The following is a 144,179-nucleotide window of genomic DNA, read 5'->3' as shown; positions in this document are numbered from 1 at the left end:
GCGATGTAGGACGTTTCAAGTGTTGAATATTTTTCGTTATTATGGATGCTCATTCAAGAAAGTTAAATGTAATTCGATTTCTTTAATCAAATTCAGGCACAGCTGCAGAAAAGCTGCAGTATCTTTTGAAATACACATACTTGCAGAAATATATGTCACAGATGACATGTCATCCTTTACCAGCAGGGGATTTGAGCTTCTCTTTACGTTCAATGGTTGTCGTCAAATAATAATAGCTGCACACTATCCATCATCCAATGATCTAGCAGAAACTGCAGCCCTAGTTTGGCCACGGGCTGAATGAAATAGCCTACAGCTTCAAGAGAAAACAAGCTGTCCCAATTCCTGTTTGATTATGGGGTCAGCACACATACAGTAATAATTCTCGCAGTTTGGCTAATGCGAAAAAGACAACGTGTCAGGTAAAACCTGTTTTTGCTGGACAAGGGGGTGGTCCGGTTGGTGTCAAGAATATCAGTTTCAGACAAAGGATTTCTCAAAACAAGATATAGTCTACTTCATGGGACAATGTTTGTTGTCACAACCACAGATAAGAGGCACTGTCGATGCAAATTAAGGCCCATGGCGTAAGCCATTTGGTTATATGCGATGGTCCTGAATAAGCTGTGATCGTATGAAAGCTGTAAACACGCAGATGGTTGCCTGAGCAAAAGGTGCCCGTTTCCTTGAGTGATTTTCTGACTATTTCAGAACACATGAGAGTTCCCTGTCTGCCAAGCATTGAAAATCACATCATAACACTTTTTCGTTATGTCACAGAGAAGCAGGAAAATCTCAACAGGCACAGACAAGAATGGGAGGCTCGTGTCCCTCTTGTGAAACACCTACTTTCTTATTCATTCAGCAACAAGACACATGAAGGGGACTCAGCGCTGCTGTTTTCCATGACTAAAACTAACACCACTCATATACAGGAAGCAACTCATCGACGACCTTGACATTACTGACTGCCTTTGACTTTCCGTCAAAACACTTCAACAGCCTTTTGTGCAACTCTAAATAAGGACTACGGAATTCATTAAAGTATAGTCAGCCACTTTCTTTCTTTTTCCTCACGGATTTCCAACTCAGCTGGCAGCTCGGTGACATTTTCTTTTCTCTACGTGTGGAAAGTTCTGGAGGAAAGGACATGTAACGAGAAAGACAAACAAGTAGAAGGAATTGAAATAAGGCAACTTACACCTCCACTGGGATGAGTATAGCCTCGCAATGGGATCTGTCGCTTTCATATTCTAATGGTAATCATATTTTAGATGAGAACCACCTGTGAGAAACTCATTCTGCAAAATATTCATCGTAACTCTAATTCTACAGCACGATTTCATCGTTTACAAGGCCTGGTCAGCTTTGTACAATTTCTCGGTCGTCTGATAATTCCCGTGTTGCATTTAAATGCTAAAGTTGTGCTGTTTTGACTAATAGTGGAAATAATCTCCCAAAATCAACGATTTCACTTCAAAATTGCCTTGCAATTAATATTTACTTTATTAAAGTATAATGGAATATACTTTCTGACAGACATGTTACATTTGTTGGTCCCCGAATCTCAAAAGATGTTTTCAACCTTGCATTGATTTTTGCTTTGATTCAAAGGCTATTGGTTTCTCTTTGGAAAGTAATACTGTAGCCAATCATAACTAAACAACGGAGGAAATGGACGAGGAGGATTAGAAGCCTTTCCCCCGCCTTTGGTTTTGTTATGTTGCAATGACAAAATCAGAAAACATTATAGTTGAGGTCACAGCTCCTGTGGTAGGATGGTCAAGAGGTTTCAGGTGGTGGGCTTAAGTTCTTATCTCTAATGTATCGTGGGGTCCACTAAGACATGCGCTACGCATAGGAAAGGATGCCCAAATTTGAGCTCTATTCAACAGCACATCGACTGCTTCTTGCAATGCAATTGGTGATGAGGTACAGTATCAAATCTCACGCAGTCCGTTTCCATGCTGATATCGTGACTATCGCCCTCGTGTCACGGCAAAAGGTTTCTAGTTTGTTATTGGACGATACTACTGCTTCATGTTCGAGAAAGTTTTCATTTTCCAAACGTTATGTTCAAGGTGAACGGAGATTGTAATTTCATGCTGTTGTAACACAAAATTCTACATTGTATATAGTCGCACTTATTTGTGGGTTTATAGAAAATGATTGTAATTCCAATTAATTGCGATGTGACATTTTTTTAAGAATCTCTGATTTATTTTGTTTCTGTTCTGGTGGGGGGGGGGGGGGGGTGGAGTGGTGGTGCAAGTGAGCCTACTTCTAGATCTACAGTAATCATTGCGGTGCAGGCACACCTGCATTGTTCAGTGGAATTGAAACCAAGTCTAGCCGTGATTGTGATTGCTGATGTTCATTTCGTGTGGGTCATTACATTCTCCCTTACTTGAGAACTTGCCAGAAAGTGTTGGTGGACTGAAGCTCCAGTGTGTGTGGAAGCTGGAAACGCTCCTACTTGTATGAGTACTTCAAGACTCTGACTCCTTGGAGTGTCTCAAAGACCGCATTCATATGAATCAGTTGGCCTGGAAACGCATTTTGATTGTTAGTTTTCTGTGCGCGTGCTTGTGTGTTTATATGTGTGTGTGTGTTAGGGGGTGTTGTTGCGTGTGGTTCTATGTGTCTGTGTGTCTGTGCCTGTCTGTTTGTGTACGAGTCAAGATCGGTTTGTTTGGAGATTTGCTCGATATCTGCAGAGCTGGTCTGGTTTAAGTAGTACGTCCCTGCAGCTGAAGCCCTCAGTGACTGTGACATAGTGTGTCATGGTGATTGGTTATTGGGGAAAAGCACTGAAGCTTTTCATACCTGCATAGTTTAGAACTATCACAAGCCCCTGAAAACCAGCTGAGCGAGATAACCTATTGTGGTACGAATACATGCTTTAGCTGATGGTAAAATTTGATCGTTTAAATGCAGGTGTCATCAATTATACAGCCATAGAGATGCATATCTCTGAAACAGATCCTCCTGCCCAACTTGTCCATGCTGACAGGATATCTGAAATTAACATAGAAATATTTGCCAGCATTTGGACCATATCGCACTAAAGTTTTCCGATTCAAACAGATGCCGCTTAAAAGTTATAATTATAACAGATTCAACTACTTCCCCGGCAGTTCATCTATACAAAATCTTCTGCGTTTAAAAAAATGTCCCGCATGCCCCCTTTGAATATTTCCACTTCTCACCTTAAATAGATTCACTTCATTTTTGAACTCGCCCACCTTCGGAGAAAGGCGTCATTTATTCAATTCTGCATAATCCTCAGTATTTTACAAACTTGCATGAGGTCATCCTTAAGTTACTGGAGAATTGCCCGAGCCTATTCCGAGTCCACCGACAGCCCAGACCCTGCAACCCTAGCAACATCCTTGTAAATCTTCTCTGAGCAATTTTACCTGCATTTCCTAACTTTTCAATAACGCCAATAATTCTGGATATTGTTTATCCATTAGAAACAGAAAGTGAAGCATTACCTGTACATTTCAAAGCTGCATGAAAGCTAATGAGCACAGATATCGTGAAGTTCTATTTCTCTCATGTACTGGTTATCACGTTCATTTGACTTGCAAAAGGTCCCAATTAAAAAGCCGGGTAGTAATGGTGGAGCACTTGTATTACCAGTCATGGGTTTGCGTATTGAAATGCATGGAACATTCTTATTTGCTGTTCTTGTCAACCAGCATTGCTTTGGATTTACTCGCCGATAATTCATGTTGTGTCGAAAAGAAAGAAAATTCAAATTTATTATGGGAAGAATGTTCGTTGAATTACCCGCCTCCCTTTACCCTGAATATGCACAGATTGGCATAGCACGGACGGTCACCCTTTTTAAGAGTGCAGTTGGTGTGTGCTGATCAGTTTTGTCGCATTTGCTTTATGTCTAAAGATGTTATGTTTCAAATCCAAGTAGAAGCTTGATTTGTTGGTGTCGCAATGCACCACAGATTCCTGATTGGCCATTTTTGTCAAAAGCATTGTATTTCTTTGTATCACAGAGGAGTTGGAAAAAGTATGAAAGGAGATAAAGAATATACAGGTACAAATAGCTCTGATAAAACAAAATGCCCCATCGCGACATCAGTCAGTAAACAGAGACAAGAATTTGATGCAGGCACCAGAGATATTCACAGCGAGAAGAAAGACAATCACGTACTGTGAGTAACCCATTGGCATCTCTGTTCGCATTTTAGTTTATAGACACATAGAAGCAGAAAATTCTACAGCACGAAGATAGGCCCTTTGGCCCAAACTGGAGCATGCCAGCCAAAATGTCCATCTCTGCTTACCTCATATCTGCACTTGACCTACAACCTCCTAAATGCCTTGTACATTATCATCGGAATCATTGATCTGTACAACAAACAGTAATGGATCCAGCACACCACTACTCCCACGCCCCCACCCCGCCACGATTGACGCCACTCGTCACAGGACTCCAGTTCGGTAAACATTCTTTGGCACTCGTCCCCGCGATTCCAAACAGCAAGCCTCCTTACATCCAATTTTTCAGCTCGCCCTGGATTCCTGCCATCCAACCATCCTGAGCAACAAACCATATGAAACGTTATTAAAGATCTTACTGAAATTCATTTCAACTATGACAACTCGCCTCCCCTTGTGAATCTTCCTGATCATGTTGTCAGAGAAATCGATCAAATTTGTGGGCACTGACCTCCCACGCACAAACCCATGCTGACTGCTCCAGAAAGCTCCCTGCGGTCCCAAATGCATGTACCTGCTGTCCCTCAGAAACTTCTCAACTTACATACCACAGATGTTAAGCTTACTGGCTATGGTTGCCAGCTTTTCTTTGAAGCCTTTCATACATTTCATGGAACAGCTACTTGCCATTTTAGTAACACTTGCAAGTGTGCCATCGGTTTAATTTATCTGCCTTAATTAAATTTTTGTTACATTTTGTTGGCTTTGGAAACTTTACGAATCCTCTTTCTAATCTAAAAAAAACGCATGTTTACTCTTCAGTGCAATACGATCCATTACTTCGTTGAACTACAGTGGGTGCTTTGTTACCTTTATTACAGACAATTCTTCGCATTTACTCTGAAACAAAACTACAATGTACAAAAGAAATACGTTCGAGGTTTTGCTGCAGAAAAGGTTATAATGCAATACAATTTAAATGTAAATAATCTGAGGAGCAGTGTTGATAATAACAACCAATAAGTCGCAGAATTTTCAACTTGAAATAAATAAAACCAATAAAAATAAAAACAAACAACTTTTTCTCATATAATCACGATTGAACTAATCAAACGAGTGCCCAGGAAGCAGTACCGCCAAGTACCACGCACATTCATAGAATTTTGCCAAATTCCTTTCAGGAAGCACCCAAAGGCCAACAATTGTGAATTCCTCATATAAGCTTGTATATGTCTGACTGTAAACAGGAAGAGGCTGAACAGGCTGGAGTTGTTTTCCCTGGAACGTTGGAAACTGAGGAGTGACCTTGGTTTACAAAATCAAGAGGGCCATGGGTAGGATAAACCGATGGTGTTTTCCCTGGGGTGGGCGAGGGCAGAACGACAGGGCATAGGTTTAGGGTTAGAGGGGAAAATATAAAAGAGACCTAAGGGGCAATCTTTTCACGCAGAGGGTGATACCTGTATGGAATTAGCTGCCAGAGGAAGTCGTGGAGGCTAGTTTAATTGCAACATTTAAAGGGCACTTTGATGAGTATATGAACAGGAAGGGTTTGGAGGGATATGGGCGGTGTGTGACAAGTGGGGCTAGATCCGGTTTGCATATCTGTTCGGCATGGACAGATTGGGTCTTTTTCCGTGTTATACATCTCTATGACTCTATAACTGGTACCAACGTAAATACATTCTCAAATAGCCGTTCCTGCTCAAGCAGAAAAATTGCATTAATTAAGATACGTGTGAAAATGACTGCCTTCATTTGTATATTCAATGACTGTATCTAATACCAATGGTGAGTCACAAAAATCGTCTCAAGTGAATAACATCAGTCATAAATATAAATGCGGCACAGCTGATTGTCGAGAGGCGATTTCAAGTTTATTACTCTCAAAGAAAATGCATGCGCCAGGAAAAGGACCCGTGTTTATCATTTATTACTCTGTTCTTGCAGCTTTCGGTGCACCAGGTAAAATTCTAAGGTGAACGCTCATTATTCAGATGAGCTTACAATGTGTCATTAGAAAGGCCTTGATAATTTACCATATTGATTTTCCTTCCGTTTTGTTTGTCTTGACAATGTTATGTCCATTTATTGCAGCACAATAACTCATTGCTAGATCAGTTTGGTACTTTGCTTTGAAAATTTGTCCCTTTAAAAAGAAAATTCTAAGTTCAAATTGTTGTTAAAAGCATCTTTTTTAACAATTTCTCTTGCATCAATTCGAGGACATCTACCTTATTAACTATTCAATGAACCTTGCTTTGATTTTCATGATCAGATTGACATAATCCTCAATAGTTCGTCGAAATGATAATACGAAATAATAAATATATTAAAATAGGCTTGAAGACCGAGACATCTCCAAATGTATCACATCCTTCTCTTGGTACTTTTCATGATGTTTCACATTCTATTTTTGCAGACATTGCTGATGACAGGATGAGAATTTTCAAAGTCATCATTTGAATTGCATGTGTTTAATGATAGTATTTAGCCATTGAATGAACATTTTGATCTCTTTTATGCGGCGTAGTTAAAACGCATTATACAAACTATTATCGTTGGCAAATACAGACAGCTCTGAAATTAAGCACCTCGTATTTTGCAAGCTGTTTGAGAGCCTAATTAATCGAAGTTCTTTGTACTCATCCTCAATCGCTGTATTTTGATAAAGTGTAAACTCGTATTATTCATTGAGTAAGCCATGTAGTCAGGCGCGTCTCCTTGATCTGAATCGGAAATTCACGGGATACTTAGCAATATGTGTTCATGAAGCAAAGCAGATCTGGCGACTACTGAGGCATCGGACAAATCCCTCTGCTTCTTCAATTCAAGGATCCAGCAACAGTTTTGGAAAAACGATTTGGATTTGGCCCACACGGTGGACACACGTTCTCAGAAAGCAATGCTGGAAATAAACGCAAAAAGCAACTCTCTTCGACATCAATGAACAGAACCGTTTCCAAGTAATTTTGTCTTTGGAATACAGAAAATAAAACTGTGACGATCCTTGAATTCTCCCTGGAGCATCTTAACCCCAATATAATTGTATGATCACTTTTTCCCTTCTTGGTCGCAACTTGATTTTTTTTTATATACATATTCAGTCGTTTCCTTGCCTTCTGCGTGTGGGCTATTACTTAGCGCCATATTTCCAGGCATTTTATTTACTCTCACTTTTAGGCCTTCACTATCCATCATTAACTTCAACGGAGGACAGTTAAGAGCTAAACATATTGCGGTGGGTTTGGCGTCACATTTAGTCCAGACAAGGTAAGGTTAGTTGTATATTTAGTCAAAGGACATTAGTCACTCAGAGGGGCTTTCTTAATAATTATTTCGCAATTATCGATAGACTGCTATTCCAGATTTATGTTGAAACTAAGTTATACTATCTGCTCTGATGCAAATCGAACCCTGGTCTGCAGAACATTACCTGGGCTTCTAGATGAATAATCCAATAATAACCTCACCGGACCATCACCTCTGTTACGGCGGAGTGTGATTTAGGCTGGAAAACTTGCAAATATTCCAGCTCCATTTTATATATGCAAATGAAACGACTTTCATACTTCCACTCGCAGATATGACTTAGATAGATCAGTCTGTCCCCCTTGCTTTCACTGATAATCTATCTTTCACACTGTTTTCCCCTTTTCTCTTGCAGCTAACGTTGTTACGATCGTAATTCTTTCCCGAGGAAGATGTGGTCTTTCCAGATCTATCACTTGGTATCTGTTAGCCATGGCGGTGACAGATCTGCTTGTTATTATCATTGCAGTGTTATTAGCCCGTCTCTTCGTAATTTATTTTCCAGTTACTTACCTGTCTACTACCCCAGGTTGTCGTCTGATTATTGTTCTAAGTTTCGCTTCTAGAGACTGCTCTGTCTGGTTAACTGTCGCCTTCACCTTCGATCGTTTCCTAACTATTTGTTACCAGGACCTGAAAATGAAATGCTGTACAGAGAAAAAAGGAGTTGTGGCAAAAGTAATCATCTGCCTGTTATGCTGTTGCATAAGCATTCCATTTTACTTCATATATGAGTCCATGTACATTGTTAATGATGTGCCCTGGTACTGTGATATAAAAACTATTTTTTATACTTCAGTTGCATGGAGAGTATTTGACTGGTTTGACCGTATCATGACTCCAAGTATCCCCTTTCTCCTGATTTTGTTTCTCAATCTTGTGACTGTCAGACACATTCTAATGGCGAGCAGGGCACGGAAGAGACTACGGTCCAACAACAAACGAAAGATCCAGTGTGATGCAGAGATGGAGAATCGTAGGAAGTCTATTATTCTACTCTTCACCATCTCTGGCAGTTTTCTTCTCCTGTGGTTGACATATATTGTACATTTTCTATTTGTACAAGTGACCGGAAATAACTATTCTGTCGCTTCCAATTAGAATGATCCAAAATTTATTCTACAGGAAAGTGGTTACATGTTGCAACTCTTAAGTTCATGCAGCAATACGTGTATTTATGCAGGGACCCAGAAGAAATTCAGGGAAGAGCTGAAAAATGCATTTAAATACCCTTTTAAACTAATTATAAAATGGAATAAATACAAAATAGCCGCATAAATTGTTGCAACAAAATTTCTCGACAGAATGGACCTAAATGTTTGAAACACCCAGTAAATCTACACTTTGGTCAATAAATTCAGATTGACACTACCTGCAGTCTAACTCTACTTCTGTGTCTGTTCCCCAAATCTCTTTTGTACCATATAGGTTAAAAGAAAAATAAAATGCGTATATAATTACAACTTGCATATATTAATTGCCTTGTCAAGAAGACATAAAGGTCAACAGGCGACTTGAACCGTGGAGTTTCTGCAATTTAATAAAATAAAGCACCGACACAAATGTCCAAATGCATTTTTTCACTGTGAGCCAACCATATGCTTGACTTTGCCATCACAAGTGCACATGGGTAAACTTTTAAAATTTTAGACAGCATTTTGAGTCTACTACAGTTGTAGACAATGAATTCCAGATTCTCGCCTTGCTGTCGATGAGAAAGGTTTTTAATAACATTTCCTCTTTATTTTCTGCCCCTGAGTGTACAGCTATGCTCCAGCCATCCACCTGTCCTCCACAATGGGAGGTTTCTTCCTATGTGCATTGACTAATTTCTTCAAAATTTCTGAACTCAATAATCCTCTCCAATATTCTCCTCTGTTCCAAAGAAACAAATTCCAATCTATAGGGAGATCGGGTTCTCTCTTGATGGAGAGAGACCAGATACTTCCCACCCTGACCTTTTGGAGAGGGCGATCTTCTATTATCGCCGTACGAAAGCGTTACCTGTGCTCCAAACCAGTGTTGAGACTGAGCAAGTTCCTACGCCCACTAGAACATGAACACAGCAACTTGCAGTGAGAAATGAGGAAGTGACTGGGGACGTGGCATAATTTTATATACACAGCGACGTGAAATCCATCGACATTACCAGAATTGAGAAAGAGAGAGAGCCTTCAGAAAGACTTACTGAGGAAATACCAACAACAAATCCATGAAGAAAGGCATTGCAATTATTTAAGAGAAAGCCTGGTCACCAAGACATAGCAGCCAACTCTTCCATTTTTATTCTACCCCCATATGGAAATGCCCTGTACTGTGGACCCTAACTAGACCTTCTGAGTCCATGTTTGCTGTGAAAGTCATTCTTCTTAGCTCCAATGTGTTTTCGCTTAAACTGTCAATCAGCCTAGCCCGCACTCGGAAATATCGTCTCGGCAAGTTACAAGCAACAATTCCATGCTACGCTTTCTGGTTTCCACGCAAATGCAAGGCCACATTCACATTTCCTTTCCAATCGCTTGTTCCACTAATGTAGTAGTGTATAATTTTATTGTCAGAGGCACCCATATTCCAGTGTACAGCAGATACCTGCACCTGCTCACCATTTATGTCATTGGTTGTTTTCAGTCGAACCCAAGGTATAGCTGACAAGCTCAGATGCCTTGAAATCGTTCTCCAGCTGACAATATTTTTCCAAGTAAACTTCTCCTTTTCTAAATTATTTGCTGACGTCTCATGTACTCTCTTCATACCAAATCTATCTCCTTCATATCAGCAAATGTGAGTACCATACACTCAGAGTCCGTGTGTGGTGCTAGAAAAAGACAGCCAGTTTGGCGACATCCGAGGAGCAAAAGAATCGCTGCTTCGAGCATGTCTTTCATGAGAAATGAGGTTTGTGGGCTAAAACGGCTGAGAGAAAAACGGGAGAGGGTGTGATTGCAATGAAATTAACTGGGAATGGGATAAGTACATTAATGAGTTGCTGAAACTGATAGGTTGGAGAGGTGATTCGAGCAGATTGACAAGTAGGACAGTTGAACAGGATGGTGCCGAATTGGAAGCTTGAATCTGGCGTTAGGTGAGGATGGGAATGTGAAAACTATTGAAATTCACGTTCAATCCCGGTGGATCGAGGGTCCAAAGGCAGAAGATAAGGCATTCTTCCTCCAGGCATTTGTGAAGTTGATGAATGGTTCAAAATCCTGGTGGGAAGACGAGGTTCTGCTGATGCACTCATCAATGCAGGGAAGGAAAACGTGGGAATGATGCCAGTGTAGCTGAGGAGCTGGACTGTTCCACTTACTCGACGACGAGGCAGGCATAGTTGGGGCGCATGCGTGTGCCCATGGCTAACTGTTTGGTCTGGAGAAGTGGGAGGTTTTGATGGAGCAATTGTTGATAGAGGGGACCAGTTCAACGAATCGAATGAGAGTGTCAGTGGAAGGATTCTGCTTGATTTGGCATTAAAGGAAGAAACGGAGGTCCTGGAGGCCTTCATCATCGTGGATGGATGTGTACAGGGACGGGATGTCCATGGTGAAGAGGAGGTGTTTGGGGCCGGGGAAACAAAATTCATCGAGGAGATGGAGGGTGTGGGTGTTGTGCCAAACGTTGATTGTGAGATTCTAGATGAAAATGGACAGGATGATTTCAATATATGTAACGATGACGTCAGTGGGGCAGGAGTAGGCTGTGATGATAAGACAAACTGGGCAGTCAGGTTTGTTAAGTTTGCGTAGAAGGTATGAAGTAGGTGGCACAGGGTTCGTGATCTACAGAGTTGGAGGCTGTGGGTGGCAGTGGTGGACGACGTCGGAGATGATGGTTTGTTGATGAGAGGTGAGGCTGTGGTCGACGGGCCAGTCGGAGAGGGAGTCTGCGATGTGGCATCTGGATTCAGTGGTGTTGATGTCAGTGCACCAAACTGCTACTGCGCACCCCTCTTGACTGTTGGTTTGATGGTGAGATTCTGTTGGAGTGGAGTGAATGGCGAACTGCTCATTATGAGTGCTACAGGGTGGACTGGGTAAGTAGAGTGGACAGGTTGAGGCAATGTCTGTCACAGGGCTGTTAGAAATAAAGAGATCATGGGTCGGGAATAGACCAGCACGTGGTGTCCAGGGATGGCGTGCTTCAGAGGCAGGAAAAAGGGTCTTTGGAGGATGGCGGGAGCCCTGATGGAAAATAAAATAAGCACAGACGTGAAGGCAAAGAAAGAATAGTTTGATGTTGCAATGTATGTTAAAATCGTTGGTCCAGAAGTGTAAGTGGATGAAGGTGAGGCCATTACAACGGGCTTGTTTTCCATCCTCAGTGAGGGGCATGTCTGGGGGCTTGGTAAAAATAAAACAGGGCTGGCTGCTAGGGCCTGGTTTTAGGGCTGGAGCTGATAGTTGCGGTGGAGACTGTAACTGGATTGGGAGTGGTTATAGGATCGTGGGTAACGTCATCAACGGAAGTGACACTTCCACTGGAGACCCGGGGCTGAAGTGGTGCCCTCAGTGGCATCTGCAGAGGCAGATTAGACATATGTGTGATATGGGTGATGTCGTCCACGTTGTTCCTGTCAGTTTAGTTTATGTGCTGAAAAATGTGTTGCTGGAAAATTGCAGCAGGTCAGGCAGCATCAAAGGAACAGGAGAATTGACGTTTCAGGCCGAGCCCTTCTTCAGAACATCCTGAAGAAGGGCTTATGCCCGAAACGTCGATTCTCCTGCTCCTTTGATGCTGCCTGACCTGCTGCGCTTTTCCAGCAAAACCTTTTTCAGCTCTGATCTCCAGCATTTGCAGTCCTCACTTTCTCTTAGTTTAGTTTATGTGGGCGATAACTACGATGGCGGGAGTGACATGCAGCGTATGCTTCGGTATGGTTTAGGCGTTGGTGGTTCTTGCCCTGGCCCACATTTGGAATACTGCATGCACTTCTGATCGGTACATTCCCAAAAGGATAAAAAGTCTTTTGATATGTTGAATACGAGGTTCAGCAGGAAGTTGTCTGGTATCACGGAACTTGTCTAGAGGAGAGGTTGAGTAGATTTGGCATGATTTCATTAAAAAGCAGAGGCTGATGGGAAAAATGTTGGATGTCTTCAAAATAATGAGTGGCATAGAAAGGGTGGAAAGCAAGAAGATTTTTTTTTTATCCCCCAGCGTTGTGGACTCAATTACGAGTCTACTCTACTGGGAGTTGCTAATTAAAAATGTGAGAGGAAAAGTTAAGTGGAATCGTTTCACACAGAGGGTGGTGGGTGCTTGGAACGCGTTACAACCGTAGGTGGTTGAGGTCGGCTCAATCGCATCATTTAAGATGTATTTAGACAGATAAATAAATGTGCAAGGAGCAGAGCAACACCAACCATTAGAAAATGGACGACAGGTTTAGATAGAGGATCTGGATCGGCGCAGGCTTGGAGCGCCAAAGTGCATCATTGTCAGCTGTAATTTTCTTTGTTATTGTTCGTTGACATCTCCAATTCGGATCTTTGATGTCGGAAGGTCATTGGTGAAGCAACTGAAGATAGTTAGGCCCAGAACGCTATCCAGTGGAAGTGCTGCTGAGATGTCATTGAGCTGAGAGGAGTAACCTTCAACATACCCAACCATCTTCTTTTATGTGACTCGAGGCAGCACAGTGTTTGTCCCCTGTACCATTGATTCCAGTTTTACGAAGGTTATTTTATGCCACTTTATGTCTAAGACTACCTTGATGTGAAGGCATATGACTGCAGTATCAACCCTGCGATTCAACTTTTTTGTCATTCTATGAGCCAAAGCTGTAATGAGCCAGGGGCTGAGCGGTCGCCTTTCAACATAAGCTGGACAGGTTATTCCTACTCAGATATGGCTTGGCTGCGCTATTGATGATACCTTCATGATTCTGCAGTGTAGCTCGATAGGTGTTGGGGTGATTGGCTGAATTGGATTTGCCCTGCTTTTTGTGTGCAGAACATACTTTGCAAAGATTCTGAAAAGTGGTGGAAATGCCAGTGTTGTAGCAAAACAACTTGGCTCGTGATGCAGCAAGTTCTGGGGTACAGATCTTCTGTACTATTGAAAGAATTTGTCAATTTCCACCGCCTTTGCCATAATCAGTGCACAGCCATTTCTTAGTATCTTGCGCAGTGTATCGAATTGGCTGATGACTAGCATCTGAGCAAGTTGGAATTATCCACATGCCTGGTGTTGCCCTTGGTGTGGTCTCTGCACTCTTCATTATACAAGCTTGATGGTAATGGTTCGCTATGGGATATGTCAGTTCATGAAGGTGGGGTTTACATTGCAATAAGGTCTGGCACTGTTGATGAAATGAAATTGTCAAATCTTGTCCTGTAGACCCTAAATGGGAAGATATAAATGCAGTGGAAAGAGGATTAAAAGGGCATGTCAGGAAGTAGAATGTGCCGTACTATGAATAAAAAGGGGAGTTTCAGAGACAACTCGATTTTTCTGTAGTAAAGCATGCCGCAGAGGGCACTGATTATCTTGTATCATCACAGTAACAAAGAAACTTCATGAGTTCCTCACGCTTGTTGAAGATGAGGATTGGGGAATGGGGAAATGGAGAATCCTCGGAAATAAATGGATCTGTTGCAAAGATGCGATAAAAATTTGATGCAATTTGTGCTGAACAGAAAAGCGATTTTTAAAATGTTTTTCTCAAGTGGATAACTGTACGTATGTTGTTTCCAGACATCATCATCATCAGACCTCAGTATACATGTTTTGGAGATGGAAGTATATATTACTACAATGGGGAGAAAGTGAGGTCTGCAGATGCTGGAGATCAGAGCTGGAAATGTGTTGCTGTAAAAGCGAAGCAGGTCAGGCAGCATCGAGGGAACAGGAGAATCGACGTTTCGGGCATAATCCTGAAGAAGGGCTTATGTTACTATATTACTACAATCCCAATAGTTACTTAGTAAGTAATTGTTGTTTAACCTGGCCTGATAAACCTTTAACCAATGCACACAGTTTGCAGGTGATATTGGCTGATATTGAACAACGTTATGATTATTAACAAAAACTACTGGCACACAATTGCATTAATCGGCAATAATCAAAACATTTATTCAAGCTGGTTTTACTGACAAAATTGCAAACGGCCCAAAGAACATCGTATGATAAAAACTAAAAACCGTAAACTCTGTTTCTTTGTGATTTTGCTCGTGTTTTACACTGTATATCTCTTTCCCGTGTAAACTCACAGATGCATTGGCAGGTGAGATATCTGCATGAACCTCTTTCACTCACATGGTATGCAATTGAGTTCTTCCCGGTATGAACACGCTAATGGCTCATTAGCTTGGAAGACTGTGATTAGCTGCGCCTCTAACAAAGTAACGTTGTCTTTGTCTTTTTCCTCTGTCAGTGATCGTAAAGGACACAGACTCCAAGCAGTCGAGGATGAAGTGTTTCAGGGCTAATTTGATTTTAACTAATAGATGCTGTCACTAGCAAAAAACTTTTGAACTTAAATAAAGAACTTGTACAATGAAATGTGTGACTCGTTCTGCGAGCTCATCTAATCTCTGCTGCGTGGAAACATACCCTCCGAAAAAATCTCACCCATTTCCCGACAGTTAATTCTGACTATCCTACACCGCCGTGAACACTGGAGGCAATTTACCATGGTCAATTCACGTAAACTGCATGTCTTTGGATTGTGGCTGAAAACCATTTCACCCGGAATAGGCACGTAGAAACTTCATAATTTCCACACAGACAATCACCAGAGGCTGGAATCGAACTGAGAGCACGGCTACTGAAAGGCAGCAGAGATAGCCACTGTGCTACTGAGGCACTATACGGCCGCTAAAATGTCAGGTTTTCTCTGGTTTGGTTTGGTTTTTGTAAGCAATAGTGTACTGAAGCTTGTGGACTCAAAGGAGCAGTTTCATGCTGGTACTCGTTCCATAAAAACCTGTTTGATTTTTCTTTATCTACTTATGGGGATCGTTGCAAGTATTGGAATGTCATCATCAAGTTATGATAAATTCTTGGGTTATTCGCTATTCGTGGGCGGCACGGTGGCTCAGTGGTTAGCACTGCTGCCTCGCAGCGCCAGAGACCCGGGTTCAATTCCCGACTCAGGCGACTGACTGTGTGGAGTTTGCACGTTCTCCCCGTGTCTGCGTGGGTTTCCTCCGGGGGCTCCGGTTTCCTCCCACAGTCTAAAGATGTGCAAGTCAGGTGAATTGGCCATGCTAAATTGCCCGTAGTGTTAGGTAAAGGGGTAAATGTAGGGGTATGGGTGGGTTACGCTTCGGCGGGTCGGTGTGGACTTGTTGGGCCGAAGGGCCTGTTTCCACACTGTAAGTAATCTAATCTAATCTAATCTTCTTTGTTGTTTGTGTTTCATTCAATAAACGTGCAAATAAATAGTGTTTTGTTGAAAATAAATGGTTTGATAAACTGCATCCATCCTTGAATGTCGTGTCCCAGCTGCAGAAAGCTACGAGCAAAATAAAGATCTGCACTTCTTTCTTAAAACGTTCTGATTGGGTCTGACTGATCCATAACAGACTGAATCAATCCCTTCCTCCATTCATGGCAGATGAATGCTCTCACACCCCGCCCCCCCCCATCCCCCACCCCTAATGTGATTGCCCTGGTGAAGTTTCAGCGGGATGGTTGTATAAATGCCTCCCGACAATGCCAGCATTTCCTCAGTCTCTCATAAGTGTAATTGCGCTGGTGTTTTGCCATTTCTGGCTACTATTCGAAGATTCTTCTATGCATAGAGCATGTGCAAAGGTTCCGAGCGGTGCTTGTCCTTCCAGACAGATTGACTGTCAGAAGGAAATTACAGTAGAAGCTGGAATATGCACTGATAACATCAAGAGTCGTGATCACACGAGGTCAGGCAGTATGCAGAGAGAGAAAACAAGTGAATGGTTCCAGTCGAGCGGACAATTCATCAGCAACGTGGGATTCACTGTCAAATATGAATGCGGTTTTGCTGAAATTCTGTCAATGTAAGTTCACTTTTCAGACAGAGGGTGAGAAAATTTGAGAGAAACTGGAAGAAGACACACAGACAGGAAACTGAGTGAAATATATTTGTCTTTTTTAGTGCCGATATTTTCGGGCAAAATAAATTGCATTAAAGATGCAGTATTACCATGAAAATACAATTCTAAACGCAGTCAGTGTTTGCTGAAAACTACAGAAAGACAAGTGAGGCAGCGGTGAACGGATTTTCTCGAATTGTAACTTAACCTTGTTCCTGTTTTCTCCATGAGCTCCTTTAGTATTTTAGTCTGAACACAGAAGAACAGCTGCAGATGAAAAATTCTGCAAACCCGAGCTAAAATACAAAATGCTGAAAATGCACAGCTGGTCTGACAGCATCTAAAAGTTTTCTTCCTGATATATTAACGATTTAGACTTCAGGCCATAAAATCTGCAATTGCCTACCTCAGCGTCTCTTAATTTCTTTATTTCCTAAGATTCTCCGTCAAGCCAACTTCCTTGGCCTACCTTATGATAATCGATTTTACGTTCATCACTGAAAAATTTTGTGATTCATCATGGTTACGAAATTTCAGTCAACTATTTAAAATGTTTAACACGCTTAATAAATGCTGTTTGCTGTCTGTAAAAAATATCGCAGTTCATTCATTAATGCAGCATAACAGTCAGAATTTATTTTCGAAAAGAAATCATCGTGTAAGCACCTTCATCTCAGGGGCGGGAGTGGCTCATATGGTTCAATCTCATCTGCTCAACCGATATCCAGCAACTCACACTATCTGCCACTTTTGCTCTGTCCACCCATTTCCACATCCAAGAAAAAAGCTTCACTATACAAAACAAAATCCGTTGATTCAAAATGGATTGAAGTACTGTGTAGAATTAACTGTTCAAAAAACAGCATAATTATATGCTGATTATTCACAGAACACAGAACAGGAAACATAGAACGCTCCACCACAGTACAGATGCTTCGGCCCTCGACGTTGCAAAGACCTGTGAGACCGATTGAAGCCCGTCTCACCTGCACTATTCCATTATCATCCATACGTTCTTCGAACGACCATTTACATGCCATTACGTTGGCGTGTCGAATACTGTCGGAGGTATGGCATTCAACTTCCTTACTATTCTCCAATTAAAGAAAATACCTCTGACGTCTGTCCTATGCCGATCACCCCTCCATTCAAAGCTATGTCCCCTCATACCATTACCATCCGAGGGAAAAGACTCTCACTGCCCATCCTACTGAACTTATGATTGTCTTATATGTCACAACTCTGTCACCTTCCAACCTTCTTCCTTCAAACGAAAATAGCCTTCAGTCCCCCAGCCTTTCCACATAATTCCTTCCCGCCATACCAGGCAACTTTCCGGTAAATTACCAGTGCACCCTTTCCAATGCTTCCAAGTCCTTTCAATAGTACAGCGATCATAACTGCATGCAATATTGTAAGTCCTGTGACCCAGAGATTTTTTTTTCCAGCTGCAACATAACCTCATGGCTCCCAAATCATTCTTCTCTCAATAAAAGCGAACACACCATACACCTTCTTAACAACCCTTTCAATCTGAGTGGCAACTTTCCGGGATCTATGCACACAGACATCAAGATCTGTCTGCTCATCTGTACTACCAAGTATCTAACAATTAGTTCATAACTCTTTATTCCTGTTGCTCTCTCAAAAGTGAATCCGCTGACACTTTCCACATTAAACTCCACTTAATACGTCTCAGCCCAAGTCAGCAGCTTATCTATGTCACTCTGTAATCAGCAAAATCATTCTGCACTGTCCATAACTACGCCAGCTTCAGTATCATTCGTAAATTTAGTAACATGTCCTTCGACACCATCATTCAGATCTTTTTTTGAAAAATGACAAACAGCAGTGGCTCCCAAAACAGAGCCTTGTGGTACAACAATAGTAACTGAGCTCCAGGATAAATATTTCTAATCAACCACCACCCTCTGTATTCTAACAATTTACTGGACCATAATTTCCAGTGTTCTCTTAACTATCCTTCATGAACAAGGGGACAACAATTGTTATTCTCCAGTATTCCAGCTCTATTCCAATAGGTAATGACGACACAAATATCAAAGCCAAAGGGTTTGTGATCTCCTCCCTAATTTCTGAGGAATTCCTGGGATAATCCCATCCGAACCAGGAGATTTATATATTTTAAAACTTTCCGGAATGGTTGAGAACTCCTTATGAAACTCAATCGCATCTAGTCGGATAGCCTCTTTTGAAATATTCTACATGACCTCATTGTCTTTTTACTTTGTTAGTACTGACGAAAGATATTCATTTAACACGTCTCCTTATCTCCTCGGTTACCACGCAAAATTCCCTGTTACTGTCCTCAACTGACCCAAATCTTCCACTCATCATTCTTTTATTCATGACATACCTATAGAAAGCTTTTGCGTTTTCCTTGATCCTGACTCCCAAAGATTTCTCATGTTCTCTCCTGACTCTTCTGTATTCGCTCTTTCATTTTCATTCCTAGCCAACCTTTAACTCTGAAGCGCCCTAACTGAGGCTTCATGTCTCAACTTTACATGAACCTCCTTATTCCTCTTGACAACCGATTCAACGTCTTTGGTAAATCATAGTTCCCTCGCTCGACCACTTCGTGCCTGCCTGACATGCATATACATTTCAAGGACACGCAGCAGCTGTTCCTTAAATAAAGTGCGCATTTCAATTATACAGATCCCCAGTAGTTACCTTACAAATCCTATGCATTCTAAACCTTGCCTAATTGCAGCTTAATTGTCTTTTCACCTGCTATAAATTTTGCCCTGTGGTATGTACTTCTATCTTTCCATCGTGATAGTAAAAGGAAGCGAATTGTACATGCTATTACCAAAGTGCTCCACCTTACTCAAAATTTAACGCCTGGCCTAGTTCATTACCCAGTACCAAATCAGTGTGGCCTCGCCTGTTGGCCTATATAAAAACTGTGTCTCGAAACCTGCCTGAGCACATTGGACAAAAACTGACCCATCTGAAGTAATAGAACTAAAGCATTTCCAGTCAGTACTTGGAAAGTAAAAAAAATCATAACAACTACACTGTTACTTTCAATTCTTTCCAGAATGAAATTTGCAACCCTTTCCACCGCATCGCTGGAACTTGTCGGAGATCTACAGAAAACTCCCAAAATGTTGACCTCTTCCTTCCCGCTTCTAACCACAGCCCATACTAAGTCAGTGTTCGAGTCCCCAACAAATGCTCTTTGTACCACCGTAATTCTGTCCTTGACCAATAATTCCACTCCTCCACCGCTTTTGTTACCTTGCCTGTTCTTACTGAAGTATCCAAACACCGGAGCATGCAACAACCATACCAGTCGTTGCTCCATCCATGCCTCAGAAATGACCACAACGTCAAAGTCCCAGGTACTAACCCATGCAGTATGTTCACCCACCTTAATTCAGATACTCCTGCCGTTGAATAGACGCACTTCAAACCACCTTCCTGCCTGTCGTGACTCTATTGCGACCTTCAAACCTTAGTTATGACCTCGCTACTCTCCACTTCCTGGTCACTGGAGCGACAATTCATTTTCCGATCTCACTGCCGAATCATTTTTAAAACTTCCTGAAAAGCATTAGCAAATTTCGCTTCCCACTGCTCCCCTGGACATTAGTACTCCTTTGACACAGATGCTGGCCAGCCCATTTGTCGCTGTCCATCCTACATAGAATGAGGGACTATTATTCATGAATCCCTCACTCAGGCACCATTTCTGCAGCCACGTGTTCGAGTGCACTCTCCTCCCATTCCTCCCAGCGTGGAACTCCAACAGGACATGGACCGTATTCCGATATATGGAAGATCAAGATAAATGCTGATAAGTGTGATGTAATTTGGTAGGAAGCACATTGGAAGACAATATGAAATGGGCTCTGCACTCTTAAAATAGGATGGAGGAGAAGAAGGTCTTGATTTTATGCGAGTGCAGGTTATTGATAGGTGCGAGAGTAGTGAAACGAGTAGAGTATTTTCTTTGTCAGCCTTTTGATGGAGGAGGAGGGAAGCTCCATGCCCTTGGCTTGGGAGGTTTTCGAGACAATGTCAGATGTCGGAGGTCAGATGTCAGAGGTAGATTGTCGGGGTGTGAAGTGCACTGAGAGTTGTAGGGGCGTGAAATGCACTGCCTGCCATCTTAGTAGACTCGCCAATTTTAAGGACATTTAAATGGTCGTTGGATAGGCTTTTGGGCGAGAATGGCATAGCATTAGTCAGATGCGTTTCAGGTTGGCTACACAAGTCAGCGAAGCATTTAAGGTCAAAGCTCCTGTATTCTGCGATCATATTCTATGTTCTATGTGTTGTAAGTCCACTGTTCTCTCCACTGAGTCTGTGGAAATGCCATTTTTACCAGCTTGACACAAAAAGGAGATGACAACAGGGCCATGGCTTCTACGTTTAACCAGACGAAAACAGAACTGATAGGAAGTTTAAAGTGAGACTTGTCCTCCGCTGAATATTGCTCCTTACTTGGTTGGAGTGATGCATTCTTTTCTAAATCTCCACTGGACTCCTTCTGGTCCTCTCCAGTTTGTGCCAGTATTCTCCACATACTAATGGAGCAGGAGTGGATAGGGAACAGATGTCGGAAACTCCACCACCGGCTTGGCCCTGTCTGCCCTATTACTGGCTGTTTCCCTCGGAGCAACAGAACGGAAGGTATTGAGAGAGTGAAAGTGGGTGGACTTGCTCGTGCATTTGGGGTGGGGCAATGGTTAGTTGGCTGGACTGAGTAAGTTAATAATGTTTCATCTAAGACGTGGAATTGAGAACTCCAGATGCTGGAGATCAGTGCCGAATCAAACTAAGCAAATCAGGCAACATCTGAGGAGCAGAAGTGACATTGAGGTAAATTTTGCTTGTAACATCCATTCTACTGCTCCTCGGATGCTACTTGATCTGTTGTGATTTTCCAGCACCAGACTCTCAACAGTGTTCCATCTATGCAGTATTATTAGGGTGAAGCCATTGCGTTAACGAGAGAGAAAGGGGAGGTGCTGAAAGCTTTAGCCAGATTGGTGGAGCATGAGCCTTGTTCTGAGGCAGGTGAAATAACAGAAACACAATGAATGCGAGGGAGCAGGAAAAGTTGGCCCTTATACCCCAGAGCGGGGAACGTTAGTGATGCTTGTTCTGCATTGCTGAACATTTCTGCAGATGCATATAATACACTGATGAGTTTGGTGAGTTAAGACCATGCTTGGTGGTTCTGGTGGTGTGGTCACCTCTGGAAATAGAATGGTCCTTCTCGGTACAAGGTCATCCACCAGGACCGCGAGGCCCCTGTCGACAAATCGTGGTGCTACTGCCATGGTCAGGGGGCAGCTAACGAGTGGAACTCCGAACTGATTAAAGTCAGTCGTTTGCTTACCTGCTTAAGCCATGATGAGTGGGAAAATCGGCCTGGCATTTAATGAGAGTGGTACCATTGGTGGGGTAGGTACTTCCTGAAGTGTGTTCGATAAGATTGCACCAATAAACTAACTCACCTTTGTGCAAACGATCACTCTGTCACACACAATGAAACTGATGCTGAGACTTATTTTTGCTGCGGACCCATGAATTGAAGACTCTGCAGACATCTCACCCCGTTACAAAACTGCAAATCGAATCGTCATCCAAAACTCTCCATTTTCTGAACTCACTCAAAATCCTGTCTGCCTATTATTCCTCGTAATACTATCCTGTGTTATAACATGCCATTGTAATATCTTCATTTCGACACAGTGAAACATGTGAATACATCCTTCCATGACATTGCTTCTGAATGACCCTTCTGTGTCTATATCCCAAACACATCCCATGTCTTGGCATTTAAACTGACTCCCCCAACACCTCTCACTGTCAGTGATTTTCACATCCACAACCCCTCAAATCATGGGACAAATGAAATATAGAAAGGTAAATGTATGGGAGCCACACGTCCTGTCACTTCTAGCATGCAATACAATTTTGCCTCCTCTCGTATGAGATGTAATGCAGTCTTAATGAGCAATGCAGTAGTGTGGAGTACACAGGTGTACATGATGGGAGTATAATTGCTGCACATATCGAGATCAGTTCACTGGTGTTGATTTTGGATAGATATATGCACCACGTTAATCGGTCAATGTGTTGGGCTTGTCAGCATATAGCTTATCTTTGGACAAATCCCCATGTTGTGCTCAACAGTGCACTTGCCGTGTGTGTGCAGTTTTCCAGCCGATTAGGTATGTGATCTGGAGTTATGGTGTGTGGAATGGTTCAGTGAGGTGGACTAAGAATGCGAGTTCACTAACAATTTCCACGGATGTGAAAATGTTTTTTTTGTCATGTTTTCATTTTTTTTTATTTGTCACACAAAAATTTGAGCATCCAGCGAGTGCCCTTCTTCCATGTACAGTATATTCCTGCAAATTGTCCATTAAGTAACTGACCGCCGTGAGGGAATCTGATTACCTGAGTTGGCTGGCTTGTGGTTTACAAAGTAATATGATACGAAGAGCATGGGTTGAATTCCCATCACTGGCTTAAGTTTGGCATGAGGGACTCTCGTTCTCACCCTTTTCCCTCACGTGACGTCTGGCAAACCTGAGGTTATGTAACCACCAGTCTCTTCTCCGTAAAGAAAATAAAAACAGCCCCAATGGTCTGGTAAAAATAGAGCGACAAAACGCAACAAATTGCCCAGTTTTCAGGTGAAAACCTGTCCTGTATTGTTACCTGCTCTTCGGTGCTGTTCACCCTGTGACAACGGGCTCCACGGTTAAGAATTTCAGAGTTCCAATTGACCTGTGTGGCGCTGCATGTTGGACACGGGGTTTGCAGCAGCTTTGATCCATCGCTGTACCTTATTTTGCGACTGTCCAAGGCATGCCTCATGTTATTCACCGTCTGTTGTCCATGTCTTCAGTAACACGAGGAGTGCCAGCGACTGTTATTGATTCAGACCAGGATTCTAACTTGGGGTTGAATGCCATTTGAATTAAGTCTGGGATTGGAGAGTTGGAGAAGTGCTGGGTATATTTCATTGGAGATTTTGTTTTAAGCTGCTGTGGAAATTGGGGAAGACCAGATGCTTTGGTGACCAACCCTGGATGAGGGATGGTGACTGTTCTTACAACGTTTGAGTCTGCAACAATGAACAAGGAACCAACCAGAGGCTGCAGAGAGGGAAATCCCGGTAAAATGGCACGAGTGCTCAAAGTCAGATCAGCCACAATCTTACTGAATGTTGGAGCAGAATTAAAATACTCACTCATACAACTTATTCATATATATCTGTTTGTAAACCAATTCCCCTTCTCTCGCAGTGTAGCATACTGGTGAGGAGTCAGGTGCGACTCCTATTGTTAGGTAACAGGATCCTGTGGCCTCACTGCCCTCAAGACTTTCCTGTGTACCAGTCTCGAACAGGTGATTGACTTCGTCCTGTTCCTGTCCACCAAATTTGTGAAAAAGCGATGTCCTCTTTTTGCTCCTGAATATCAGGCATTAACGCTGTGTGGTCAGCTGCTGCTCCTGTCAAATGATATTGAGGAACTGATGGCGTCTTCACATTTACTACAGATTATATTAACTGAATGTCTTTCGCCTGTTTCTGTAAAACATCCTCAAAATTGGAATGATGTAATTTGAGGATGCTTCCCTTCAAGGAGGAGCCAGAATTCGGAAGGAAATTAGTCAACAGAACATGACCACTCTCACGAGTATCATGACATACAGACGATAAATGACACGAATCTGGCTGGGACAACTCATCCATCCGATCACAAGCCAAACGGAGACACACGATAATACCTCGAAGCATCGCAGTCCAAACGGAACTCTACCAACAAACAAATAGGTTTGGATCCCAATAACAAAGGAAATTATATCACCAACAAAGGAAATTACAACAGCGGCGGAGGGAATGGCATCACCAGCTCCCCTTCCTACCACCATCGCTCTTTCTCCCACTCTCTTTGTAACCCTTCTTTTCTCGACACCCCTCCGTCTCTGTATCTTATTTTTGCCAAAATCCAACTCTCTCTCTGTCCTCTGCCTCTCTGTCTCTCTCGACACCCCATAACTCTCCCTCATTCTCTCTCATCTCCTCCAACAATCTGTCTGTGCATCCCTCCGACTCTCTCTATGCATCTTCCTCACAGTCTTTTTCTATTCCCGTCCCATTCTCTCTCTCTCTCTCTACTCTACCCTTACTCCTTCTCAGGCTACCCTCTTCCCTCTCTCTCTGTAACCATCGCACTCATCCAATATAGAACATTCAACGCTACTGCGTAGCACAGGCACTTCAGCCCTCGATATTGCGCAGACCTATCAAAATTATCTGATGCTCATCTAACCTACACAATCCTGTAACTTTCCATATGCATGCCCAATGTCCATTTAAAATTCACTTAATGTCGGTGAGTCTGTAATTTCTGCAGGAAGGCCGTTCCATGCCCCTTCTACACACTGAGTAAAGTATCTACCCCTAATATCTGTCCTAAATCTATCAGCCCTCAAGTTAAAGCTGTGTCTCCTCGTGTTGGTCTTCACCATTAGATGAAAATGGCTGTCATTGTCCAGCCAGTCTAACGCCCTGATTACCTTATGTGTCTCGATTAAATCCTCTTTCAACATTATTTTCTCCAACGAAAAAAGCCTCAGACGTTCCTCAGAAAACCTTCTGCCATACCAGACAGCCTTTGCACCATTTCCAAAGCCTCTGCATCCTTCCTCTAATGCGGTGACCAGAACTGCATTCAATACTGCAAGCGCAGCCTTACCAGTGTCTTGTACAGCTGAAGCATAACCTCCTGGCTGAAAGTCAATCGCCCTAGCAATAAACGTCAACACACCTATGCCTTCTTAACAACCCTATCAACACGTGTAGAAACGTTTAGGTATTTATATGCCTGGACACCGTGATTTCTCCGTTCTACAAAGAATTTTACCATGAGCCCAGTACTGTGCATTCCTGTTACTCCTTCCAAAGTGAACTACCTCACACTTTCTGTTTTAAACTTTATTGGCCACTTCTCAAACAAGCTGTATATCTTATCTGTGTTCCTCTGTAATCCACGACATCCTTCAGCGCTATCCACAACTCTGCTCAGCTTCGTGTCATTTGCAAAGTCAGTAATCCATCCTTCTCTGCCCATATCCAGATCATTTATAAAAATGGCAAACAGCACTGGCTCCCAAACAGATCCTTGCAGAACACCACTGGTAACAGAGCTCCAGGATGAACATTTCCCATCACCACGACCATGTTTCCTCTTTCAGCGAGCCAATTTCTGATCCAAACCGCTAAATGACATTCAATCCAAAAACACTATTATACGCAATAGCCTATCGTGTGGTAACTAATCAAACGCCTTACGGAAGTACACATACACTGCTTTACCTTCATCCACCTGCTCTTTGTCACCTTCTAGAAGAACGCAATTATCAAGTGAGGCACGACCTACCCTTCACAAAACTGTGCTTGCTACCCCTAATCAATTTATTCCTTTCCAGCTGATTATAAATCCTGTCTCTTCAAATCTCTTCTAACAACTTACCCACAATCGAAGGATATCTAAATGGCCTATAATTAGAAGCGTTGTCCTGATTCCCCTTCTGACACAAAGGAACAACGTTTCCTATCCTCCAGTCTTCTGGCACGACTCCTGCTGACGACATAAAGACCGAAGCCAAAGTATCTGCAATCTCCTCCCTGGCTTCCTCGAGAATCTGAGGATAAATCTCATCCGGCCCAGGGATCTTACCTAAATTCGGATCTTCTCAAGTTACTAAAATCTCCTCTTTATCAACCCCAATTTCAGTTAAACTTGTAGCCTATATCTCCACTTTCTCAAAAACATTGCGGTTTTCCAATGTGAAAATTGAAGTAAAGTATTCATGAAGTGCTTTCTCCATGTGCTCAGATTCCACATACAAATTGCCACTACTGTCTTTGATTGGCCCTAAACGTAATCCGGTCATTCTTTTATTTCTGATTTACCTGTAGAACGTCTTGGGTTTTTTCCTTGATCATATCCAACAACAACTTCTCGTGCACCCTACTGGCTCTTCTGAGCCCTCTCTGTTGATATTTTCTATCGAACTTATAAGTCTTGCGCCCGCTAACCTAGATGTCTTGCCTCACCCTCGCATAAGCCTTCTTCCTCTTGACAAGAGCTTCAACTTCTTTGATAAATCATGGCTCCCTCTCTTGACAACTGCTTTCACCACTAATAGGTATATTCTTATCAGGAACCTGCAGTAGCAGTTCCTTGTGTAAGCTCCACAGGTCAAGTGTGCCAATCCCCTGCAGTTTCCTTCCCCATCCTGTGCATCCTAAATCTTTTAATAATCGCATCATAATTGTTCCCCCCATTCCTTCACCCCCCCCCCCCCCCCACAGCAGTATATACCTATCGCTGCTATTGTAAACATAACCGAATTATGTTCCCTATTGCCAAAGAGCTCACCTTCCGACAAATCTAACACCTTAATTACCCAATACCAACTCCTGTATGGCATCTGCCCTTTTAGGCCATTCAACATATTGTGTCAAAAACCATTCTGCACACATTGAACAAATACTGACCCACCTAAACTGCTTGCAACTACAGTATTCCCAGTTTATGTTGGGGAAGTCAATGTTCCCCATTAGAACCACCCTGTTACTCTCGCTCCAATGGAGTACCATCTTAGCCATCCCTTCCTCAACATCTCTAGAATAATTCGGAGGCATACAGAACACTCCCAGTAGAGCGAAGTCTCCTTTTCTGTTTCTAACCTTATCAAAAGTACCTCAGTGGATGAGTCCTCAAACTGAATATGAGTTATCTCATCTGCGGTATTACTACCATCTTTTAAAAATAGGACACACGCTTGGCTCTTTTAACATCCTCTCTGTTCTTGCAGAAGCATCTCTATCCTGGAATCGGTAACAACTATTCCTGTCCCTCCTCAAGCCATGTCTCTACAGCGACCACATTAAAACCTCAGGTACCAACCAATTCTGCACTTTCACCCTCTCCTTGTTTCTAAGTCTCCTGGCATTGAAGCACACACATTTGAAACCAACATCTTGATTGCCAGTGCCGTCTCGCAACACTTCAAACCTATCCCTGACATCACTACCCTCAACAATCTCCCCCGAAGGGAGTTGCCAAATTTCTTCCAGGATACTGGTATCCCTCTGCTTCACATGAAGACCATGTTGCTTTTAGAAGTCCCACATTCCTCAGAAAGAGCTCGAATTATCCAACAATCCAAAACCTTCCCTGTTGAACAGTCCTGCAGTCACGTGTTCCGCGTCGCGTTCTCCCTGCTCCTTACTTCACTAGCACGTGGCACGAACAACGAACCAAAGATAACAACTCAGTTCGTTCCTGCTCTCAGGTTCCACCCTATCTCCTTGAATTGCTGCCTCCAATCCCTATTTTTCTTCCTCACTATGCCTATGTGGACCACAACTTGGAACTGCTCTTGTTCCCAAACAAGGATCTGGAAAACACGACCGGAGACATCTCGAACGCTCGCACACAGGAGGGAACACACTCATCGCGAGTCTCTACTTCGTTCCCCCAAATTCTCATATCTGTCCCCGGACTACGAAATCTGCAATGATTGAAGCTCTGCTCGTTTTCCCCACTCCGATCTGAGTGACAGGGACAGAGTCTTCGAGAGGTGCCTCTGCTCCAAAGCGTATCATTGGGAAGTGGTCGTCCCTGCAACAGCATCCAACATGGTTTACTTGTTTTGAGGGAAAAGACCACAGGAGAAACCTGCACTGCCTGCCGGCTCCCTTTCAGTCACCTGATGGTAACCCAACTATCATCTTCACGGAGCTGTCGAATAACTACTTCCCTGAAAACCTTCTTAATAACGCCCTCCGCCTCCTGAATGATCCGAAATTCATCCAGCTCTAGTTCCAGTTCAATGATACGGTCCTCGAGGACATGCAGCTGCGTGCACTTCCCACAAATATAGTCAGCAGGTACATTAGGGGTGACCGTTTCCTCCCACAAACTGCAGGAGGAACATTCAACTGCGTAAACCGACACTCCCACTGCTCTAATTTTCCCAATACACCGCTGAAAAAGGGAAACACGAAAGAATATATCTATCACCTCACTAACCGATGCACTGATGTGATTTTTTGTTTAGAGGAGGATTGCTGGATGACACTGCACGAGTAGTGTTTAAGCTAAACCAACTGCCCAAATATGGAAACTTGTGACCTCTCCGACAGCCTCCTACTCGAAGCTCCCACACTTCCTGCTGGAACAACAATGGCTGGGTCTGGCGCTCAGAGGAGTGGTTACGAATATTTTGCTTACCTCCCTGACACCCACTTGCTCGACGCTCGCGAACACCCGACTGCTCGAAAAACAATGGCGGGCACTGATGCGAAGGGTGAGTTTTAAAACTTTTTGCTCACCTTGCTGTCAGTCTCCTGCGCAATGCTCCATGGACTCTTTCTCTCGCTCACACTCACACTCTCTCTGCCTTACCTTTCATTCTCAATGAATCTCTCGCTCTCCCTCTCCTTCTGTCTTTATCAGACACACACACTCGCTCGTTCTTCTCTCTCCCTCTGACCCAGTGACCGGAAATATGTGGAGAGCTTGACGGAGACGTGGAAGGTTAGACAGCTGTGGGGTGTTGGGAGGAGGGAGAAAATTAGGGAGAGATAAAAATGAGGGAGACAGAGACAGCAGGAGAGTGAGAGAGAAAGGAATGGTGAGAAACAAGAATGATGGAGAAGAAATCGGGGTGGTGAGAGAGGGAGGGTGGCGGTGGTGTAGGATGAGTGAGAGTAAAAGGCAGAAGGGGAGAGAAATAGAGAGTGGGCAGAGAGTCAGAGGGACACAAATGACGAGAGGGGGAGAGCATCTGGGGAAATAGTGCAAGAGAGGGATCAAAGGGGAAAGAGCAACGAAAGGATAGAGAGAGATAGATGGTTGCGATTGAGTGGAAATTGGATGAACCGGGTAGAAAAATGAAATATGCCCATGGCCTGGTTGCGGTTGCTGACCCAGAGGTGAAAACATGCACAGGATGATTTAAACACAACTCTTGAGAACAGTCCTGTTCGCCTCCACTTCCCTGAGGAGCAGGGCTTGGGGCTGAGTCTCTCTATCTCAGCTCAGCTTTTTCAACACAATGACAAACACCAATATCGTTTATTCTGCTGCATGGCACTTCACAATGAACATTTTTATTGCTGACAAATTGAAGTTTTTTTGCTACAGCCAATGGGATGGTGCCTTATCTTACTGATCATTGAGTTGAGAGAAACCTTGAAATACGTCCCTGTCATTCACTGTGGGACAAGATTGAACAAACCAGCACTAACTTCAGTCTGTTATCATAGCGACAAGCTGCTTCATTGTTGAAACATTGAACTGAAATGAGAAAACCACGGATAGATTGATTAATGAGTGAATTCGATTGATTGATGAATTTGTGTCAATGGAAATTTCAGCACGTCCTTCAACTGCTGTCTGAACTTAGTCTGGGTCACGGCATAAATCACGGTGTTTGTGCAGCAGCTGAGGAGCTGCAGCATAATGCCCAAATCCAGCACAAAGAAATCTAGTTGCAAAGTGCTATGCACAATCCATCGCATCTGGTTCCAAATAGAATACAGCATTAACGTTGACCAAAACAGGATGAAATTGGCCGAGATCACACAATAAAATGATGGATTTTTTTCGATTTCTCATTTCTGTGTCAGACTGAGCGGCTTCATTGGTGTGAGCCCTAAGTCTCCTGCGCGCTCTACTGGTCTTTAAAATGTGTCTGACGGTGATAACATTAAGCAGCAGAATCAGGAGAAAAGGGAGAGCCGGAGTTATAATGTAGTGGAGGAACTCGATTGTGGCCCAGGCAATTGCGGAATCACCAGCTATTCGCTCATCACAAAACCAGGGTAGGTTAAACAGCTGATAGCGAGCTCCGAGCATAAAATACCAGAAAATTTTCTTTAAACAGCTCAGCACAGTCACTACTCCCAGAACCACAGCTGCCGTTTTCTCACTGCAATATTTAATTTTCAGCTTCTGGCAACAAATGGCTCCAAACCGATCAAAGGTGAAAGTGACGGTGAACCAGACAGAACAGTCAGTTGCTGCATAAAGCAGGACAGCGTGGATGTTACACACGTGCATGGAGAACAGGAAATAAAACAGTTTCTGATAAACGATAGGAATTTGTCTCAATATCAGGTCAAGGATAAGGACCAGTAGATCTGCCATTGCCATCGCCCCAAGTAACGTCTGACACATGAAGATAATCCACAATCTTTACAAAGTAGGACGTAGATCGTCACTGTGTTAACTATGAGGAAGCAAACAAAGACATTATACATCAGCTTGGAGGCAAATTGACCAGTTTGACTGACGACAGAGTGAGATTTTCATATGTGTCACAATAATCAGAGATTTATTCTAATAATTGAAGCTGAAATAGCAAATCGGACTTTCTAAATTAATGACAAAAATAGTCATACAATACAAGAACGCCTCCCCCCATCCCCAAACACACAAAGACCCATTCATCTTAATAGATAGTTTCTGGAACATTCCTGCACAATCGATCACTCGAGATCAGACACAGGTCACTTCTTTCCATTTCCTAACACGAAGGGTGAAAACGTCGCCGTCCTGAAGGATTCTGTCTCAGTTCCTTGAAGACAAATGGAGGTGAAAATTTCTGTCTTTTGATTTAAGTTATGGTTGATCCTGAGCAGGGAAGAAATGCAAACGCAGTGAAACCATACTCAGCCCTTTAAATGCATGAGAAGACTTCAGGACAGTGTCTCCTTCTCCATGGCACAGCATCTCTTAACTTGCGGTCTGAGCTGTTGCTCTATTAATTTGCGTTCGGCCAGTCACAAAAACATTCAGGGATTGAGTGTGTCAGGGAATGTCGGGTGCAGAAGATTTCAAAGAATGATGGAGACAGAATGTTCTCGAGAATGTCGGTTATAGATTGTTCCGGGGAATATCGATTTAACGATGTTCTGACGAATATCAGTTACAGAATATTCCAGGGAATGTTGGGTTTCGAATGCTACAGAGAATATCAGTAATAGAATATCTCAGAGCATGTCGGTTATGGAATGTTCTTGGTAATGTCAGGTACAGTTTTCCGGTGAATGTAAGTTATAGAATGTTCTGAAGAATGACAGTTTTGGAATGTCAGTGTAGAAAGGTCGAGGAATGTTCGTAAGGTAATGCCGCAGGGAATGTGAGGGATACAATGTTCTGAGGAATAGCCGTTACAGAAAACCGGGTGTAGAACGTTACGGGGATTGTCAGTTATAGAAAGATTCCAGCAATGTCAGTTCTCGAATGTTCCAGGTAATGTTGGGTTTCGTGTGTTCTGGAGAATCTTAGTTATAGAATGTTCAAGAGAATGGCCGTTATAGAAAGTTGCGTGTAGATTGTTCCAGAGAATATTAGGTACAGAATGTCCTGGGCAATGTCAGTGAAGGAATGTTCCAGGTAAAATTAGGTGTAGTATTTTACGGAGAATGTCAGTTATAAATTGTTCTGGAGAATGGCCATTAAAGAATATCAGTCTTATAATGTTCTGATACATGGAGGGTGTAGATTGTTCTTGGAAATGTCGGTTGTGGAATGTTCTGAAGAATTCTGTGTTCAGAACGCTCCGGACTGCATACAGACTGGTCTGCAGAATGTCAGATGAGGAATGGCCTGGAGAAAGTCAGTTATAGAATATTCTGGGGAATGTCGTACATAAAATGCTCCGGGAATGTCGAATGCGGAATACTCCCGGCAATGTCGGGTATGAAATGTGGCAGAGCCATAGAGACTCACATCACAAAGGCACGTCTTCCCGTTGAGTTTACTGAGACCCACTCAGCCTCATGGTGAGAATCTCTCCCCAAGCTCAATTTAACTGGGACTTTGCAGCAAAAACAACATTATTAAAGCAATACATCAATCCTGATTTGTACCATCGTCTTTTGTGATCGTACATATGTCATTCATCATTCCGAGAACTCTCTTACTTGATTTTCATTTATGTATATTTGAGACGTTACGGAGGTAAACGCTCCTGTTAAATTTAAAACCAGGAACACATAAAAGATTTATTCCATGCAGTATTCTGTAAATATTCGAGTCGCCAAGGACTATTCAAAGTAAAAATTAACAACTTTATTTCTTAAAGTAAAACAGAGCACAATTTGTGGGCGGCATGGTGGCACAGTGGCACAGTGGTTAGCACTGCTGCCTCACAGCGCCAGAGACCTGGGTTCAATTCCCACCTCAGGCGACTCTCTGTGTGGAGTGTGCAGTTCTCCCGTGTCTGCGTGGGTTTCCTCCGGGTGCTCCGGTTTCCTCGCGCAGTCTAAAAATGTGCAGGTTAGTTGAATTGGCCAAGTTAAATTGCCCGTAGTGTTATGGATAAATGTCGTGAAATGGGTCTGGGTGGGTTGCGCTTTGGCGGTTCAGTGTGGACATGTTGGGCCGAAGGGCCTGTTTCCATGCTGTCAGTAATTTAACCTAAGTAACCTTTATTTACAATTGCGGTCTCTAAGCTATCTTTACCTTCCTTTCTTTAATACTAGGTTGACAAAACGCTCAATTAAGATTGTAATTAAGAAAAAAAATCAATACTGTATCTTAAAAGCTTTCGGTTCCAAAGATCTTCCTGCGTCTTTTTTTCCCTTCTGGTTAAGAATTCCCGCTTAATTTATTGAAAAGGTGCCTTTTAAAAGAGCAATTTTTTAGGCAGTCTGCTTAAATGCTTGGTCGTGGCAGTTCACCTCCCACTTGTTCAGTTTTCCCTGGTCTTATACTCGACAGCATCGGAATGTGTCATCAGCCCTCAAGATTGTCAATATACTCGATTCGAACTTGATTGAAGTTTGATACGTTTCTGGGATAATTTAAACTGATTGGCCGAATTCGAATGTGTTTTTTGTCTTCAAGCAAAAAAAAAATCGAGATTTTCAGCCCAGTGTTACATTGTTGCCTTTCTGAGAACACTTGGTGCTGTATCCGGTCGTCTTCTGCTGTTAACTCTCTAAACGTACACATGCCTTCAGAACATTAGCACTCCCAAATCGAAACAGCTCTGGATATTGAGTTTCTAATCTCGGTCGCTCTACAGCCATGTCCGTCTAATATCACTGAATTTTATCCATTCACTCAATGTATGCAGTGAATTCCTTAGTCTGTTTCGAGAATAGAAAACACGATCTGAAAGCGTGCTTTTCATTCAGCATTTTAACCCGTTATTTCCTGCTCCATTTTCGCCTTTATTTCTCATGTTGATCCAGTCATGAAACTGTCAAACACCATCATAATCACAGAATCAGGACTGATGAGTAATGTTTCATGAATCCCCTATCACGATCCCTGGGTATATCCTGCCCCACTGTCAGGGCAGATCCATCAGTGCTGGGTTCACCGTGGGATGCAGTCAAAAAAGGGGTTTCCCTGGAATTCCTCAACATTGATTCCAGAACCTGGGAAATCTCATGGTAACATGTCAGATATGATCAAGGAAATAGCCTGATGATGGACATCTGTTGACCTCCACGCTAGCTTTCAGTGATAACTCAGTTCCCCATGATGTGGTAAACCAATCGGAGACAGCACTGTCAGTGTCTCCACAGGCCCAATACTCATCGAGTAGGGCGAGTCTTCCAATACTCAGGAGCCCGACTGTGAGACGTGATGGGTGAACCAACAAGAGTGAAACATTCTCACCAAACTATTTGTCACAGAGGGATCTGCCCCTAAAGCTTTCTGTCAGAGCAATACGCAGACTGCCCTGGCAGAGGGAAAGTCTCAGCGTCATATTAAAGGTATTGTCAACTGTCTTATGTGGCACTTTCCCCTACGAAGTCGGACATAATTATAAATGACTGAGCAAATGGAATCCGGGCATCCATGAGACATTGTGAGCCATCAGTAGCTGCGGCATCAATAGCTTTCCACTCATCAGAAAATCAGAAGTGGGCTGTTCACTAATGGTTCCAATACTTTCTGCAAAATTTCCAACTATATCTGTGCTGAAGCAGGCTACTCAGCCCATCAAGAGATTTAAACAGGAGCAGAATGGGGTATTTCAGCCATTCGAGGCGGTTCTCAGCAATTGGAGTCGATTTTTTCCCATCGCTCATGCCTGTTACAAAGAAAATGGACAGGAATATAACGCTTTCCAAAACTGCTGCACAGGAATACGGGGAGGACTGGCAACTGAGCTGGAAGCAGCGATGAATGAGAGAAATTAGCTTCTTTATCAGGTTAACAGAAAGTAAGGACAGCAGTGACACAGTGACCAGTATAATTTGCAATCTCTGCAATTGATTTTTTTTTCATAAATGGAAGACAACAACTACGTTTCTGGATGACACGATATAGTTAGGAAACTAAGTTATCAAGGATGTAGACAATTGGCAGGTATAGAATCAGTAAATGCATCAGCAACGGACAACAGTTTGACAGGTGGAATGCAAATTGGTTAATGGCGAACCTGTGAATATTTCTTGAAGAATGAAAGACTGTACATTACATAAATGGAGACAGAATTCAGGACTTAGTGATATTCAGTGTACACTGAATTGTTCTCTCTAACCCGTTCAGACATGGGATGTGTTGTTCCATCTCCCTGCTACCTTGCACCTAAGATGTTCACTGATGTTCCCAGTTCCCCCATTGCTCTCAGGACACACAATATATTTTGATGTGGTTGTTTGGCGATGGGGAGCAGCAAGCGGGATGGTGTTTTGAGCCGTGTACCAAATGGACAACGTTTAACCGAGAGGCCATCCTTTATGGAGACCTAAAGATGAAGAGAATGATGACTGCTTCTGATTGAAGAGGCTGTGGTTGCTGCAAGGGCAGTAAATATTCACAAACATGATGTACTGTGAATGATCACAGTGCATCATACATGGAGTGAGAGACAGAGGATCCAATCACAGGAATAAGAACTGAAGGCATTGTCAGATCAGCTGAAATGATTATTTATATCACATTCTCATTTCACCTTACCGAATCAGCCCAGACACCATAAGCTAGAGGAATGAAATTTTCAACAGAGTGCACTATGTAGATCAAGATCTGCTCGTTCCAAACCAGCAATCTGCCGAGTGTGTATTTCCCTCCATATCACAGCAGTACATTGATCCGTAACCAAGGACCAGATATCTGTTCAGCACCGGTTGCTATACTGACCACAGCAGTGAATTTATCTATCAGCCTGGAGTGGATATCTGGTCAGCATGAAGAGATTGGGCCTGGTGCGGTCTGGAGACTGAGCCTGGTTTGCTCTGCAGACAAGGCCGAGTGCAGTCTGGAGAATTGGCCTAGCGTGATCTGGACAATGTACCCGTCGTGGAGTGGAGACTTGGGCAAATGTGGTCTGGGGGACTGAACAGGTGCGGTGTGGATATTCTTCACGGTATGGTCTGGACTCTGGGTCTGGTAATGTATACAGACTGGAGGCAGTGCAGTCAAGAGACTGTGCCTGGTGCGGTATGTCGGATGGGCCCAGTGCATTCTGGAGACTGAGCCTGGCACATTTTGAAGACTGGGTCCAGTGCAGTCAGTAGACTCCGTTCTGACGCAGACTGGCGTGAAGCGACTTTAAATCATGCATGTTCTTTGATTTTCTTTTTTTTTCTTCAGCAGGAATTCCATTTATTATTCTTTTCATTTTGGACCAAATACTTCAGATATTGTATCTAGCTACCTTGCACCTAAGATGTTGCCAGATGTGAAGACACTGTAAAACTTCCACTCCATTCATTGCAGTGCGCGTGACAGTGACGCTAATTCAATTTAAATGTGAGAGAATCAATGTATTTGATACATTTTCCAAACAAAGCTGCTTCTCGTGCAGAGGCGCGGGTCTGCTTGCAGAAGGTGGCATGACATCACTTTAAACTCCAGAAGGAGAGGGAGTTGTAGAGAGAATGTGACATTGAGGAGGGACGTTCAGATCCTCATGTCAATGGATTCACTCCCAAACCAACAGAAACCCAAATGATCAGAGATGCAGATGCAGAGATACTCACATTAATACGCTAAAGGACACACTGAAACACAAAGACAAACGCACACAAACACACAACTATGAACATTCAGGGAAATGCAAACATTCGGCCCATCATCCCTGCCTTGGCATTCAATGTGATCATGACAGATCTGATATAGGCCTCACCTTTATTTCCTATTGGGAAATAAGGCAGTGCAAGTGACTGACTTGATCGAGTGGGAGCATTTCGGGAGCAGTGACTAAAATTCCATTAATTAGAAAATAGTTCTGGAGGAGGATCGGTCTGGTCCACTAGTTAACATTATAAATTGGAGCAAGATTACTTCTGATATATTCGGCAGGATCTTTAAAAACATCTATTGGGGTCAGCTAGACATAATTCGACCGACGTCAGGCAAGTGGAAATCTTTCAATAGCCAGTTAATCAGAGTTCTGGGACAGCATGTTCTTCTAAATGTGAAAGGCAGTGCTCGCAGTAGTAGGGAACACTTCATGAATAGGGACTTTGAGGCTCTGGTCAAGAAACTCGAACAAGGTCTACGTCAGGTTTGGGCTTCTGGGATGCAGTGAGTCCTTTGAGGAGCATATGGGTTACAGCAGTGCACTTCCGAGGCAAACCTGGAAGGAATGTAGGGAACATGAGATAGATTTGATGAACAGGGTTAAAGAGAATCGAAAGGGATTCTTCAAGGATATTAAGCGCAAAAGAGCAATTAAGAAGAATTTAGGGCCCCTTAAAAACGGAAATCAATCTACGTTTGGACCCACATAGAGATGAACGAGGCTTGTTAGGTTTATTGTCAAATGTATTCCCATGAGGAGAGCGAAGATTTTACAAGTCATCACATATGATGCAGTCTTAGGGTAAAAAGTACCCCTCCACCCCGCCCCAGGGACAGAATCCTCTTGCTGAGCAGAAAAATAAAGAATACAAAGTTAAAATATAAAAAATTATAGAGATATCTGTAAAAAGGGAAAAAAAAACACAAAGAAGCACATTTATCTGTTCAACAACACAGTTTATAAGTGACTGGCCATGTTGGGTTCACATTCTTCACAAGGAATCTACCTATCCAAATGTGACGCATGACAGCCTGTTCCTGATATATGTCTGAGATCCTACAGGAATATATCATGTCAGTACTTACTGTGAAGAATGACATGGAAGCTAGGGAACTCGGGTCAATAAATCCATGTCATGATGTTTTGAAAAGAGGCCACATGACAGAGGAGGAAGTGCTGGAGTTTTTGAAATGTATAACCACAGATAAATACCCAGGACCCGTTCAAATCTATCCAAGGTCATTGTGGGATGCTGGGGAAGAAATTGCAGGACCACGAGCTGAGAAATTTCTATGATTCACAGAGTTCAGAGGAAGTGTCAATGGATCTGAAACGTTAGCTCTGATTGCTCTGCACAGATTTTGCCAGCCTGCTGAGCTTTTCCAGCAACTTCTAATTTTGTTTGTGATTAATAGCATCCTCAGTTCTGTTAATTTTATTTGTATGATTTACAGCCACCGGTGAGGTGCGAGAGGACTGGAAGACAGCTAATGTTTTGACATTACGTTTTCAAAGATTGCAAGGAAAGCGGAGTAATTACAATCATGTGAGTCTGATGTCAGGGTTGGGAAAGTGTTTGCAGGAGATTCTGAGAGACAGGATCATCAGGCATTCGGAAATGCAAGGATTGCTTTTGGATAGTCAGTACATGTTTGCATTTGGTTAAACTGATCTCACCAACTTGATTAAAATTATTCAAGAGATGACCAATGAGATAGATGACAGAAAAGCAGCAGACGTTGTCGTCAACCAACAAGGTTCCAGGTAGTATACTGGTTAATGAGTTTAGATCAGAGGGAGAGCGAAACAATTAGATAAAAAATTGGCTTGACAGTAGGAGACAGAGGGTGTTCGGATTGAATTATTGTTCTGCCTGGAGGCCGGTGATCAGCGGTATACCAGAAGACGTTTTGCTCGGACAGTGTTGTTTATTATTTTCAGAAATGATTTGGATGAGAAAACAGGAATAACAGTAGACCGTTTATAGACGACACCAAAATCGTGGACAATGAATATAGTCAATTAAGAGAATAATGAGATCTTGATCAACTGGGACAGTAGGCCGAGGAATGATCGATAGAGACTGAAGCAGACAAATGTGAGAGGTTGCATTTTGTCAGACAAACCAGGGCAGGAGTTACAGTTAACAATAGGGCTCTGGAGAGAGTTGTCAAACACAGACATCCAGCGATGCAGTTCGGTAGTTCCTTCAAAGACAATCACAGGTAAACAGGGCAGTTTAAAAGGCATTAGACACACTCACCTTCATTGGACAAAGCATTGAATGATACCAGAATGATAAGGTCACGTTTGGAGTACTGAGTACAATTCCTGTAGACCTATTACCGGAATGATGTTATAACTATTTCAAATGATGGAATTAAGACTTGAGATTTTGAGATATAAGGATACTCTGGACAATGCATTATTCTGTTATTGCAATTTTTTTTTTCTTTATTAGGTAAGGAGACCAAAACTGCACGCAATACTGCACAGTGATCGAGAGAGGATGTCACTGAGGACCGGTAAAGCTGCAGGGAGCATAAGATCTTTTCGAGACTAATATTTCTAATCAATCCGTTTTCAAATGGTAGTCTGCCGCTCTATATTGTCCCCAAAGTGCACAACGTAACATCTGCCACATCGCTCTTCACCTGCCACGTGTTTGCCCATTCATTCCATTTATCTCAATCACCTTGGAGATTTTTCACGTCTTCAGCCACTCACAATCTGGCATCGTTTAGTACTGTCAGAATACTTCAGATATTGCATTTGATTCTCGCAACCAAATATTTGATGTGTATTAGGAAAAACTGGGTCACAAGGCCCTATTCCTCTGTTGGTCCACGAGGCTTCGTCGCTCATAACAGGATCCTTTATTTTGGTGTTTCTGTTCCAAGGTCTCCTTTGTTGGACTTTGTCCGCTCTGACATTTTTTTTTCTTTTTCTAACTTTCTCCCGCTCTCCTTTCTCTCTGTAACTTACTGACCTTGTAGCTTGGATAGCACCTACAGTGGCAAGAGCCTAACACAGGGATTTTGAACGGACTCAGGTCGTGGACATTAAGTGCTTTGAACCAGGGCCCAGGGAACGGACGTCGATTTGGACCCACTGCGTAGGAGATTGAGTCCCTCCTTACATTTCCAGAGCAAGCACACGACCTGGAATCAGCAGCAGCTACATCGGCGGAGGGGAAATTCGTGAGATTGGGTCCAGGAGAAGTTGATGATGCCTCAGGATCGGAGAGTTCGTTTTGGCCTGCACCCTGCGCTGGAAGTGATTAAGCAGATGGTGGAAGGGCGTCATCGAAACGTCGATATGGTGGGCCCAGTGTAAGCGACATGTCTCTGACATTGGAGGGTCCGGCACAGGGGAGATGATGCATTGATGGAGGAGTAATAGTTCAGCGGCAAAGATGGCACTTGTGGATCAGCACGGACGATATTGGGAAGGTTCGGTGTAGATGGTGATGAAACTGCTATGGAGGGATGGCGTTGCAGGTGTCATCGATATGGAGGAGCTGCCTCAGTGCCCATGGAGTTTCCTAACTCTATATCTGTTGTTTGCTCCATTTTCTTAAATTATGCAAAATAGCGAGGTTTTGTAAAATCTTGTCAGTGATATTTTCCTGAAAAATACACGTGGTAAGAAACTCAAAATCGAAAACTTTGACTCACTGTTTCCTGCCAGCTGTCCCATTCTAAGACTATATCCACAAGTGAGCCCCAATCCGACAAGATTTTATTTCGCACACTCGGCTTCGGGATTTACGAAAATTCTTTCTGAAGATCCCAACAACTTGCACCAGTTGCTTCTCCATAATATATCAGCCTGTAATTTTCTCAAATATAATTCCCATTTCCTAATTCTATGTTGACCTTGTCTCTGTCCAATACTTTCAATCCCAATAATTTCTCCGAAACCATGCATTTACTAATTTCATTGTCTTCCCTTTTCCCACCAGCTTAAAACATAGAACATAGAACATAGATCACAGGACGTTACAACGCAATACAGGGCCTTCGGATTTCGATATTGCACCGTTTAGTGAACATAATCTGATGCCCATCTGTACTACTCAGTTCCATTGTGCTCCATATGAATGGCCAATGCCCATTTAAAGGCCCTTAACGTCGGCGACTGTACTACTGTTGCAGGCAGGGAACTACCCATAACATCTGTCAAAAACCTATCACCCCTCAATTGATGCTATGTCCCCTATTTTAGCCTTCACCATCCAAGGAGAAGCACTCAATGCCCATCCTACCTAACCCTTAGGCTTGTCAGTTTTCTGGGAAGATTTTTTAAAAATATTGTGCTGGAAGGCAGAACTGAAGGCACAATAACTTCGTGGTTCTGCCATTTCCTTGTTCTCCATTCTCTGCTTTCAGACGACAGAAGCTGCACTTGCTTTATATTTCCATTGACATCGACATACTGTTTATAAGGCATTCGAGTTAACTTCTTCAACCATTGTTAATATATTCTCCGGAATCACAGCATATTCTGTCATGAGCTGCTCAACGATTGACCTTGCTCAATCAGAGAAGCATCGACACTGCACAATCAGTAATCCGGCATGGTCTACATTCGTCCCATTTTCCATCACGAGACCCGTAGCCAGGAATGTTATGGCACTTGAAGTGCTCATCCAACTAATTCTTAACGGTTGTGAGGTCACGCTTCTCAACTACCCTCTCAGAAAATACATTTCAGATTCCAACAACCTCCGCATGAAAACAAATTCACAAATCGTCTCCAAATCTCAAAACTTTCACTTTCAAAGTGTGTTCCCTTATTGTTGACCCTCTGCCTAAACAAACAACACCTGTATATCCACAGTCTCCATGGGATTCGTAATCTTATCTTTCTGAAACACAACCCCCTCTGCCTTACCTATTCCATAGCAGAAAATCAGAACTTATCCAACTTGTCTTCATAGCTGTTAGGCTCCAGCCTAGGGAACACACTGGGTGAATCTCCTCTGCACCCCACCCATGCAATCATATTCTTCCTGTAATGTGGCACTTAGAACTGCACCGTATCCCATCTATGGCCGAAACAAAGATCTGTCGAGCTTTTGTAATCTATGTCTCACTAAATGAATCGCTATCACCACGGTCGCTGCTGCCTTCTCAACTCATCTTTTACCCTGCCCAGTTGCATTGAGGCACCTTTGGAGAAGCACCCCTGAACTTCCCAGTTTGCTGCCATTCATTGAGTTTTCCCCTGTCTGGTTCCTTTTACGAAAATACACCACCTCATATTTATCAGGGTTCCATTCCTTCCACCATTGATCTGCCCATCTTACTATTCCATCTATGCCTTCTTGTAAAGTAAGACCTTCCTCTTCACTGTCAGCCAGTCGGCAAATATTTGTGGCAAACTGAAACTTAGTGTTCACATTGGCCACACACCGCTCGGACGCCCCCCAACATGTACATCTGCATCAGTTATGAATATCACCAATAATAAGGAACATAGCACTGATTCCGGTGGTGGAGATGGGGACACGGTTCTCCAGTCACACAAACAGCATTCTACAATCACCCTCTGTCTCTTGCCATGAACTTGAATTTCGATGCAACATGGCAAGTCATTAATGAGTCCTTGCTTATTGTGTTCCACTTCAGAAGCGTGTCGAATATCTGGGGATTCTCGTTAATCTTGTCTGTGACTAGGTTTCCGTTAATGTCTTCGGCGGTTTCCTCAAAATGAAGAATTTCCTCTTTATTGCATACTTATCTTGAATTTTTTCCTTGAATAAAGACTAGACAGTGAGAGAAACATTCTATTTACTTCCATCATGTCATATGCTTTGTGACTTTCGTAAGTTTCACTTGTTCTTCGAAACTCTATAGGTCACAAGCGAGTATCTTCATCAGATAATCTCGCCATCTGAGGGTCGAACATGAGGAATATTCATTAAAGTTCCTTTGTGGTCAGTATGCATTTTCTGATTTTGGGACATGAAAACTGTACACAATATTCTAGGTACAGTTTCACCAAGACTCTATACAAGTGCTTCATGATATATTTATTTCTACATTTCCATTTCATTCAGTGAAGGCAAACCTAACTTTAACTTTCCATTTACATGTATTTCGCCAAACACCCTTTACCTTTATTGCATTTGCGAACTCACCATGTAAGATCTTATAGAAAGCCTCCTGAAAATCCAAATATTCCACTTCCACTGTGTCGACACTGTCTATGCTGCAACAAACAACTTCAATTAATTCTTAATTTTTTCAAGTATGATTTCTCTGCCAGAAAGACAGACTGATTCTCTCCAACGTTGCCGTTACTTTCTAAATATCCTATAAATCATCCTTAATGATGGATTCCAACAGGTTCCACACAGAGACTAGAAAGGATATGGAATAATTTGCCTGCAACGGTAGTAGATTCGCCAATTTTAAGTACATTTAAGTCGTCATTGGATAAGCATATGAACGCACATGGTATAGTGTAGTTTAGGTGGGCTTCAGATTGGTTTGACAGGTCGGCTCAACATCGAGGGCCAAAGAGCCTGTACGGCTCTGTAATGTTCGATGTCGATGTCAAGTTCATTGGTCAACAGTTCTCCACATTATCTTTTCTTATTTTTGTAAACGTTTGGATCACGTTTAATATCTTCCAGTTATCTGCAGTGGCTTCTAGATTTGCAGGATGTACAGAAAAATAAAACACCATCATCAACAGTGCGATTAATATGTTTATCACCCTTCTTTTCTGATGTTCTGATATGTTGTATATCTGGTCTGTCAAACTTATAAAAGCTCAATCCAGCTGCCGTTTTAAAGTATTACCTTGTTACAAATATGAATTGATTTTGCATCTTTAGTTCCAAAAGTTCTTATGATCGAATGGCATCTCTGGGAGATTTGCTGGATTTTCCTCCATGCAGGCTGATGCAAACCAGTTAGTTCGTTTCTCTACTATTTCCCAGTTCTCCACGATATGTTTTCACGTCCCTATTACAATGTTCCACAGTTGATCTTGCTTTTATTTTGCCCTTTTTGAATTATATACAGTATACTTTGTCAGTGTTTGTGTTTCCTGTTCGTTTGTAATGATACTCGCATTTTGATTTCTTTTTGAGTTTCATGACCGTCCTTTAATGGATTTTTTTTTCAGAATTCTGACGTTTCTACAAAGTCTGGAATTCATCTGAAGCCACTTTCTTTGTTTTAATACAATCTTTAGTTTCTTCATTTAACCATCGTTGAATCACCACCTTTTTTATTTGCTGTTTGTATCTTCGAAAACTATATGTATTTTCAGACGTTGCAGTATTTATAAAAGTAATAGTTATTGCTTGTCTATCACTCAATGTTATATTGTATTTTCACTCGAACGAACTAGGCCATCTTGCCTCCAGGGTTCCATGATGTTTGACCGTAATGCTCAAAATGTCCATACTGTACGCAGACGCTGCGTAAAATACAATATTTTCTTGTCAATTTTTCTCAAAAGCTGATTAAGTGCAAGTTTACTATTTAGCCCTTTTGACCACACAACACCAAATCTGAAAAGCCTGGGATAGAGCTCGATTCACAACACTATCTTCAACCTACCTCATATACACTTATGAAATTTATTTTTCACAAAATTAGCAGTCACTTAGTTAAGGCAGTTCAGATGCAACTTGACATCATCCACTAAAATTGCAGCACCCAAGATATGTACATACCAATTTTCTATAACGTAAAATGCACACAATGTGTGAAAAAATTTGCGGTAAGATATATAATACACCAATGCTGGCTTCTCCATACTATTTGTAAGCTCCACTGAAACAGATTCTATGGAATCTGAGGCACGTGGTCTGTGGCGTTATTAGAGATAGACTTGGACAAAACATTCGGGGACACTCACCTCGACGCAGAGATAGTCTGAAGAAATGCCGAGCAAATCTGGGCAAGCAACAGTCAACTTCACAGCTTTGCCAGGATAAGTCTCACCGTATTCTCTCTGTTCCCTGACAGTCCCTGTATATCCGTCACAGCACCCAACCCCGAACGAGTCCAATGCCACAAGACTCTCACTAATGCAATGCAATCCTTAAATCTGTCTTTGTCTCACTCTCTCTCTCTCTATCTCTGTCGCCTGCACTATCGTCCCCACACTAATAACACTGCATGAATCCAACACTGTTGACTAACTCCCCCTGGGCACCTCACCATCCACCCTCCCCAACGTCTACACCAGCACTAACACAAACAAAATGAACATGCCCACCTTCATGCCGTCCCTGCCTTTCTCTCATCCCCGGAGAAGCAGCCTGGAAAAGGACAGAAGGATATAAGTTGGGTGGTGGATTCTCCAATATGCGCTCGCTCGCGCTTCCGCATCTTCTCCCCCGCAAACCCAATGTGTATTGAACCCTGGGAAAAGCCGGAGATGGCCACAAAGAATCTTATGGAGATTGAGAAGCATCCACGTCCCAACAACAAAGTTTAGTGTCGAAACATTCTCTCTTGAACGACTCTGTCGGTTCTAATAGTTCTCTCCCTCCTGAAGCAGCAAATACCTCATTGCATAATGATGCAGCGACAGAAATACACAGAGACATATGGAAACAGCCTAACATACTAGTACTCACAGTCCATTCACGGAGACAGACACGTGCACATGTAGAGGCAGAGAGACATGCATAGTATAAACATACAATAATCACGAACAAAGATACAAAGCTCAGGCAATGATATAGATGGGCAGATGTAGACACATAATGCACAGAAACGTCACCTTATCGACACATACTGTCACACACAGACTCAAACACTTGTGTCTTTAAGACAAGTAGGTTCTTTTTTATTAATAAAAGGATAATGAGTTACAGAGTGAAAGCAAAAGGATGCTTTTCGGAATCATATTAGCCATTGCTAATCAGACTCGATGGGGCGACTGTCCTAATTTTGTTTCTATTTTATGCTTGTGTGGTGCCATGCTGTCTTGCAATTTCGTTGCGAGACACGAGCTGAAGCTGGGTTTGATACATGTTTGATTAGAAAGAGAGTGGTAACAGGATAGGAAAGTTTGAACAGTTTACATCTATTCCTAATTATTGTGCTCTTATGTTTCAAACAGGCGGTGATTTGATGTTAGATTAACACAAGTTTTAAAATGACGTCTTTTGGATCTTTATGGTTATGTTATCTGTAATGTCCTTCTCGTCAGGGAGCAGTGAAGATTCGGTTAATAAAGGTATTCATGGCTGAGTTCGACCGATCTTTTCTGGGCAGGAGAGTTGATGTTTATTGAGTTCAGATTGGAAAGGCATGGCCAGACATAAGCGGATGGTGAGACACAGTCGGATGGTCAGACACATGGAATGGTCAGACAAAATCGGATGGGCTGACAAGTTGGATGGTCAGACACAACATGATCGTGACACACAACTGGATGGTCGCACACACTGGGATCAGCCATGCGCATACTGAATTGTGCAGCCTAATTGACAACTGTTGCCCCACCTCCGTGTATTTGTCTCCCTATGCACTCCTCGAGGTCGCGACCGAAGTAGATGACGAACCCATTCACACAGACAGGATCGTTACAATGAGACATGAGGAGACCATTCTGCCTATTCAACGACTTTCGCAGAAATAGAGAATGAAGTTGTTTACCTCGTTGAGTATATTACACAGCCCGGAAGGATGTCATTCAACGCGGCTGCGTTGCTGAAAAGGACGCTGTCAATAACAGGAAACAGAGAGTACTGAGTCTGCAATAATGACTTTGACGTGGAAGGTTAGTGAGCGAACCTGTAGCAGAAATGACATACGTGAGTGGCTTACTTTGGCAGTACGGATACAACAATGGTGAACAAATGAATTGGAGAGGGTTTGCAGAACTCTGTGACAAAGATGGTTTCCATGTCCCTGGTTCATTAGCATGTGAAGCCGCTCTTCAGATGCAGCATGTGATTTGGAAGGAAAGTGAAATGATGCTGTTTCATGCAAAGTTTAACAAGTTCAATCCTCGGAATGTTTTAATGCATGAGCACAGGGAGAAACTGAGGACTGCAGATGCTGGAGATCAGAATCGAAACGTATGGCCCTGGAAAAAAAAAGTAACATCCGAGGAGCAGAACAGTCGACTGTCCAGCATAAGCCCTTCATCAGGAAACTGACAAAAACGTTCAACTCTCTGCTCATCAGATGCTGCCGGACATTCTGTGCTTTTTCAGGTGCTTTTTCACATGCGCCTGCATGTGACTTACGGATGACAAGAAAATGACCCAAACTGAACTTAAATCATTCCCCTGATGACTAAACATTGAATTTTAATGTTACCAGTGAAGGACTGGGGCTGGAAAAGCGACCGGTGGACCTGCAGCATGGATCAGAACGCACACAAGAAATTCTTAAAGGGCGTACAAGTGGGAATTCCCTCCCCAGAAGCTTGTGGTGCCTGGGTGTTTACATTCATTCAAAGTTGAGTTCGTTGAACATTTTAAAGGCAAGTGAATGAAGGCAAATAGAAAGCAGGCAGAAAAGGGCTGCTGAGACACACAATCAAATTAGCTACCAACTTTGTGTCTGGGTAAGCTGTGACAAAGGTACCAATGACACATTCCTGCTCCTCAGTCCGATGCAATATTTAGCCACTAAAACCTCCTGCACAGGAGCATATGAAGGCCACTTGCTCCAAACGCCTGCTTCGCACTGAAACAGGATATCAACTCAATCCCTCAACACTGTCACACACGTTTTGGTGTTTGCTGGAAACTGTTGTTGGAAAATCCAGCCTGGTTGCTAAAGACGTCAACTGTCTCTTTACAGGACGTTTCCTCTCATTGTGCTACATTTGTTGGTCATGTTGCAGATCCAGATTCACTTTGAATGCACCCCCTTTACCTCTCTCAGATATTGCTCCCAAAATACCTGCCTCTCTGTGACTATAGCATTCGATATCTGAACGTCGTGCAAAACAGCAATCATTACATTTTCAATGACTGAATGTAATTCGGATGCTGAATCCTATTGTGCCGTTGTGTAATATCATGGCTGAACAACTTTGACATCAGGTCCTGTTGAATACACAATTCTTCACACACTTTATCTCTCCAACAGTCCAAACGTACATCTCCCTCCTCATTCAATATTTCCTTTGAACCAGAACGAACTCTTTTGACGAGAGAATACCTGACATTCACTACCCTCTGCGAGAAGAAATTTCTTCCAAATATGTATAAAAACCTATTCCTATGTTCAAAAGCGGTGTTCACAGGGGTTCAAATAAGAGTTAAAAAAACTGAACCAAGACAATAGTTGATCAGGATGATATCAGAGATCGCTGACGAAATTGAGTAAAAGGGCATCAGGCACAATCTTTCCACTGGCTGGAGTCATTCAGAGGACAAAGGAAGATGTTCGTGGTTGGTGGACATCAATCCTCTCCGTTCCAGCACATATCCGCAGGAGATCCTCAGCGTAGCTTCCTTGCCAGGAACATCCTCATCTGCTTCATGAATGTCTTTCACCAATCATAAGATCAGAAGTGTGCAAAACAACTGATGAAAACGACATGTTCAGAACAATTTACTATCCCCAACCTCAGTTCCAGAAACAATCTGTGTCTGTATGCAGCAAGACACGGAGAACATTCAGGCTTGTGCTGTCAAAGTGTCGGGAACATACATGTAATAGCACTGCCAGGCACTTCCACAATTAAAAGAGGAGCTCATTCGGCATCTTAAGCTGCTTGCAGACGAATATGCGGAAGCCATTCAGCCCATCAAAACTACTGAACAAGATTCCTGACAGTCCATTCAATACTCCTGCCTGTTGCACAGGAAGAGAACTACTCTATTCAGTGTCTTGATCTGTTCAACCGGGACAGGCCGAGCCCGGTCATGTTCTTGAACCTGTTCTATGGGAAGGGGAGTAGGTCATGTAGCTCTGCGAGGCACTTATCCAAGAGAAGGGCATGACATTGATGCACCAACATGACAAACCTATGAAGGAGACACTGCGCAGGTTGACTGATCCATGATGTTCTCCGTGTGTCCTTTGCCTGTTGAACACAGGATACTTTAACGTGGATTGCTGCGAAGGAAGAGAGAAGCCAAATGATTTGTGCCAAGTCTGAAGGAGACATCTTCCATCTCCGAGAAGGCAGACCGATGTTCATCATGGACGTCAGAAGCTGGTGTGAATAGTTAATCCTTTTAAAGTGAACGTAGTGTGGCAGCTGTCGGCATTGAGGATAACCTGATGTTCAGTGCAGGGGCACACACCAACTGCACTGTATTAATATGGGGAGAATTAATTCAAAGGCTGGACTCCTCGTCTCTCCATCGCCATGGGGAGTGGGTGTGGATGAGGGGAACGTTCTCAGAGGCACAAAACCATCCAGAATCATGTAACCCAACTGAAAAAAGCCATGGATTTGTCGCATTATCCATTTCTGTTTATGATTGAATGAGTGATTGTACATCGCGCTCAAGAGTCAATGCAATTACCTCTTATTTTCTCACAAACCTACAGAGTAATCTTCACTCACTCTTCATGGTGATATCAATTAGATTGGTGAAGTTCCTTTGCACTTCGTGGCAAGGAGTCTATTTCTAACGCAGGAGAGAAAATCTGACCACAATACCCCAAATACGACGTCAACCACACTTTCAGCGTCGATCACAATACCTTTTCCCTCACTTTGCCGTCTCCCTTGCTTTGTCATGCCATAAAAAAAACCATTCATTCACTGTGCTCTACGACTGACGTGAAATTTAAATGTTCCTTACATCTGTATTTCAGCATCAATAAATCCAGCACCCGAGATGTCTATGGAGATAAACATCACTCTCTGGAAGAATTTCAAAGAGAGAGAATACACCTGAATTCGGGCCATCTCCATGAATAGAAATAGTTGTGAGAAAGTTGGAAAAATTTAGGGGAAGGCAGCTATCTTTCCTTTTGTTCTTCTCTCACAGGATGTGAGTCGCCCTGATCAGGACAGTGTGTTATGTCTATCTTGAAATGAGGTTCTGGTTCAGCTCTTCCCCAGAACAGTCAAAAGTAAAACACATTGCCGTGTGTCTGCAGACATCCAGAGACCTGACCAGGGAAGAATGCTCCATTGCCTTTCCTGAAGGACATAAGGCAAGCAGATGTGCTGATACCAACAGATTATAATGCTATGGTTGCAAATTATGAGTCAATGACTTGACCATCATGTGCCTCCTTCCCGCATGACAGATTCTGTGGACAGAAGAAGTTAATATCTCAAGTGCAATCATTTAGGAACGGAGGTGTGGTTAGAAGAGAATTGAAACAGCTGTATCCGAATTTTACAAAGTTACAAACGAAGGTTTATTCAGCAGTTCAACAGAAGATAATATGGAGACGAGGACATCTTGATGTTGGCCCAGGACAGGGTTTTTGAGTGGGGAGTATGTGGACATGTAAACCTATGCAGGAGAATAAGGACCATGGAGTTTAACAACAGTCTGTTATCTCTTCGCATTCCAGTGAGTAAATTGCAAATATTAAGTTGTTAGCTATAATTTGTAAGGTAAGGAATTTTTGATTTGAATTGAAAACGTTGTCTACCACCTTTCCAAAATTTACGTATCAGGAGCATCAAATCATTTCAACCTGTTTTAATGTACAGATAAAGGGGCTTACCAGGAACACCGACTACAGCAAGGATGGGATAGTAACCACCTTGAATGATCCAAACAATATCCTGGATCCGCGATGCTAATGATATCCAAAGCTGAGAAAGATAATGAAGTCCGTCAAACAAACTCCTGTCCATTGTTGGAACATTCCAGTCTATTGTTCTCAGATTCTGATCCATTATCATATTACTCCAGTCTAAAGTTCTCCGATTCCAATCTCTCCTATCCCCTCTCAGTGCTGCTGATTGCTATTCATGCAGGTGGTGATGCTCCCGCTCAAACTGTGGAATAACGCATTGAAATGAGTGCTTTATGCTAGAAGGGGCTAATCCTCGACTGACACATTTAGAATCTAAAGGACTAACCTTAATCACATGTTCAAACCAAATAACGCCAGTTAACCGCTTCTAATTCAATATGGTTTCACTATAATTCAAAATAACTTTTAACATTTAGGCGTTCTAACCGGCATATATATTCGGGTTTCTGAGAGAAGAGATTTTCGAGATGGTAAATCGATTGAGTGTAATCATTCGAACTGTTATGGACATTGGCGCGATGCTCGAAGATTGTCAGAACTCTATGTTCCGATAAGTGTATAGTTTCTGTAAGTGCTGATCTGTCATTACCTATCCCTGTGCCTGACTCTCTGTCCCTTTTTTATGTCTGACTCTCTGCCCCTCCTGTCTATCTCTGTTTCTCATCCCCTCTCCCTCAGTCTGACTCTCTCTCTCCCCCTCCTTCTCCCTCTGTCTCACTCTCACTCTGTCTCCCTCTGTCTGACTCTGTCTCCTCCCTCTCCAATCTCTCTCTTCCTCCCTCTGTCAGACTCTCACTCTCTCTTCCTCCATCGGACTCTGTCCCTCCCAGTTTCTTTTCTGCCTGACAGTCCCTACCCTACCTTCTGTCTGACTCTCTGTGTAGCTCTCTCACCCTCTCGGTCTGAATCTCCCTCTCCTTCTCTCTCTCTCTCTCTGAATTTCTTTTACTCCATCTCCGACTCTCAGTCTACCTCTATCTCAGTCTCCTCGTCTGTCCTTCTCCATAATTTCTGTCCTCCGACTGTCACATTCTCGCTGCCTCTTCATCTGTGTGACTTTTTCTCTTCACCAATTTTTCTGCCTGACTCCCTTTTCCCATCTGAGTTTCCCTCTCTCGTTTACCCTCTTTCTGACAAGCTCTCTCAATCTCACCACATCTCCTTTTATCTGTCTCTCCATCCCTGTCCCTCTCCCTCTGACTGTTTCTCTCCTAATCACCGTCTCCCTCAGTCCAAGTCTTTCATTCTCTCGCCCCTCTCTCTTTGTCTGCGTCTTCCTCCCCATCCGCATACTCTGTCTGAGTGTCTCTCACCCTCTCATTGTATCTGACTCTCTCTCCTCCGTCATTCTGTCGGATTCTGTCTCTTCCCGACTACCACTGCCTGAGTCTCACCATATCAATCTCCCTTCTCCACTGACTGACGCTCACTCTCCACTCCCTCTGCCGATCTGACTCTCTCTCTATCCGTCTCCCATTGTCTGACACTCTCCCTCCATTACTCTGACTCTGACTCACTCTTGCTCCCTCTCTTCTTTGTCTTCCTCTCTGTCCCACCCTCTCTCTCCCTCTGTCTGACTGTCTCTTTCCCTATCAATCTATCTGACCTTCCCTGTCTCCCCTTCCCGATTTAACTCAATATACAGGAGGCCACATCGGGTGCAGAGGATGGAATAGATGATGTGTGCGTGGGGGGGGGGGGGGGGGGTGGGAGACAGGCCGCCTACTTGCGGAGCGTTTCAGAGAACCTCTGGGATACCCGGACCAACAAACCCAACCACCCTGTGGCTCAACACTTCAACTCCCAGTTTGTGCGAAGATTTATAGCTCGGGTGCTCGTTGTTGTGGTTCTGTTCGCCGAGCTGGAAGTTTTTGTTGCAAACGTTTCATCCCCTGGCTAGGCGACATCATCAGTGCTTGGGAGCATCCTGCGAAGCGCTTCTTTGATGTTTCCTCCGGTGTTTATAGTGGTCTGTCCCTGCCACTTCCGGTTGTCAGTTTCAGCTGTCCGCTGTAATGGTTGATATATTGGGTCCAGGTCGATGTGTTTGTTGATGGAGTTTGTGGATGAATGCCATGCCTCTAGGAATTCCCTGGCTGTTCTCTGTCTGGCTTGCCCTATGATAGTAGTGTTGAACGACTGGGACATGAATTCGACTGGGACAACACTCCTATCATAGGGCAAGCCAGACAGAGAACAGCCAGGGAATTCCTAGAGGCATGGCATTCATCCACAAACTCCATCAACAAACACATCGACCTGGACCCAATATACCAACCACTACAGCGGACAGCTGAAACTGACAACCGGAAGCGGCAGGGACAGACCACGATAAACACCGGAGGAAACATCAAAGAAGCGCTTCGCAGGAGACTCCCAAGCACTGATGATGTCGCCTAGCCAGGGGACGAAACGTTTGCAACAAAAACTTCCAGCTCGGCGAACAGAACCACAACAACTTCAACACCCCCTCCAACTCCACCAAGGGTATGCAGGTCTTTGGACTCATCCATCGCCAGACCACAACAACACGACGGTTGGTGGAAGAGCGCCTCATCTTCCGCCTAGGAACCCTCCAAACACAAGGGTCGAACTCGGATTCCACCAGTTTCCTCATTTCCCCTCCCCCCACCTTGTCTCAGTCAAAACCATCGAACTCAGCACCGCCTTCCTAACCTGCAATCTTCTTCCTGAACTCTCCACCCCACCCCAGTCTGACCTATCACCCTCACCTTGACCTCTTTCCACCTATCGCATTTCTAACGCCCTTCCCCCAAGTCCCTCCTCCCTATCTTTTATCTTAGCCTGCTGGACACACTTTCCTCATTTCTGAAACAGGGCTTAAACCCGAAACGTCGATTCTCCTGTTCCCTGGATGCTGCCTGACCTGCTGCCCTATTCCAGCAACACATTTTCAGCTTTGATCTTCAGCATCTGCAGACCTCACTTTCTCCTCTATGCACAAGTTCCCTATGCTATCGCTGATCAGCCCTACTCTTCCTTTGATCATTCTCTTATTCCTCACATACGTGTAAAATGCCTTTGAATTCTCCCTAATCCTTCCTGCCAAGCCTTTTCCGTGCCCCCTCCTGGCTCTCCTCAGACCACTTTTGAGTTCTTTCCTCGCCTGCCTGGAATACCCTAGAGCTGAGCAAAAACCTTGGTTCCTCCATCTTACGTAAAATGCTTTCTTTCCTTTGACGAGAAGCTCCTCTGCTCTTGGCATCCAAGGTTCTTTTATCTTACTTCTTGCCTGTCTCAGAAGAACACAAAAGGGTGCGCTACTCTAATTCTCCCATTTACTGATGGCTCGCACCCATTCTCTAATTTAGCTCTAATTTTGTGGGCGGCACGGTGGCACAGTGGTTAGCACTGCTGCCTCACAGTGCCAGTAACCCGGGTTCAATTCCCGCCTCAGGCCACTGACTGTGTGGAGTTTGCACATTCTCCCAGTGTCTGCGTGGGTTTCCTCCGGGTGCTCCGGTTTCCTCCCACAGTCACAAAGATGTGCAGGTTAGGTGGATTGGCCATGCTAAATTGCCCGCAGTGTTAGGTAAGGGGTAAATGTCGGGGTATGGGTGGGTTGCGCTTCGGCGGGTCGGTGTGGACTTGTTGGGCCGAAGGGCCTGTTTCCACACTGTAAGTAATCTAATCTAATCTAATCAAAACACATTTGTGCATCTCTCGCAACAACTGTTCCTTTAACAGTCTCCACATGTCTAAAGTGCCCTTTCCATGGAACAATTATTCCCAATCCATGCTTCCCAACTCACGTCTGATAGCACTATAATTTCCTTTTCCCCAATTGTTTCCTTTTCCCCAATTAAATATCCTTTCATTGCGCCTGCTTCTCTCCTGCTCCATAGCTGTGTACAATGTGAGGCTGGTGTGGTCACTATCACCAAAATGCTCTCCCACCGCAAGATCTGACACCTGACCCGGCTCATTGCCGAGCACCAAATCCAAAATGACCTCACCCCTCGGCGGCCTGTCAGACGTTCGTCTTACCCTTCCTCTCCTGATGTCTGACTCTTCCTTTCCCATCCTCTCCCTCTGACTGACTGTTCTGCCCCTCTCTTTCTCTTCCTCTGTGTGAGTTTCAACCTCTCTCTCTCACTGAAAATCTGTCTCCCTCCTTTTCTGTCTGACGGTCTCTGCCCTACCTCTGTCTGACTCTTCCTCTGCATCTCACTCTATCTGACTCTCCCTGCCCCCCAGCCATTTGATTTTCCACCCCATCTCTTTGTCTGAATTTAAGTTTCTCTCACTTCCTCTGTGTGACTCTCTCTCCTCCCACTGTCGTACTCTCTCTTCCTCAATCTCTCCCCTCCCTCTCTTATACTCTCTCGTTCATTCACACCTCATTCCCTCTGTCTAATTCTCGCTCTCCTGTCCATATGTCTGTCTCTCTCTCTCTCTCTCCATGTCACACTCTGTCTGACACTCTCTCGTTCCCCCTCCAATTGATTATCTCTCTGTCTCGTTCTGACAGGCTATCCCTCTCTCCCTATGTCTGACTTCGTCACTCTTCCTCTCAGACTGAAACAGTCCCTCTCTCCCTTCTCCCTCTGTCTGACTGTATGTCTTTACTTCCCCCTCCTCTGCCTCATTCGTTCTCACCCTGTCCATCTGTCGAAACCTCTGTCTTTCTCTCGCAATTCATCTGTCTGACTCTCTCTCACTTTATCCTCTCCATCCGTCTCATTCTCTCTCCCCCTCTTCTCTCTCACTCTCTGCCATTCTCTCCGTCTCCCTTTGCCTGAATCTTTCTTACTCCTTCTTACTCTCCATCAGTCTGACACTATGTCTGTCTCCCTCTCTCTCTATCTGGCGCTCAATCTCCTTTTCGCTCCCACCCTCACCCCGTCGGTCTTTCCGTGCCTCTCCATCTGTTTCATTCACTCTCCCGAGACCTGTTCCTCTGACTGACTCTGTCTCTCTCTCCCTCTGTCTGACGCTCACTGTTTTGCTCTCTCCCACGAACAGGCTGTCTCTCTCTCACCCTCTTCCATCTGACTCTCTATCCCCACTCCATGAGTCTGACTCTCTCTCGCCCCTTTGCCACTCTCTGACTCTCTCTCTCTGTACGCCTCTCCATCCTCCACTGTCGACAACTCACTCTGCTCTCCCACTGCCTATCTATCTCTCTCTCTCCTGTCTCCTCTGTCTGACTCCATCTTCACCACTCTATGTCTGTGTGTCTCGCTCTTGCTCTTCGCACTTTCACACCCTTTATTTCTGTCTGACACTCTCTCCACACTACCTTTTTTCTGTCTGAATTTCTCTTCCTCTTTCTGACTCTCTCTCCCACTCTCTCTGACTCTATCTCCCAAACCTTCTGCCAGAGGATCTCTCTCTCTGTCTCTCTTTGTCTGATTCTCTCTCACGCCCTCTCCCTCTCCATTTGGCTCGCTAGTCTCTTTCCGTCTCCTTCTGCCCGACTCTCTTTCCATCCCCCTGCCGGATTTTGTCTCCATCCCTGTCCCTCTGTCTGACTCTTTCAATGTCTCCTTCCACCTCTAACCGACTCTCTCTGTCTCATTCCCTTTTTCGTCCTGTCTCTTTCTTAATCTCTCCCCCTTCTGTTTCACTTCCTCTGCCTCACTCTCTCTACCTGTCCGTCTATCTGATACTCTCTCACCTTCATTCTGACAATCTCATTATCTCGCTGTCCCTCCAACTGATGCTTTCTCAACAACCTGCCTTCTAGGCTGACTGATGTCTCTTCATTTCCATCTCTCCGAATTTCTCTCACTCTCCTACTCCTTCTGTCTGACTCTCCTTCTCTACCTCCCTCCCTCTCCCTCAAACTGACTCTCACTCCCCTTTCCACCTGAATGGCTCTCACTTTTCCCGAGTCTCTCTCTCATCCACAAAATGGCTCTCACTCCCTCTCTCTCTGACTGACTCTCTCTCCCCCCCTCTGTTTCTCTCTGACAGATTCTCCCCTTCTGTCTGACTCCATCTATCTGTCTCTGGCTGACTTTCTCACTCCCCGTCCGTCTCAATCTGTCCATCCCTGTGCCTCAATCTGAAAATCCCTCTCTCCCTGCCCTTCTGTCTCACTGTCTCTCAAACAGCCTTCTCCTGTCCCTCTGTCTGACTCTCAATCTAACATTCTCCCTCTCCCTCTGACAGAATCACTCTCTCTCCCCCTCTGTCTGAGTCCATCTCTACTTCTCTCCCCTCCCTCGTTTGACTATCCCGACGTCTCCCTTTGTTTCGTTTTCTCACCCTTTTCCTCTGACTCTCTCTCTATCCGTCTCCCTCTGTCTGACTCTATCTCTCTCTCCCTCTACCCGACGCTGTCTCTCACCCAACTCCCTCTATCTGCCTCTATCTCTCTCCATTTTCATCTGTAAGAATCTCGCTGTCTCCCACTCGCTTTGTGTGACTGACTCTCTTCCTCCCTCTCCCTCTGTCTGAAACCCTCTCCCTCTCCATCTGTCTGACTCTCTCTCTCTCTGTCCCAATCTCTCCGCCTGACTCTCTGTCTCTCTCCCTATCCTTCTGTTTCTCTCTCGCTCCCTAGTCTTTGTCGTTCCCTCTCTCCCCCTCTCCCTCTGTCATACACTCTCTCTCTATCAATGTGTCCACTCTCTCTCTCTCTTTGACTTCCTCTGTCACTCTCCATCTCGCTGAATCTGAGTCTCCCTCCTTCTCCCTCGCCTGACTGTCTCTACACCTATCCATCAGTTTCATTCTATCTCTCTATCCCTCTGTCTCACTCTGACTCTCTCTCTATCCCTCCCCGTCCCTCTCGCTCTCTGTCTGACGTTCTTTGTCTCTCCCTGTCCCACTGATTGACTCTCTCTATCTCTCTGTGTCTGACGCGATATCACCCTTCCCTTCTTTTTGACTGTCTCTCTCAACCTGTACATCTGTCTGTCTCTCATTCGCCTCTGCCTCAGTCTCTTTCTCACTCCCCGTCACCCTCTGACCCACTCTCTCCTTCCCTCTCCCTCTGTCTGATTATCTCTCCCTCTCTTCTGTCAGACTCTTTCTCTCCCTCTGACTTTGTCACTCTCCATCTCTCTCTGTCTTACACACTCTCCTGCTCATTCTCCTTCAGTCTTTCCACTCTCTTCCTCAGCCTGACTCTGTTACTCACCCACTGCAAATGCCTGACATCATCGTTATCCCACGAAGTGTCTCTCTTTACCCTCTACATCTGCCAGTCTTTCTCTCGTTCTCTATCTCTCTCTGTCTCTGACTCTCACTCTGACTCTTCCGAAACCAATTTCACTCTCCATCTGTCTTGGTCTCTCTCAATCCCTCTCCGTTTGTCCGATTTTCTTTCTCGCTCTCTCGCCTCCTCGCTCTGTCTGATGCAGCCGTTCTTTGCCTGTACCGCTATGAGTCCCTCTCCCCCCCTTTGTGTGTGTCTCTCTCCCTCTGTCTCACTCTGTTCACCTCTCTATCTGACTCTCTCTCCATCTCTGTCTGTATGAGTCTGTCTCTCTTTCACAATGTTCCCCGGTCTGACACTGTCTCACATTACTCGCACTGTCTGACTCTCCCTCACTCTCACTCTCCCTCTGCCTGACACTATGTCTCTCCCTCTCCCTCTGATTTTATCCTTCCCCGCTCCCACTTTTTGACTCTCTCTTGCTCTACCTCTGTTTGACTCCACCTTATCCTACTGTCTGACTGCCTCCCTGTCTCTCTCCTCTCTCTCGTCTGATTCACCTCACCTCTTTCTCTGTGTCATTCATTCTCTCTCTCTAACCCTCCCAGTCTCCCTCACTCTGATTTTCTCTATCTTTAACTGTCCCACTATTGACTCTATCTCTGTCTGACTCACTCTAACTCACGCGCCACTTCTGTCTATCTCTCTCTATCACCTGTAACTCCATCTGTCTCTCACTCGTCTCGCCCCCGTCTGTCTGTCTTTCTCCCCCTTCAACTCTCTCTCTGTTCTTCCCGCTCTTCTGTCTGATGTTCGTCTTGCCCTTCCTCTCCCGCAGTCTCTCTCTCTCTCTCTCTCTCTTTCTCTGTCTGACACTGTCACAGTCTCTCGATCTGCCTGTCTCTCTCGCTCTCTCCCTCTGTCTGACTCTTTCTAACTGCCAGAAAATCTCCATCTGCCAGTCTCTGTCTCTCTCCCTCTCCATCTGCCAGTCTCTCTCTCTGTCTGAATGTTTCTCCTTCCCTCTCACTCGCATTCTTTCTGAGTCTCTCTCCCTCCCTCTTCCTCTGTCCAATGCTCTCTTTCTCCAACCTCTGTCTGACTCTCTCTTTCTCCTTCTTCAGCTGTGTGACTCTCCCTCTCTCTCAATCTCCCTCTCTCTGACACGATATGTCTCCCTCTCCCTCTGATTTTATTCTTCCCACTCTACCACTTTCTGACTCGCTCTCCTTCTATCTGACTCTCTCTGCCTCCCATCTCTCTGTCTGACTCTCTCTCGCCAGTCTACCTCTGGCTGACACGATATGTCTCCCTCTCCCTCTGATTGTATTCTTCCTCCTCTACCACTTTCGGACTGGCTCTCCTTCTATCTGACTCACTCTGCCTCCCCAGCCCTCTGTCTGACTCTCTCTCGCCGGTCTCCCTCTGTCTGACTCTCTCTCCCTTTGCCTGACTCTCTTGCCCCTCTTTCTAACCCTCTCTGTCCGCTTCTCTCTGTCTGACCCCCTCGTTCCCGCTCCATCTGTCTGACTTTCCCTAACCTCCTCTACCAATATCTGACCCTCTCTCACTTTCTCCCTCTCTCCTCTCCGTCCAGCTCACGCTCAATCCATTTCCTCTCCCACTGGCTCGCTCTCCCTGACAATTTCTCTGGTTCTCTCTCGTTCTCTCTTTCTTCACTCCCTCATCTGACTTTCTCCACTTCTCCCGATGTCTCTTTCCCTCCCACATCGTCAATGTGAATATCTCTCTATCCTTCTCCTAATCGTTCTGTCTGTCTCTCTCACCGCAACCCCCCCCCCCCCATCTCCCTTCGCACGAATTATCTCTCTGTCTGTCCATCTCCCGGTCCCTCTTTCCGATGCTGTGCCCTTCTCTCTCTCTCTTTATTTATGACTGTCTTGCTCTTTCTTCCTCTATCTGACTCTCTCTCGCCCTGTCAGGAAGTGTCTCTCTCCTTATTTCTGACTTTCTCTCTTCCTCTCCCTGTCTGACTCTATATCTCTCACCTCTCTCCCTCTGATTCTTCATCTCCCTCTGTCTGACTTATTCTCTCTCTCTCTCTCCATTTTCCAGACCCTCTCTGTCTCTCATTCCCTCTCCCTCTGTCTGAAACATTCTCTCCCTCTCCCTCTGCCTGACTCACTGTCTCCCTCTCAACATGTCTGCATGGCTCTCTCTCCCTCTAGCTCTGACTAAATCTCTCGCCCTTCCTCTCCATCCGTCTGACTCTCTCCCTCTCTTCCCTCCACTTATCTTGCATGACACTCTCGTTCCTTCTACCAACGTCTGATTCTCTCTACTCTTCTCCCTCAGTCTGAATCTCTCAAGCTCTCCCTCTGTCTGACTCCCTGTTTCCCTCTCACTACGTCTGACTTTCTCCCTTTCTCCCTCTCCCTCTGACTTACTCTCTCTCTCTTTCTCTGACTACCTATCTCTCCATCTCCTTTTACATCTCTCTCCCTGTGTCCGACTGTAACTCTCTCGCCCCGTGACTGACTCCCTCTATCTTTATGACTGATTATCTCATTCTCTCCCTCTGTCACTCTCCCTCTCCATTTGTGTGACTATTTTACCCTGTCTGTTTTTCACCTCTCTCCCTGTGTCTGACTCCATCTCCCGCCCCTCTGTCTCACGCTGTCCCCCCTCTCTTTCTGCGTCTCTGTCTCTCTCTTCCTCTCCTTCTTTCTGCCTAACACTGTCCCACTCCCTCTCCATTTGTCTGCCTCTCACTGTCTGACCATCTGTTTCTCCAACTCTCATTTTTCCTCTGGCTTACTCTATCTGACTCTCCCAATCTCCCTTCTCAGTGTCTGATTTTTTACTCTCTTTCTGTCTCTCGCTCTCCCTTTCTCTCTCTCTCTCTCTCTCTCTCTCTCTCTTTCTGTCTCCCTCTCTCGGTTTGCGTCTATCTGGCTGAATTTCACTCTCTCACACATCCTGACCAAACATATGGCACTCTCTCCTTCTCCGTGTGTCTGAATCTCTCTCTCCCTTCCTCCCGCACCTGTCGGTCCAATACTCTCACTTCCTCTGTTGCTCTCTACCCCACATTCTCCCTCTGTCTCTCTCCCTCTTGTCTGTATCTCTTTGGCTCTCCATCTGACCAACTCTGTCTCTATCCTCGCCCTCTCCTGCTTTGTGACTCTCTCTCTCCATTCCTCTCCTTATGTCTGACACTCTCTCTACCACTCTCCCTCTGTCTAAATCTGTCTCCCCGTCTGAACCTTTCTTTCCCGCTCTTTCGGTCTGGCTCTCTCTCCATCTCCATCTATCTGAGTCTGTTTCTACGACTGTCTGCCTGTCTGTCTCTCTGTCTGTCTGACTCTCTCTCCCCCCCTCCCTCTATCTGACACTCTATCTCTCCCTGTCTCTGCCTGACTGTCTGCTCTCTCCCTCCCCTTCTGTCAGAATATCTCGCTCTTTCTCCCTCCCACTGTCTGACTGTCTCTCACCCACTCCCTCTGATAGATTCTCTTTCCATCTTCCTGTCTCACAAGTGCGTCTGTCACTCCCTCCACCTCCTTCTCACGCCCTCTCCCTGGCCGTGTCTGAATTTCTCTGTCCCTTCTTCTCTTTCCGTCTGCCTGACTCTCTCTTTTCCTCCCTCATCATCTTCTGGATTCTGTCACTGTCGCTCTCCCTCTGTCTGACTCTCTCCCTAGACGTCTCACTGTCTGACTCTCTCTCTGTCTCACTCTATCTCTCATCCTCTCCGGCTGCCTGACTTTCTGTCTGACTCTCTGACTCTGCCTTTCACAATCCATCTGCCTGACTCTCTCTCTCTCCGTCTCAATCTGTCTCAAATTCTCTCTCTCCCGACCCCCCTTTTTTCCCTCCCTCAGATTCTCTCTCTCACAGACTCACGCTCTCTACCCGTCTCTCTGACTCTCTCCCCCTCCATATATCTCTCCCACTGCCTGACTCTCGTTCTCCCTCTGCCAGACACTTTCCCTCTCTGACACTCTCTATCCTTCTCAATCCTCATCTATCTGATTATCTCTACCTGCGTCTCCCTGTATATGACTCTTTCTCTCTCAGTGTCTTCCTTTGTTTGACTCTCCCCCCCCCCACTCTGTCTGACTGTCTCTCTCCCTTCAGTTTGATTCTCTATCGTCCTCTCTCTCTGTCTGAAGCTGTCTCACCCGACCACCCCCCACCCCACCCCAAGCCAGATTCTCTCTCTCTGCACCTCTGTCTATCTGGCTTTCCCTCTCTCCCTTGCTCTGTCTGACTCTTTCTGCATCTCCCTCTCCCCCGTCTGACCCTCTCGCTCCATCCCACGTTTGAGACCCTTTCTCTCCCTCTCCCTCTACCTCACTCTCCCTATATCTCTCCCACTCCCAACGTCTGACTTCCATTCTTCCTCCCCTATGCCTGACTCTGTCTCTCCTTCTTTCCCCTCTGTTTGGGTCTCTTTCTCTCTCCCCCCCAATCTGACTGTCTCTTTCTCTCTTCCTCTCCTCTCCCTCACCTCATTCTCATTCTGACTCTTATTCTCTTTCTCCCTCTCCTCGAATCACTCTCTCTCTCTCACCCTCTCTCCCTTTCTGCCTCTTTCTCTCTCCCTCCCGCTTGAATCTTTCCCCCCCATCTCTGACACGCTGTCAGCCCCTCTCCCTCTGTCTGAGTCCGTGTTTCCCCTTTCCCTCTGTGTGACTCCGTCTCCATCTTCCTCTTTCTGACTCTCTCTCTCCCTCTGTCTAACTCTCTTCCTTTCTTCCTTTACCCTTTCCATCTGCCTCACTGTCTCCCGCTTCCTCTTCCTCTGTCTGCCTCTCTGTCTGATTCCCTCTCTCTCCAACACTCCTTCTCCCTTTCTCTGACGCTGTCTGGCCATATCTCTCACTCCCTCTGTTTGACTCTTTCTCTCCCCATACACTCTCTCTCAAACCCCTTCCATTTCCTCTGCATGCACCCTCGCACTCTCTCGACCCCATCCCTGGCTGTGTCTCTCCCCTTTGTTTCCACCCCTCCTTCTCGTTCTGCATCACTTCCCCACCACTCTCTCTCTTCCCCCGTATCACACTTTCGCTCAGCACCTCATTCCACTCCATCTCACTCGACCTCCTCTCTCTCTCTCTGTTAGTCTGTCCACATCCCTCTCCCTCTATCCCGATTCCTCTCTATCTCTCTCGAATCTCCTCCTCTCACTCCACTCTGCCTATTGACTTTCTCTCTCTCCAGCTATCTCGCACTCTCTCGCTTGGTCTCAGTTGTGACCTCACACTTTGTCTCTCTATTATCTTCCTCCCTCTCTCCTTCAAGCTCCCTCACACTCTCCCTCTAATATCAATCCAAACTCACCCTCTTTCTCTCTCTTTGTCTCACCTTCATTTCTTTCTCGACCTCACCCCACACGATCTGTCGACCTCCTGCCTCCGACTCTCTCTGTCCAATCCCCTCACACTCTCTGTCCAGCTCCTCCCTCTCTCTACAGCTCCCTCCCACACTCACTTTTTGTACACTCTCCCTCGCTACCCCGTCCAATTTTGTCTCTCCAGCACCCTCCCACTCTCTCAAGCTCACTCCCACGCCCTTTCTACCCTCCTCCCACTCTCTCTCTATACCTACTCAAACTATCTTCCTACCCACCTCCAAGTCTCTCTATTTCCCCATCAATTCTCTCTATCCCTAACCCCAACCCCCTCTCTCTCACTCTGAAACCATCACACTTTCTCTCGACCCCTCACTCTCTGTGTCTCTGTCCCTCCTCCCTTTCTCTCTCTCTGCATTCATCTCCCTTTCTCTCTGTCTTGAACCGCTCCCTTTCACTCTCTCTGTCGTCTTACCTCCCCTCACATTCTCTCTCTCTAAACAGCGCCCTCTCAAACACTCTCCGACTCTTTCTGTCGCTCCTACCCTCTGTTAGTGCACATCACGTATTCTCTCTTTCCCTACTACCCCACTCTTTTGCTCTGTCGTTCTTCCTATTCCCACACTCTCTACGCCTCTCCCACTCTCTCGCTAACCCCCTCCCACTGCCTCACTGCCTCACTCTCTCCTACTCCCTCGCACTTTCACGCTTTCAAGCTCAATTCCACTCTCTCTCTCCATCCAAATCTCTCTCACTCCATGCTGCTTCCACTCTGTCCCTCTCTAGCCCCTCCCCTCTCTTCATCTACATCTTGACCGTCCACTTAATCTCTCTCTCTACACCTTCCAACTCTATCCCTCTCCACTCCCACACTGTCTGTCTCAACCTACAGTCATCCCCTCTCTCTGTAACTCTCTCACGTTTTCTCTCTCGACACCTCCCCCTCTCTCTATCCCACTCCCCTTCCAACTCTCCCTACCCCCTCACTCTTTTCGCTCCCCATTCTCTTTCTCCAACTCTCCCTACTCTCTCTGTAGCATGCTCCCACTCTGGCTGTCTCTCTGTATCCCCTTCCACTACCTCAGTACCTAATCACACACTCTCTTTTTCTACCTCTCTTTTTCTATCTCACCCTCGCATCTCTGTCCTAACTGCCAATCTCTCTCTCTCTCTACCCTTCTCACATTCTCTTTCTAACCCCCCTCACTCTCTCCCTGCATATGCCACCCGCTGTCTCAATCTCTCCCTCTCACTACTCCGTCTCTCGCTCTCTCTCATTAAACCCCTCCCACTCTCTGTCTCAATTTGTAAGCCTGGCCCACTCTGTCTTGACACCCGTCCTCCCACTACCACTCTCACTACCTCTCCCTCTCTGTTTTTACCTGTCTCTCCTCCCTCCCACACTTTCTTTCACAACACCCACTCCAACTCTCTCGCTCTACACATCTCCCACTCTTTCTCTCTATACCTTCCTCACAATCTCCATCGTCAGACCTCCCAAAAACGTTTTCTCTCTATTCACCTGACCCACACTCTTGTCTTTCTCCTGTCTACCCCAGTCGCATTCTCTCACTCTCTCTCAACGCCTCTCCGAAACGTTCTCTCTGACTCTCTCTGCCCTTCTCACACACTCTCTACCGTTCTCCCCCTCTCTCCGTCTACCCCCGCCTCTCTCTCTCTCTCTATAAATTCTCAGTCTGTCTAACCATTCCCTCTCTGACTCTCTGATCCCAATAATCTCTTTTTCTCTCGAAAACACTCTCCGAATGTTTCTACCCTCTATTTTTCGAAACCACTCCCGCCGTTTTTCTATCTATTATCTCCCAATCTCTCTCTCTCCCGACACCCCTTTCTCTCTCTGTGTGTTTCTCTCTACAGTCTTCCAATCTCTCGCTCCATGTACGAACTCCCAATCTCTCTCTCTCGATCCCCTTCCCTCTGTATGTCTGCCTCTCTCCCCGTTCCCACTCTCTCTCTAAACCTCTGTCACTCTTTCTCTCTCTCTCCACATCTCTCCTAATCTCTCTCTCTCTCTACCTCCAAGTCTGTTTCTCTATCTCTCCAACACGTTTCCAAATGTCTTCCCCTGTATCCCCCCACTCTTCCTCTCTCGTTCCTCATCCCTCTCTCTCGCTATCTGTCTGTAACTATCTCTCTCTCTCTCCAACCCCCTTTGTCTCTGATTATATTTGTTTAACCTCCCACTCAACCTCTGTACTGCTCCCTCTCGATCTCTCTCGAGCCCTTTCTCCCTGTCTCTCTCTCTCTCTTCCCGTGTCTCTCTCTCTCTATCCCTCTCCCTCCTCCCATCCTCTCTGCCTCTGCAGCCCTCCCGCTCTCTCTGCACCCCCGCACACGATCTCTTTACATCCCTCCCATTCTTCCCCTCCGTTCCCCTTCCCATAGTCTCTGTCTCGCTCTCGCTCTCTCTCTGTAACCCTCCCATTTTCTCTCTCGATTTCTCTAGAAACTCCCGTCTCCATCTTTCTCTTTACCACCCACCCAGCCTCTCTCCAAACACAGTTCTCTCTCTCTCCAACTCGCTCCCATTCTCTCTCCATACACCCCACTCTCTGCCTCTGTCTCTCAACCACCCCACCTCACACTCTCTCTCGCACTCCCAATTCTCTTCCAACCACACTCTCTCCCCCACTCCCAGACTCTCTTGATACACCGAGCCCACCGAGCCAAAAACCTCCCCATCTCTATCGCCCTAACTGCTCCCTCTCTGCCCTCCTTCCAATCTCTCTCAACACCGCCCACTCTCTGTGATTCCATCCCTACCTCTGCCTCACATACTCTCTCCCCCTCTCCATCCCACTTCACTCCATTTGTCCCAACCCCTGCCGCTTTCTCTCCATTCCCGAACTCTGTCGCTTCCCCTCTCTCTCTCTTCACCACTCTCCCACTCCTTCTCTCTTTATCTCTATATCCTCTGCACACTTTCCCTCTTCGCTCCAGCCACAGAAGTCCTTTCTCTATTACCCCATCCACTCTCTCTCTTTCCCTGTCTCTACCACGCTCCCAATCTCTCACTCTCCCTCTGTCTCTCCCACTCACTCTCTGCCCTCTCCCACTCGCTCAATCACCATTGCTTCCACACACACTCTCTCCGCACTCGTTTCACTCTCTCTGTATTTATCCCTCACGCTCTCACTGAGTTCCCTCCCACTCTCTCTCGACAACTCTCTCCCTCTGTCTCTCTCCCGCTAATCCCTTCTACTTAATCTCTCACTACCCCACTCCCAATCCCTTCCCCTCTCTCTGCCCCTCCTACTCTCCCTTTTCCTCGACGACCTTCCCATTTCTCTTTCTCTCTCTCGACATCCCTCATTCTGTCTATTTCTCTTGCCCTTCTGACTCTCTCACTCACTAACACCATCCCACGTTTTATCACACTCTACCTCCAGCTCACTCCCACTCTTTGGCTGTCTACCTGCCTCCCAATCTCGTTCTTTATCTCCGACATCTCTCCCAGTCTCTCTTTCTATTCCCCTCCCACTCTCGAAATTCCCTATCCCATTCCCCTCTCTCTCTCTCTCTGTCTCTGTAACACTCACCCTCTTGAACTATTCCCTGTCTGTCTCATTACCTCCCAACCCCCACACCGTCTCTGTACCCTCCCTTTCTATTTCTGTGGAACCCCTCCCTTTGTCTATCCCTCACGCTTTCTACCCTCTTCCCCCGCTCTGTCTCTGCATCCGCCCCACTCTGACTCGGTATGTTTCTCACAGTCCCTATCTACGCCCCTCCCATTCTCTCTCTCTGTCAACCACATCTTCACACACTCTCTCTGCCTATCTCTTCTCCCTTTCTCTCTCTGTAACCATCCCACTCGTAGAATATATAACATAGAACATTCCACATCAGTGCCGACCATTCGGCCCTCGATGTTGTGCCGACCTATAAAAATAATCAAATAATCTGATGCCCATCTAACTTACATCATTCCATTATTATACACATCTATGTCCAATGCTAAATAAAAACCCTTAATTTCTGCGAATCTGCTACTAGTGCGGGCAGTCCGTTCCTCGCCCCTACTGCGGTCTGAGTGAAGTAACCACCCACAATATCTGTCCTAGGTCTATCACCCCTCAATTAAAAGTTATGTGCCCTCGTGTTGGACTTCACCATCCGATGAAAAACGATCTCACTTTCCGTTCTAACTAACTCTCTGATGATTTTTTACATCTCGATTAAGTCACCTCTCAAATTCTCCAACAAATAACAACCTCACTTCCCTCAGTCTTTCATCATAAGACCTTCTCTCCACATCCGGTTACATCCTACTTAATATCACCTGAATTGTTTTCAAAGTTTCCACATCCTTCCTATAAGTCGATGACCAAAACGGCACGCAATGCTCCAGGTGCCGCCTTACCACTGCCTTTTACAGCTGAATCATGACCTCGTGGCTCCAAGATTCAAGACCCTACTAATAAACATCTATACACCGTATGCCTTCTGAGTAATACTACCAACCCAGTTGCTAAATTTCAGGGAATTATGCACCAGGAAACCGAAATATATCTGTTCATCTGCACTGTCAAGAATTTTACCACGAGCCGAGTACTCTGCAATCCTGTTATTTCTTCTGAAGTGAACTACCTTACACCTTTCCGCAAAATCTCCGTTTGCTACATCAGATCACAGCTCCTCATCTTATTGGTGTAATTAATAAGTTGAGAGAGGCACCTGCTACCTTTCACAAATCCCTATTGACTATCAATAATAAAGTGATTCCCTTGCAGAAGATTACAAATCCTATCACTTATGAACTCTTCGAACGCAACTGAAGTAAGGCTCTCTGGTCTATAATTACCAGAGTTGCCTAACTTCCATTCTTAAACAATGGAACAACATTTGCTGTCTTCCAGTCTTCTGGCATTAATCCTGTCAACAATGATGACGTAAAGATCAAAGTCAATGGCTGTGCAATGTATTCCCTAGCTTCCCATAGAATCCGAAGATAAATCATTCTTGCCCAGGGGTCTTTACTATTTTCTGATCTTCTAAAATTACTTACAATCATCTTTGTCAACCTGAACCCCTTTTAATATTATAGAATGTATCTCCGAATTCTCACAAGCGTTGCCCTATTCCAATGTGAATACTGACGAAACGTATTCATTAAGTGCCTCCACTGTATCCTCAGATTACATACACATCTTTCCCCGACTATATTTAATTGGCCCTTATGTTATTGTAGTCATTCTTTTATTCCTGATATATCCGTAGAAGGTCTTAGTGTTTTCCTTGATCCTATCCATGAACTACATCTGATGTCCCATCCTGGCTCTTCTTAGGTCTCTATGTAGATCTTTTTTGGCAAAGTTATAACTCTCAAGACCTCTAATTTAGCCTTCACTACTTATCCTCACACAAGCCTTCTTCCTCTTCAGAAGAGCATCAATGTCTTTGGTAAACAATGGCTCCCTCTATCAATAACCACCTCGCTGCCTAATAATTATATACTTATCAAGGACCCATAACAATTACGCTATTAATCTCTCTCCTATCGACAACTATCTTTGTTATCCTATCCTCTACATCCATGGAACAAATCGAAGGTCTGTAGAAAACAACCAACCGAGTGACCTCTCCTTTTCTGTTTCAAACCACAGCCCAAGTACGTAGGTGGCAGGGTCCTCGAACGTTCTCTGAGCTGCTGCAATACGATCCTCGATTAACAATGTCATGCCGTCCACCTCTTTTGACATCATCTCTGCTCGTGCTGAAGTATCTAAGTCTTGTAATCTGCAGCAATCTGCATTCCTGTCCCTTTCCAGACATGTCTCTGAAATGGCGAGGTACCAACTCATGCTGCAATTCTACCCATCTTATTTCGGATGTTCCTGGCATTGAAATACATAAACTTCATTCCAACATCCCGTTTGCTGGGACCTTATTGAGACCACGTAAACCATACTGTGATCTCACTCCCCTCAATATCCTGTACACTGAACTACAATTCAAGTTCCCAACCCACTGCTGAACTAGCTTAAACAACTCCACCCGAGAAGAACATTCACAAATCTCTCCCTCGGACTCTGGTACTCCTCTGGTTCAGCTGAAGACCATACTGCTGTAGAGATCCCATCTTCACCTGAAAAAGCTCCACTTATCCAAGAACACAAAACCCTCTCCCCTGCACCATCCCTGCAACCACATTTTCAATTCCTTTCCCTCCCTGTTCATCACTTCACTAGCACCTGACACAGGCAACAAATCAGAAGTAACAACTCTGTATGTTCTTGCTCGCAGTTTCCACGCTAGGTCTCTGAATTCTGACTTAGATCTTCAGTTTCTTCATCCCTGTGTCGTTAGTGCCTTTGTGGATCACGAGTTGTGGTTGCTTCCCCTCCCCGTCAATGATCCAGAAAACACAATAAGAGGCATCACTCATTCTGGCACCTGGGAGGCAACACAATAACCGCGAGTCTCTATTTCATCCCACAAAGCCTCCTATCTGCACCACTAACTTTGACGTTCTCAATGAATAAAGCTCTGCTCCTCTTCCCTTTCCCCTTTGATTAATAGTGACAGAATCTGCGACAGAAACAAGTTAATACAACTGGTAAGTTGTCACCTTCCCACCTTCAACAGTATCCAAATCGGCATTCTTGTTGAGCACAACAACCACAGAGATCACTGCACTGCCAATTGGTTCAATTTCCTACTCCAGATGGTAACCCATCTATGTTCTTAACGTGACCGTGGAGTAATTTCCACTCTGGAGCTCTTCTTAATAACCCCTCCGCCTCACGAATGATCCGACGTTCATCAAGCTCCATCTCCAGTTCCCGAACACTGTTATTGAGGATATGGAGTCGGGTGCAATTCCCACAAATGAAGCCAGCAGGGACACGAGAGATGACACTTACCTCCCACATACTGCAGGAGGAACATTCAACTGCCCTAACCTCCATTCCCACTATTCCAAATTCCCAAATAAAACGCTGAAAAGGTGAAACACAAAGGAAAATAGTTATTAACGTATCAACCGACGCAAGAAAATCCTTTTTGGTTCGAGGAGGATTGTGAGAGACCCTACCCGAGTAGTGTTTTCGGTAAAGCGACTGCCGAAATATGTAAACTGATGATGTTTTTGACAGCCTCCTGCTCGACCCTCCCGCACGTCATGCAGCTGGAGCAACAATGGCGGGCCCCGATGCGAGAGGTGAGTTTTTAATTATTTGGCTCAACTTCCAGCAGCCTCCTGCTCGATACACTCTTGAATTGTTCTCTCCACCATTCTCACCATCTTTCTCCATCCCCTGACATTTCACTTTCCTTGAATATCTGGGTCTCTCCCTCCCGCTGTCTCCATCTGCTACAATCTCTCGCTCATCCTTTCCTCTCCATCTGACCCCATAGCGGGGAAAGGTGTGCAGAGTCTGAAGATGGCGGCGAGGAGGGGTGGTGGGAGGAGAGAGGAAATTTGGAAGAGATAGGATGGAGCGAGACACCCAGGGAAGTGAGAGAGAAAGGGAGGGAGAGTGAAAAAAGGGAAGGCAAAGAAACTAGGGGGCGGATGAGAGAGGGAACGAGTAGGGGGTTGTCGGATGAGAGAGAGTGAAAGGCAAAGGGGGAGAGTAAGAGAGAGTGTGAAGAGAGAGAGTGAGGAAGAAAAATGAGGAGAATGAGAGGTGAAGAGGAAATGAGGACAGATTGCAAGAGGGAGGACGGGCAGGCAAGAACCAGAGCGAGAGATGGAGAGCCAGAGATAGTCAGATACGGTTGAAAGAAGTTTGGGTGAACTGGAGAGAGAGATGAATTTTGCTGAAAGCGTGTCCGGAGTGGGGGCCTCAGAAGTGAAAGAAAGAACATGTTAACTTAAACACAACTGCTGATTTCAGGCCCATACCCCTCCATTTTCGTGAGGACCAGGACTTGGGACTGAGTCTGCCTCTCTCAGCTCAGCTTGTTCAACACAATGTCAACCAGCACTATCGTTCATTCTGTTGCTTGGCACTTCATAATGAACATTTTTATTGTTAAAAAAATGTTCAGTACAGTCAATGGGATGGTACCTTTTCTCACTAATTCTTGAATTGAGCGAGGCATGGGAATGTGTTATCACACTGCCATGTGTGATAAGATTGTACAAAAAAAAACACTACCCTCATTCTCTTACTATAGCCACAGGCTGCTTCAATGCTAAAACATTGAACTGAAATGAGAAAATTCCGGATGAATTTATTACTGATTGAATTTGATTGATTGATGAATTTGGATAAAGGGAAATTTCAGCACATTCTTCAGCTGCTGTCTGAACTTGGTTTGAGTCACGGCATAAATCACGGTGTTTGTGCAGCAACTGAGAAGCTGCAGCATAATGTCTAATTCCAAGCACAAAGAAATCCGGATGCACAGGGATGTGCACAATGCATTGCATCTGCTACGATATAGAATGCACCATTAACATTAAATATTGCATTTGATTATCTAAACCAAATGTTGATTATGAATTGGGAACAGCCCGGGCCCAAGGACCGATTCCTGTGATACTCTCCGAGCCTTCATCTCCAATATTAGGATCACTTTATTCCGGTGCTTACAGACTAAGGGGTCCTGTGCTGGAGCTTGTCCGATTCGATCTCTTTTCTTTTTCTGATTTTCTGCCCCTGTCTTTTCTCTCTATAACTTACTGACGTTGTAGCTTGGACAGCATCTGCAGCAGCAGATTCGAAATTTTGAGCAGATTCAGACATGGGCCTCGAGAGGTCTCCATCCGGGCACAGGGCACGTACCTCGAGCTGGGCCCAATTCTGGAGCAAGCACAGGACGTGGAATCAGCAGCAGCCTGAGGATGATGCCTGAGGAACGGAGACTTCGTTTAGGTTGGCTCCTGAGTTGGCAATGATGAAGCAGGTGGTGGAAGTGCATCATGGAAACATCGATGAAGAGGGCACAGTGGTAAGCGATATGTCTCTGACCTTGGCGACGAAGCGGTGATGGAGGAGTAACAGCCCAGCGGCCAAGATGGCTCCTGAGGATCAGCAACATCGATGTTAGGAGGGACCGGTGTCGCTGCTGATGAAGCTGTTGTGGCGGGATGGAGGTGCTGGTGTAATCGATGTTGTGGAGATTCCTCAGAGCTCATGTTCTATTATCAAGCTACATCTTTCATTTCTTCCATTTTCTTAAATTACTCAAAATAGCGCTGTTTTGTTGCGATAAGTGAAAGAATTTCACTATTTTATTACACCTTTCCCGCAAAATATGCCTGGTAATAAACTCAAAATCAAATCAAAATGTTTAACTCACTGTCTCCTCCCTGCTCTCCCATTCTACATCCATACAGAAGCCTCAATTTCATAAGATTTGATTTTGCAAAATATGCTTGGGGCTTCAACATAACGTTTTTTAACATCCCAACACAATCGTAGAGCGCTTTTCCATAATATATCTACCCGTCAGTTGCTCAGATGTGATTCTTTTTTGGCTGTGTCTATGCCCATTCATTTCAATCCAAATAATTTCTGCAAAACCATGCATTTACAGATTTAATTCTGTTCCCTTTTTCAACAAGCTTAGAAATTAAGATACAAAAGGTAACAGTGCAGTACAGATCCTTCGATCTTTGATATTATGCTGATAAATGACAATTATCTGATGCCCATGTAAGCAACTCCGTTTCATTATTAAAATTATGTCTGTCCAATTCCATTATCGTTGGCTACTCGATTAAAGTTGCAGGCAGGCCGTTCCACGCTTCTTCGTCTCTCTGAGTGAACATAATACCCCTAATATCTGACTGATATCTATCATCCCTGTATGTAAAGCTATGATTCCTTGTCTTAGTCTTCAACATCCAAGGAAAAAGGCTCTCACTGTCCACCTTATCTAACCCTTAGATTTCATAGTTTCCTGGGAATATTAAAAAAAATCTTCTGTGAAGACAGAACTAACATTGTTTCTTCACAGTTCTGCCATTTCCTTGTTTTACATTCTCTCGTTTCAGACTGTAAGGAAGCTGTAAATTCTGTTACTTTTACATCGGTGTAATTTTAAAAGGCATTAGAGTCCATTTCTATAACCGTTGTTACTGTGTTCTCCGGTAGCACAGCAATTTCTGACTTAAGCTCCTCAATGATTTACCTTCCTCAAACACAGAGACATCGACTCTGTACCATCAGAAATACAGCCTGGTCCAAATTTGTCCCAGTTTCCGACACGAGACACATAACCTGGAATGTTATGACACTTCAAGTGCTCATCCAATTACTTCTTAACTGTTGTGAGGTTACCGTTGAAAACCACTTTCTCAAAATGTTCATTCCAAACCCCAAAACCCAATGAGTGAAAAACAATTTGCAAATTCTTTCTCGACATCAAACCGTTCACTTTAAATGTGTTTTCCCTTTATCTTGGCGTTCTGACTAAATTAACAGCTACTGGATGTCCACCCTGTCTATTCAACTCGTCGCTTTATTCTTTTGAAACACATCCCCTCAGCCTTCCCTGCTCCACAGCAAACAATCCGAGCTTATCCAGTCAGTATTTCATGGCTGATATACTCAATACCAGCGAAAACACTCGCGAATCTCCTCTGCACTCCCTCCACTGCAATCACATTCTTCCTGTAATCTGGCACCCAGAATTGCACACCGTGTCTCATCTACGGCCTATACAACATCCATTATAGATTGAATAATCGATGTCTCGCTAAATAAACGCGAGCACCACGGAAACGGATACCTTCTTGTCTCACCTTTTACCGTGGCCAGGTACATTGAGACCTGTGGATAAGGAGCTCTGAACTTCTTAGGGTTGTGGTTCTGTTCGCCGAGCTGGGAATTTGTGTTGTAGACGTTTCGCCCCTGTCTAGGTGACGCCCCCAGGGCTTGGGAGACTCCTGTGAAGCGCTTCTGTGTTGTTTTCTCCGGCATTTATAATGATTTGTCTCTGCCACTTGCAGTTGTCAATTCCAGCTGTCCGCTGCAGTGGCGGTATATTGGGTCCAGGTCGATGTGATTGTTGATAGAATCTGTGGATGAGTGCCGTGCCTCTAGGAATTACCTGGCTGTTCTCTGTTTGGCTTGTCCTATAATAGTAGTGTTGTCCCAGTCGAACTCATATTGCTTGTCTTCTGCGTGCGTGGCTAATAAGGATCGTGGTTTTGCTCATGCTGAGTTTCGTGTCCTTTGTCCTGGTGAGTTGTTGTCTGAGAGTGGCTGTTGGCTTTTGTGCTGTTATGAGACCTAGTGGTCGTAGCATTCTGGCTGTCAGTTCTGAAATACTCTTGATGTACGGTAACGTGGCGAGTCCTTTGGGTTGTGGTATGTCCTCATTCCGTTGTCTTTCCCTTAGGCATCTGTTGATTAAATTGCGGGGGTATCCGTTTTTGCAGAATACATTGTAGAGTGTTCTTCTTTCTCTTTTTGCAGTTCTGGCGTGCTGCTATGTGTTGTGGCCCTTTTGAACAGTGTCTTGATGCTACTTCCTTTGTGTGTGTTGTTTTGGTTGCTTTCGTAGTTCAGGACTTGTTCTGTGAGTGTGGCTTTCCTGTATCCCTTTGTGCTGAATTCTCCGTTCGGTGTTCTCTATACCATCACATCTAAGAATGTGAGTTGGTTGTCCTTTTCTTCCTCTTTAGTGAATCTGATTCCTGTCAGTGTGGCGTTGATGATCCGGTGTGTGTTTTCTATTTCTGAGCAAAACCAACGTAGTGCACAAAATCTCATGCAAGGACTGCACAAAACACTACATAGGACAAACAGGAAGACAGCTAACGATCCGGATCCATGAACACCAACTAGCCACGAAACGACACGACCAGCTATCATTAGTAGCCACACACGCAGATGACAAGCAACATGAGTTCGACTGGGACAACACTACTATTATAGGACAAGCCAAACAGAGAACAGCCAGGGAATTCCTCGAGGCATGGCACTCATCGACTGATTGTATCAACAAACACATCGACCTGGACCCAATATACCGGTCACTGCAGCAGACAGTTGGAATTGACAACCGGAAGTGTCAGAGACAAAGCACTATGAATGCCGGAGGAAACAACACAGAAGCGCTTCACAGGAGGCTCCCATGCACTGAGGATGTCACCTAGACAGGGGACGAAACGTCTGCAACACGAATTCCCAGCTCGGCGAACAGAACCACAACAACGAGCACCCGAGCTACAAATCTTCTCACAAACTTTGAACTTCTTAGTGTGTTGGAATCACTGATTAACCCCCTGTCCGGTTCCTTCTCTCAAAGTTCATTATCTCATATTTGTCAGGGTTACACTCCTTCTGCCATTGACCTGCTCATCTGACCATTACACCTATATCTTGCTCTCAGCAAGACGTTTCCACTCACTGTCAAACAGGCAGCTAATGTTTGTGTCAAACTCAAGCTGACTAATCACACCCGCCCCCTTCCCCCGCCGACCCCCAACCCTTCATATCTGCATGAGTTATGAATATCACAAAATAAGAAGGGACACAGCACTGATTCCTGTGGTACACCAGGGTGTACTGGTCTCGAGTCACTCAAACAGCCTTCTACAACCAGCCTCTGTCTCCTGTCACGAAGTTGAGTTTGGATGTAACTTGGCAAATCACGAATGGGTCAAATCTGTTCCTTGGGGGTTATTCTGTTCCACTTGATATGCCTGTAAAAATCCGGGGATTCCCACTAATCTTGTCTGCTATCGGTTTCCATGCCATTTTGTCAGTCAGTCCCCTCCAAGTGAAGGATTTCCTCCTTCTTGCTGTTTTATATTGTCTGTCTCTTTGCCTTGATTTTTTTGTCTTGAATATGAAGTAGGCAGCTAGAGAGACAATCTGTTTATTTTCACCTGGTAATGTGTTTTGTGAATTTTCTATGGTTTACTTGTTCTTTGAAACTTTAGAGGACACAGGCGAGTTTCCTTATCAAATAATCTCGACATCAGAGGGCGGAACCGGGGAAAATCCATTGGACGTTATCCATGGGCAGTACATTTTTTCTTCGATTGGGACACCAAAAGTATACACAATACTCACCAACACTCTATGCAACGGCTTCATAATGTTTACTTGTACATTCCGATTCCATTGAGTGAAGGCCAACCTAATTTTAACTTTCCACTTTCACATATTTCTCGAAAAAGCATTCGCATTAATTGCATTTGAGAACTCACTGTGTGAGTTGTTACAGAAAACCTCCTGAAAATCCAAATATCCTACTTGCACTATTTCTCCACTGTGTGTGCTACAAGAAACAACTTCAAACGATTCCGAAGGATATCAAGAGTGATTTCTCTGTCAGAAATCCATACTGATTCTCTCCAATGCTGCTGTTAATTTCGTAATATTCAACATCTCATCCTATTTGATAGTTTTCAAGTGTTTTCCGGCAGATATAAAGTTAATTGGTCTCCAGTTCTCCACACTAACTCGTCTTCCCTTCGTAGAAGCTTGGATCACGATTACTACCTTGCAGTTATTTAAAATAGCTTCCAGCCTTTGCTGGATGTACAGGAAAACCCAATACAGTCATCAACAGTGTTATTAATATATCTATCTCCATTTTTTCTGACGTTCTGATATTAATAACATCTGGTCTGTCAAACTTAGCAACGCTCAATCCAGCTACTTTTTTGAAGTACTACCTTATTGCAGATATGAATTGATTTTGCATCTTTAGGTCCATAAGTCCCTTGTTATTTCTGGGAAACTTGCTGGGTCTTCATCTATGAAGACAGATGCAAACTAATTGGTTCGTTTCTATGAAACTCCACTATTCTCCACGATAACTTCTCCTATCCCTGTTATAAACTTCCACTGTTGATCTTGCTTTCATTTTACTTGAATTGTGCATTGTAGATTTCGTCAGTCTTTGTGTTTTCTTATCGTTTGTATTAATGCTCTCTTTTTTTTGACTTCCTTCTCAGTCTCATGGCCATTCTTTTCCGAATCATATTTTTTCAGAATTCTCAGGTTTCCACAAACTCTGGAATTCTTCTGAAGCCGCTTCCTTTGATTTAATACAGCCTTTAATTTCATAGTTTAACCTTCGTGTCACCATAAAATCTTTTGCTGTTTGTACTTGGGACAAAAATATGCATTTCTCAGACGTTGCAGCATTTCTAAAAGTAGCAACATTGCTGTCCACCACTGATTGTTACATTGTACTTTACCAATTCACTCTATCGCACTTGAGCCTGCAGCTCCAGGGCGTCCATGTTGATTGACAATAATGTTCAAAATCTCTATGTTGTGTTCAGTCGCCGAGTAAAATGCAATTTATTGTTGTCAAAATTTCTAAAAAGCAGCTTCATTGCAAGTTTATAAATTAGTTCTCTGACCACACAACAGCAAATCTGAAAGTCATGGTCTCTAGTTTGGTTCACAACATTCTCTTCAAACTCCCTCAGATACGCTACGGAATTTATTTTTCACAGTATAAGCATTCACTTAATTAAGGATAGTTTAGCTGGAACTCTAGATCATCCATTATTACTGCAGCACCCATGATACTTGGATATCAAGTTTCCAGAGCGTTTAATGCACAACATTTATGCTGTAGTTTTTGGTAAGGCATACAATGCGCCAATGCTTGCTTCTCCTTGCTATTGGTAATCTAAACCCAAACAAATTCTGTGGAAGTTGAGGGATGTGGTCCGTGCCGTTATCAGTGATAGACTTGGACAAGATATTCAGTGAGGCTCACTTCGACGCTCAGATGATATGAAGAAATGTCCAGCAATACAGGACAAGCATTAATAAGCATCCCCGCTTTGCCAGCATAAGTTTGACCTTCTGCTCCCTGCTCTCTCGCACTCACTGTATATCTGTTGTATCAACTTCCCCAGAATGAGGCCAATGTTCCAACATTCTCCCTATTGAATGCAACTCAATACTCCCCTCACTCTCTGTCGCTTTCACTGTATTATCTACTAATAACAATGTATGGATTCATAACTGTGGACCAACTCCTTTCAGACACCTCATCATTCCGCCCCCCTACCCACCACCAGCTAAATCAACACGCACAGCAGGGCTGACCTCTTCCACTCTTACTCCCTCCCTTCCTCTCTCATTCCAGGGGAAACAGCCTGGAATAGGACAGAATGGTACAAGCTAGGTGTTGGAGTGCCCGATGTCCATTCCTTTGCACTGTTCTTCCGCTCCTGCCATCCGCCAACCCCAATATGGATCAGAGCCTGGCACGTGCCGGAGGTGACCGGAGTGAAACGTATGGAAATTGCGAATCGTTCCAGTCCCAACAACAACATTTAGAGGAGGACAATTCTCACTTTAAATTCTTTGTCTGTTCGGATACTTCCCTCCCTCCCAAAACAACAAATACCTCATTGCATAGTGACACAGAGACATGTGTAAACACCCCAAGAAAAAAACACCGTCATTACATGCATGGACATAGACACGCGCACGTGTGAGGTAGATAGAGACATACACAGTCACAAGGAAACAGTCACAGATACAGATAAAACGCGCAGGCTGTGACACAGATGGACAGATATGGACACAAAATGCACAGCCGCATCAACTCATGGACGAATGCACACATATAGCCACAAACAGGCGCAGACACACGGGTGTATTTAAGAAGAATGGATCAGTTTTTGATTAATAACAGGTCCAAGGTTCCCGGGTGAAAGCAGGAGAATGATGTTCAGAAACTTATACGCCATTATTAAACGTCATATCGGACGCGTTGGGCGGAATGGCCGAGCTCTGTTACGACTTTATGCTTGTGTGATGTAATGCTATCTGGTATTCTCTTCCCGGGATAAGAGCGAAGGCTGGGTTTGAAACATGTTAGGTTGGAAACAGTCAGTGGTAATGTAGGATAGGTTTTGGACAACTGAATGATATACGTCTATTCCTAAGCATTGCGTCCTTACGTTTGAAAAACGTTTGCGAGCTCATGTTAGGTTAACTCTGTTATATAATTAGGGCTTCTACATCTTTAAGGTTGTGTTACCTGTGGTGTCCTCATCCTCAGGGAGAAGTGAAGATTCAATTACTGAAGAAATTCAAGGATAACCTGGACGTATATTTGCTGGACAACAGAGTCAATGTTTATTGGGTTCAGACAGGAGCAAAGTGGTCAGACACAATCGGATGGTCGGACTCAATTGGATCGTCAGACACAATAAAATATTCAGACAAAATTGAATGGTCAGACGTACTCAGATCAGCCATGAGAATTCTGAATGGTGCAGCCAAGTGGCCAATTTCTTCCCGTACCCCACGTGTTGGTCTCTCAATCCGTCCTTTAAGGCAATTGCACAGGAAGAGGGCAAGCCCATTAAAGCAGAAAGGATCGTTGTAACGAGACGGGTGGAAACCATTCTGCCCCTCCAAGAAGATACACAGTAATAGAGAATGAAGTCGTTCAGTTCGTTGAGTACATTATGCCGTCCAGGAGGAGGCCATTCAATGCGCACACATTGCAAAACAGGAAGCTGTCGCGAACAGCAAATAGAGGTTTGAGATAAATGTTTACTTTCAAGTGGCAAAGTTATAACTTATATCATGCCGCAGACATCAATGTTGGATCACTAATGATCAATAATCTGCATCAAAGACCTGGATGAAGGGACTGCATGGATTGAAACTGAATTAGCTTGTACACAAAGATGGTCAATAAATATGTCATCAAATGGAGGTAGTGAGTCTGCAAGTTTGAGGTTGACGTGGAAGTTTAATGGGCAACCCTTCAGCACAAACAACAGACATGAGTTGTCTATTTTCGCAGGAAGGATACAACAATGGTAAACAACTTAAATGTACAGAGATTGCCGAACTCTATGCTGCAGACGGTTTCGTGCTCTTGGTTAATAAAACATGTGAAGTTAATCTGCAGATACAGCAATTATTTTGATAGGTCAGTGGAATGATGCTGTTTTATTCAGAAACTATCAGGTTTAATCGTAGGAATGTTTTATTTCACTGTCCAGGGAGAAACTGAGGACAGCAGATGCTGTAGGTAACAGTCGAAAATTGTGACACTGGAAATGCACAGCCGGTCAGGCAGTATCTGAAGAGCAGGAGAGTCGACGTTTCTGATATTAGCCCTTCTTCAGGAACATGCCCTAAACCCCAACTCTCCTGATGTACGGATGCTGCTTGACCTTCTGTGCTTTTCCAGCATCCATCCGGGGGACACTGTGCACTTTTCATCCCCTAAACTAAACAAAAAGTTAAAATGCATTCAGAAGGTTTGCCACGATATGTTTTCCTGGAATGAAGGCATTCTGAAAAGAAGGATTATCAGGTTAAGTCTTAGATGAGAAATCTGTTTGAACCATCCACGATTTTGAGCAAAGTGTATCAGATGGAAATATATTTTCTCTTGTCAGGGGGATGGAAACGAGGGGTAAAAATTAAGAATAATATGTACTATTTTTAACACAGATATTCTGAAAGCATCAAACGATTTTTTAAAAAAGTACACATGTCATCGAATTCGAAAGCAGATTTTTTTGGATCAAGAAAGACACTTTGTACGAAAACAGCAATGATTCACATGCATATGGTCCATCATCATATACTTCAGAAAATGTTCATGGAGAACACACACAGTCCAATTTGGTGTTCAGTTGACATTATTATATGCTTCAACGCAGAAAGAGAGATAAATGTAACCTGCCTGAGGAGGAGCGACCTATTGCTCTCTCTCCTCTTACTTTGTTCCGTCTGACAACAAAGCGTGAGAGCAGAAAATCCCTGAGTCATCTCAACCACTCGTGGAGAAATGCTGATTACGATTCATTGGAATCTGTCCACTGACTTAAGCGAAGGGAATTCACCCAAATCCAACTGTCCTGGGAAGAAATCACATTACCCGCAGCTTGTGTGAGCAGAAGTACCTCAGATGACAGAATGACAGTTGGAACATTCTATTACTTTTCCATTTGTTATGAATTCAACTATTATGAAGCTATGGAAAGCTTTCATTTTCTGTTTGTCTAATGATGTGTGTGTGTGTTTGTGCGTGTCTCACATTTGACAAGAAAATGACCCAGCTGGAACTTATACCATTAGCCTCATGACGAAACTTTCAAATTTGCTGTAACTGGTGGTGAAGTGCGGCTGCAAAAGGGATAGGTGACCCTGCAACATTGATCAGACCACACATGCGGAATTCTGAAATGGCTGTTCAAGTGGGAATTCCCTTTCCCAGACGTTTGTGGTGTCTAGTGTTTGCATTGACCCAAAGTTAAGTTTGTTAAACATTTCATAGACAAGTGAATGCAGGGAAATGATATACGAGTGAAAAGGCCTGCTGAGACTACTATCAGATTAACTACGAGCTTAGGGTCTGGTGGAACTGTTGCAAAGTATGCAATGACCAACTTTTGCTCCTCAGTCCGATGTTCCATTCAGCCCATCAAGCCTCCTGCACAAAAATAATGGAGCCCACTTGCTCCAATTACCTGGTCTGCAGTAACACATAATAACACTCAGTCCCACAAGACTGTCACACACGTTGTGGTGTGGGTTGGAAAATGGTTTTGGGAAATCCAGACTGATTAAAAAAAGAGGTCACACGTCTCTTCACAGAGTGTCTCCCCACTGCACCTTGTGCTTCATTTATTGGTCATGTTGTGGACTCATATTCACTGTTAATATAGCTCCAATACCTCACACCGAGATGACTCACAAAATACTTCCATCTGTCTCACAACAGCATGCAACAAAAGAACGTCCAGCAAAATAGAAAACATTAAATTTTCAGTGGCAGAATATAAGAGTATCAGGAACAGGAGCAGATACTTCGAATACTCGGGCCTGCCGGGCCGTTGTGTAAGATCATAACTGATCAAATGTCGAATCAAGTCGATTTTAATGTCCAATTCTTCTCAACTCTCAGCCTTCGAACAGATCAAATTTAATAAGCCTCTTCTTTAAATAATTTCTGTGATCTAGTTCACCCAACTCTTTTGGCTCGAGAATTTCTGCCATTCACTACCCTCTTTGAGTTGAAAATATCGACAAGCATGAACCAAGATCTATTGATACGTTCAAAAGAGGTGAACACAGGGGCTCAGGGAAGAGAGACAGACCGTGATATGAAGGCAATCTTTGAGTAAAGATGGTATCAAGGAACGCTGATTAAATTGAATTTAATCAGAATCAGGCAGAATCTCTCCACTGGCTGGGGTCATTCAGATGGCAAATGAAGATGACCGTGCTTGGTGGACACCAATCCTCTCAGTCCGGGGACATCTCTGGAGAAAATCCTTTGGGTAGCTTCCTCAGTAGGAATATCTTCAGCTGCTTCATCAATGTCTTTCCCCAAAAATAAGATCGGAAGCCTGGAAAATCACTGAACATTGCAACATGTGCAGAAACATATGCTCGCCACCCAAACCCATCAATTCCTGAAGCAGGCTGTGCCATGTACAGCAAACCCGGACATCATTCAGGATTGTGCTGTTAACGTGTCGGGAACATACATGTAGCACCGCTGCCAGGCACATCCACAGTTCAAAGAAGATCTCGTTCAGCATCTGAAGCTTGTTGCACACGAATACATGGAAGCTATTCAGCCCATCGAATTTACAGAACAAGAATATTGACACAGGAAAAGAAGGACTGTGCTCTGCACATCGAGCTGTTAAATAGGAACTTGCAGAGCACAATCAGGCTCTTGAAAATGTTCCATGGGATTAGGACAAGGCGATTCTCCCCTTCGAGGCACTTATTCAAAAACAGAGGATAACGTTGATGCTCCAAATTGACAAACCAATGAAGTAGATCCTACACAGGTGACTGCTCCATGATGTTCCTCGTGGCTCCATTGCGTGTGGAGCACTTAATAATTTAACCTGGTTTGCTGGCAGTGAGGAGGGAAGCCAAATGTTTTCTGCCAAATCTCAAGGAGACATCTTTCATCTCTGAGCAATCAGAAACATGTTCGTCAAAGAGGTCAGAAGCTGCTGGGAATAGTTAACACTTTTGCAATGAAGGTATATGGCAGCTGTCGGGATTGTGGATAAATGACGCTCAGTGCAGTGTCACGCTTCAATTGCGCTGTATTAATATGCAGAGAGTTTATTCAAAGCCTGGACTTCCTCATCGCTCAATCGACATGGGGGATGGGTATGGGATGGGGGAACACGTTCCCAGGCACATAACTTATCCCGTATCATGTAATTCAACTGGATATAAATATGCCATGGAAAGTTTCACTGTATCAGTGTCTGTTTATAAAATAATGAGTGATGTTTTCATCACACTCAAGGTTCAGTACAATCACCTCTTATTCTCTCACAGCGCGACAGAGTAATCTTCACTCACTCCTCAAGGTCCAATCACCACAGAGATTAGCTTGGTGAAATTATTTTGCACACTTTCTGTGGCAAGTGAGATCATCCCTTATAAAGGAGAAGAAATCTGTTCATAATACCGAAATACAGCATCAACCACACTCTCAGGGTCGATCACAATAATTCTTTTCCCTCACTTCACCGTCTCAGTTGCTTCATTGTGACAACAAAACCCATTCCTTCTCTGTGAAATTCGAGTGACGTGGAATTTAAATGTTCCTTGAATCTGCATTTCAGCGTTAATAAAACCAGCAACAGAGATGGCAATGGAGATAAATATTGCTAGCGGGCAGAATTTAAGTGGGATAGAATACATCTGAAATAAGGAATGGCCGCCTACCTGAATGGTAGTGAGCTGTATGAATGTGAGGTACAGGCAGAGAAAGGGGTTTATCTTTCCTTTTGTTCGTCTCTCACGGGATTAAAGTAGCCCTGTGTCGTCCTGATCAGGCCAACGTGGTAAACCTATCTTGAACTAAATGCTGGTTAAGCTGTTCCACAGCATAGTAAAGAGTAAAACACATAGACGTGGATTTGATGTTATCTGGAAACCTGACCTGGGAAGAATGAGCCATTGCACTCTCTCAAGGGCATGAGGCAAGCAAAAGTGCTGATATCAACAAATCTTTGTTGTGCAGCTGTCGATTCTGAGTCAATTACTTGGCCACTATGGACATTCTTTGCGCCAGCCAGACTCTGTGTAGCGAACAATTAACCATCGCTAGTGCAATTATTTTGTAACAGGAGTATGGTTAGACGGGAGGTGAAACAGATGTTTCCAAATTTAACAAATTTACACATAATGATCTATTGAGATGTTGCATGAGGCTAAGAAGCAGACTGGGGCGTCATGATGGTGGTCCTGCTGAGATGGGGGGTGGGCAGCAATGCAAATCTGCGTAGGAGAAAAAATACAATGCCGTTTGAGAACTTTCTGATTCCTCCTCGCAAACCAGTGTGAAATTCTTAAATAGTTATTTGCAAGCTTTAATTTGTAAGGAAAGGAAATTATGTTTGGAATTGAAAACGTTGACTTCTAACTTCCCAAGTTTACATGTCAGGAGCAGCAATTCTATTCAAGCTGTTTTAATGGACAGATAGAGTAACTTACCAGGAACACCAACTACAGCAAGAATCGGATAGTAAACACCTTGAATAATCCAAATGATATCCTGGATCCGAGATGCTAAAGATAACCAAGGCTGAGAAAGCCAGTAAATACCGTCGTAAAAACTCCTGTCTATTGTGGTAACATTCCAGTCTGGTCTTCTCAGATTCTTCCCCATTGTTGGGACATTACAGTCTGTTGTTCTCAGATTCTGAATTCTCCTGCTGGTCTCTCCGGAGCTGCTGATTCCTGTTAGTGCTGCCGGTGATGCTCACGCTCATATTATGGAATAACAGATCGAAATGAGTCTCTCATTTAAAGAAGAGGCACATATTCGACTGACACATTGAGGATCCACTGAGACTGATGTTAATCACGGTCGCTGAACAAATAACTCGAGTTAACCGCTTTCAATTCAATGGTATTTTATTATTGATTTTTAAAAGATTCAAAAGTTACAAGTTCTGAATGGCATACGTGAGGGTGACTGAGGGAAGGAAGTTTGAGATGGTAGATAGATTTTGCATAATCATTCAAACTGCCTTGGATCTGGGAGTAATACGAGAGGATTGCCGGAACATAAACATGCTTCTTTATTGAGAAATGGAAACATACAGCTGTGACTCCTGATCAGTCATTGCAATATCAATAAAACATTGTGAGAACCTTTATCGTCCATAATCTGATGGGAAAGTGTTCCTAATGCACCATAGGTTTAAAACATTGAAATGGCATGAATATGTTAACAGAGAAAAGTACCTGACAAGTGCAATTCAGATTGTTATTCTTGGAGCAGAGAAGGAAAGTTAGAGGATGATGTTCTTGATGTTATCAATTACAATGAACTGCGATGAAGTATCATTTACTGGACTGCAATTATAGCATGATTATCAAACGTGGAAGAGAGAAAAACACAGATATTTGGGGAAATGTCTGGGAACGATGGAGCAGGATATTGCCCAGTCATCAGTATTGGAACATTACTCTTCATAATCCTTATAATGAACATTTTCATGGACACATCTACAATCATGAACGAGGACAACCAATAGTAATAAGACCATAAGACATAGGAGCATAAATTTGTCCACTCAACCTATTGAGACAACTCTGCCATTCAATCATGACTGATAGGTTTCTCAAACCATTCTTGCGCTTTCTCCCCATAACCCTCAATCCCGTTGACACTCAAGGACCTATTTATCTCCGACTTAATTGTACTCAATGACCTGATCTCCACTGACTTCTGTGGCAGTCAATTCCATCGATTCACCACTCTCTGGCTGTAAAGGATTCTCCTTATCTCTGTTCTAAAATGTCTTCCCTTTAGTCGATGGCTGTGCCCTTGGGTTCCCGTCTCTACTTTCAATGGAAGCATTTTCTCAACATCCACTATCTCCAGGTCTTCCATTATTCTGTAAGCTTCAACTGTATGCCCCCTCCTAGTTCTAAACTTCATCGAGTACAGACTCAAAGTCTCAAACGCACCACATATGTTTAATTTTTCATTCCTCGTGTACCTCCTCTGAACATGCTCTGGGCCAGGATATTCTTCCATAGAAAGCGGACTCAAAACCGCGCACAATACTCCAAAAATGATCTGACCAGAACCTTGGAGAAACTTCAGAAGTAAGCGTTTATATTCAAGTCCTCTCAGAATAAATGGCATCATTACATTTACCTTCTGAACTACTGATTCGACCTGCAAATTTCACTTGAGAGGACTACAACTCTAAAGTGTCCTTGCGCTTCAGACTGCTGAATTTTCTCCCCATTTGGAAAATATTCCATGCCTCTATTCATTCTACTCAGGTGTATGACTTCAAAATTTACCATATTATAATGCATCTGCCACTTATTCGCCCACTCTCCTAAACAGTCTAAATTTTCTGCAGCCTCCCAGCCGCCACAATGTTCCCTCTCCCTCTATCTATCTTTGTATAATCTGCAAAATTATATAAATTTCCCTTAGTTCCTTCATCTGCATCATTGTTGTATAAAGTGAAATGCTGTGGTCCAAATACCGAGCCTTCTGGAAAACCACTTGTCACTGGTTGCCATCCTGAGAAGGACACTTTTATCACCACTATGCATTGGACCAGACAGCCAAGCTTCTACACGTTGTATCTCACATCATGGGCCCTTATGTCAATAAGTAACCTCCTGTATGGCACAACTTGTCAAAGGCATTCTTGAGTTCCAGGCAGATAGCATCCATTGGTTCTCCTTAGTGTGATCTGCTTGTTACTTCTTCAAAGAATTCTAACAGATTTGTCAGGCATGACCTCCTCTCGATGAAGCTGAAAAATGTGTTGCTGGAAAAGCTCAGCAGTCAGGCAGCATCCAAGGAGCAGGAGAATCGACGTTTCGTGCATAAGCCCTTCTTCAGGAATGAGGAAGGTGTGCCAAGCTCGGGGGAGGGGAAATGAGGAATCTGGAGAAATCTGCATTCATCCCTTGTGGTTGGACGGTTCCTAGGTGGAAGATGAGGCGCTCTTCCTCCAGGCGATACCTGACAACACCCCCCACCAAACCAACCTCCACTCCCGGCACCTTCCCCTGCAACCGCAAGAAATGCAAAAGTTGCACCCACACCTCCCCCCCCCCTCACTTCCCTCCAAGGCCCCAAGGGATTCTTCCATATCTGTCACAAATTCACCTGCACCTCCACACACATCATTTACTGCATTTGCTGCACACGATGTGGCCTCCTCTACATTGGGCAGACAGGTCACCTACTTGTGGAACGTTTCAGAGAACAGCTCTGCGACACCCGCACCAAACAACCCAACCGCCCCGTGGCTGAAGACTTTAACTCCCCCTCCCATTCCGCCAAGGACATGCAGGTCATTGGCCTCCTCCATCGCCAGACCATGGCAACACGACGCCTGGAGGAAGAGCGCCTCATCTTCCGCCTCGGAACCCTCCAACAACAAGGGATGAATGCAGATTTCTCCAGCTTCCTCATTTCCCCTCCCCCCAACCTTATCTCAGTCCCAACCTTCGGACTCAGCACCGCCTTCTTGACCTGCAATCTTTTTCCCGATCTCTCCGGCCTATCACCCTCACCTTAACCTCCTTCCATCTATCGCATTCCCAACGCCACTCCCCCAAGTCCCTCCTCCCTACCTTTTATCTTAGCCTGCTTGGCATACCTTCCTCATTCCTGAAAAAGGGTTTATGCCAGTAACGTCGATTCTTCTGTTCAATTGATGCTGCCTGACCTGCTGCGCTTTTCCAGCAACACATTTTTCAACTCTGATCTCCAGCATCTGCAGTCGTCACTTTCTCCTCCTCGCGATGAAACCATGCTGACTTTGCCCTATTTTACAGTTCCAAGTATTCAGAAATCTCATTCTCCACAGTGGATTCCGAGATCTTATCCATCACCAAAATAAGGCTAATTGGTCTGCAATTTTCCGTCTTCGACTATACTTTGTTTTGAAACAGTGGTGCTAACTTTAGCATTTTGCCAGTCCTGTGGGATCTTGCCTGATTGCAGTGATTTGTGAATGGTCACCGCTGATGGCTCCACTGTCTCTTCAGCTAGCACCGTTTGAATTCTGGGGTGTAGCCCACCTCGTGAAGACGATGTATTTAGCTTCAGGTCATTCAGTTTTTCAAGCACCATCTCCTTGGAGCCGGCCAGCATTGTCAATTCTTCCCCGTCACTCTTTTGAATCTTTGGAATATTACTCATGCCTTCCCACGCGAGGACGGATGCCAAGTCATTACTAAGCTCCTTAGCAATTTCTTTGTTGCCCATTACTTTATCTCCTGTGTCATTTTCCAGCAGAATAATGAGCATCTCTGCCTCTCTTTTGCACTTTATGGATCGAAATAAATTCTTAGAGTTTTCGTTTCTATTCCTGGCCAGCTTACCCTCCTAAAAATACTCTACATCCTTATTTCTGATTTTGTTGCCCTTTGTTTGTCTTCGTATGGATCCCAATCATCTGGTTTCCCACTGCCCTTCGTCACATTCTGTGCTTTCTCTTTCGCTTTTACGCTGTTCCTGACTTCCCAAGGCAACCGTGGTTGCCTCATCCTCCCTGTACCATGCTTCTTTTTCGTTGGAATGAATCTCTGCTATATCTCCTGAATTACTCCCAGACCTTCTGCCAAATGCTATTCCACATTTTTTTTTCCTCTTGGGCCCCTCTCTCATTCAATTGTACCCATATCCTTCCTCATGCCTCTGCCGTTGCCTTTATTCCGCTCTAATAAGTTTACCTCTGATTCTATTTTCTTCCTCTCAAATTCAAGCATGGTATGATCACTGCCGCCTCACGACTCCTTCATCTTAAGTTCCCTTATCAAGTCTTCCTCATTGCACACATTAAATGTAGTGTTGCCTGTCCCTGGTGGGCTCCATCAGAAACTGCTCCAAAAAGTCACTTTGTAGATATTTCTTAAATTTATTTTCTTGCAAACCACTACCAACTTGATTTTCCCTGACCACCTGAGCATTTAAATCCTATATGGTGACTAACTTTGCCTTTGCTTCACAGATTTTCTTTCTCTTGGGTATATTGCACCCCAGCTCCTGACTACTATTTGGAGGCTTGTTCGTAACCCCAACTATTTCTATTTTGTAGCTTTTGCGGTTTTTCAATTCTACCCATGAAGATCCTGCGCGATCTGACATATTTTCTTCTTTTGTTATCGATACAATTCCATTTCTTCCGAAAAATGCAGCCCTGCCCCTAATGTCCAGCTGCCCACCTTTTCGATAGGATGCACATCCTTGAATATTCAGCTCCCCATCTTGATCACCTTTCAGCCACGTCTCCGTGATGCCCGGCACATCATAACTTGCAGTTTCGACCTGCGAGATAAACTCATTTACCTTATTACTTATATCACGTGCAATCAAGTATACCATCTTCAGTCCTGTGTTAAGGATTCCTCTTCTCATTATCATTCATTTATCCAGTGACTTGAAGTTTACTTGCTGACCATTTCCATAAACTCAGTCCTATTTGTGTCTGTGCTAGAGAGTTTAAAAACGTGTTTGAATTAGGCACTTCTATTTCTCCTTTTTAAATTCCGGTTTATTCCGAACACTCAACTCCATCACTCGTAATCATTTTATAGCCCTGTCTACAGCCTCAGTTTGCGACTCACTTGGAGTGTCGCCCCAGCATTGTTCAAATGAATACTGTCCCATCAGAACAGGTTGCTTCATCCCCAGTAATAAAATGCGTGTATTCAGCAAAAAACACAGGGTCGAAATAACTTTATGTACTTACCAAATTATGAAAAGTACAGAAAGGTAAGGTGGTTAAAATATACTCATAATATTGAGCTATATGAATTGAAATGTGTATTACAAAATCATGGAAGTTCTGTGCAAACTTTATCAATCATTGTTTGAACAACAGCTGAGATTATTATTTTCCCCTCTGTCAGTGATCACCTCACTGAGACTCTCTGGCCCAATCTCTCACACAGTGTTTAGGGGAGGTTATTATTTCCTGCTGCTGTTGGCCCAGTCAGTTTTAATTAATCCATCTTCTCCCTGGAACTAATCTATTGGTCTACTGGATTCCGTTTAGCTGTCAGCAATTCAGTTCTGTCATATTATTGGAGATAAATGACCTGGGATATCAACCAGTATTAGCAGGATGCTCACAGGGTAAGTGAACAGACAGAGATGGAGACTTTGGGACTTTCGAAATCAATTTTCCTTCTCATCTATTTCTCCTCATGCTTTCTCCTAATCTGTCTAACTTCATTCTCGTTTAACACCCCTTCCTCTCGCCCAGTCTGTCACTACCTTTTTCTCTGCACTTTGCTCATCTCCCTTCAGTTTCTTTCTCTCTGTCACTCTCTGTCTCTCACACACACATATTCTCACTCTCTCGATTACCAATCACTCCGTTTTCAGCTAGTGAAGCTGGAGAGCTCGTGGAAGCGCGATGGGCTGAATAGACTCCATCTGTGCTGCGACCCACAAAAATGAATTAATGTGCCTGGAGAGACAAACTGTCCAGTGAAGGACATAGTGCATAAACAACTATTATCTCTTCTCCTGATATGCAGGGGCAAACAACAAAAATTAAAGTTCGAGCAGGCAGAACGACTTTCACGAGATATTGCAATCAGGATGTAAGAAAGAGTTCCCACACATCAAATGTATGTTTCTCTGATAGCTGCTCCTGCCAAATAACTCCCTCGAGCTCCCGCCTTGTACTGAGTTATTTGCCTTCCACAAATTCAGTAGCTTCACCCAAACTCCAGACGTATCCATTGTCTTAGCTATCTTAATATTAAGGAGCTGTGATCATCGTTTCCAAAATGCTCTCCTCCTGCATGTTCAGTCACCTAGCTCGCCTCATTAGCCAATCCGAGAGCCAGCATAGCCCTTGCTCTTGTTGGACTATTCACAAGCTGTTGCAAGTAAGCCTCTTGAATGCATTAACAATTTCTGCCCCGTCTCAGCCTGTTGTTCCAAAGTAGCTCTAGTCAATATTGTGAATGTCCAACTCAACCACTATGACAAGTCTGTTTTTCATGCACCTTTCCATAATTGGATGACATATGTGTTTCTCAATGTCTCGGTGGCTGTTGAGGGGCCCCCAAGTATAATCCTGACACAGTAATTTCTTCCATTTATATTTGAGCTGTACCTGTACTGCTGTAGTGTTTGAGCACTCCAGTATGTCCTCTCTGAATGCAGGTGTAACATATTCCCCGATCCATAATGCAACTCATCCACCTTTTAACTTTGCTTTTTACGTCGTCTAAAACAAAAGAACGGGGAAAGTTGAGCAGCCAGTGCTGTCCCCTTCTCAACGAAATCCCTACAATGGTCATACATACTCCTATGTAAGGTTTTAGGCTCTAAGTTCATCTACATTACCAGTAATGCTCCTTGCATTGAAATAAGCACAGTTCAGCCCAAATCCCTCAGATAATGACCTGTTAATTAGTTTGAGTTTCCATGATGGAAATTATTCTCCTCTATTATCCGGAGGCAGGAGATCACGAAATATTAAATCAGGAAAGTATTCTGAACAGACAATTCTAATTTTCTCCCTCGTCCATTAAATCTCAAGTTTGGATTCTGCATGTTGTCCAATTCAAATAAAGTGTTGGATAATTATTTTGAAGAATAATTATTCAAGCAATTGTCTCCAGCCACTCACTGCAAATTCTGGAACTCTTTCTGGACCAATTGGATTGACTGGTCATTTTCCCTCTCCCAATCTAATCTCTGTAATATTGTCAATGTAGTTATATACACTCAACTAAGCTCCACGATCATCTCTCTTACCTGTCATAAACTTCACATTAAAATCAGCACACTTCAGACTGCCAGTCCCACTGTTTTAGTAGCTTCTGCCTGTTTGTTGCTGGTCTTAGCTGTACGGATGTTAGTCTCTTGCTCCTCCTCTATCACTGTACTTGTCTACCTGCTGCTTTGGTTCACACTCCCTCCTGCCACACTCATTTAAACCCTCCAGATTGACAGTAGTAAACCTGCCTGCTAGGAGATTGCTGCCAGTTCAGATGCATCTCGTTCTTCTTGTATAGGTCCGCCCGACACGGGAATCCCAATGATCCACCTGTTGGAAGAGCTGCCGCTCCTCCCAGCAATTTGGCCATGTGCTTTACTGTCCTTCAATCCCTAAACAAACCGGCAGTAGCATATTCTAGCCTCTCCTAATTTCAAATATAATTTCAGCACAACTCCAGCAAGAATTTGCTTGAAAATGGATCGATTTGATAATTGTAACTTCAGTGTGAACTCAATAACCAGGAAGAGGTGTCGGCCGTATCAGTCCCATGACAACGGATCTGATTGCTATGACCTCCACGAAACCTGTTTGACGAGGCAAACATATGGAACATCTACTTGCAGATGGATAAGGACAGGCAGAAGCTAATCCATAAGATTAGAAAATATCAGGGTACATGAGTGCCATTCAGCCTGCTTACTCTGCTTATTATTTAAAGGAGTATTAGCTATTCTGTTTCTCCGAATGGGAGGGTTTTTACTGAGCATCCCTGAAGGGTCACGAAGTGCTCAGTAACTTGCAGTGCGCAGCCATGCGTAGTGAGATACCACCGAACGGCGATGGGTTTTTGGGAGTCCCAAGGCTGGCAAGGGAAAGGCTGAATGTAGTAGTGAATAGGCTGAAGCAGTGGAAAGACGGAGTGTGCTGTCTCGGCACTACAATCACACAAGTACCCGGGCAAGTTTCCCAAACACTCAGGGGAGCCCAAAAACCAGGGCTGTTTTTATAACAAACTGCCACATTTACCCCATTTCACCATAAAAGAAAATCAAAAATACTGCAGATGATGGAAACCCGAAACAAGCACGGAGACATTCTGTGCAGAGATAAAATAAAAAGTGAATTGTTCTCATGCAGACACGAGGAGAATGTGCAGCCTCCACCCCGACATTCAACTGGGAATGGGTTTGAATCCCGGTCCCTGTCCCACCGTGCCACGCGATGATGCAATACACGACGAGTATAGTTATATGCTTGTTTTGCGCTTTTAATTCACTGGAACACTCTCACTCAGTCTGTGTAAGATTTGGAAACTTAATTTTAATGCAGCAGAGGACAAGTGAAAAAAAAACAATGTGGAGAACATGAAGCATTAAAGCTAGATCGCTATAGAAAAGGAGATTGCACGAGCGTTGTTCCGAGAAATCAAACGGAGAGAGGCAAGAGTGTGCATTGGACCACTGGCCATTGAGGCTGGCTCCAGAGAAACGGAGAAGAAAGAAGTAAACAGGTACTTTGCATCAGTCCTCACAATCAGAGACACTAGTCGCATTCCAGAACTTCAAGAAAGACAAGGGTTGGAAATGAGTGCAGTGATCTGCACTGAGGAGAATGTGCTCGGGAAGCTGCAATGTTTGACGAGAGATAAAACACGGACAGGAAGGATAAGAAACCAAGGTTCTGACGAATAGAGCGGAGGAGATTGTGGAGGCACTGGTTGTGAATTTTCAGGGAAAACTGCCTTCCGAGAGAGTCCCAGCGAAGTGGAAAATGAAAATGCAAACTTTCTGTGAAAGGAAGGAAGGCAAAATACAAACAAAACTTCCGCTGGTAAGCCTGACATCGGCACTTAGTAGGAATTAAGTGACCATTATTCAAAATAAGATTGCAAAGTACTTGGAGGTGCATAATAAAACAGGGCTGAGACAGCACGGCTTCGTCAAGGAGAGGTCCCATGTGACAATACTGTCAGAATTCTTTCTGAAGAGAATAGGCAAGTTTGATAAAAGGAGGACTGTGATTTGTTTTGCTTACAGTCAGTCCACTAAATTTTAATCTGGATTAAATTGAATCTTCTTAATTTATTGTTTACAACTTGCATAACCAAAGATACAAAAACAGTTTGTTTATAAAAATTGAAATAGAAAACTTGTTAAATAAAACAAGCATGGACGGTCGGGTAATGAGTAGTTTCTGCATGATGTGGGAGATGGTGGACCCTATTGTAGCTCACAGTGATCATGTCTACAGCAAATGAAGTTTGCTGGAAGAATTCCAGCTCAGAGTCGATGAGCTGGAGTCGGAGCTTCAAAGTTTGTGACATATCGGAGAGAGGGTGTTTTACCTCGATGCTTTTATCCAGGAGAAAGTCACGCTCTTTAGATCAGCTAACTCAAATTCAACCAGTATTCAGAGAGACGCGGGTGTGGCTTTAAACAAGGAGAAAATGAGGACTCCAGATACTGGAGACCAGAGTTGAAACATGTGGTGCTGGAAAAACACAGCAGGCCAGGTAGTATCCGAGGAGCAAGAGAATCGACGTTTCGGGCATAGGTCCTGAAGCAGACGTCGGATACTACCTGGCCCGCTGTGTTTTTGTAGCACCACATTTTTCAACTCTGGTCTCCAGCATCTGCAGTCCTCACTTTCTCCTAGTTGATCATAACCTACTGCGAATCCTCTTGCAATCGTGGCTTTAAATAAGTCAGGGAGAGGGTCTCTGGAGGTAGAGTTTAAGTACCCTCAGCCCTTGTCTCTGTCTAACAGATTCAAGAGATTTGATCCATGTGTGGGTGGAAATGGGGTCTGCCGGGAGTATGAGCCAGTTGGCCGCAGCACCGAATTTGACAAACCATTCGAGGGGAAAAGAAGATAAATACTGTTGTCATTGGAAAGATTATGGTTAGAGGCATAGACGCTATTCTCTGTGATCAGGAACGACAGTCCTGGAGGATGTGCTGCTGGCCTGGTGCTCGGGTTAAGGATATCTCATCTGGGCTGCAGATGAATGTGGAGTGCGAGGACAAATATCTGTTGGTCGTGGTCAATGTACGCAACAACGACATAGAGAAATCTAGGACAGAGTTTTTGCTAAGTGATATGAACAGCCAAATTCTAAAGTAGAAAGCAGAACCAAAAAGGTAATGATCTCTATTTTGCTAATTTAGCCAGGGGTTAATTGGCGCATTCTGGATTAGTGATGCTGGAAGAGCACAGCAGTTCAGGCAGCATCCGTTAATTGGCACAGTGTTAACAAACGTTTTGGAGGTAGATGCGTGGTTGAAAGATTGGTATGGAATAAATGGGTTTGAATTCATCGGAAATTGTGACTAGTACTGGGGAAGAAGGGAGCATTTCCGATGGAATGGTCTTTACCTGAATCGTGCTTGGATGAGAGTATTAGGGAATGACGCAACTAGGATTGGAGCCAAGGCATGTTCTAAATGTGGTGGAGCTTGTATCAGTTACAGGGTACATTAGAAAACATGAATGAAAGCAGGAAGCAATAGAGTAGAACTCAGGGGTGGCTATTAAAATCTTCAGGACATACGCATATGGAACAGAGCTAACAGTCAAATTTCAAGCACGCTGGACAAACGTAAGGCAATGAGAAGAAGGATAGTAAATACCGGAGCGAATGTGTTTTTTCCGAATGCAAGCCATATAAGGAATAATGTAAATGTTGTTGTAGGGCAGTTTCGAAATTGTCAGGTGTAACCTGGAGGGTATCATGGAGACGTAGCTGCAAGGGGATCAGGATTGGCAGCTGAATATCCAAGGATATACGTTTTATCGAAAAAAAATCAAGTGGGCAAAAGTTGTGGGGTTGCCATGTCAGTAAGAAATGAAATTAAATCAATCGTAAGAAACGGAGTAGGGTCAGTGGATAACTGTGGCCCACATGTGCACCATGCCCTCCCCTCACCTGACAAAAAAGGAGGAGTTTAAAACAGAAGTTATTGAGCGTGAGGACGGGCTCAACCAGGCTGAGGAGGGTGGTGGTGGTTATGTGCGATCCAGCCCGTTGCTCCTGGACGAAGCAGAGAGCCCTGAGATCATCCTGTTGGGGATAGATGTGTAAAGCGAGTGCACGTTCACGGGAAAGAGAAGGGGATGGAGCTTGCAAAATGGTAATTCTGAAACTGGTGTAAACTGTCAGCGAAATTACGGAGGTACGTGGACAGGGACTGGACAGTGGAGAAAAAACTGAGTCAAGGCAAGAAGTGTTGAGTTGTATAACGCAGGAGCAGCTGAAGCAATGGTTCTGTCCGGCTTTTTTTTTGGAGGATGTGGAAGCGAGCTGCACTTTCAGAGGATCATCTGCTTGGGGGCTGACGGCTGAGGGGCGATGACCAGATGAAGTGTAGTCAGTTATCGTAGTTGAGACAATGGCCTCATGTTGCATGGCGGGGTCATGCTCCAGTGGAAGATAGGTGGATGTATCTGAGAGTTGGCGCTCAGTCTCTGAAATTTAGGGTCCAGTACACCCGACTACAACAGTACCATCCTTATCGGCACATGCTTCATTTCAAAGTCAAGCTTGAAACTAAGCACGGAGAGAGTAACCTTTTCGGGTGGATGTAGATTCGTTTGATTGCGGGTGATGCAGAAAAAACGGAGGCAACCATTGTCCTCAATGAAATGATCGAGAGCAGGTAAAGTGGCAGAGGAAGCAGTTCCGGTGGAAGGAAAGCTTTCGAACTGGTCAGTGGGATGGGGAGAGTATTCTTGTCCAAAGGAATGGGCACTGAGGCGAACACGGCAGAAGAAGAGTTCAATTCCATGTCAAGTCCGAAATTCAGTATTTTTGGGTTGCACAGGGACAAAGCGGATACTTCGCCAAGTCTAGAATTTTCAGCATCAGAGCGTAATAGGTCAGGAGATATTGTGCAAACATGAAAGCATTGGTAGAGGGGATAACGTCAGATGGCATGGGTGGTGAAGGGAGCAATGTTCCAGAGGAACATGGGCATCTCTGAGTTGTTGCATCTTGTGGGCCTTGATGCCTGGAAGGAAAATGAAAAGTTTATTATCAGCACAGCGAAAGAGCAAGAGAAGGAAACAGAATTGTGGAGTGGTGAAGCTTTGAGCCAACGTAATGCGACACTGATGGAGAGAGAAAATGTTGAGATCATGGCATTGACATCACATGATCATTCTACAGAAAATAACTCATTGAAAATAATCGGGATTGTAATCGTATTGTAATGCCCTAAAGTAATTGGGGTAACACTCAACCAACAAGATCTTACATTTCTGAGACTCCAGACAAAATTGTGAAAACATAATTATATGCTGATATTTTTAAAAAGGATAATGTTATCGATGGATTTTGGAAGGCATTCTCAGAGTTTATTTGTCACTCCCAACAGCTCTGGGGAACCTGAAAGCGAGCTGCCTTCTTCAACCATCTGTGTTTGAGCAGTACGAATACACACACAGATATAATGGGATTCCAAGCTAAAAAAACGATTTTGAAAGAACAATATATTAGTCCCAAGTCACAATCGTATGTTACTTGGAAGACAACTTGCATGGGTTGGATTTCCGACTGTTTACTGAGAAAATTACCAGGACAGAATGTGCTCCGATTCACATTGAACATCGTTGTCTCAGGGTCATTGATACAAGATGAGTCAAATACTACTTGATTGCAAAGGAAATTACTCTGATCTCATCTGAACTAACCTTGGAACATCAGTTACAGTAATAAAAAGCAAAAGGGCAGAAGACAGCTTGCTTGAACACTGTGCTCGCTCTGCTCAAAATGTTAAAGGAAAACTGGTTCATGGACTTCTGATTCTGAGGAGATATTTGTCCTATTTGTGATGAGGCTTTTTTTTTAGGCGTTTTAACAGAGAAATAGAAAGCTCCACTCTGCTCCGTGAGAAATAAAACCAAACTGTTCAAGGTGCATCGGAGAGTGACAGATACACACTATTGTCTGTTCCGACTGGACATTGACCATCTCAACCACATCATGCACTGATCACCAATAACAACAGATAAGTCCGCAGATTGTGTCATCCAATTTGGAAACCAGAGAGGAAATGGATGGCCAGGGTAACTGGGAGTAACTGGGGAACTGGCGTAAATTACAGTAGCAGTGGCAGTGGCAGCAGAACAGTGTGAAGAGAGATCGTTTGTGGAAGAGTGTTTCGCAGCAGAAGGGACAGTGCAAGGGGAGAAGGAATGAAAGGAAACAGAACGAATGAGGAAGACGAGTGGTAGATGAATTCTTAGTCACAGTATTAAGCTTGTTTTTTGGAGAAGTGAAGTCGGGCGTTAAAACATCACTGTTCAGGAAAATCATGTTCAGATTTCTGTTGAAAAGTAGGAAATGATTTTTTTCCACATTTTTTCCCGAATTGATTCTTGTTCTGTTTGCACATTCCCTGTATTTATGTAACTCTATCAATTGCAGAGGATATGATTTCTTTCCTCCCTGAGTGTGGCATTTAGACATTTTTAACTTTCTTTTTTTCAGTACGAAAAACAATGGGCATTTGTTCTAACAATTTGCTTGCAATTCAAGGTAGAGATGAGAATATAACCTACTCTCCTGATATGGGTCCTTAATGTGGAATTTAATTGAATTTTGATCCACATCACACATGCTCTGACAAACCATGAACGAGCCTGTGTATATCCTGCAGAGGAAAAAACATCTTCAGCTCTGAATATTGCAGTGAATGTTACAAAGGATACTCCAGTGTCACATGATATACAATTGTTACAGTGAAAGATGCCAATCCCCAGACCATCGTAAATCATTTACAAGCTTTGTGAGGAAAACATGCAGATACGTAGAGTGTAAAACATCGATTCAGCTTCCGTGTTCATCTTTGCATTTCGGTGTTGAAATAGCTATTTGTGGCTCCCAAATGATAGGACGTAACGACATCACTGATGAAATTTAACACTGATAAATGTGAGATGTTTCACGTCAGAATGAAAAAGACAAGGGAGTACTCAAACCATGAAGTGGGCGGGGGGGGGGGGGGTGTTAAATTTGTTCAGGATACAGGAGTACAAAATCATAAGTGTATGGAGAGGATGAACACACAACAGCTGCTCCCCTTCGTCGAAGGTTCAAAAGCAAATGAACACAGATTTCAAGAGAAAGGCAAGAGGCTGCGAGAGCATTTGTGGAATCGGTTTGGCACTAAGAGAGTGGAATGCTTCTGGAATGCGTTTTCTGGGAGGGTGATGAACCTGACAAACTTTTAATGAATGCTGGATATGTATTTGGTGGTGCAGACTCGATCGGCCACGTTTACATTGTACAAACAGTGTTCTGTTATATACTCTGATATATGTTGGAGCAATAGCCAATGTTGCTTGCTTTTTTGTGCCTTTGACTGTACTAAGTGGCTATATTGCAAATCAGCGACCTCTCATGGACTATCAAATCGTACTCAATCTGGGGCAGCCGAGCCACCTGTGTGATCACCCAGGATAATTCACATGCTCAGTGCAAACATTGTCCAACAATAAGATCAACATTATTCCAGCTGTTTGCAACTATTATTATAACTTCAGCAATAACATGGATGCGGTCTTTCCTTCGTGAAAATAGACTTTCAGCTGTGACCACGTTACTTCTCTGAAGCGTAATAAACTACTTCCCAGGTATTTGCTTGGACAAAGAGCAAGTTCTCCAGTGTTTTCCTGTCAGGAGTCATCACAGCCTTCACCACCCCACTCAACTCCACTCCACCCAGCCTCCAAGGTCTAATGAATTTATTAATTGATCCCTTGATGCAGTTCTATGTTCCTGTGACTTCACCAAGTGCATCCAAATAGAATGTTGGTATTTAAGACAGACCGCATTGAGAATGAAGGAAAACACCAGTGTCCCAATTGAATCCAAATCCATTCTTCAGCACCATTTCACAATGCTCAAGTACTGTAGATGGCTTTGTCCCTATTCCAAAATAACCATTTAGGTTTGGCTGATGAGCAGAAAACAAAAATATTTCTGTAGTTTGGTCAGGCAGACGTATATCAAACACGAGAGAATCCAAAAGCTTTCCTTGAATCAGTGGTATAATCAATATCCAACGACAAATATCCTTAATGTGACTATTCACCCAACATTTAATTGGACGAGCCAAGTAAACTCAGCATTTCCGATGCCGATAATTCTGTGGTGAGTCACTCATCTCATAAAGCTCTCCAATTTCTATCCATTATCTGGATGGCACCTGGCAGGGAGTGTGATGGAAGACCTCCTGGTCCCTGGATGAGAGCGGATGCAACAACTGCGTTCGAGGAGAAAGCAGTGGCTTATTTAACGTGCATCACCAGTAATCATGCCTCCCTGCATTACTGACACCAAAGATGCACTGCTGGGACTTTGTCCCAACAACACTGTGGATTATCAAGACCTGCTGGACTGGGACTTCTCAAGGGTAATTAATGCTGGTCTTGTTCCCTTAAAATCCCAATTGAATTCAAAAGAAAACACAATTTTCTTATACTCGTAGAACAATGCAGATATATTTAATGGACTGATGAGCTTATCACTGCCTCTGCAGTTGTGCCATACATTTTCAGAAACCTTTTCATACATAGGTTGAAACTCAATACCAACTGACAGCTCAGATCACAAATATTACAAGATAACAGAACACTTAAGAAGCAGCTGACTAAACAATTAAAATATCAGGACATATCCGGCTATAGATCCAAACTAAAGGGGATAAATGAGGTTTTTTGGTTTCTGCCTGGAATAGAATTGTTGGGCTGAAGGGATTGTTTGCATGCTATATGCCTCTATGACATTAGGCTTTGAAAACAGAAGAAGTTGTCTCACTATTTGCATCACACAGTGAAGAATACAATCCCATGGTCGCATCCTAACCTGTTTCTACACCATTGCCCTGTCACTGTCGTTTGTTCAGAATCTTGTGCCTCTCTTTGAAATATATTTGTTCCTGTCCCTGCACCACGAGGAAAACTGGGGTTCACCACCATATTCTGAATGGAAATTAGACACGGGCATTAAATGCTGGTCTTGCTAACCGAATTTACTTCACAAGAATAACTTAAAGGAATCTGCATTTTAAAGATATCCATTCGGCACCATCTGATTCCTAACGCCGTTTTAATGAGGCTTTCACTTTTTACTGAGTCTCTGATCTTTCTGTAAAACTATGAAGCTTCCAGAAATGCTTTCCAAGTTGTGCTCATAATTCAGCAAGGGAGCGTCTTTGTGGCCATGAGAATGCATTCGTTATTTTTCAGTACCTATGGAAAACAGAAAAGTAGATACTAATATCAGGAGAAAGTTCTTGGCTAACCTGAACCCACTCTGCCATGCGGGAAGATCATGGATGATCTGATTGTGGCCTCAAAGACACATTCCAGGTAGAGATGTGGGAAAGACTGTGGGTTTGTAGAAAACGTACGTCGGGAGTCTGTTCTGTAGGTTTGCAGTGATCTGCTCGAACGAGGAGACACACCACTCCCAAGCATCCCAGAAGTCCACCTATTTAGAACACCATGTGTTTCACCCCTTTCATTCATTCCCCATTCCTCCTCTCTATACAACCTCGTCAAAAATTCAATATGACAGAGTCCCCCTTGCCCTCACTTGCTTCACAATCTGGGTCCGCATCTAATGCATCATCCTTAAACACTTCCGCCACCTCCAACTAGAACTAAAACAAAAACATCTTGCCATTCCAACCACTTTCCACCTTCTGCAAGGACCATTCCTTCAGACAACTCTTGGTTTCTGCCACTCTTCCCACTAAACGCCCTGAACAGCCATGTACCTAGTCCAGCAGGCGAAGACAATGCAACACCTGCAAGTACAGCACCCCCTTCCACCCATCAAAGGCACCAAACAGTCCTTCCTCGTGAGACAGAGGTTCACTATTATTTCTTCAAACCTAGGAATATATTGAGGACTGCAGATGATGGAGATCAGAGTCGAGAGTGTGGTGCTGGAAAGCACAATACGTCAGGCAGTATCCGCAGAACACTATAATTGCCAATTTGGCCATGTACCCTTCATCAGGAATTATTTCTGATGAAGGGCTTATGCCCAAAACGTCATTTTCCCAGCGCCTCGGACCAGCCTGTCCTGTTGCACTTTTCAGCAACACTCTCTCTAATCTGCACAAAACTACGTTACTGCATTAGATGGTCACGATGTCTTCTTATCTACATTGGGAATCCAAATTTTAACAAAGTGAATGTTTCGACAGGCAACTCTACAATGAGTTCTCCAACATCAAAGAAACCCTTCAAATCCTGCGACTATCTTCCCAGACCGTCGCCTTCTACTACTAATCCCTGCGACTGTCTGAATTCATTCCTCCCCTTGACCAACTCAGTCACACACTGAAACTTTCTTCAACTATCCCCTTTTCACCAACCTGCCCCTGACTCGCGCTTTATCTGCAGCTCCCCCTGCCACCCCACCACCAAAGTCCTGAAGAAGAATCCAAACTGACGTCTGGGTAAAAATGCTGCTTGGGCCTGCCAACTGAATTTATTTTGGTATCTTGTGTCAATTTGGGCATTTGCAAACTGCTTACGCACAGACATTATTTTTTCTGTTTCATACACTGAAAGGAGGTGTACTTCTTCACAGGATGTCACAACGCTTTCCCTCATTTTACAAATTTGCCACTTTGACACACGATTTCATGACAATTGACTTATGTCCACTACATATTTTCCTTCTGTACGTTTTCAACGTTAGAATTCTTCCATAATGCAGTCAGAATGTTTTGCCTAAAATGTTACCACATTCCAATGGAATTAACAATGTAATATTTTAAAAACATTTTCAAACCCATTACCAGATTCCAAACTGCAGTTTCAGAAATTAATGTTTAATTTGTAAAAGCATGGTCAACAGGCTTCAATTTCGATCTAACTGGTCAATTTCCATTTTATTATGAAATGCACACGTTAATTAAGGACTGGATATCTGACCGTAACATTTGACTTCGATTACACCTTGCAATGAAACAACACGATTTGTGACTGGGAACAGCCCATCTGGTTTCCAGACCTTCTCTGGCAGACAACAGGATTTGATTGTGATCTTATCTCCACATGCCTGTCTTATTTCCAATACACCGAGGAGACCTCCATTCACCAAAACCCCTAGCTCCCACTACCCTTACCATTAACGATGACGAGAAACCAAAAAAAAAGCGGATGGGACAATATAGAAAGGTAAGAATTAAGAGTGGCAGGAAGCAATTCAACCCTTGCTGTCCACTGCACCATTTAATATGATCATGGCTAATTTGTCCCGAAAGCCATTTACGCTGCTTTTCATCAGAAGCATACTTATTTCTTTCTTTAATCTGTGGTGTGATTTCGACTCCACGACACTTTGGGAAGTGCGTTCCATAGATTCACTCACCTCTGAAAAAAATAGTTTCTCCGCAAATCAGTTTTGAATATTCCTTCTGTCACTCGATATCTATGACAGCACGTTCGAGATGGTCCAAATCATCTTTCCAAAGTTCACCTTATCATTCTCCTTTTCCATTGTATATAAGTTAATCAGATACACCCCTCCCCTGTCCCATTCTTATGAATTCCACCAGAGTAACCCCATGCTATTCAACTGCTCTTCCTTTGACGCCATAAATAAACCCGGTGACCTTCCTCTGATCTGCCGTCAGTGCCACAACATCCGTCCTCATGTAAGGAAACCAAAACTGGATACAACTTTCCATGTGTGGTAAAATATGTCATTTTAACCACATTTATTTACTTACATCATCCATTTCTTCTGCAATGAATGCCAGAATTTCATTTGCTTACTTATTTGTATGTGAAGAAAGACACGCTGATCCATAATGGGCGGCACGGTGACACAGTGGTTAGCACTGTTACCTCACAGCGCCAGAGACCCGGGTTCAATTCCCGCCTCAGGCGACTGACTGTGTGGAGTTTGCACGTTCTCCACGTGTCTGCGTGGGTTTCCTCCCACAGTCCAAAGATGTGCAGGTCAGGTGAATTGGCCATGCTAAAATGCCCGGAGTGTTAGGTATAGGGGTAAATGTAGAGATATGGGTGGGTTGTGCTTCGGCGTATCGGTGTGGACTTGTTGGGCCGAAGGGCCTGTTTCCACACTGTAATCTAATCTAATCATAATCATTGACTGATTTGAATCTGCTTCTCATGTAAATAGAAACCTGCCCCTTTATTTTTTGCGGCCGCATTGGACTCCTTTTCCAAAATAAATTCCGTCTTCCAGGTTCTCTCCCATTCTCCTGGCCTATCATTATTTATCTTCAAGCTCGAACTCCTCATCACGGCCCGCTGACTCCTCTCCTTCAGCCTCATGGTGTCAGATTAAACATTGAAACGGTAGCCTCCAGCTGACTCCCCTCCCTTAGCCTCATGTTGTCAAATCAAACTTTGACATGGAAACTTCCTGGTGACTCCCTTGCCTCAGCTGTTGGATCAGTGTTGCTGCAAGGAGACCGAATGGAGGAAACTCTGAGAATGTGGCAAACTGGAGTTTGTATACCAGATGGGTCACTTCAAAAGAACCAAGAGGGACTCAGCAGTAACGTTACTGATCGAAATGATCGGATCCAAAAGGACATAGACGCTGGACTGGATCTGCACTGGTTGGGGAGGGAATGACTCAGCTCGAGAAACATACTTCAACTCATTCCCAGCAATTGACCGAATCCAGACACATTGATTGATGACCATTTTGGTAACAGTGTCTACTGCACACATTACTTCCAGAAATAAAGTTCCACTATTACATTGCGAATAATCTCTCTGTGTAAGACACTTTTGCTGTGTTAAACGGGACAGATTTTAATAGATCTGGTAACTTCGCACTGGGCTATGCGACGTGATTCGGGTCTTTACCAACAGCAGCAGAATTGCACCCGGCACAAGGTGCACTATCACTTTCTAGCATATGCTCCAAGTTACCTTGATCATCAAGCCAGAGGATACCTCTTTGTTCAGCTGAGAAGAGAGGAGCGCCTGCCAATCGAAGCACCAGGTACGCCTCAAAATGAGGTGAAGTGACCAACCAGGACCACTGATTCATCAAATAGTGAAAGCTGCAAGTGATTGACAGAGCTAACCAATGAATCAGACATAATCTCTGTAATCCTGTCACATGCAGTCAGTGTGAATGGTGGTGGCCAGTCAAACAACTCACGAGAGGAGGAGGATCCACAGTTGTAAATTTGCTTATTGACGGCAGAACCAACAATAGAAAAGATGAGGCTGAGATAGAAATTATGACGGCAAGTGTCGATAAAATGATCTATTTTAGATGGCAGTCTTAGATACACCAATTCATTTTGTGTCGTATCTACAAACAGCTGAAGGAAGTTGATCATGCAAAGGTTGTCGGCACTAATATTATTCCATTAAAGCAGTTCCTGCTGGGCGACAGCACTAGCATCTACCTGAAAATGTGGAAAACTGCGGGTGTGTCCTGTACACACACAAACATCAGATATTTAATGACTGCCCCATTGCTCTAATCGTTATGATCAATAAAGTGATGAAAGATGCCATCTACAGTGATATCAAGCAGCAATTCTTCGGCAGAAACCTGTTCACTGAAGCTCAGTTAGGGCTTGCCAGATGCACTCATCACTTGACCCAATTGAAGCCTTGGGATAGACAACAAGAAAACACACAGCTTAACTCTATAGGTGAGGCGAGAGTGACAGCGCTTAGCATTATCAAAAACTGCATTTGATCAAGTGTGGAATCAAGGATTAGTGTCAAATCTCGAGCGAATGGGGATCAGGGAATCACCTGCCTTGTTTGAGGTCATGCCTGGTACAAAAAATATGATTGGGGTTGGTTGAAAGCAGACATATCAGATCCACAACAGGTTTGCAGCAGTTCCTCGGAGGCGGGGGTAGGTATCACGGATAAACCTGTAGGTCAGATCGGGATGATCATATTCTTCTCTTGTTTAACGGAGACGACGGGTGGTAGTTTTATTAAACAGTCATCATGCCTCAAGTAAGGGAGAGGTTGAATGTGAAAATCCATTATGCTCACTTTTGACAGTAAAGAATTAAAACCAGACTGTTGTTATTAATCTGAATTGCAGACTAGCTGTTCCAACAAATGAGCGAACCAAGTCCTCACTCAGCTCCTTCGGAAAGATATTTTAATGTCAATCTGTTACCATTTATTGTAACATACCACTGTAGCAGGTGGAACTTGAAGAAGATTTCCGAGCTCAGAGGGATAGATATGATTTGTGAGTTAGAAAGGTGTTCTTGGTCCGAGGATTAATAATTCTCCGTTGCATCTTAAGTGAACATGCCTCTGCCATAAAGTCACAACTGTGTATGTTTGCCAAAGACTGGACCGTTTTCACCACCATTTGCAATTACTCAGATCTGCAAAGTATGATGGCGTGAGCTTAATGGTGCCAAGAAGCAATTGCATTATACACATGCCAGAAAGCGGTCATCTCTAACAATACAGAATTGAAATATCATCCTCTCACGTCCAAAGCCATTGTCAGCACTTAACTCGCAACTAGCAATATCCTGGAAAGTAATATTAACTCGAAATGGAGTGACCATATAAATTCATTACCCATCCTGTGAAAGGCCTCTGCCCGAAATGTCAACTTCCCTCTGCCTCGAAGGCTGTCTAACCTGCTGTGTTTTGCCAGAAACACACCTTTCGGCCTGTATAAGTTCATTGCATCAAAGAATATGTCAGAGGCTCGAAATCCTGCAGAAGTAACTTACTTCATGGTTTCTGAAAACCTGTCCACCCTCTATAAGACGCAGCTTGAATGTTTTTTCGATGAAATAGAACATCGAACATAGAAAAACACAGCGCCGTACAAGCCCTTTGGCCCTCGATGTTGCGCCGATCCAAGTCCACCTAACCTACACTAGCCCACTATCCTCCATATGCCTATCCAATGCCCGTTTAAATGCCCATAAAGAGGGAGAGTCCACCACTGCTACTGGCAGGGCATTCCATGAACTCACGACTCGCTGAGTAAAGAATCTACCCCGAACATCTGTCCTATACCTACCACCCCTTAATTTAAAGCTATGCCCCCTCATAATAGCTGACTCCATACGTGGAAAAAGGTTCTCATGGTCAACGCTATCTAAACCCCTAATCATCTTGTACCCCTCTATCAAGTCACCCCTAAACCTTCTTTTCTCCAAGGAAAACAGCCCAAAGTGCCTCAGCCTTTCCTCATACGATCTTCCTACCATACAAGGCAACATCCTGGTAAACATCCTCTGCACCCGTTCCAGTGCCTCCACATCCTTCCTATAGTATGGCGACCAAAACTGCACACAATACTCCAGATGCAGCCGCACCAGAGTCTTATACAATTGCAACATGACCTCAGGACACCGGAACTCAATTCCTCTACCAATAAAAGCCAGTCCGCCATATGCCTTCTTCACCGCACTATTTACCTGGGTGGCAACTTTCAGAGATCTGTGTGCATGGACACCAAGATCCCTCTGCTCATCCCCACTACCAAGTATCCGACCATTAGCCCAGTACCCCATCTTTTTGTTACTCCTACCAAAGTGAATCACCTCACACTTACCTGCATTGATCTCCATTTGCCACCTTTCTGCCCAGCTCTGCAGCTTATCTATATCCCGCTGTCACCTGACACATCCTTCCTCACTGTCACCAACTCCACCGACTTTCGTATCATCCGCAAACTTGCTCACCCAACCTTCTAGCCCCTCCTCCAGGTCATTTATAAAAATGACAAACAGTAATGGTCCCAAAACAGATCCTTGCGGAACATCACTAGTAACTACACTCCAAGATGAACCTTTACCAACAACTACTACCCTCTGTCTTCTTCCAGCCAGCCAATTCCTAATCCACACCTCCAACTCACCCTCAATGCCATACCGCGGAGAAAGTGAGGAGTACGAATGCTGGAGATCTGAATTGAGCGTGTGGTGCTGGAAAAGTACAGCAAGTCAGGCAACATCCGAGGAGCAGGAGAATCAAAGTTTCGTGGATTATCCATTCATAATTATTCCTGCTGAACGAGTTGTGCCCCAAAGGTCAAATGTCTTGCTCCTCGGACGGTGCCTGACCGGCTGTCCTTTTCTAGCACCAATACCTTCCATTTGTCTGGCTGAATGCAGCTTCACCCCTCATGCAATGACATTCAGGAGCAGCAATGCCTGCCATCTGCACGGTGATCTTCAGAAATTTACCAAATCTCCTCACAAAAATGTTGCCTCTGGAATCACGAACAGAGGCGGCACGGTGGCACAGTGGTTAGCACTGCTGCCTCACAGCGCCAGAGACCCGGGTTCAATTCCCGACTCAGGCGACTGACTGTGTGGAGTTTGCACATTCTCCCCGTGTCTGCTTGGGTTTCCTCCCACAGTCCAAAGATGTGCAGGTCAGGTGGATTGGCCATGTTAAATTGCCCGTAGTGTTAGATAAGGGGTAAATGTAGGGGTAGGGGTGGGTTGCGCTTCGGCGGGGCGGTGTGGACTTGATGGGCCGAAAGGCCTGTTTCCACACTGTAAGTAATCTAATCTAAAAAAACGGACAAGAGCAGCAGATGTATGAGACCACCATTATGTTCACTTCCCATTCCAAGCCACACACGACTTGATTTGTAAATGCATTACGACTTCTTTAGAGTCACAGTTTCAGGTACCCTCCCTCATGGTATTGTAAGTTCACCGACAATACGTGGAATGGAGCGGGTTAATGTGGCAGCTCATTTCCACCTTCTCAAGGGCAGCAAGGGACGGGAAATTAATACTGGTCCAATCACTTGCCAGGAATAAATTAGAATGAAAAATATTGTCCAACATGCCCATTGCTGGACACTGAGTTTGGTTTTTTTTTGAGTGCAGGCTGGTTGAGTCGATGCAATACCTTCTTTGTTGTGAACAGCTGGAGGGATATGCTCTTTGAGAAAAAATCAGTCAGTCTTTCAGTGGTATCTATTACATAGCTAGCAGCACACAAACACTGCCATTCGGTAAACACATCACTGAACAGTAGGATACACAAAAACAATTGAAAATGTACTCATATCTGACTGTAGAATGTTTAGATATACAGTGAGATTGTTGGAATGACAAGTATTGCTGTGCATTTTCGCACACAGTATTAGTACAAATAAAAATGATTGCATATTTAGAAAATCCTGGCAACTCTTAATTACTTGTTCTTAGGTACGGTAACGAAAGTCGTCATTTCAAAGCCTCTAACTGTGATTTGTTTAAAATTGTCAGCATGTTGTCTTGAAAGAAAACTGAATAAATGGGCGAATTTGGTGCTTATTGAGTAATCGAAGGGTGCCTATTAACAAAGCACGAAGTATCTTCAGTTAAAAATGTGTTCGCTGTTAATGTTCAGAATAATGCTGCAAACATGTACATTAAAAATTATATCCAAGTCATGCGCAAAGACATTGGGCCGGGATAAAAAATGTCCATCAATGCAGCTGCATAACACCGTTTGGGTACTGAAGTTGTTGAGTTGACATACACTGAACATGGTCTATGAGAAATTCAATGTAAGGTGCTATGTTCTGCAGGAGTCTTTCCTCTTTATGGTCCCTTCATTCAAAATCGGGTCCAAGGTGCAGAGTTGCGCATTTTTGGTGTTAAACCAGAAGAGGTAAACTTGCAAGGCATGCTTGTTCTCAGGCCTTTAATACAGATGTTGAAATATGTTTGGGCCAGCACAAAGCCCTGTACTTGTGCATTGGCCAGTCTGGGCCAAATATGTCGCTGTTGAACCGGTATGTATCTAACTTTCCATCGAAAGGGATTGTGTGAGCAACAGTCCAGCTCCAGATTCAAAGCTCTCTGGACAGACTTTAGAGATGAACAGCGTTTTGGAGGCAGTGGTGGTGCCCATTTGCTCAGTGTCTGAAATCAGGCTTTTTTCAAAGTGATTTTCCACAGCTTTGCTGACTACAAGATGGTGTGTTCACTGACCTGAACATGAATCAGCCATTTAATACAGTTACTGAATTGTGTAGTAGTTAACTTTGTAATCGGTTAAATTAATTATTGTTAACTTCATTAAGTTTTAACTGAAAAACAATAATGTTTGGTCTATGTTGTAATGTGTAAGAAATAAAATGGCATTAACTCTTCATTGTAGAAGATGTGAAAGTGACCTGCTATATATTTCCCACAGGCAAATCAGGCAACAGTCCGACATTGTAAGACAGGAGTCAGTGAACAGGAATATTTCCTCGGCAAGATCATCATCTGCTCTGGTTAGTTTTGTCCCGTCGACAGGCCAGAGCCAGACAGTGGGGGAGGGGGTTCGGCTCCTTCGTCTGTAGTCAACATGGAGCTCAGCATTGATGCTGAATCCTGTAGCTGACAGACTGCTCTGCGGCAGGTTATAATTGACCACTTCTTCATCAATACACCTGGTGCAGATACAGCTCAGGGTTTAATATATCGATAGAAATGTCGAAGGGACCGTCTGTATGTAGGGGAAAAGTCATATTCACAATTTACAGACTCCTAACCATATTATGTTGCCACCTGTGTGCTGAATAGGACAGACTTTGAATATGTCGAGTAACTAACAGTCAGGCGTCCATGAGCTGCAGTGGGCCATCGGCAGCAGTAGAATAATACTCTGGACAACTGATACAGGCTGCAATCTCACGGCCTCCGATATCTCCCCCTCTGAAGAAAACGTAAAGCCAGGGATTCACTCTCATTCGGCAAAGAATTTGGAAGGACGTGCCGGCAACAACATCAGAGAGACCCAGATATGAGGGGACAACCTGGAGAAGCTCTTATTGTCTTCATCTAAAAATAGGCTAACATGCATGTAAAACAGCATACCAGCAAGTGATGGACAGCTCAGTGATCCCACAATAAATAGTTCCAATCTATCTCTCCGGGTCTGCCACCTCTATTCATAAAAGATAGCAAAAAATTAACAGACCATTGGAGGAGGAGGCTTCTCTCCAACAATGAAATCCCCAGTTTTGGTGGAGTGCAGCACACCTGAAATTAACAACAAAGCAACTACATTTGTAACAATCTTCAGCCAGAAGGGTGAAGTAGATGATCAATGTTGACCTCCTTCAGTGGACTCCAGCATCACAGACCCCAATCTTCAGACAATTCAATTCACTCCACACATTGTCAAGAATTGGCTGGAAACATTGAGGACTCTGATTTTACTTAAGAGGTTACGACATCTCTCGTGAACGTGTTCCATTTCGGCAAGAACACTGTCCTCTACCAGCAATGTTATAAATGGCTCAATTATGTCTTGTATACAAAAAGCAGGGCACTTGCATTGCAGCCAGTCACTGACCCATCGGTGTACGGTGCACCGCGTATATGAAAAGGAAGTTTTAGCAATAATGTGATCAATCAGCAACAACCAGCTCAGATGCTTTCAGTTTGTGTCCCGTCAAGCTCACGCGTCTCCTGACCCCATTGCAAGATGAGTTCAACAGAATGGAATTTCAAAGGAGCAGTGAGACTAATTTCTCTTAATATGAAGGCACCATTAAAGAGTCATGATTTGGAAATGCCAGATGAAGGACCGTCGCTCCAAAAGCTCGTGTGCTTCCAATTAAACCTGATGAACCTTAACCTGGTGTTGTGTGATTTTTAACAATTGAAGAGTGCGTGACAATAGGAGACCGACTAAAATGAAAGTTAGTCAGAACTTTTAGAATGTACTCTTCTGTTTAGAAGCATCGCGACCAAAATATCTGGTTATTGTCAGTTCAGTAAATCGAACTCCAGGTCAGCTCTGCAGCCATTCCTCAGGAAAATAGGTGTCCGAGACTCCAGATGTTTCAATTATCCTTTCTCCGTGATGAGGTCAGAGTGTGAATGTTCACTGATTATGGCATTCCTCAACAGACCACCTTTAATGCAACAAGACCTGGAAAACATCCGGGTTTAGTCTGAGAAGTTGCAAGTAATAATCCGGCCACAAAAATATTAGACAAATAAGATGACAAACAATGAAACCAACGTCTTTGATTTTCAATACCATTTCTATCACTGCGTCCCTAATACGGTGTTTATCAGCATCCTGGGTTCTATATTTGACAGGAACTTGCATGGCCTCGCCACATAAAAAAATTCTCTTCAAGTGGATGTCAGAGGGCAGGAAGTGTGCAGTGCATAGCTTACATTCTAACTCCCAAAATCCTATCATGGATTACATCTCAGTAATAACCCAGGACAAAACCAGCCAATGTAACGGCGATCACTTCCATGATCCTCTATCCCCTCCCCCACTGATGCTCAGCACTCGCAATATGTCACATCTACAAGATTCACTGCACGAAGAATGATGCGACAGCACCTTACAAACAAACAGCTATCTGGAAGAACAACGTCAGCAGGTACTTTGTAAAACCAGCTGTCTGCAAGCTTGCTCTTTGATACGGTCAGATGAAATGAGACTTAAACAAGAGTTTGCAATTCTCAACTGCTCAGACCCGAAAAGCAGTCCAAATGCGGCAAGATTTGGGCATCAGCAGGGCTTGGGCTGGGATGTTTAGATCAGAGCAGTGCTGGAAAAGCACAGCAGGTCAGGCAACATCTGCGGAGCAGGAAAATCGACCTTCCGGGCAAATGCCATTCATCAGGAACGTTCATACGATTTCGTTGATTTCGCGCCTGCAGCCTGACCTTCTGTGCTTTTCCAGCACCCCTCTGACCTAAACTCTGGTTCCAGCATCTGCAGGCCTCACTTTTGCTTTGGACTGGGAAGTGGCAAGAATCAATCGTGCTACACAAGTGTCAGACAATGACCATCATATAACATCTAACCATTGCTATTCAACATCGAAAGACATTGCCATTGCTGAATCCATTGTCACTAACATGTTCAGGTTTATCCAAACAATACAACTGCTATGTTGAGAACTTCAGAACAGATGTTAGGAATCCTACAGTTCGTAACTTTTCTCCTGTCTTACTAAAGCCTGTCCATTATCTCCGAGATACACGTCAGGAACATTATGGAACAATCTCCACTTGTGTGAATGAGTACAATTCCAACAGTACTCAAACATTTCGACACTCTCCATCATGTGTGTATGCTATGGCACTCCCTGGAGAGCACCTTCGGCACTCATTACCATTGCCATCTGGTTGAAAAAGGCCAATATTTCGAGAATAGTAATCTCAATTCAGTCTCTGAGTACACTGACAACTCTTATTGCAACGATGCTGTAACGACACTGTTTTGAGGGACACACACTCAACTCATCGACTGCACCTCTTGGCTGCTCACTGGATTTTTTTGCACCGACACGTTGACCTGAAATGAAGGCTCACAAAATCATTACACGGCCATTAGTCGTTTTTGTGGTTCTGTTCGCTGAGCTGGGAATTTGTGTTGCAGACGTTTCGTCACCTGCAAACGTGACATCCTAGTGCTTGGTAGCCTCCTGTGAAGCGCTTCTGTGATGCTTCTTCCGACATTTATAATGGTTTGTCTCTGCCGCTTCTGGTCGTCAATTCCAGCTGTGCGCTGCAGTGGCTGGTATATTGCGTCCAGGTCGATGTGTTTGTTGATAGAATCTGTGGATGAGTGCCATACCTCTAGAAATTCCTTGGCTGTTCTCTGTTTGGCTTGTCCTATAATAGTAGTGTTGTCCCAGTCGAACTCATGTTGCTTGTCATCTGCGTGTGTGGCTACCAAGGATAGCTGGTCGTGTCATTTCGTGGCTAGTTGGTGTTCATGGATACCGATCGTCAGCTGTCTTCCTATTTGTCCTATGTAGTGTTTTGTGCAGTCCTTGCATGAGATTTTGTACACTACGTTGGTTTTGCTTATGGTGGGTATCGGATCCTTTGTCCTGATGAAGTGTTGTCTGAAAGTGGCATGTTGGTTTGTTTGCTTTCGTAATTCAGCAACCACCCCAACACACACAAAAGAAGTTGCATCAAGACACTTTTCAAAATGGCCACAACACACTGCAGCACACCAGAACTGCAAAAAGAGGAAGAAGAACACCTCTACAATGTATTCGCCAAAAACGGATACCCCCGCAATTTCATCAACTGATGCCTAAGGGAAAGACAACGGAATGAGGACATGCCACAACCCAGAGGACTAGCCAAGTTACCATACATCAAGAATATTTCAGACTACGACGACCACTAGGACTCATAACAATACACAAACCAACAGCCAGTCTCAGACAACAATTCAAGATAAACTAATACAAACGCCGGAGGAAACGCTTCACAGGAGGCTCCCAAGCACTGAGGATGTCACCTAGATAGGGAACGAAACGTCAGCAACACAAATTCCCAGCTCGGCAAATAGAACCACAACAACGAGCACCCGAGCTACAAATCTTCTCACAAACATTGCCGTTAGTCGTTTTGCCCCCTAACCAGAGCTTCCAGGTTCACACGCTGCTGTACTTGCTTGTTGCTTAGCATAGCCACAAAACCAGGAAGTTTGATATCATTGCCCCAAAGGCAGTAAAGCTGTCCAGCACAGGGAGTCAAGTGGAGTTTCAGATAACAGTCCGGGAGCTTGGACAGGTCAGCCAACCTCTTGTGATTGTTACGGTTAGGTTCCGTCCCCTGTCAGGGGTGAAGGGCGAAATGTTGGGACGACCTGTATCTCTCTTGGTTCTTTCTGCCCTATTGTGGGATAAGGCTTCTGGAATGACAGGAGTACCAAGAGGTAACACAGGCGATGGCAGTGGGTAGCACAGCTTTTGGTGCGGGTGTAGCTGGATGGAAAGTTGGCGAGGTGTCCTGAATGGTCGAGTCGGCAGCACAGGCATGATGATAAGTTGTGGAGACGGGTAGAAGTGAGGTCAGAGAAAGAATGAGAGAAGGTGCTGCATTCATAGTGGGAGAGGGAAAACATGAGCCTTGGAGGGGAGGTGGATGCAGTAACAGTGAGTGCGAGGGCACAAAGTGCAGATGGTGTCAGTTAACCTGGTAGAGTTGAGGCAGTCGCAGCTGAGCATTTACCGAGAAGGCTGGCACGTCACTGAACCAGTGGTAAACGTCATAGCAAGCTGACAAGGTCTGGTGCCATGGTCGCACCTGCCAAGTTCGGAGCAAGATAATGTACATCTCATGTACCACGCCATTCACCAGAACATTGGGGACTTGTTTACAAAGTTGGGCTCAAGTTTTACCCCACCTGCCGTGCCCAGGGCCATTTCGCATTAAGAATACAACAGTGTAATGACTTTTTAAAAGTTGGCACTTGTAACAGGGACTAGATTAGAGTGTTGCTGGAAAAGCACAGCAGGTCGCGCAGCAACCGAGGAGCAGGAAAATCAATGTTTCTGGCAAAAGGCCTTTGTCAGGAAGGGCTGCTGCTCCTCGGATGCGGCTTGAATTGCAACGCTTTTCCAGCACCACTCTAGTCTATACTCTGATCTATAGCATCTGCAGTCCTCAATTTCACCTGTAAAAAATAGACTCGTCCATTCTCGGTAATTCAGGCTGTGGGCAGGTTTTTTTGCCGAAGGGGAAAATCATATGGTTAATGTCAGGTGATTGGAAGACCAAGCGGGTAGAGAAAGTAGTTAATGAGACAGATTGGGATGATCTCATGAGAATATGCTCTTAATCTTGTAGACAGACACCCTCCCTAAAACCCAACAGAAATAACACTTGACTAACTCACAAGATAAATCAGGCCTCTGTCGACCTGACACAAAACAGAGAGGTGTTCCACACATTGTAGTGTGAAGTTTTGGGGAGTTATAAATTACGAAGTGGGGAATTATATCACATCTTTATAATGGGCTAACACAATGTACTAGGTTGTTGAAAGAATCCTGGAAAAATCCCCTGTATTACACTGACCACCATTATCCAGTTCTCACGGGATACAGGGATGATACCAAATAACGGAAGAACGGCTAACACCGCAAATTTGATTATTTTGGAGCAACGGAATGACTCAATATGTCGAAAGTAAGAATTTTCTGACAGAGGATAAACGGTCACTGAGAAAGTCCCGACGACTGAAGGAAGGTCGGCCTGGATTTGTTGAAGAACGATCGTGTGCAATTAACCTGACTGTGTCGGTTTGAGGCAGTATCTTATAACCTGATGTGTCCTATTTGAATTTGACTGGAAATTAAAAACGAGACTTTAAAAAACACCAATAGTGGGCTTCAGGTGAGTGGAGCTAGTAACCCACAAAGATGCAAGTCAAGGCCTTTGGGGACATCAACAATAGAGAGGAATGTACAATAAATGAGACTATAGTCAGTGTCGGCCGATTCAGGAAGGTAGGTGGACATGTCAATAATCTCGTTCAGACAATAAATGACATCATTTCCTTGATCAGTCAAATTGCACAAAATACGAGCAGGGCGTTTATGCTGAAAATGCCTAAATAATGACTCCAGTCACAGCTTGTATACTGTTGTCAGTTCTGGTCATTCCATCACATGCAAGGATAGCATTGGACTCGAGAGAGTACACAGGAAATTCGTTACTCTGTTGAAGTAAAAATGCAGTTATGAGGAAAAATTGGATCAGAGGATGCTGAGAGGAGATTTGATTGGGTTGCAAATATTATCGGGGGCTGGGTAGAGAGGGAGGGAATATCTTGTTCCTGTTGGAGAGCTCTGTTACCAGCGGCGAATATTAAACGGAGTTCGTTGAAATATTAGAGAAATGTTTATTAAAGTTGTTATTTAAGCCAGAGTATGGATGGGATCTAGAAGTCACACATGGAAACGTAGTAGCGGCAGAAACTCTTAAACCATTTCCAAAACATGCCGAGATCTGCACGTAAAAGCCTATGGTGGCTGGGGAGTCAGAAAAATGACTTCAACGAAGCATTGTATTTTGTACAACATAGACAATATCCAGAACGATCTCCTCTGTGTTGTGCTACTTTCTGAAAGTTTCGTACGTTACCTATATATGTTCGGATTAATATGCAGGATGATGGGAATGGGCAGAGAGAAAAAGTGTGTAATATGATTATCATCACAATACTGATCTTATCCTTTACTACACAATACCACTTCACTGGCTGGCATTTTTATCCTTCCTGTAGAAATAGTGAAAACAATTGTATACCCAATTCTCAGTCTTGGTCACACTGTAGTCACATTTCATTATGACAGATGCATCTGACATAGTTCAAAACATTTAAAACTATTATTTCATTTGTCTTCTCGAAATACAGCAGGTTTCAAAGACCAGAATAGTTCCACGGTCCAGAGGAAATTACATAGATTGGAAAGTTATATGAAGGCTGGAAGATATTACAGAGTTATGGATTGTGCTAGAGACTGAAGAAGATGCCAAAGACAAGAACAGCTTTAGGTTTTGGGTGAAGTGAAAACGAAGGTGGAACATCCAGTTCAATATTTCGTCTGTAAGAGCATGTACAAGGTAAACCCTTGACGAAATCTGGCAAACATACTACCTGACAAAAATATGTTATTACTTAGCTCACTGTGTCTGTCTGCAGCAAAATTAAAATTGTGACGATGACAGGCCAGTCAGGCATATGAGGCCTGTAAGTGGCGCCCACACTGTGACAGAAATTCTCTTCAATGATGCAGATCAATTTCATATCAGCTGATACAAATTTCTTTTTCCCAGTAATATTACCTCAGAAAGTGGCAGTTTGTTCTGACCTGAGCCCCTGTTGAGCGGACCATTGATCAAGAATTGATACCTAGGAGTTTTTGTTGCAGAGAAATATTTCTTTTGTAAGTGTTTTCGGTCAGAGTCACGTCGAGACAGAGACACAGAATAGATAAATACACTGAGATCTGAAAAAGAAACCCACTGCATTAAGCATTTATAGCTATCCACATTTACTCTGTGAAACATTCCCATAATGAGATGAGGAAGATCCCAAGATGCCACTTTCTCCTGAACATGGTCGACAGATCTAATATATCCTGGAACCGAACTGCAATATCCGATCAGAAAGTCGATAGATCCTTCCCCCAACCTGAACAGAATAGTCAAAACAGGTAGATGTCGCTCGGAAATGGGCCTCTGCATTTGCGTCTCATTACGATTTTTATTTTTGTAACGTACAAACCACCAGGCAAATCCTCAATTCTTTGACATTTTCACGGTTTGCGTAAAGATTTGTTGTTCCTTTGCCAGTTGTCATGGTGGTGATTATCGAGAGTGTGGTGCTGGAGAAGCACTCCAGGTCAGGGAGTATTCGAGGTGCAGGAGAATGTATGTTTGGAGCAAAAGCCCTTCATCGGGAATGATGTGGTTGTGGGTATGTTGCCAACCTCGCAAGTTGATTTCCTGACGCTTTGGCCCTTGTCTAAATGCATCTTCAGTACTTTGCAGCCTCTTCTGAAGTGCCTCTGTGCTGTACGTTCTAGACTTTATTTGGCTCCATTTCTGCTGCTTCCAGTTGCCGGTACCAATTACTTGAGTAGTGGCTGATTTTGTTAGTCCAGGTCAATATGCTTGTTGATGGAATCCGTAGCTGAGTGCCCTGACTCGAGGAGTTCTCTGGCAGTCCACTGTTCAGCGTGTGCTATGAGTGATGTGTTGTCCAGGTCGAAGTAATCTGTGCGTACATTTATTTGGTTAGCTGTTCATGGCGTGTCGAAACTAGTTGGTGTACAAGGCATGTGGATTGATAACTGTCTGCCTGTTTGTCCTATGTAGTATTTCGGGCAGTCTATTTTTTTGGAATAATATAAATGAAGTTTGTCTTGCAAATGGTGTGAATAGGTATTTTGTTCTGATGAGTTGTTGTCTGAGCTTGGCTGTAAGTTTATCGGCTGTCATGAATCCAGGTGATTGGAGAAGTCTGGCGATCAGTTACGAGACTTTTTTATGTAAGATAGCGTGGCAAACAGTTAGACAACTAGCAATCCACATCCACGAACACCAACTAACCACTAAACGTCACGACCGGCTGTCCCTGGTAAGTGACATCTTCAGTACTTTGCGCACTGATGACAGGACCACAAATTCGACTGGGGCAAAATAACCTTCATAGGACAAGCTAAACAAAGGAGAGCGAGATAATTCCTGGAAACATGGAACTAATCTACTGGCTCCACCAAGAAACCCATACTGCATTGATCAACCAGAACAGCCAACCAGAAGCAAAAAAGAAAGGAACCAAGTGAAATCCAATTGAGACAGCACGGAGAAATTCACAGGTGGATGCAAAACACTGATGTCAGTGAAGAGCACTGGACGAGGACAAAACGTCTGCAAATCAAGTTTTTACTTGTGTCTGGCGCGGCACGATGGCTCAGTGGTAAGTACTGCTGTCTCACAGCATCAGTGACACAGGTGCGTATCCAACCTCGCGCGACTGCCTATGTGGACTTTACGCTTTCTTCCTTTATCTGTGCAGGTTTCCTTCGGGAGCTCCAGTTTAGTCTGATAATCCAAAGATGTACTAATAATGGAGAATTGGACATGATAAATTGTCCTTAGTGTTCCGGGATAGGTCGGTTGGACGCACTAGTCTGGGTAAATGTAGAGCTCTGGGTTGGATAATCTTAGGACTTGTTGGGGCAAATGGCCTGTTTCCACACTGTAGGGATTGTAATTCCTCTGTGCCAACCATTCACTCCGCTATAAAGCCACTCATTTCTACAGCCTTTCTAATTTGTAAAGTTCACCATGCTCCCGGATATGTGCAAGGCCACAGTAGTTGGTTTGAGTTTTTAGAAGCGGTTAGAGATGGGGAAGAAGCTTTCTGCTCAGAAGAAATTAAGATAAAGAGTTTTAAGTACACAGAAGAAAAGACTATATTGGTACTGCAGGTTGTTGATAAGAGGAGGTTATACTGAAATGTATGGGACTTCTTTCGGAGAATCTTACAGAAAGAGGGTTCTGGCAGCTGGAGATGGTGTAAGAGACTGCAAGATACGTAGATGTTTATAAACATTACAGATACGTGGAGTATTTTTGTCGTGACTGGAGTTACGGTGGCATGGTGGCTCAGCGGTTGTCACTGGTGTCTCATATTACCAGGAACCCGATTTCAATTCCAGCTCCAGGCGATTGTCTGTGTAGAGTTTGCGCATTCTCCCTGAAGGATTCCACCCACAATTCAAAAGCATGTGCAGATCAATTGGCCATACGAAGTTGCCCATTGTTTAAGTATGTACAAATTACGGGCATTAGTCAACGCCAAGTATTAGTGAGCACTTGTTGGGCCAAAGGGCATACATTGGATATGTTCTATTATTCGAGAGAATGAGGGCAATAGGAAAACATTATTCATTATATGAACAGTCCGAATCAGAGAAATCATATTAATGATTTTTTTTCTGGCTGAGAGAAATACACAGGAGCGTCAGGGGTGATTTGGTGACCTCTGTGTAGTTATTTCACTTTTAGCATCTGGCAGATGTTACAGGGATCGGGAAGGCTGATGGTGTTTCAAAAGATCGGGATGTATTTACAATCTGAATGTGGCAGAGATAATGTGTAGGGGTAAAAGGTGGTTACAGACTTGGGAGCGGCATAAGGGTGAAAAGGATATTGCAAGGCTGGTTAGGCATTGGATTAGGTTACACAGCAAGAAAAATTGTCGAGACTGGAGCAAAGAAAAGAGAATGGCAAAGTTGTAGGTGTTGGAGAAATTTCCATATGCGATGAAGATTATAGTGACTGGAGAAGGCTGTGAAGTTAAGGACATTTGACAGGCCACGAGGGAGTTAGTGATGTTGGTGATGACGTGGTCGAGAGAAGATTGCAAAGATTGAGAGGTTTCAATGGATCGAGCAGTTACAGAGGGATGGAGAGTTGTGAGTACTTCAGAAATGTTACATGAAGAGGGTGAATTGTAAAATCTGGAGGTGATCTCCAGAAAGGAGGTTTATATGGCTTGCATGAGTTACTGAGATAAGGAGGTCGGTATGGGCTGATGGTGATTGCAGAGAATCATAGAATCTCAGCAGGTTAGAAACAGGTCATTTGGCCCAAGAAATGTCCACACTCAGCCAGACCCATCTCTCCACCCTATTACTCTGCATTTACTAAATCCGCACACCCCTAAACGCGCTGAACAAATCTGCATGGCCCATTTACCAAAACCGGAGAGACGGAGAAACCCAAGCAGACACGTGGAAAATGTGCAAACTCCTCACAGATCGTCTCCCGGGGCTCGAATTGAACCCAGCTTCCTGGCACGGTGAGGCAGCCGTACTAACCAAAAAGCCACCATGCAGCCGTACAGAGATCATAATATATCGTACAGGATCAAACTCGTTGAAGAGGCAAGATATTATTCGATTTGGAGGAGTTTGAAGACATCAGACTGAACGACGCAGACATCTTATGACAGAAGCATGACATTTGGCCAATCATGGTTATACCAGCCCTTCAACTGAACACATTGCTGTGGAATAATCTCCTCCTCCCACGTATTCTTACACGTTAGTTTTTGTATCAATAATCATCCAATCTCCACTTGAATGTTTCCATTGAACATGCATCAACAGCACATCCAAGTGCATTCTGAGTACTCGCAGATAATTCTTTTCCGGGTGCAACTCCCTCTTTTGGTTTCGAACCAGCATTACTCAATCTTTTAACACGCTCTCTGTGAGGTGTGCACAGAGTATTCATGGACAGCTGTGCGTGGGTTTTCGGTTTTCGTATAATCCCCGCCTGCTCTACGATCTCTAACCGATCCTTCAGCATTATTCTTGCTTTCCAATTCGATTCTCTACCTGCCATCGATTCGATTGTTCTCCATCATCCAGGAAGGATGAGGTTTATTTATCCTGTTCTTCCCATTTGATGGGCCATTCCTCGATTGGACCCAAGCTGCCTCCTCACGAAAAGGAGCCTATGGTTCTTTATTTTTCTTTTCTAACCAACGGTGTGTTCCAGTGAAACTTTCCCAGCTTCATTCGTACCACATTGGAGGCCACACACAGTCAACGAACTTTTCTGACTCTCAATTTTTGCGTGCTATTCTCACTCGGAATTATTGCAAAATATTCTCCACTATTATCCTGAAATTCTAAAAGAATGGTTCCTGTGTCCCAAAACGATTCCTTACTGATACTGGTTTCACTTGCTCAATCTCTTTCCTAAGCCCCAGGTGCAACAGTACATGCTGTCTTGGGCTGAACATACATTCCAACAGTAAGCTCTCCTCTATGTAATCTAGATGCACCCACCCCTCATGACCTTGCACGAGCAGTATCCCAATATATACCTAGATAATTTACGTTTCTCACGGTATGAAGGTATAGAAGTGTACTGTACCTTCAGAAAAGTTAAAAGAAAACAAAACTACCTGACAGCACCAAGTGTTCTCAACAAGATAGACTATAACATTTTTGTTCCAGCAGCTAGAGTAGCTGGCTGCCTGGAGAGCAAAAAGCAAACTCAAATTAGGCCAATCAGTTTAAATAACAAAGAAAATCCAAACTCAACTTAAGTTTAAACAAAGTATATTGACGATATTAAAAACCAATGACGCAATGCGGTGTTTTGAGGGTTCGTCCGAGAATTTAAAGGTTTGGGTGTTGGATTTGTTAGTTGAACTTGTTAGAGAGATTTGAATAGATGTGGATGTTAAAAATATCCCTGGAGGTTTTAACATTTACAGGTTAGTGCCCGACATCTTTAAATAAAACGTCGGTGAGTCTATTTGATTAATTTTCTTGAATTTTGGCTGATTAAATTACAACTGAGAGAAGTGGTAATTTAAATTGTGAAACAGAATGAGGAATTTGAAGGTGATTCTCAAACGTGCCAAGAAATTTTAGAAGGAAAGAAATATACCAAACTTTTAGAATGAGCAACGAGGTTAGGTTTGGGTTTAACGGAGGACAAAGGGAAAACTGTAATTGAAAGCGCATTACTCGAACTTCGACGTGTGTCAGAGAAACAAAAAAGCGCAGTAGGGTCGACAAACGTAAATTGAAATTGAGGAAAAAATGTAGTTCGCAAATAAACAAACGGAGAGAGTGGAAAGAGAAACAGAGAGAGGAAAGAGAAAGAGAGAGAGAAACAGAAAGAGAGAAAAAGAGCGAGAAATAGGGAGAGAGAACGTTCTTAACTGATCAAAGTGGAACAGATGAAATTAAGAAAGAAGGAATGAAAATGTTGTTAGCTGAGCAATAAGATGGAGAATTTGTACTGAGAAATTTCGACTCAGTCAGCCAAGTTAATTTAATAGGATTTCGATTCAAAGAGAAGGTAGCAATGTACACAGCTGTGTTAAAACTCTGCCACATTCTATGAATTACATGTTGAAGTCTTATTATTTAAGTTAAAACAAAACAACTCAGCAGATGGAGTGTTCCAAGGATTTATGGGTAATGCCGTTTCAAACTGAAATTATACGTAATACAAGTAAGTTATTTGTCACGTTGTCAGATCAGGGATCAAGACATTATCGAGAAGGTAAACAGGTTATTTTAAGTGCTTATGAATTAATCGCAGAAACATATATACAGCGATTTAGAAACATAAAGAAGGAACCAGGTCAGATTGATGTTGATTTCGAAAAAAATAACCGTAATTATTTTGATGGATGTATCGTGCTCAGAAACCAGAAAAGACCTTTGAGGATCGACGAGAGATTATTCTTCGGGTCAAGTATAAAAAAAAACAGTTCCAGATTTGTTTACCACAGAAGAAGAAAGAAGGCCAAGAGAATGGAAGGAGGTGAAAGGCCTCAGGTGTTTTCCTGTGATAAAGTACGTCACCTAAGTTCACAGCTCTGATCGTTAAAGAAAGGCACTGTGGGAAGAGATGTGGTCAGATAAGCTAAGTCAGTGGCATTAATGAACGTAGTAAAGGAGACCTAGAGAGGCGGCGAGGGGCTGCAGAATAGTGCACAGCCTAGGCAGGTGCCAGGAATGGAGCTACTACCTGATCGCACCAAGAATCGGGGGAGAAGGAGGAGGATTTATAATTTTGATAGACATAGGATCTAACAATCACTGATATTAGGTGATGAGTGATTGTGCACTCTTCCCGATCTGTCAAACGAGATTGCGGTAATTTGTGGGATAGAAAACAACATAAATTAATTGTTTCCAATGGAAGACCATGTTTCAGTGCCAGATTAAGTTTGGACAAGTTACGGTGGCAGTGATTGACAGGCTATCAATTCCAGGTGATAAAAACAAGGACTACAGATGCTGGAAACCAGAGTCTAAATTAGAGTGGTGCTGGAAAATAAAAGGTCAGGCAGCTTCCAAGAAGCAGGAAAACCGACGTTTCGGGCAAAAGCCCTTCATCAGGAACAGAGGCAGGTAAATCTCTTCACTCTGCAGGCACCCTGCCTCTGTTCCTGATGAAGGGCTTTTGCCCGAAACGTCGGTTTTCCTGCTTCTTGGAAGCTGCCTGACCTTTTATTTTCCAGCACCACTCTAATCTATCAATTCCAGGAATTAAGTTTGTCCATGGGAATGATTTGGCAGAATCCAAAGTGGCAGTAAAACCCCTTGCTGTGGATCAGCCCAAGGAATACCAAGAAACTGATGTGTTAAACCAGAAATATTTGCACAGGCTGTGTAGTGACCAGAACAATATCATAAGTACGAGCAAAAAGTAAAGAACAAGATGACGGAGTTGAGGTACAATTAGCGGATACCCTGTTTGACGTCATGATGGTAGAAGAGCTTGAATAGGCAGCAGGTCAAACACAAGTGTATACTCCTGAAAGGAAAAGCGTTTTGCAACAGACAGACAAGACGATAAAAGTTACATCTGTGGATGAGTACTCCAAAAAGGAGGCAGAGAATATTCTGGAGGGTTATTATCTGAAAGATTGAAACCTAAGATGGAAATGGAGACCACCACAGGCTAGTTCAGAGGAGAAATGGGCCAAAGTGTACGAGGTTGGTTGCCAGTATCATACAGACAGGAAGTGCTAGGGGTAGCATACGACCTAACTATTGGAGGTTACATTGGGTTAGGAAAGACTCAGGCTAAGGTACGAAAGCACTTCTATTGGCCAAGAAAGCACAAGGATGTGGTTAGCTTTTCCTGAACGCGTCATGCATGCCAAACGGTAATTAAACCACAGGATGGAACAAAACCAGCACCTTTGTGGCCAATTCCTGCAATCGGAGAACCTTTCACACAGCTTGTGATTGTGTAGGTCCCCTTCTGAGAACTAAACGTGGAACAAATACTTGTTAACCACAATGGATGTGGCTACCAGTTTTCACAGGCAAAGCTACAACTGAGTATCGAGGCAAAAGCGGAGGTAGACAAATTTTAGATTTCGTCACACGGTATGGGCTACTGAGCGAGAGTCATTGGACTGAGGGTAAACTTTTACTGAGAGACCTTTACGGGGGTTATGGATAGCTTATGTAAACAACACTTGAAATCCAGTGCATATGATTCTGAATCCCAGGGAGCTTAAAAAAGTTGACATCAGAACTTGTATACGATATTGAGAAGACGCTGTCAGGATTACCTGAATGATTGGAATAAAGATATTCCATGCATATTGTTTGCCGTTAGAGATGCATCAATCGAATCTACTCAGTTCACTCCCTTTGAGGTAATATTCGAGCAACAAGTGAGACTTTCCTTGAAATTAATGGTAGAAAAATTGACAGATCGAAAGTCGGATATCTCACACTCAAATTATGTATTGGAGGTGAGGGAGAGCTTAAATCGAGTAGATGAGTTAGGTAAAGAGCACCTAAAGTGGTCACAGTGTTGGATGTAGCTGCTAGCTGATGAAAGCCCTGTGATTCGGACATTTTCCGGAAGGGGTGACGTGTTAGTATTATAACCACTGGTAGTAGATCCCTTCACAGTCAGGTTGAGTCGTCCCTACCAAATTTAGAAGAAGTTGAGTCAGGTGAACTATCTCGTACTTATGCTGGGTACGTGTCAGTATGGTATTAATAAGGTATCGAGTATAGTATGCGAACATATTGAAACTATGCTATACAGGAGAAGAAAGAACTGGTGACACACGTGTTAATTACTACCTCACAATGTGAGGATTCAAAACCAGATGACGTCAATTTTGATCTTTCTCAAACTAGAACCCGCATTCCCACCTAGTATTGCGTCATCAACTAACAAGGAAACATGTGAATGTTGGAGGTGGTTTAATTGTTGTCCATTTACCAGAGAATGTTACAGGTAGAGAAGGGTATGACGACTGCCAAATCTTGCAACAGTAGTCGCGGTCTCGGTGGTGGAGTATGTGACAAGGATAGTGATTGGTGCAGGGCTGAAAGAGGTTTTTGTGATCGGCAGAAGTATGGATGATGGAATATTTTAAAGGGATACGGAGGGTCGTGGAAGCGGGAGTCTGTTTCCCAGATAAGGAGAGTTGTCGAGACTGGACATGGTTAAAGAAATAGGGTGTGGGCAGGGGCTGGACGTGTTTAAAGGAATACAGATCCGAGGTTGGTCCTAAAAAAATGTTACAGGGATAGGGAGGAGTCCAGTATCTGGAGGAGATATCAAGGTTAGGGAACGACGTAGGTTCTGGAGACTCTTAACTGGATAGGTCTTCAGAGTAGTTTCTGGAAAATGTTACAGGGACATGAAGGAGTGTAGGTGGTGTAGCATGTTACAGAAAAGCGAAGAGGTGGAGGTGCTGGCGAATCTTACCCAGATAACGATGTACTTTAGGCTGGGCAGTGTTACAGCAATAAAGGGTGGGAAGGTTTAATAAGGACGGTTTAAACTGATAGAGAGTGGAAATGATCTTTGAGAATTTTAAGGGATAGGGATGAGTGCAGGAGTTGGAGGACGTATCAGGGGTAGGAAAAGCTGTAGGTTCTGGAGAATTTTATAGAGATAACGAAGGGTAAATTTCTGGAGGAAGATACAGTGGTAGGGAGTGCTGTCGTTGCTGGAGAATGTTACGTGTATCACAATTGGGTGTAGGTGAGGGAAAATGTTTCAGAGAGGGAGGAGTTAATCTGCTGGAGAATATTTCAGGGATATTGAGTCTGTGTAAGTACTAGAAAATGTTACAGCGAAAGGGAGTGTGTGTAGATGCTGTCGAATGTTGCAAGGATATGAAGGGATATAGAGGCTGGGGAATACCGACAGGGATTGGGAGTCAGTGCTGCAGCGATATAACGGGGTGTAGGTGCTGGAAAATAACAAAGGGATGAGGAGTGGTTGTCAGTGTTGGGGATTGTTACAGGGATAGCGTGAGTGTCATTGCTGGAGAATGATATAAGGACAGGGAGTGGGTGCAGTTGCTGAAGAAATCTATACGAATGCAGAGGGTTGTCGGTGGTTGAGAACTTTACAGTGTTAGGGAGAGTTGGAGATCCTGGAGAATGCCACAGAGAAAGTGAGTGTGGTTGGTTTTGGGAAATATTCTGGGAAGAGGGAATGGGTGCAAATGCTGGAAAATATTACAGGAAGAAGGAGGGTGTCAATGATGCAGAAAGGTACAGGGATAGAGCGTGTATGTAGCTGCTGAAGAATTGTCTAGCAATAGGGAGTGTCAGTTGGTGCTGGAGAATGTTACAGCAATCGTGTTACAGCAATAGTGAGTGGGCGTAGGTTCTCGAGACTGTTACAAGGATCGGAAGGCGTGTAGGTGCTTGGGAATCACGACAGGGATGGGAAGTGGGTGTCAGTGCTGGAGAATGTTGCTGGGATAGGGTGTGAGTGTCGGTGCTATAGAATCTTGCAGGAATAGGGAGTGGGTGCCGGTGCTGGAGAACACTATAGTGATTCAGAGGCTTTAGGTGCTGGGGAATGTTACAGGGATAGGAAGGGTTGGAGGTTCGGGAGAATGTCACAGAGAAAGTGATGAGTGTATGTTTTGGGAAATCATACAGGAATCGGGAGTGGGTGTAGATGCTGGAAAATGTTTCAGGGACAGGTAGGGCAGAAGTGCTGCAGAAATGTTTAGTGAAAGGGAGGTATGTGGAAGCTGGAGAATGTTACAGGACAGAGAGTTGTGCAGATGTTATAGTAAGTTATACGTGTAGGGAAGCATATAGGGGTTGGAGAATATTATAGGTGGAGGGAAGGGCTGTCAAATATTACAGGCATCCTTAGCGGGGTAGGTGGTGGAGAATGTAACAGGGAAAGAGAGTGTGTATGTAGGCGATGGAGAATGTGACAGGGACAGAGAGTAAGTTTAAGTGTTGGAAAATGTGACAAGGAGAGGGAGAATGATACAGGGATAGAGAGCAGAGCCGATGGTACAGATGGTGACAGGCATGGGAATTCTGTTGGCGCTCGTGAATGTTACTTGAACAGACAGTTGTATCGGGGCAACAGAATGTTACTTGGATAGCGTGTGTGTAGGGTCTGGCGAATGTTACAGGAATCGGGAATGGGTGCAAGTACTGGGGAATGTAACAGAGATAGGGAGGTAAGCAGGTGCTGGAGGCAGTTGCAGGTATATTGAGGGTGAGGGTGTCAGAGTGTGTTATAGGTGCAAGGAAGGAATTCGGCGATGGAAAACTTTGCAGGTATGGAGAGGGGTGTAGCCACTTTAGAATGTCACGGGATAGGGAGTAGGTGAAGCGATTGGAGAATGTTACAGGGATAGAGAGCGATATAGATGCTGGAGAAAATCACAAGGATAGGAAGTGTGTGTAGGTCCTGGAGCATATACCGGAATAGGCAGTGGGTGTATGTGTTGGAGAAAACCATAGGGATACAGACGACTGCAGTTGCTGGATAATGGTTTAGGGATTGAGTATAGGTACTGGAGAATGTTACAGGGATAAGCAGAGATGTAGTTTCCAGGCAATGGTAAAGCGGTATGGAGGTCTGCTGGTGCTGGGCAATGTTAAACGGATAGGGAGGGGTGTAGGCCCTGGCGAATTCTTCATGATTAGCGAGTGGGTGGAGGGCTCTGAGATGTTCCATAGATTGTGAGTGATGAGTGTCCTGGTGAATGTGGCAGGGATCAGGGGTGGTGCAGGTGCTGTAGAATGTTACAGGGCTAGGGTGAGGCTTCAGGGGCCAGAGAAGCTTACAGGGATGGAGAGTGGGTGTAGGTACTGGAGAATGTTACAGAGATAGGGAGTGGTATAGGTGCCAGAGAATGGAAAAGTTGTAAGGAAGGCTGTCGGTTTTTGGCAATGGTAAATGATGGGGAGGAGCGCCAGTCCTGGTGAATGTTACAAGGATAGTGGTTGTCTGGCTCTGAGATGTTACATAAGTTGGGAGTGGTGAGGGTCTTGGTGAATGTGGCAGCGATCAGGAGGGGTGTAGCTGCCGGAGAATGTTACGAAGATAGCGTGTGGATGAAGGTGCTGGACAATTTTACAGGATGAGGTTGTCGTCGTACTGGTTGGAGAATTTACAGGGGGAGGAAGGGGGTTAGTTTCTCGAGGATGTTACGCGGGGAGACAGTGGTTGTCGGTGCTGGGGTATGTGTGTGGAGCTGTTACAGTGATATGGAAAAGGGTGGGCCCTGAGGGAATGATACGGGGATATGGAGCGGTGCAGGTGCTGGAGAGTTTTACAGGTCAAGTAAAGATGTGTAGATACTGGTGAATGTTACAGTAATACGGAGTGGTGTATGTGCCAAAGAATGTTATTTAGGCAGTGAGGTGTGTCGATGCTGCAGTATGTTATTGAGATAGCAACGTGTGCAGGTGCTGGAAAAGGGTGCAGGGATAGAGTGGAACAGTTGATGAAGAAGTTTACAGGGATCAGGCGGGTGTAGGTGTTGGAGAATGTTTCAGTGACGGAGAGTAGTTGAAGGAGCTGGAAAATATTAAAGCAATAAGGAGTAGGTGTACAGTTTGGAGGTCTTACAGGCACAGGGAGTGGTGCAGGTGTTGAAGAAGTTTACAGGGATCAGAAGGGGAGGAGGACCAGGAGAACGTGATAAGAATAGGGAGGTGTGTAGATACTGGAAAATGTTACAGCGGTTGTGAGGTGTGTTAGTGGTGAATAATGATACAGAGACAGGGTGTTAAACTGCAGTGACAGGCACAGAGATTGAGTCACAGAGTCATAGAGATGTACAGCATGGAAACAGACCCTTCGGTCCAATCCGCCCATTCCGACCAGATATCCCAACCCAATCTTGTCCCACCTGCCAGAACCCTGCCCATATCTCTCCAAACCCTTCCTATTCATATACCCATCCAAATGCCTTTTAAATGTTGCAATCGTACCAGCGCCCACCACTTCCTCTGGCAGCTCATTCCATACACGTACCACCCTTTTTTGTGAAAAGTTGCCCTCTCTTTTATATCTTTCCCGCTCACCCTAATGCTATGCCCTCTAGTTCGGGACTCCACGACGCCAGGGAAAAGACTTTGTCTATTTATCATATCCATGCCCATCATGATTTTGTGAAACTCTATCAGGTCACCCCTCAACCTTCGACGCTCCAGGGAAAACAGCCCTAGCCTGTTCAACCCCTCCCTATAGCTGAAATCCTCCCACCCTGGCAACAAGCTTCTAAATCTTTTCTGAACCCTTTCAAGTTTCACAACATATTTCCAATGTTAAGGAGAACAGAATTGCGTGCAATATTCCAACAGTGGCCGAACCAATATCCTGTACAGCCGCAACATGACCACCCAACACCTGGAATCAGCACTCTGTCCAAAAAAAGAAAGCCTACCAAACGCCTTCTTCATTATCCTATCTACCTGCGACTCCACTTTCAAGGAGGTAAGAACATACACTCCAAAGTCGCTTTGTTCAGTCACATTCCCTCGGACCTTACTATTAAATGTCTAAGTCCTGCTCACATTTCCTTTCCCAAAATGCAGCATCTCGCATTTGCCTGAATTAAATTCCATCTGCCACTTCTCAGCCCTTTGGCCCATCTGGTCAACATCCTGTTGTAACCTGAGATAGATTTCTTCGCTGTCCCAGACACCGCCAAGTTTTGTGTCATCTGCAAACTCACTAACTTCCTCTTCTGCTTGCATCCAAATTATTTATGTAAATGACAAGCGGTAGGACCGAGAACTGATCCTTGCGGCACTCCATTGGTCACATGACTCCAGTCTGATAAACAAGCGTCCACCACCTTCTCTCTTCTATCTTTGACCCAGTTATGTATCCACGTGGCTATTTCTCCCTGTATTCCGTGAGATCTAACCTTGCTAACCAGTCTCCCAGAGGAACATTTTCGAACGCCTCCCTGAAGTCCATCTCGATCACATCTACCACTCTGACCCCATCAATCTCTTTATTACTTCTACAAAATGTTAAATCAAGTTTGTTAGACATGATTCCTCACGCTCAAAGCCATGTTGACTATCCCTAATCAGTCTTTGCCTTTCCAAATACATGTACATCTTATCCCTCAGGATTCTTGGCCACCAACGACGTTAGGTTCACTGGTCTATAGTTCTCTGGATTGTCCGTACCACACTTCTTAAACAGTGGCACCACGTTAGCCAACCCCACGTCTTCCGACACATCACCTGTGACTATTGATGATACACATATCTCAGCAAGAGGCCCAGCAATGACTTTCTACCTTCCCACAGGGTTCTAGGGTACACAGGATCTGGTCCTGGGGATTTATACACCGTTTTGCGATTCAAGACATCCAGCACTCCCTCCTCTGTAAAATATGTATATTTTGCAAGGTGTCACCATTTATTTTCCTACATTGTAGATCTTCCCTATCCTTTCCCAACATAACTGCTGAAGCAAAGTACTCGTTTAGGATCTCCCCCATTTTCTGAGGCTACACACAATGGCCGCCTTGTTGATCTATGAGGGGCTCTATTCTCTCCCTAGCTACCATTTTGTCCTTAATATATCTGTAAAATACGTTTGAATACTCCTTAATTCTATTTGCCAAAGCTAAGTCATGTACCCTTTTAGCCCTCCTGATTTCCCTCTTAAACCTAATACTACTGCGTTTAAACTCTTCTAAGGATTCACTTGATCTATCCTGTCTAAACCTTACATATACTTCCTTCTTTTTCTGAACCAAACCATCAATTTCTTTAGTTACCCAGCATTCCTTATACCTACCAACCTTTCCTTTCACCGTAACAGGAATATACTTTCTCAGTATTCTCGTTATCTCATTCCTCACGGCTTCCCATTTTTCAGCCATCCCTTGAATGTATTTCCAGGAATATCCTCCCACAGCACAGCTGTAATGTGATCTCTTTTCAAAAACGCCTCTGCGCTTCTTCACTTGCATAATCTTCGATCCTTCCTGTAGCATTTGTATCCTGGAACATTAAGCTGCAAGTCTTGCTCATTTCTGAGCTATGTCTCTGTAATTGCGGTGATATCCCAGTCCCATGTTCTTAACCATACCCTGAGTTCATCTGCCTTCCCCGTTAGGTCCCTTGCATTGACATAAATGCAATTTAATTTATGAGTCCGAAGTTATCCCTGCCTGCCCTGACTCTTTGATTCTTTTCTGTTCTCAACTGTCTCAGATTGATCTCTTTACTCATTATCTCCCTGGATCCACCCTCAACCCCACCCCCCCCCACCACCCACCCTTACTAGTTTGAATCCTCCTGATCAGGTCTCGCGAATTTCCCTGCCAGTACATTCGACATCTTTCAATTTAGGTGCAATTCATCCTTCTTGTACAGTTCAAATCTACCCCAAAAGTTATTCCAATGACCCAAAAATGTGAATCCTTCTCGCATACACCAGCCTCTCAGCCATGCATTCATCTACTCTATCCGCCTACTCCTGTCCTCACAAGCTCGGAAGTAGGTACTGAGTAATTTTGCACGGATAGGGAGTGTTGTCGGTTCTGGATAATTTAACAGGGAAGTCGTGGTGTGTACTTTTGAAACAATGTGACAGGGATTGGGAGTTGCTGTAGGTGATGAAAAGTTTTACAGGGACAAGACTTCCTTGAAAGTGCTGGACACATTTTACAGAGATAGGGATTGCGCGAAGAGGCTGGAGATGTTACAGGGATTGGATCGTGCATAGGTGCTGGTGACTGTTGGAGGGATGTGGAGGTGTTCCGAAGCTGGACAGTGTTAAAGAGATAGGGAATGCATATAAGGGATGGATGGAGAATGTTACACGAACAGGGACTGCATGGTAGTGCTGGAGAAAGTTACCGGAAATGCGAGGGGTTTAGGGTCTGGAGAAGTTTCCGGGGATAGGGATGGTTGCAAGTGATTGAGAATGTCACAGGATAGGGAGGACGTGTAGGTTTTAAAGAATGTTACACCAATAATTAATGGTGTAGTTGCTGGAGAATTTTACAGAAATAATACGTGTGTAGGAACATGAGACGATTGAAGCTATGAGGACAAGTGAAGGTGCTGTAGAATGTTACAGGGTTAGGGACTGGTATAGGTGCTGGAGAATGTTACAGGAACATGGATTTGGACTAGTTATATGAAATGAGTATTGTGCATTTTCTGGTGAATGTTACTGGGATAGATATGAGAGTAGGTGCTGGCAAATGTTGCAGGAATACAGAGTGGGTAAACGAGATGGCCAATTTTACAGGATACGCGAGTAGTTGTACTGGTTGAAAATTTAATGGGGTAGGGAGTCAATTAGTTGTTCGATTACGTTACATGGATAAGCAGTGTGTGAAGGCCTGGAGAAGGTTACACTAACAGAGTGTGGTGAAGAATATTACTGTGATAGGGAGGAGTGTAGGTGCTTCAGACAGTTACAGGAATACGGAGGGATGTAGGTGCTCGAAAAAAGCTGCAGGGATCGAGAGTAGTGAAGGTGGTGTTGACATGTCCAGGAACCGAGAGGGGTGTAGGTGATTGAGCATGTTACAGTGACAGGGAGTGCGTGAAGGTGCTGGTCAATTTACATCAGGAATGAATGGTTGCACGGTTTGGAGATCTTACTCTTATAGAGACTGGTAGAGAAGGTTACAGGTATCGGGAAGGCTGGAGGAGTTGGATAAAGTGACAGTGGATAGGGAGTGGTATTGTTGCTGGCGAAGGTGACAGGGTCAGTGAGGTGCGTAGATGCTGGAGAATGTTAGATGGACAGGGATCAGTGTTGATGCTGGAGAATGTTGCAGGAATACGGGGTGGGAGTAGGTGCAGGAGAATGTTACATGGATCGTGAAAGATGTTGGTGATGCAGAATATGACAGAGAAGTGGGTGAGGTGTACGTGCTGGACAAGGGCAACAATATGCGGAGTTACTGGACTTGCAGAATATTATCACAGGGACAGGGAGTGCGTGATGGTGCTGGAAAACGTTACTGGAAAAGGGGGTGAACGTAAAGGATAGAAATTTAACAGGGATATGGAGGCGTGTATTTGATGGAGAAGGTTACAGTGAAACCAAGAGGTGTCGGTGCGAGAGAATGTTACGGAACAGAGAAAGAGTGTTGGATGTTCAGAATGTTACAGGGAAAGGGAGGGGTGTCGGTGCTCGATAGAAGGCACCGGGATGGGGCATAAGTGGAGGTCTTTGATAAAGTGGCAGGTTAGGGAGGGGTGAATGTGGTGAAAAGGGTTATCGGGATAGTGAGGTGTGCAAGTGTTGGACAATTGTGCGGGATAAAGGAGTTAGTGTAAAGTCTGGAGACATTACTTTTGATATGGAGTTTTATAGGAGCTGGAGAGTCTTACAGGGTTAAAGAGAAGTACAGGTGTTGGAGGGTGTTACAGGGATAGACAATGGGAGAACGTGCTGGACAATGTTACAGGGATAGGCAGTGGTTGTACGGATTGAAATTTGGAATGAATAGGGAGGAGATAAGGTGCTGGAGAATGTTGAATGGATAGGGAAGGGTTCACGTGGAGAACAATATAGGGAGCTGAGTAGGTGCTGCAGAATATTACAACGATAGGGAAGTGTGTGATGTAGGTGGTGGAGATGATAACAGGGATCGGGAGATGTGTTGGTGTTGTAGAATGTGACGAATAGGGAGAGATGGATGTGCTGGAGAATGTTACAGTGATAGTGAGGGGAGATTGTTCTGGAGAATATCACAGGAATTTGGAACATTGTTGGTGTTGTAGAATGTCGCATGGAAAGGAAAAGGTGGTGGCGCTGGGGAATGTTACAGCAACAGTGAGTGGGTGAAGCTCCTGGAGAACGTCACAGGTAAAGGGATCGGTTGAGGTGTTGGAGAAAGATTCACAAATAGGGGGTGAGGTGAGACGGAGCTGAACAGGATTGCAGGCATAGGGAGTGGCTGCATGTGATGGAGAATGTCACAGACACGGCAGCGTGTTTGGATGCGAGAGAATGTTGTCGGGATTGGTAATGTGTGCAGTTGCTGGAGAACGTTATCGGGATAGGGAGTGGGTGAATGTTCTTGAGAATGTTGTAGGAATAGGCAGCAGTGTAGTTGCTGGAGAATGTCACAAGAATATGGAATGGTGAACGTGCTGTGCAATGTTACAAGGATAGAGAGAGATTTAGTTGCGGTAGAGTTTTGTGGAAGAATATGGAATGACTGTATGGTTTGGAGATGTCAAATATTAACGGTGTGGTGTCGGTGCTGCTGAAAGTTGCAGTTATAGAGGGCGTATCGATGCTGAAGAATGTTACAGGCAGGGGGTCGGTGAAGGTGTTAGACAGTGTTAAAGCAATCGGCAGTAGTTGTACAGTTTACTGATCTTACAGGAATAGTGGGTGATGCAGTTTGGCTACTTGTTTACAGGGATAAGGGTGGATTACGTGTTGGAGAACGCGACCGGAATAAGGTGAGGTAGCGGGGCTGGCGAATGTTCCTGTTATAACAAGGAGGAGAGGTGCTGGAGAATGCAACAGGGATATGGAGAGATGAAGTCGCTGAATAATGTTACATGGTTAAGGAGAGATGAAGCTGTTGGAGAATGTAAAAGTGATAAGAAAAGTGTGTAGGTTCTGGAGAATGGTACCGCAATAAGGTGATGTGTAGATTCTGGAAAAAGTAGCAGGAATCAGGAATGGTAGGAGATGCAGGAGAATGTTACAGGGAAAAGGAATGTGTGTACGTCCTGGACAATGTTACAGAGATGGGCGGGGTTGCTGTAGAATGTTAGAGGCAGTGGGATGCATGTTGGTGCAGCAGAATGATACAGGGCGAAGGTGCGTAACAAATTAACAGGGATAGTGGGTCGCTGGAGGGGCGGGAGGTGTTACATGAAAAGGGAGGGATGCAGGTATTGGAGAATGTTACAGGGAAATGGTTAGGTGTAAGTGCTCGAGAAGATTACAGGAATGGGGCGGGATGGAGGTGCTGCAGAATGTCACAGTGAGTGGGAGAAGTGCAGGTGCTGGAGAATGTGACAGACAGGGGAAGGCTGTCGTGGCTGGGGAAGGTTACAAGGATTGGGAGAGGGTGTTGGTGCTGGAGAACGTTTCAGAGAGAGGGAGCGTTGCACGTGTAAGAGAATGATCATGGATAGAGGATGAGGTATGTACGGGTTGGAACGAATTACAGGAATAGGAAGTGGCTGGAGGCGCTGGTGAATGATCCAGTGATCGGTGTGGGTAGATGCAGCAGAATGTTACAGGAAAATGTAGTGCATGTACCTGCCAGAAAATGTTGCAGGAATATGGAGTGGGTGTCAGTGTGATGTATTTTACAACGATAAGCAGCAGTGTAGGTGATGGAGAATAGTACAAGGATATGGTCTGGTTTAGGTGCTGCACAATGTTGCATGAGTAAGAAGACCTTTGGTTTGGCAGAATTTCGCAGTAATTTGGAGTGTGTGCCGGGTTCAGTGATGTGAAATGGATACAGTGTGGTATAGATGCTGGTAAATTTTACAGCTATAGTCGGGGTGTAGATAGTGGACAATTTCACAGTGACAGGGAGCAAGTGAAGGAGCTAGAGATTGTACAGCAATAGGAAGTTGTTGCACGGTTTGGAGATCTTACAGGAAAAAACGTGTGGTACAGGTGCTGGAGAAGTTATTAGGGATCGGGGAGAGTTTAGGAGTCAACGAACGTTCCCGGACAAGGTGAGGTGGCGGGGCTGGAGAAGGTTACAGGGATAGTAACGGCTGGACGTGCTGGAGAATGTTACAGGGACAGACAACGGTGAAGGTGTTGGTGAATGATAAATGGATATCGAGAGATGTAGGTGCTCGATACTGTTACATGGATAGAGATTGGTGTAGGTGCTGGAAAATGGAGAAGGGTCGGCAATGTGTTTACGTTCTGCAGAACAATACACAGCGATAGGCAGATGTGTAGGTGCTGGAAAACGTGACAGGGATCGGGAATGGGTCTTGGTGCTTGACAATGTTACACGTATAGTGAAGTTAGTTGTTGCTGGATAACATTAGAGGGATAGGGACTTTTGTTGGTGCTGCAGAATGTTCTAACGACTGGGAGAGCTCCAGAAGCTGGAGAGTCTGACCAGAAGAGGGAGGATTGTCATGACTGGAGGAGGTTACAACGATAGGGAGTGAGTGGAAGTGCTGGAGAATGTTTTTAGCACAGAGAGCTGCTCAGGTGTCAGAGAATCATCACGGATAGAGGATGAGATATGTCGGGTTGGACAGGCTGACAGGTATAGGCAGCGGATCTAGGTGCTGGTGATTGTTACCAGGAAAGGAAGGGGTACAGTGCTGGAAATGTTACGGGAACAGGGAGTGGGTGTCGGTGCTGGGGACTGTTGCATGACTAGGGCGGTGAGTATGTGCCGGAGAATATTAAAAGAATACGGACGTGTGTCGGTGCTGCAGAGTGTGGCAGAGATATTGAGTGTGTGGGTGGTGCGGCTCGAAATGGTAAAGGGATTGGGAGGGATTTGGGCCCTGGAGAATGTCACAGGGATGGAGACGGGTTTAGGATTGTAAGAAAGTTACAGGGACAGGGAAGGCTGCAGATGGTGGAGGATGTCACAGAGCAAGGGAGCGTTTTTGACGCTGGAGAATGTTACAGGAATACAGAGAGGGGCAGGTGTTGGAAAACATAACCGGGATACTGAGGTGTGTAGGTGCTGGCGACGTAAACAGCAATGAGGAGGGGTGTTCATGCTGTGGAATGTTAAGGGGATAGGGATGCGAGTAGGTGCTGGAAAATCTTTCAGGGACAGCGAGTGTGTGTAGATGCTGGAGATTCTTGTTGTGATTGAGAGTGTGCTTCGGAGCTAGAGAATGTTACAGGAATACGAAAACTTGGGCATGATTGTGAATTCCCAGGTACAGGGAGTATGTACCAGGGCTGAAGAGCTTTACATGAATATGGAGTGCATGTAGGGGCTAGTAAATTTGGAAATAAGGAGTGGTTGGATTTTCTTGACAATGTTCCAGGGCGAGCGAGGATTGACAGAGCTGGAGAAGCTCACATAGATTGTGAGGGTGTAGGTGCTGGAGAGTTCGTAGGATAGGGCGGATGTGAAGGGGCTGGAGAATATCTCGAGATAGGCATTGGCGTAGGTGCCGCAGAATGTTTCTGGGGTAGTGTGGGCGGTAGGGGCTGGAGAAGGTCACCGCGAGTTGTGGGGGAATAGTTGTTGGAGAAGCTTACAGGCCAGCGAGGGCGAAAGGGACTGGATAAAGTTACACTTGAGGGATGGAGTGAAGTTGTTGGAGAATATCACGGACAGTCAGTTACAGGGAATCGGAGATGTGTCCATGCTGGTGCAAATCACAGGGATAGGGAGTGTGTTTTGGTACTGGAGAATTGTACAAGGAGAGAGAGTGGGCATGTTTGCCAGAGGATGTTGCAGGGATAGACGGTGGGCCCAGGTGTAGGGGAAGGATACTTGAACAGGGTGTGTGTGTGGATGCTGGATAATGTTAATAATACAAAGATTTGTAGGTACTGGAGAATGTGGGATGGAAAGAGAGTGGAAGTAGTTTAGGAAATTGTTATAGGAATATGAAGAGAATTCGGTGCTGGATAATGTGACAGGGAAATATTGGGCTGTACTTGCTGGACAAGATTGCACGGATTGGGAGTGAGGGTTGTTGCTGAAAAATGCTGCCGAGGCATGGATTGTTTCAAGGTGCTGGACAAGTTACTGGGATAGGGATTTGTTGCAGTGTTCGAGTTGTTACAGGGATAGCAAGGGTTTTAGGCCATGGAGAATCTTATAGGGAAACAGCTGGATGTACGTGCTGGAGGATGTTACGGGGAAAGGTAATGGTTGCAGCTGCTGGAGAATTTTAAAGAGTTATGAAGGAACATTGCTGCTGGTGAATGTTTCAGGGATTCTGGAGTAGTTTTAGGTGCAGGAGAATATTACAGAGATAGGGTCGTGTGCCGGTGCTGAAGAATGTTACAGGGAAAGGGAGGGGGTAGGTACTGGTGAATGTTTCAGGGATGTGGAGTGGTTAGGTGCTGGAGAATGTCGCAGGATTTTGAGGAGGTGTAGGGGCTGGAGAACTTTACAAGGATTGCGTGGCGAATACGCTTCGGAGAAGGCTACAGCGGTGTAAATGTTGGAGAAACTGACAGGGAGAGTCAGTGTGTTTGGGTGCTCCAGAAGACAACAGGGCTATGGAGTGGATTTAGGTTTTTCAGAATGTTCCAGGGATCGGGACTCGTGTAGTCGCTGGAGCATGCTGCACGAATAGGGATTGGTTGTAATTGCTCGAGAGTGTTACAGGTCTAGCGAGTGGGTGTACGTGCTGGAGAATATGGTTATGGTAGTGAGTTGGTGCAGGTGCTTCACAATGTGATAGGTATAGTGAGTGGCTGTGGGTGCTGGAGAACATTACAGCGATAGGCAATGGTTTCAGGTGCTGGAGAAGGGTCAGGAATTAAGAATGGTTATAGGTGCTGAAAAATGTTACAGGATAGGGTGGGATTCAGGTGCTGGAGAGTTCGACATGAATATAGAGCGGGTGTTGGCACTCGAGAATGTTTCTGGAGTAGAGATTGGGTGCACGTGTTGAGGAATGAGACATGTGCGGAGAGCGGGTGTCGGTACTTGAGAATGCTTCAGGTACAGGGAGTGGGTGTAGGTGTTGGAAAATCTATCAGGGATAGTGAAGTGTGCAGGTGCTGGATATTGTGACATGGAGAGGAGTTTGGTGTTCGTGCTGGAGAATGTTACAGTGATAAGGAGTGGATGTAGGTGCTCAACAACGTTACACTGAAATGGAGGAGTGTCGGTGTAGGAGAATGTAACATGGCCACGTATTGGGTGTAGGTGCTGGAGAATTTCACAGGAGTAGGGATTAGTGTAGGGGCTGGCGAAAGTTATAGGTATAGGAATTGGGCGTAGGCATTGGATAATGCTACAGCAATAGGCAGCAGAGTAGGTGCTGGAGAATTTTCCGTAGAGTTGTGTAGGGGCAGGGCGTTGTTACACGGATAGAGGGAGGTGTAGGTGCGCCAGAGTTTTATAGAAATGTACAGTGAGCGTAGAGGTTGGAGATGTTAAATGTACACGGAATACTGTAGGTGCTGGTGGATATTCCAGGTATGGGGAAGTGTTGATGCCAGAGAATGTCACTGTGACAGGAAGGAGGTGAAGGTGCCAGACAATGTGATACCAATAGAGAGTGGTACGGTTGGAGATCGAGCATGAATATTGAATGGTGCAGGTGGGGATGTGCACAGGTTTTGAAGTAAGTGACCGGGATAAGATGATATCACGGGGCTGGAGAAAGTTACAAGGATATCAAGGGGTGGATGTGCCGGAGAATGTTACATGGGCAGCAAGTTGCACAGATGCTGGACAATGTAAAATGGACAAGGGGTGTGTGTTGGTACAGCGATAGGGAGATTTGTACGTTATGGAAAACGTGACAGGTATCTGACATGTGAGTAGGTGTTTGACATAGTTACACGGGGAGGGCGGAATCAGTTTCCCTGTATTGTAGGAATAGGGAGCGTGTGTCCATCCTGGATAATGTTACAGAGATAGTGCTAGGGTTGTTGTTGGAAACTGCACGAGGGACAGGGACGTTTGTTGCTGTTGCAGAATGTTTTCGGGAGAAGAAATGGGTGAGGGTGTGTAAAAAAACAAGGAAATGTGCGTGCTTATAGGGCCTGGAGATGTTACATGGATAGGGCGTGGTGGAAGTCCTGGGGAAGTTGAAGGAATGGGGAGGGGTATAGTTGCTGCAGAATTGCAGAGTTGCAGCTTTTAGAGAATGTGACTGGAAGAGGGAGTGTGTCGTGGTTGGAGAAGGTTACAAGAATAGGGAGTGGGTGTGGGTGCTGGAGAATGTTTCAAGGATAGGGAGCGGTGTAGATGCCAGAGAATGATTATGTGTAGAATACGGGGTGCGTCGACGCTGAGCAGAATAACACGAATAGGCTGTGACTATCCGTGCTGGAGACGGATGTGGTGTTAGCACAGGTGCTGGAGAACATTACAGGGATAGGGAGTGGGGAAATGGTTCTTCAGAATGTTACAGGAAAAGGGACTGAGTGCAGTTGCTGGAAAAGTTTGGACAGATAGGACGTGTGTGAAGGTCCTGGCAATGTGACAGGACAAGGGCGTCTGTTTTGCTGCTGGAAACGTTGTAGGAATATGGAGTGATGGAGGTGTGAGATAATGTAACAGGGATATGGAAGAGTGCAGGTGGATGAGAAGGTTGCAAAGATCGGGATCGGTTGCAAGGGTTTAAGATTGTTCCAGGAGTAAGGAGTGGGTGATGGTGCTTGTGAATGGTCCAAGGATTGCTCGTGGGTGTAGTTGTTGGAGAATTCTGCAGGGGTCGGGAGTAGCTTTCGGTGCTAGAGCACGGGAGAGGGACAGCTGATCATTGTGGGTGCTTGAAAATCTTACAAATATATGGAGTGGGTGAAGGTGTTGGAGAATGCTACAGGGATAGAGAGTGTGTGTTGGTGCTAGAGAAGGTTACAAAGATAGGGATTAGGTTCCAGGTGCTGGAGAATGTTCCAGGAATAATGAGTCCGCGCAGCGGTTGCAGAAGATTACAGTGACAGGGTTTGTCTGAAGGTATTGGAGAGTGTGGCAGTGATGGGGAGCTCTGAACGGGTTGGAGAATGTTACAGGAATAGTGTGAGGGAGTAGGTGCTGGGGAAACTACAGCGATACAGAAATGTGCAGGTTCTGGAGAATGGTACATGGATGGGGATAGGTGCTGGAGAATGCGACAGGGGAAGGTAGGAGTTGTAGGTTCTGTACAATGTAACGGGAAGAGTGAGAGGGAGTAGAACCTGGCGAAGCTATAGGGATATGGCGGTTTATAGGTGTTCGAGAATTTTACAGGGATTAGGTGTATCGGTAGATGAGAAGATTACAGTGATAAAGAGTTCGTGTTTGTGCTTGAGAATGTTACAAGGATAGGGAGTGTTTGCAGTTACTGCAGAATGTTACAGGGATAGGGAGTTGGTCGTGGTGCTGAGGAATTTAGGAGAAAGTGAGGACTGCAGATGCTGGAGATCAGAGCTGAAAAATGTGTTGCTGCAAAAGCGCAGCAGGTCGTGCAGCATCCAAGGAGCAGGAGAATCGACGTTTCGGGCAGAAGCCCTTCTTCACGAATGAGGAAGGTGTGCCAAGCAGACTAAGATAAAAGGGAGGGAGGAGAGACTTGGGGGAGGGGCGATGGGCATGCGATAGTTGGAAGAGGTTCAGGTGAGGGTGATAGGCCGGAGAGGGGGTGGGGGCGGAGAAGTCGGGTAGAAGATTGCAAGTCAAGAAGGCGGTGCTGAGTGCGAGGGTTGGGACTGAGATAAGGTGGGGGGGGTAAGGGAAATGAGGAAGCTGGAGAAATCTGCATTCATCCCTTGTGGTTGGAGGGTTCCAACGCGGAAGATGAGGCGCTCTTCCTCCAGCATCCAAGGAGCAGGAGAATCGATGTTTCGGGCATAAGCCCTTCTTCAGGAATGAGGAAGAACGCCTCATGTTCACAGGAATACGGAGTGGGTACAGGTGCTGGAGAATGTGACTGGAAAGGGAGTGAGTGTTGTGCTTGAGAATGTTACAGGGACAGGGAGTGGGTGTCGGGAATGCAGAATAGTACAGGGATGGGGAGTGTGTGCAAGTGCTGGAGAATGGTACTGTGATATGGAAGGGTGAAGGTGCTGCAGAATGTGACATGGATAGGGAATGGGGTCGGTGCTGGAGAATGTTACAGGAATACGGGGGTGCGAAAGGGTTGGAGAATGTTTCAGTAAGTGGGAGTGTTTGACCGTGCTGGACATAACTACAGGGATGCAGAGCGCTGCAGGTGCTCGAGATTTTTTACAGGGATAGGGATGTTTGTAGATGCAGGAGAATTTTACAGAGACAGGGAGCAGGTTATGCTCTGGAGAATGTTACAGTGATAGGGACGGTCGTTTGTGCATGACAATAATATCAGGGTAAGGGGTGGGTGTAAGTGCTGGAGAATGTTACAGGTACAGGGAGCCAGGGAAGGTTCTGGACAATAGTATAAGAAAATTGGCAATGGCTCGAGGGGCTGGAGTTGTTACACATTATGGAGGGTTTTAGGTGCTTGAGAATATTTCAGGGATTGGGAGGTGTGTAGATGCATGAGAAGGTTGGAAAGATAGTGAGCCGGTGCAGGTGCTCGAGAATGTGACAGGAATAGTGAGTGTGTGTATATGCTGAAGAATGTCACAGGAACAGGGAGTGGGTGTAGGTGTTGGACAGTGCGACCGTGACAGGAATTGGGTGTAGGTGCTTGAGAATATTATAAGAATAGGGAATGTGTGCAGCTGCTGGAGATGGTTGCAGTTAAAACGAGTGGGTGTGTGTGGTGGAGAATGCTACAGGAATTGTGCGGGGTATAGTTTATGGAGCATGTGGCAGGGATAGGGGACGGTGTGGGTGCTGGAGAATGTTACAGGAATTGTGCGGGGTATAGTTTATGGAGCATGAGGCAGGGATACGGGACGGTGTGGGTGCTGGAGAATGTTACAAAGATAAAGAGTGGGTGTCGTTGCTGGACAATCTTTATCGCGATGGGGAGGGGGTGAAGGTGCTGGACAATGTTACAAGAATAAGGAGTGGGTGTAATGGTTGAATATGTTAACGGGATAAGGAGGGACGTAGGCGCTGGAAAATGATACAGGGATGGGGATACCGGTGTTTGAGAAAGTCACCGGAATAGGTTTTGTGTGTATGTGCATGATAGTGTTACGAGGTCTTGACTGAGTGTACGTGGTGGAGAACGTGACATGGATAGGAGTGGGTGTAGGTGCTGGAGAATGTTACAGGGTTGGGGGTGGATGTGCCGTTGCATGGGTTTACCCGGATAAGGAGTCGATGCTGTTCCTGGACATCGTTACAGGATATGAAGGGGGCCGGTGCTGGAATCGTTTTCAGGGAAAGGAAGGCTTGTCAGGGCTGGCAAAGGTTACACGGATCGTGAGAGCATTTACGTCCTGAAGAATGTGACATACGGAGGTCAAAATGCAGGAGCTAGGGAATGTATCAGTGACAGGGAGTGAAGTAGGCGCAGTAGGATGTTAAAGAGGTAGGGAGGGTTGAATGTGCTGGAGAATGTTCGAGGTATCGGAAATGGATTAGGTATTGCTACATTTTACATGCTTAAGGAGGGATGTCGGTGACGGAGAATGCTTCAGGGACAGAGAGTGGTGTTGGTACTGGACAATATTACAAGGATAGGAACGAGTGTAGATACTGGAGAATGATACAGCGTTGGAAGAGGTGCATGTGCTATACAATATTCCATGGATTGTGGGATGTAGGTGCTGAAGAATGTTACCTCAGGGTGGGGGGGCGGGGAAGGTGTGTAATTATTGGAAAATTTTATAGGGACAATGATTGCCTGTAGTTGCCTGAGAATGTTACAGGGTTAGGGATTTGGTGTGGGTGCAGGAGAAGGTTACAGAGGCAGGGAGAGTGTGTAGGTGCTGGAAAATGTTTGAAGGATAGGGATGGGTTTTGGTGCTGGCGAATATTAAATGGATAGGTAATGGTTGCAGTTGCTGAAGTAGATTACAGAGATAGGGAGATTTGAACGGACTGGACGAAATACAACATGGAATTGAATGTGGAGCATTTTACTGACAGAAGTATGGAACACGGAAGGTGGTGATGACAGAATTTTGGAAGAGTGCAAATTTTGGCCAAAGAGGATACAGTTGTGCTTTTGCGAGCTGGAAGATTTTATTGAAAG

The 144,179-nt window shown here is 44.4% G+C and overlaps 1 pseudogene; it reads left to right on the top strand.

Annotated features, from left to right (window-relative positions):
• Positions 1-6,080: 6,080 nt before the first annotated feature.
• Positions 6,081-8,775, top strand: LOC148134918 (putative G protein-coupled receptor 139; annotated as a pseudogene).
• Positions 8,776-144,179: the final 135,404 nt, after the last annotated feature.

This window comes from Chiloscyllium plagiosum, unplaced genomic scaffold, assembly GCF_037043375.1.
Source record: "Chiloscyllium plagiosum isolate Xiang-an unplaced genomic scaffold, Cpla_swu_hap1 HiC_scaffold_52, whole genome shotgun sequence".
NCBI classification, from domain to species: Eukaryota; Metazoa; Chordata; class Chondrichthyes; order Orectolobiformes; family Hemiscylliidae; genus Chiloscyllium; species Chiloscyllium plagiosum.
Note: the sequence above shows the minus strand (reverse complement) of the source record. Positions and strands in the feature narration are given on the sequence as shown.